This window comes from Jaculus jaculus, chromosome 8 (assembly GCF_020740685.1).
Source record: "Jaculus jaculus isolate mJacJac1 chromosome 8, mJacJac1.mat.Y.cur, whole genome shotgun sequence".
NCBI classification, from domain to species: domain Eukaryota; kingdom Metazoa; phylum Chordata; class Mammalia; order Rodentia; family Dipodidae; genus Jaculus; species Jaculus jaculus.
Genome location: NC_059109.1, coordinates 2,256,647 through 2,395,305, shown reverse-complemented (window position 1 = coordinate 2,395,305; position 138,659 = coordinate 2,256,647). Strand labels below are relative to the sequence as shown.

Genomic DNA, 138,659 nt, shown 5'->3' with positions numbered 1-138,659 from the left:
AGAGATGGCTTAGCAGTTAAGGTACTAGCCTGCAAAGCTAAAGGACTCAGGTTCAATTCCCTAGGACCCACGTAAACCAGATGCACAAGGGGGCACTTGCGTCTGGAGTTCCTTTGTAGCTGAAGGCCCTGATTCACCATTCTCACTCTCACTATCTACCTCTTTCTCTCTCTCTCTCTCATATAAATAAAATAAAATGTGAGCCATTTCACCTCCATTTCCTTTTTACTCTTTTTTTGTTGTTTCTTTTTTCAAGATAGGGTCTCACTCTAGACCAGACTGACCTTTATGTTGTGTCAGGCTGGGAGTGAACACACAGTGATTCTCCTACCTCTGCCTCTGGAGTGCTGGGATTAAAGGTGCCCGGCTTTGGTGGTCTTTTGAAGCAGGGTCTCACTAGCGCAGGCTGACCTGGAACTCATTCTGTAGTCCCAGGCTTTCCTTGAACTCACAACAATCCTCCTATCTCAGCCTCCCTGGGTGCTGGATTAAAGGTATGCATCACCACGCCCAGTTTCCTTTTTACTCTTTAAGACACAGCCTCACTGAATTTCCCAGGCTGGTCTTAAGCTCTCTCTCGAGCCCATGTGGTGCCCTCTACCTTATCATGATGTATAGGAAGGCTGTTGCTGGATGCTGAAGAAATGCCAGTGCCATGCTTTTGGACATCAAGCTTCTAGAACTGTTGAGTGTGATCAGCTATTCTTTGTAAACTATCCAGTCTTGAGTGTTGCAGTAGAGCAACAGAAGACAAGTTGAGACATTTGAGAATTGGGAGTCATTCCTGGTATTGAGAGCTGTTTCCTCAGTTGGGATAGAGTCCAGAGTATAAAATTCTGCCAAACCAGGCCAAATATTCAGACGCTCTAGGAAAGGAGAGGACACACTTTGAGAGGGGAATTGAGAGCTCTTTTGAGGGGAAGTTTCATTATGGCAGGAGAAGCATGGCACAAGCAGGAAGCTGGGTCACAGCTTGTCACATACCTGGAGTCAAGATGCGCTGCTGTTGCACGACGAGGCCAGCCTTGTCACATATCTGGGTGGAAGTGGTCTGAGTACTGGGCTAATAAACCTCAAGGTCTGCCCTTAGTGACACCTCCTCCAGCAAGGCTGACCTCCCAAAGGCTCCACCAGCTAGAGATGGAGAATGAGGCTTCATGTCAAACACGAGGCCTTGGGAGTGTTTTACATCCAAACCACCACAGGGTGACTTAAGCTTATATTTCTTGAGGACCACTTTGATAGCTTGAGAACTGCTTTGCAGAACATACAAGTGGAGGTGACCATAGTGGAAATCCAGAGCAAGATCTGAGCTGCAAAGGTGCATCTGGAAGACATCAGCACAAGTGTGACAACTGAAGGCATGTGGAAGTAAATGGAGGGAGCCATTCAGGACAAATGTGTCCTGTATGAAGGGGAAAAGTCAAAGACAAAGCTCCAAGGGACATGAGTACTTATCAGTGGCTGAAGCCAGGAGCCATAACTATGTCTGTCATTTTAACACTGGGGAAGCTGAGGCAGAAGGATTGCCATGAGGTTGAGGCCTGGGCTACACAATTCTAAGCCACATTGTGAGAACTTGTCTCAGATTAAATAAATAAATAGATAAATGTAGGGCTGTAGCAATAGCTCAGCAGTTAAGGCCCTTGTCTACAAAGCCTAAGGAGCCAGGTTCGTGTCCCTAGTACCCACTGTAAAGCCAGATGCACAAGGTGGCCCATATGTCTGGAGTTCATTTGCAGTGGCTAGAGGCCCAGCCATGCCCATTCTACCTGCCTCTTCCCCTCTCTCAAATAAAAAGATAAAATAGGGCTGGAGAGATGGCTTAGTTAAGGCACTTGCCTGCAAAGCCTAAGACCCATGTCCAACTCCCCAAATCCCACGTAAGCCAGATGAACAAGGCAGTATACATGTCTGGAGGTTAATTACAGGGCGTGGAGATCCTGGGGCACCAATTCTCTCTCTCAAGAATAAAAGGCCAATCTGTTGGGCTTGCCTCAAAAAAAAAAAAAAAAAAAAAAAAAGCTGAGCATGGTGGTGCACAACTTTAATCCCAGCACTCCAGAGGCAGAGGTGGAAGGACTGCCATAAATTCAAGGCCACCCTCACTACATGGTGAATTCCAGGGCAGCTTGAGCTATAGACCTTACCTTGAAAAACTAAAAGTGGGGCTGGAGAGATGGCTTGGCTTAGCTGTTAAGGTGCTTGCCCATGAAGCCTAAGGACTCAAGTTTGATTTCCCCAGTACCCACATAAACCAGCTGCACATGGTAGTGCATGCTTCTGGAGTTCATTTGCAGTGGCTAGAGGCCCTGGTGTGCCCATCCCCCCCAATAAATACAAATAAAAATTTTGTTTTTGGTTTTCAGTTTTCTGAGGTAGGGTCTCAGTCTGGCCCAGGCTGAGCTGGCATTAACTATGTAGTCTCAGGATGCCCTCAAACTCACAGTGATCATCCTACCTCTGCCTCCGGAGTGCTGGGATTAAAGGCGTGTGCCATCACGCACAGTTTAAATACAAGTAAAATATTTTTTTTTAAATTTTTATTTATTTATTTATTTGAGAGTGACAGACACAGAGAGAAAGACAGGTAGAGGGAGAGAGAGAGAATGGGCGCGCCAGGGCTTCCAGCCTCTGCAAACGAACTCCAGACGCGTGCGCCCCCTTGTGCATCTGGCTAACGTGGGACCTGGGGAACCGAGCCTCGAACCGGGGTCCTCAGGCTTCACAGGCAAGCGCTTAACCGCTAAGCCATCTTTCCAGCCCAAATACAAGTAAAATATTTTTAAGAATACAAAAAATTTTAAAAAGTCAATAAGCCAAGTGTGGTGGCACACGCCTTTAATCTCAGCACTCCGGAGGCAGAGGTAGGAGGACCAACATGAGTTTGAGGCCACCCTGAAAGTACATAATGAACCAAAAACAAAAAGTCAATAAAAAATTAACTGGAAAAAAAATCCATAAAGGGGGCTGAAAAGGGAATGCCCAAGAAGAGAAGAAAACTGGGAGAGAGTATCATGAGGGATCCCAGAATAGACCAATTCAGCAGAGAGCCTGGCCAACTGTGTCGATTGCTCAGAGACTGCCAGGAATCCATTTGATTGCGACAAACATTGGAGAGTAACTTCATCGTTGAAGTTTAAGAATTAAAAGGCACATTTGAAAAGTGGGAACACAATGGCCTACTGCTTTTCAAGACATTTGGCTTTGGGGGGGGGTCAGGGAGGCAGCGCTAGCAAAGGGTTGGAGAGCTGTGCTTTGGAAAGCCATGGTTAGCGTCGCGTGTCATGACAGAAGACAGGCACTGTCCCTGTGAGGCAGAGCTCGTTGCCTTGCTTCCCTTAAGTTCACCACTTCCCCAAACTGACTAGGAGCAGAGTCTACCATGCCTCTGATGGCTTGTTGGGAGCTCCTGGAGGAAGAAGGGTTACATGAAGGGAAGCATCGCTTGGCGTGGAGGCGCACACCTTTAATCCCAGCACTCAAGAGGCAGAGGTGGGAGGATTACCATGACTCCAAGGCCATTCTGAGACTACATAGTGAATTCCAGGTCAGCCTGGACTATAGTGAAACCCTACCTTGAATACCAAAAACCAAAAAAAAAAAAAAAAAAGAAAAAAGAAAAAAAGGAAAGAAAAAGGGAAGCATGGTTATAAAAGGCCACTTGTTAGGGATTTATGCTAGGATTATAGAAATTCCAGGAAAGAAAATCCAATTCCGGGAAAAACAGGCTGGGTAGAAAACTCAGTGATTAAGGCACTTGCTTACAAAATTTGCCGACCTGGGTTCAATTCCTAAGCTATCCATATAAGCAGGATGCAAGAAAAAGAAAAAAGAAAAAAGAAAAGTGGTGTGTCAGGGCCTGGAGAGGTGGCCCCAGCAGTTAATGGTGCTTGCATGCAAAGCATGACAGCCTGATTCCCTGGTACTCAACATAAGGCAGATGCACAAAGTGGCACACACATCTGGAGTTTATTTGCAGTGCCAGGAGGCCCTAGTGTGCCCATTCATCCTCTCTGTCTCTCTCAAATAATGTTTTAAAAAGTAGCATGTCGAGCAATTGTTTGGAGCAGAAAGATACCCTGGTGTGCACATATACACATCTGCAAATATTTTTTTTTGTTTATTTTTATTTATTTGAGAGCGACAGAGAGAGAAAGAGAGAGAAAGAATGGGCACACCAGGGCCTCCAGCGACTGGAAACGAACTCCCTTGTGCATCTGGCTAATGTGGGCCCTGGGGAATCGAGCCTCAAACTGGGGTCCTTAGGCTTCACAGGCAAGGGCTTAACCGCTAAGCCACCTCCCCAGCTCCAAATAAAATTTTTTAAAGGTGATGTCCAAGAAGGAGCTGGCCAGAGTCCTGGTGATGAGTGGCTATGCTTCTCTTCACTCTGGTCTTGTCCCCCCTCTGCTCTGTGTGGAGAGCATGGACCCCTTTGCCTCCTCCTGCCCACAGTAATTGTAGCTTCTGCTGTGCCTCCTCTTGGGCCTCCTACACGGCCCACTCCTGTTCTTCTCCAGATCTCTGAATATTTTGCTGTCACCCCCCCCCCCGTACATAAGGGAAAAGGAACTCTTGAAAGGTGGATTTATTTTGGGTTTCCATCACAATTCTGACCACACTCAGCAAAGCATGGGCCTGTGAGCGGAATCCAGCCCACTGCCTGTCTTCATATGGCCCAAGTGCTAAGAATGGTTTTACATTTTTTTAAATGACTTTTTAAAAAGCAAGAATTTTGGAATACATTGAAATTCACATTTTAGTTAGTATTCACAAATAAAAAGGGGTTTAAGGACAGAAGTCTAGCAAACACCAATATTTAAAGAGCAAAGGAAAGAAAGGTTCAGGAGATGGGAGAGGAGGCTGGAGGAAGCCAGGGCTGTAGCGTCTCTCTGCTCTTCTAGCTCCGTGGTACCTGAGCAGTCTTCCTGCCACAGCCTGAGACGCTACCTGTCCCTTTGTTGGAAGTTTGCAGAACCTAGTTTAGAACTCCATAGTAGGGGCTGGAGGGGCACTGGGTGTATAGTCCAGTGGCAGAGCACTTTGTAGCATGTGTGAGGCCCTGGATTGGATCCTAGCACCACAAGTTCTGTAGGAACTGCAGGTTGCCGGGTGCCACATCTCTGCTCCAGTATCACGAACTTCGACTTGTCTCACATACCTGACTCTTCCCCTTCACCAGAACCACTGATGGGGTAGTCACAAGCCAGAATATTGGGGAAATGATTTGTTTCTTGAAGTTTTAAAGTGATCTTCAGGAAGAAAAGGGAAAAAAAAGCTGAGTGTGGTGGCACACGTCTTTAATCCCAGTGCTTGGGAGGCAGAGGTAGGAGGATTGCCATGAGTTTCAGGCCACTCTGACACTGCATAGTGAATTCCAGGTCGGCCTGGGTAGAGAGGCCCTAGCTGGGCAGGGGTAAGATCTTCAGGGCTGGGGATATAGCTCCGTGGTAGAGCACTGGCCTAGCATGTGCAAGGCTCTGGAAAAAAAAAAAATCTCCAAAGCCTTTCTCTGTCATACTGTCCCTATTACCAAGACACATGAACAGATCGAGTTTCAGAATATCCCAGAGGTTAGAAGGTTGTTTCTCCCCATTCCATGTGTGCTGTGAGTGTGAGCATGTGTGTTTTTTTTTTCATCTTTCTTGTGTTGGGATTATTGTTGTTATTTATTAAAAGAGGTATAGATTTTGTAAGTCTCAGTAACTAACAGACCTTACCCACATAGATTAATTTCTCCAATTTTCTAATCACCTCATTAGATCTTCCTCACTGGCTCCCCCACCCCTTCTGTCTCCTCTTTGTCAGACTAGAAGCACACACACCGACAGTTTCTTCCTCACCTCCCACCACTCAGCCCACCACAATCTGGCGCCAACTCCCACTGCCACGCAGAAAGTGCTCTCAATAAATGTGGCAGCTTATAATCCCCAAGTCCGAGGATGCGTTGCAGGCCTTCCTTGACTTGGAGCAGCATTGAGCAATGTCTGTCTTACCTTCTTCATGGAACTCCTTCCTTTATTCCCCCCCACCACCACCTGCTTCCTCCTGGCTCCTCCCTTCCTTCCCCATGTTCTTGTGTGCCACCAGGTCCTTACAAATTAGCACGCCCCAGTGCAGGTTATTCTCTGGGTTGCTACACGCACCCTCCAGGACCTGGCTCTGAACAGGGAGCTGACCAGGGCTGGTGTACCTCCCAGCTCTCAGTGCCAGTCTCTTCCTTTAGACCCTGCCAGTAGAAGGCATGGGTTGAAGAAACCCAGAAACTTCTTGCCTCCACCTCCAGTGTAGATGAAGGTGGTGATCCCTGGTGGTGGATGCCATAACAGGAGGAATGCGTGACTGGGCTTTAACCTCCTGAGCAGGAGTCTTCTCTGTGACCCTGGACTTCATGGCAGCCTTTCAGCAGATGGGCTCTGGATACAACAGTGTCTCCTCAGGGCCACAGCAGCTGCAGCTTTATGGATTACAGCTCAGGGCTCTGCCAGTTCTGATCCCCACACAAGTGTCTCTCCTATCTGAACTTCCAGCCAAGCCCCTCCTTGCTCTTTCTGCCCTTTAAACAGATTTGAAACTGATTTTGTTAAGTTCTCTCAGTCTAGCTGGGTATTGTGGTGCATGGCTATAATCCCAACACAGGGAGATTGACGTAGGAGTACTGCCATGAGTTCAAAGCCAGCCTGGTCTACAAGCTACAATTAGAATTCTCTAATTGGAAGCACAAGAGTGGTTAAATGGCCCTGCCTGGGTCCTGGATGACAATTGAGGTATGAATCCCTTGCAGACTTGTATTTTACCTCTTAAAATTTTTATTTATTAAAAATTTATTTATTTACTTATTTGAGAGACAGAGTGATAGGGTAGGAGTATGGACACACCAGGGTCTCTTTCCCCTTCACACAAACTCCAGATTCATCAGCCACTCTGTATCTACTTCACACGGGTCCTGGGGAGTCAAGCCCAGGTTGTCAGGCTGAGCCATCTCCCCAGCCCTTGTTTTATCTCCTTCTGCCTCATCGATGTATTAGTTACATCCTACTTGCTGTCACCAAACGTCTGATGAGTAGCCACTTAAGAAAGGGTTCCAGGTTACAGTCCTGTACAGCAGGGAAGGCATGGGGGCAGGAGCTTGAGGCAGCTGGTCACATCCAGTCCACAGTGACGAAGCAGAGAGCGATGAGTGCTGCTGCTCAGCTGTTCTCTCCTTTAAAAAATGTTATTCAGTTATGTGAGAGACAGAAAGAGGTAGGTAGAGAGAGAGAATAGACATGCCAGAGCCTCCAGCTGCTGCAAATGAACTCCAGACATACGTACCACCTTGTGCATTTGGCTTATGTCAGTAGTGAGAGTCAAACCTGGATCCTTTGGCTTTACAGGCAAGTGCCTTAAGCTCTAAGCCATTTCTCCAGTCCTCTCCTTTTTACACAGTCCAGAACCCCTGGCCCATGGACTAGTGCTGCCTGTAGTTAAGGTGGGTCATCCCACCTCAATGAACCTAATTAAGATAACCCCAAAGGCATGACCAGAGGCTGGTTTCCCAGGCGATTCTAGGTCCTGTCAATCTGATGTACCAACCGCCACAGTCCACTTGGGGGACTACAAGTGCCTCTGATTCAGCCTTTGTACTCCCAGCTTTCCAAACCAGACTCTTCTTCCACTCCAGGGTCTGCCCCACACCCTCACCACCTCCCATGGGCTCTAGTGGGCTCGCCATAGGCACCCCATTCAACAAGCAGAAAATTGAGCCCATTATTATTACTGTAGAGACAAGGTCTTGCGGTAGAGCCTAAGCTGGCCTTAAACTCACAATCGTGCTTCTGCCTTCCAAATGCTGGTATTTTGGGCACATGCCACCATCCACCTCTCTGTGAACCTGCTCTTGTAGCTTTCTTTTTCTTTTTCACTTTTTAAATATTTTTATTTATTGAGAGAAAGGCAGGTATATACATATACATATACATATACATATACATATACATATACATATACATATACATATACATACATACAGATATATATACACACACACATATATATATACATATACATACATACATACATACATACATACATACATACATACATATATATGAAGAGAGAGAGAAAATGGGCACTCCAGGGCCGCTAGCCACTGCAAATGAACTTCAGACACATGGGCTACCATGTGCATCTGGCTTATATGGGTCCTGGGGAATTGAACCTGGGTCCTTTGGGTTTTCAAGTAACTGCCTTAACTGTTAAGCCATCTCTCCATCCCTCTTTTTTTATAAGCAGCCCCCCCCTTGTTTTTTGGTGTTTTGACATAGGGTCTCACTCTATCCCAGGCTGACCTAGAATTCACCATGGAGTCTCAGGGAGGCCTCGAACCCACAGTGATCCTCCTACCTCTGCTTCCCAAGTGCTGGAATTAAAGGTGTGTGCCACCATGCCTGGCGAGCAGCCCCTTTTTAAATTTATTTATTTATTTATGAGTGACAGAGACAGAGAGAGAGAGAATAGGCGCACCAGGGCCTCCCGCCACTGCAAACGAACTCCAGATGCATGTGCCACCTTGTACATCTGGCTTATGTGGGTACTGGGGAATTGAGCCTCCAACCGGGGCCCTTAGGCTTCACAGGCAAGCACTTAACTGCTAAGCCATCACTCCAGCACCCTCTTTTTTTTTTGAGGTAGGGTCTCACTGTAGCCCAGATTGATCTGGAATTCACTATGTATTCTTAGGGTGGCCTAGAACTCATGGTGATCCTCCTGCCTCTGCCTCCCAAGTGCTGTAAAGGTGTGTGCCACCATGCCTGGCTTCATGGGCCTGTGTGAGCTGTTCTGATCTACGCTGTTACCACAGGGCCTGTGTGAGCAGCTCTGATCTACTCTGTTACTACAGGGTCTATGTGAGCTGCTCTGATCTACACTGTTACCACAGGGCCCGTGAGCTGTTCTGATCTACACTGCTACCACAGGGTCTATGTGAGCTGCTCTGATCTACACTGTTACCACAGGGTCTATGTGAGCTGTTCTGATCTACACTGTTACCACAGGGCCTGAGTGAGCTGCTCTGATCTATGCTGTTACCACAGGGTCTGTGTGAGCTGTTCTGATCTACACTGTTACCACAGGGCCTGAGTGAGCTGCTCTGATCTATGCTGTTACCACAGGGTCTGTGTGAGCTGCTCTGATGTACACTGTTACCACAGGGCCTGTGTGAGCTGTTCTGATCTACACTGTTACCACAGGGTCTATGTGAGCTGTTCTGATCTACACTGTTACTACAGGGCCTGTGTGAGCTGCTCTGATCTACACTGTTACCACAGAGCCTGTGTGAGCTGCTCTGATCTACACGGTTAACACAGGGTCTATGTGAGCTGTTCTGATCTACACTGTTACCACAGGGCCTGTGTGAGCTGCTCTGATCTACACTGTTACCACAGGGCCCGTGTGAGCTGCTCTGATCTACACTGTTACCACAGAGCCTGTGTGAGCTGCTCTGATCTACACTGTTAACACAGGGTCTATGTGAGCTGTTCTGATCTACACTGTTACCACAGGGCCTGTGTGAGCTGCTCTGATCTACACTGTTACCACAGGGCCTGTGTGAGCTGCTCTGATCTACACTGTTACCACAGGGCCCGTGTGAGCTGCTCTGATATACACTGTTACCACAGGGCCCGTGTGAGCTGTTCTGATCTACACTGTTACCACAGGGCCTGTGTGAGCTGCTCTGATCTACACTGTTACCACAGGGCCTGTGTGAGCTGCTCTGATATACACTGTTACCACAGGGTCTGTGTGAGCTGCTCTGATATACACTGTTACCACAGGCCCTGTGTGAGCTGTTCTGATCTACACTGTTACCACAGGGTCTATGTGAGCTGTTCTGATCTACACTGTTACCACAGGGTCTGTGTGAGCTGCTCTGATCTACACTGTTACCACAGGGCCTGTGTGAGCTGTTCTGATCTACACTGTTACCACAGGCCCTGTGTGAGCTGTTCTGATCTACACTGTTACCACAGGGTCTATGTGAGCTGCTCTGATCTACACTGTTACCACAGGGTCTGTGTGAGCTGCTCTGATCTACACTGTTACCACAGGGCCTGTGTGAGCTGCTCTGATATACACTGTTACCACAGGGCCCGTGTGAGCTGTTCCATTCTACACTGTTACCACAGGGCCCATGTCAGCTGTTCTGATCTACACTGTTACCACAGGGTCTATGTGAGCTGTTCTGATCTACACTGTTACCACAGGGTCTGTGTGAGCTGCTCTGATCTACACTGTTACCACAGGGCCTGTGTGAGCTGCTCTGATCTACACTGTTACCACAGGGCCTGTGTGAGCTGTTCTGATCTACACTGTTACCACAGGGCCTGTGTGAGCTGCTCTGATATACACTGTTACCACAGGGCCCGTGTGAGCTGTTCCATTCTACACTGTTACCACAGGGCCCATGTCAGCTGTTCTGATCTACACTGTTACCACAGGGTCTATGTGAGCTGTTCTGATCTACACTGTTACCACAGGGTCTGTGTGAGCTGCTCTGATCTACACTGTTACCACAGGCCCTGTGTGAGCTGCTCTGTTCTACATTGTTACCACAGGGCCTGTGTGAGCTGCTCTGATCTACACTGTTACCACAGGGCCTGTGTGAGCTGTTCTGATCTACACTGTTACCACAGGGCCTGTGTGAGCTGCTCTGATCTACACTGTTACCACAGGGCCTGTGTGAGCTGCTCTGATCTACACTGTTACCACAGGGCCTGTGTGAGCTGTTCTGATCTACACTGTTACCACAGGCCCTGTGTGAGCTGCTCTGATCTACACTGTTACCACAGGGCCTGTATGAGCTGTTCTGACCTACACACCAGCTGTCACAGGGGCTAATGGAAGGGGCCGTGGCTGCCTTTAACCTTTACACATGTGCTGACCCTTTTGCAATGGAATGCTTTACTCTTCCCTCATGTTCTGATCAACTTGTTTTTCCTTCACTATTCCTTTGAGCCTGCCTGGTTAACCTCCTATTTATTCCCTTAGTCACATAGAATTTATACTTCCTAGCTGGGCGTGGTGGCACAGGCCTTTAATCCCAGCACTGGGGAGGCAGAGGTAAGAGGATTGCTGTGAGTTCATTGCCACCCTGAGACTATGCAGTGAATTTTGGGTCAGCCTGAGCTAGAGTGAGACCCTACCTGGAAAAAAATGAAAGAAACACACACACACACACACACACACAAAGAATTCATACCTCCTAAACTGTTTGGCAACCTCTTTTGTGGTTTGTGGAGTCAAACCCAGGGTCTCAGGCATGCTCGGCAAGTGCTTCACCCCCACCCTCGGTGCCTTCACTACGTGGTTTAGTGGCTCCCCAACTAGACTTGCAGCTCTGAGAAGGCAGGAATAAGCCTTGCGCCAGTCTCCCTTTGTGTGAGCCGTCTGTCACAGTGACAGAATGAGACAGACAGAAGGAAGAAAGGTTTTTTTTGGGTCAGGGCTTCAAAGGTTTCAGTCCATGGTCACTTGGCCTCATCAATTTGGTCCTGTGGCAAGGCAGAGCATCATGTATGTGGTAGAACAATGTCAGAGAAAGAGATAGAGATAGATAGATAGATGATAGATAGATAGATAGATAGATAGATAGATAGATAGATAGAGAGCAGGGACCTAAAATAAGGCCTTAAGGGCATTCTCCCAGTGACTCATACTTTCTAACTAGACATCACCTCCTAAAGTTTCCACCAGTTCCCAATAGTGCCACTAGCTTGGGACCAACACATGAGGACATTCCAGATGCACATGAAGAAACCCCCTGTCCATGAGGGGCACATTTGAAGATGCCAAGTGGATGCCAGAAACCACAGATAAGTCGGAGCCATGTACACATAAATAAATAAACGAGCGTGTGTGTGTGTGTTACTTTCTTTGTTGCTGTGACCAAATAACTCAAAAGTAACTTGGGCTGGAGAGATGGCTTAGTGGTTCCCTGTGAAGCCTAAGGACCCCGGTTCGAGGCTCAATTCCCCAGGACCCACTTTAGTCAGTTGCACAAGGGAGTGCACACATCTGGAGTTCACTTGCAGTGGCTGGAGGCTCTGGCATACCTATTCTCTCTCTCTCTATCTGCCTCTTTCTCTTTCTGTCTGTCGCTCTCAAATAAATAAATACAAATAAACAACAAAAAAAATTTTTTTTAAAAGTAACCTAAGGTGTGTTTCCAGAAAGGTTGAACAGAAGAGGAAAGACCCATTCTGACTATGGTGGCACCATCCCAAGGGCTGCAGTCCAGGACGTAATAAAAGAGAGAGAGAGAGAGAGAGAGAGAGAGAGAGAGAGAGAGGGAGAGAGAGAATGGGTTAAAGAGGTAGTTTGGCAGTTAGGCACTTGCCAGCAGAGCCTATGGACCTGAATTCCATTCCCCAATACCCACCTAAAACCAGATGCACAAGGTGGTGCATGCGTCTAGAGTTCATTTGCCGTGGCTAGAGGCCCTGGTGTGTCCATTCTCTCCCTTTTTCTCTCTTTCTCTGCTTCTTTATCTCTCCCACTCTCTCTCAAGTGAATAAGTGAAGCATGAAAAAGAGAAAGTGACTTGAGCAGCAGCATTCACCTCTCTGCTTTCTGACCGTGGACGCAGTGCAACTCGCCTCCTCACGCTCCTGCCACCACGGCGTCCCCACCATGATGGTCTGCATTACCTCAAACTGTGAGCCAGAGTAAATCCTTCCTCCCTTAAGTTGCTTTTTTATATTTATAGTTTTACTTATATTTATTTTTGGGGGGTTTTGGTTTTTTGAGGTAGGGTCTCACTCTAGCTCAGGCTGACCTGGAATTCACTCTGTAGTCTCAGGGTGGCCTCGAACTCATGGCGATCCTCCTGCTCTGCTTCCTGAGTGCTAGGGTTAAAGGTGTGTGCCACCATGCCCAGCTATTTTTATTTATTTATCTGAGAGAGAGAGAGAGAGAGAGAGAGAGAGAGAGAGTGAGAGAGAGAGAGAGAGAGAGAAAGTAAGAGAAGCAGATAGAGAGCGATAGACATGCCAGGGCTTCCAGCCATTGCAAACAAACTCCAAACACATGTGCCACTTTGTGCATCTGGCTTACATGGGACAATCAAACCTAGGTCCTTTAGCTTTATAGGCAAATGCTTTAACTGCTAAGTCATCTCTCCAGACCTATTTTTTTTATTTTCAAATTTTTATTTATTATGAGAGGAAGAGGGAGAGAGAGAGAGAGAGAGAGAGAGAGAGAGCGAGAGAGAGAGAGGCAGAGAGAATGGCATGTCAGGGCCTTCAGCTGCTGCAAGAACTCTAGGTATGTGTGTCCCCTTGTGCGCGTGTGATATTGTGTGCTTGCTTCACTGTGTGTTTGGCTATGTGGGACCTGGAGATTTGAACAAGTTCTTAGACTTCGCAGGCAAGCATCCTAACCATTAAGCCATATCTCCAGCCCTTAAGTTACTTTTTAAAAATAATATTTTATTTTGTTTTTTTTCAAGGTAGGGTCTCACTGGCCCAGGCTGACCTGGAATTCACTATGTAGTCTCAGGGTGGCCTCGAACTCATGGCAATCCTCCTACCTCTGCCTCCTGAGTGCTAGGATTAAAGGCGGGCACCACTGTGCCTGGCACAATAATATTTTATTTGTATTTATTTATCTATATATTTGACAGAGGGGGTAGGAGAGGAAGAGAGAGAGAGGGGGAGGAAGAGAGAGAGAATGAGCACCCCGGGGCATCCAACTGCTGCAAACAAACTCCAGATGTGTCACTGTTGCTGTCAGGTGCTCATTGCTGGCAGAAATCACCCAACAAAGAGCAGCTTTTGAGCAAAAAGGGTTTATTTTGGCTTATGGACTCAAGGGGAAGCTCCATGATAGGGGAAAATGATGGCATGAGCAAAGGGTGGACATCACCCCCTTGCCAACATAAGGTGGACAATAGCAACAGGAGAGTATGCCAAACACTGACAAGGGGTAATTGGTTATAATACCCATAATCCTGCCCCCAACAATACACTGTCTCCAGGAGGTGTTAATTCCCAAATCTCCATCAGCTGGGAACCTGGCATTCAGAACACCTAAGTTTATGGGGGACACCTGAATCAAACCACCACAGCCACCTTGTGCATCTGGTTTACGTAGGTCCTGGGGAATTGAACCTGAGTCCTTTGGCTTTGCAGGCAAATGTCTTAACTGCTAAGCCATCTTTCCAGCTCTTAAATTATTTTTTAATACATTTTATTTATTTATTTGAGAGAGAGAAAGAGGCAGAGAGAGGCCTCCAGCCACTACACATGAACTCCAGAAGCATGCTCCCCTTTGTGCATCTGGCTGGCTTATGTGGGTCCTAGAGATTTGAACTGGGATCCTTTGGCTTTGCAGACAGACGCCTTAACTGATAAGCCATCTCTCCATGCCCTTAAATTATTTTTGACAGTTATTTGGTTACAGCAATAAAAGTGTACCACATACACATATATATACATACATACATAATGTATGTAATATATTTTTCTATATATACCTATGATAATTCTTATGAATTAGGCACAAATAAGAGATTAACAATAGTAATAATAAAATAAACATTAAGCTGGGCATGGCGGCACATGCCTTTAATCCCAGCACTTGGGAGGCAGAGGTAGGAGGATTTCTGTGAGTTTGAAGCCAGCCTGGGACTACAGAGTGAGTTCCACATCAGCCTTGGCTACAGTGAGATCCTACCTCAAAACAAAAATTAGTAACAGGGCTGGAGAGATGGCTTAACAAGGCAGTTGCTTGAGAAGCCTAAGGACCCAGGTTCAGTTCTCCAGGACCCACATAAGCCAGATGCACAAGGGGCACATGCATCTGAGTTTGTTTGCAGTGGCTGGAGGCCCTGGTGTGCCCATTCTATCTGCCTCACTGTCTCTCCCTCTCTCTCTAAATAAATAAATAAAAATATTTTTAAAAATTAATAACAATATACTGTTATAAAAGTTAAGAGAATGAGCCTTGATCTACAGCTCTACCACCCTGAACAGGTAATAGAATTGCTTGATCTCAGACGCCAAGCAGGACTGGGCCTGGATGGGAAAATATAGCCTAAGTATCTAACAGTACGTTATTATATTTTTCAATTAATTTATTTATTTGAGAGAGTGAGGGGCAGATATAGTGAGAGAACATAAGCACACCAGGGCCTCTAGCCACTGCAGACATACTCCATACACATGTACCACCATGTGCATTTGGCTTATGTGCATACTGGGGAATTGAACCTGGGTCCTTAGGCTTCACAGACAAGTGCCTTGACTGCTAAACCATCTCCCCAGCCCTAGTATACTATTAGTATATGATACCACTTTCACCTTTTCCCACACAGTAAGTGCTTTAGGATTTTTTGTACTTCTTGCCCTTTGGCATATCTGAAGTGCCTCCTCGACTCTTGTCCCTTGGGGCCTCTCTTAGTTACAGTCAGGGTTACTAGAACACTGGCACCAAACTGCTATGGTAGGCAGCGAGAGTGGCCTGCAGACACTGGACTCGTAGATGATTCACAGGGCAGGCAGTTGGAGTGACACAGTGAGGCCCCACCACACTGCTCAGAACATGCACACTTTACAACCTATTACGCTGGGTGTGGTGGCTGATGACTTAAACCACAGCTCTGGGGAAGTTGAGGCAGGAGGATCACTGTTTGAAGCCAAGCTGGGCTACTGAGTGAGATCCTGCCTCAAAAATCTTTCCGCACTTTCCAAGCCCTGGGTTCAGTCTCTAGCACTGGGTAAACCAGGTGTGCTGGTTCATGTCTCCTAATCACAGCTCTGGAGAAGCTGAGGCAGAAGGATCAGAAGCTCAAGGTCATCTTCCACCGGCACTGCCAATTCCAGGCTAGCTTGGCATCATGAGGCCCTGTCTTATCCCCCACCCAAAGCCCCAAGACAACAATAACAACAAAAATCTCAGGCTGGGGAGATGGCTCAGCATTAAAGGCATTTGCTTGAAAGCCTGCTGGCCCAGGTTCAATTCCCCAGTACCCATGTGAAGCTGGTGCGTGCATCTGGAGTTCACTTGCCGGGCAGGAGGCTCTGCCGTGCTTGTATTCACTCATTCATTCCCTTCCTCTCCTTGCAAATAAATTAAAAAATGCCAGGTGTGGTGGCCCATGTCCACAATCCCAGCACTCGGGAGGCAAAGGTAGGAGGATTGCTATGAGTTCAAGGCCAGCCTGAGACTACATAAAGAATTCCAGGCCAGCTTGGGCTAGAGCAAGACCCTACCTCGAAGAACCAAAAAATAAAAAAAATTAAAAAAAAATAAATAAATAAATTAGGGCTGTAGAGATGGCTTAATGGTTAAGGTGCTTGCCTGGGAAGCTTAAGGACCCAGGTTCAATTCCCTAGTACACATGAAGACAATGCACTTGGTGGTGCATGCATCTGGAGTTTGTTTACAGTGGCTAGAGGCCCTGGTGAGCCTCTTCTTTCTCTCAAATAAGTATATATATGGTTTTCTGAGGTAGGGTCTTGCTCTAGCCCAGGTTGACTTGGAACTATGTAGTCTCAGGCTGACCTTGAACTCATATGATATCTCTGCTTCCCAAGTGCTGGAATTAAAGTCATGTGCCATCACGCCTGGCTGCAAATTTAAAAAGTTTATTTTATTTATTTATTTTCTAGGTAGGGTCTCCCGCTAGTCCAGGCTGACCTAGAATTCACTGTGTAGTCTAAGGTGGTCTCCAACTCACAGCCATCCACCTACCTCTGCCTCCCAAGTGCTGTGATTAAAGGCGTGCACCACCACGCCCGGCTCAAATAAAGTTTTTTAAGAAACAATTTCCCCAAATTTATTGCTTGTTTCTGGAGTTTTCTACTCAATACTTTCAGACTGAACTTGACCACAAGAAACTGCAACTAAGGAAAGTGCAACCTCTAATTCACCTTAGAATTTCCAGTCCTGAGGTCCGTTGCCAAACGCTTACTAAAATTATTTCTGCAGAATGAGAACTGACGCCTGGGGTAGGCAGCGGGTCAGAGCCCGGGCTGGGGGAGGGGGCATGGGAAGATTTGCTCTGGGAGGATTCAGGTCCCATCACAGCCTTCTGCCTCCTGGCGGCACTTCCGGACAGCCCAAGGGTGGAGGAGGACCGCCACCAGGAGGCAGCCTTCCTCCACCGCCCCGCCCCACCCGGCCGAGGAGCCCAGCGTTCTGGAGGTTGCTGGCGCCGGGCCTCTCCTTAGCGACTGATGACGTAAACTCTGTCCACTTCTATGATTGGCTGATCGGGGGCCAACTATTGGAAATGCAGGGTGGATGTTGGGGACCTGGGTGTCCGCTTTGGTAGCTCCTACTACGACCCGTTGTGAAGTTATGGACCATGCGCGGAGCCCAGGGGTCCAGCTGCTGCCGCTACTCCAGCTCCTGTGGCTGCTGCCCCACTCCCGGGCGGTGCCTGCAGGTAAGAGGGGCGCTCCCCCGCCCACGGCCTTGGAAAGCAGAGAAGAAGGACCCCGGTGGAAATAGCGAGATTGGGAAAGACGTATGTTATTCGTCCATGCCAAGAATGCCCGGTGGTGGAAATGCTCAGTTTGGGTGCAGAGGTGGTTCTACCCATTTTACAGAGGAAGAGAATGAGATTCATCCAATTTAAGGACCTTGTACAAGTTCACACAGCTGGGAAGTGGGTGAGCAAGAGTTGTTTTCAAGCTGGGTCTGAAATGCCAGCACTTAGCTGGTGGAGGCAGGAGGTTCAGGAGTTCAAGGCCAGCCTGCACTGCATAAGACTTTGTCTCAAAGAAAGCAAAGTTAGCGGGGCATGGGGATACATGCCTTTAGTTCCAGCTCTCAAGAGGCCTGGAGACAGTGGATAAACAGATCCATAGGAGCATCGCTATGAGCTTGAGGTCGGCCTGGGCTACAGAGTGAGTTTCAGGTCAGCCTGGACTAGACTGAGACCCTACCTCGAAAAACACACCAAACAATTAACCAACCAACCAACATCAGAGTTATTATCATTCCTTCCATCTGTGAAAAGTCTGTTTCTTTTCCTTGAAGGTTGGTGTAGAACTGAAGATCTGGGTGTTGGGACAACGATTCCCAACTGGGGCATTTCTGCCAGGAGTTTCAAAGAGGAGGCTGAGGGGTCACTCCCCCCACTCCTGCTAGAGTGAGGTCCAGAGGGACTGGGTAGGAAAGAGGTTTTCACAGAGGCCAGCTACCAGTGACATGGCTGAGAAAGTCCTGTGGGGTCGTCTGGAACAGTGCCACTATGGCTCAGGGAGACCCTAGCCTTCCCTTCTCTCTCCCTTCCAAGATGGGGACTTACCTGTGGTCTCTGAGAGTCCACATGGTGCCGTACTGGATTGAGCGAGGCCCGCACTGTGCTGGACGAGCGTGTTGGGTGGGTGCCCCGCTCCGTGGGTGGGAGGTTCCTTGGCTGGTGCCTGTGAGCAGTGGCAAAGGCAGCCAGCCGAGATTCTGAGCCTTACTCCAGTCAGCACTTTCCATGGGGGGTGGGCGGGGAGGGCTGTGACAGGGTCCCAGGTAGTGCTGGCTGGCTGCCAGCCTGCTGCGTAGCCCAGGATGCCTTAAACACCCCATCCTCCTGCCAAGCATTGGAATTACAGGTGTGCACCACCATCCCTGCTCTTTTTTTGCTTTATGAAACTTGAGACAGTTGCCTTTTTTTTTTTTTTTTTTCTTTCCTTTCAAGGCAGGGTCTCACGCTAGCACTGGCTGACCTGGAATACAGTATGTGATCTCAGGTTGGCCTTGAACTCACAGTGATCCCCCCTACCTCTGACTCCTCAGCACTGGGATTAAAGGCATGCGCCACCACGCCTGGGCCAACAGTTGCCTTTTTATTTTATTCATTTATTTAAATTCTTAATTTTAATTTTTTAAAATTTATTTGCAGACAGAGAGAATGAGCATGCCTCTACTGCAAATGAACTCCAGAAGCATGCACCACTTTGTGCATCTGGCTTTAAGTGGGTACAGGAAAATTGAACCAGGGTTGTTAGGCTTTGCAGACAAGCTCTTAACAGCTAAGCCATTTCTCCAGCCTCCTTATTTATTTATTTGTTTTTTTTGTGAGGTAGGATCTCATTAGCCCAGGCTGATCTGGTACTCATTTTGTAGTCTCAAGCTAGCCTCCAACTCACAGTGATCCTCCTACCTCTGCCTCCTGAGTGATGGGATTAAAGGTGTGCGCCACCATGCCTGGCTTTATTCAACTTTTAATTTTTATTTATGTATTTATTTTTTCCCGAGGTAGGGTTTTACTCTAGCCCAGACCTGGAATTCACTATGTAATCTCAGGGTGGCCTGGAACTCACAGCGATCCTCTTACCTCTGCCTCCCCAGTGCTGAGATTAAAGGCGTGCGCCACCGCACCTGGTTTATTCAACTTTTTATTAACAAACTTTCATACAAATAGACAACATAACATGATCATAATCATCTCCCACCACTCTCCCCTTTCTTCCACCCGAATCCCCTCTCCTCTAAATCCTGTCTTTCCAGACACTGGCTTGTGTATGTGCTACGGAGGTTTGGAGCGAATCCTTAATTTCTTCTCCCCTGTTGGGAGGAAAAGCCTAAAGAGGGGTTCCACCACATCTCTGTTGCACCCCCTGAACCAGGCAAGCTCCCTAACCTCTGCTTTCTAAGTGAATCCACCTCTCTGACCACCCTGTCTTTTTGCAGCTCCCACCGCAGCGTGGCGGGACGGCGCCCGGAACCACACGTTCCGGCACACGGTGTTCTGCCAGAACGGGAGTCCCAGCATGGCGCTCACCGAGACCTACGACGAGGACCAGCTTTTCTCCTTCGACTTCTCCCGGAACACCCGGGTGCCCCGGCTGCCCGAGTTTGCTGGCTGGGCTCAGGACCAGGGAGACGCCTCTGACATCGTATTTGACAAAGGGTTCTGCGAGATCATGACGCAGGAAGTGGGCCCAAAACTTGACGGGAAAATCCCGGTGTCCAGAGGTCAGGGGTACTTCATGGAACCGAGGTTGGGGGGCTGCATTCCTCCTCCTCCAAACTTCCCCTTCTCCGTCTCCCTTGGCACCTCACTTTTCTGCTTCACTTTTCCCACCAGCCAGCCTGCACACCCATGTTTTGTGTGGGAAGGAGACGGGCGGGAGCAGGGAGCAGGCCCCCAAAACCGTTTCCTGAACTTGATGAATTCTGCACAGCTGGGGAGTGTCAGCACTGGTATCGCTGTGCTCAGCAAGATGGGTGTGTCTGATAATGTCCCAGGATTTTCTTTTCTTTTTAAAATTTATTTTATTTTATTTTATTTATTTATTTGCAAGCACACACACACACACACACACACACACACACACACACACAGAGAGAGAGAGAGAGAGAGAGAGAGAGAGAGAAGAGAGACATACAGAGAATGGGTGCGCCAGGGCCTCCAGCCACTGCAAATGAACTCCAGACACATGCGCCCCTTTGTGCATCTGGCTTACCTGGGCACTGGTGAAAAGAACTTGGGTCCTTTGGCTTTGCAGGCAAGCGCCTCAACCGCTAAGCCATCTCTCCAGCCCCAGGAGTTTTTCTTTTCTTTCTTCTTTCCTTCCATCCCTTCCTCCCTCCCTCCCTTTCTTTTTATTTTTTATTTTTTGAGGTAGAGTCTCACTCTAGCCCAGGCTGACCTGGAATTCACTAGGTAGTCCCAGGGTGGCCTCGAACTCATGGCAATCCCCCTACCTCTGCCTCCCAAGTGCTGGGATTAAAGGCACATACCACCACGCCTGGCTGTCCCAGGATTTTCAAGAGAAGCCAGTGGTTAGACTCCACTGTGGATCTAGACAAGGAAGCGCTACTGGAAGTCAGGGCAGAGTGGTCCAAAAAGGCCTCTGGCTGCTCTTCTGACCTGGAAGATGGCCCTCAGAGCCCCAGCCCCTCCCCCATCCCCAGGTCCCAAAACTCCATCCATGGCTCCATCTCTGCCCTTCTCTTCTCGGGGCTCCCCCATCCAAATACTATCTCATCTCGTTCTTTCTTTTCCCTGCACCCCAATCCCTCACCAGGTCTCCCTGTTGCTGAAGTGTTCACCATGAAGCCCCTGGAGTTCGGCAAGCCCAACACGCTGGTCTGCTTCATTAGTAACCTCTTCCCACCCACCTTGACGGTGAGCTGGGAGCATCAGGAGACCCCCGTGGAAGGAGTCTCTCCCACTTTTGTCTCAGCCACTGAGGGGCTCATCTTCCAGGCCTTTTCTTATTTAAACTTCACACCAGAGCCCTCCGATCTCTTCTCCTGCATCGTGACTCATGAAATTGACCGCTACACAGCAGTTGCCTATTGGGGTGAGGCCCTTGACCCTGCAAGTCTGAGTCTTTGAGGGGCAAAAAAAGGGACAGACTTATGGAAGCAGCTTGAACCTTCTCTGCTTGAACCTTTACAATAAGGTCCAGTCTCACTCTCGCAAGCCTCAAGCTTCCACGCCGCGGTTCATTGCAGATAAACCATGTTATCGCAGATACTCTGGGTGGATGGGGTGGTGAGCTTCTCAGCTAGGTCTTGAGGCTGACCCTCACCCTCCCCCTCTAGTGCCCCAGAACTCCGTGCCCTCAGATCTCCTGGAGAATGTGCTGTGTGGTGTGGCCTTTGGCCTGGGACTGCTGGGCCTCATTGTGGGCACAGTGCTCATCATCTACTTCCAAAAGCCTTGCTCAGGTGGTAAGTCATCCAGAAGGGGTGGGTGAGCCAGGTACAGGGATGCCTATGTGGGCATGCTTGTGGCCGGGGGAGACATAAGGTGATAGACAGGCCTTGGGGGCGGGGCCTGTATCCAGCATGATGGGATTAGTCCTGCTGTCTGGGGACCTGGTTATTATACACAGAGCCAGTGGTCACAGAACTGCCTTTGAGTAGGGAGGGGTGATCTGGGGACCCCATGGAAAGATACTTGAAGATGATGTGGGAACAGGAGAGATCAACCTGGGTAGCAGAGGGAGGTCTCTGGGGAGGAAGGGGACCCCCTAGTGACTCCTTCACTGGCTCTCTTCTCAGAATGATTCTTCCTGGAAGGCGTTTGGAGCAGCTGCCACCGTCCAAGCAGGAGGATGGGCTTCTCACCTCCGCCCGCCCGGGGTCTCTCCTCCTCAGAGAGAAAGTCGCTGGACATCCTCAGGGCGCGTGTGGCCTGTGTGCCGGTGTCTCAGCTGAGAGCTCTGTGGTCCCTGGGCTCATATCCAGAGCAGCCCATCACCACCCCACCCCTTCCCACTTCAAGCCAATAAACCTACCTACCTATCTATCTATCTATCTATCTATCTATCTATCTATCTATCTATCTATCTATCTTCCCTCCTTCCTTCCTTCCTTCCTTCCTTCCTTCCTTCCTTCCTTCCTTCCTTCCTTCCTTCCTTCCTTTCTTTCTTTCTTTCTTTCTTTCTTTCTTTCTTTCTTTCTTTCTTTTTTGAGGTAGGGTCTCTCGCTAGCCCAGGCTGAACTGGAATTCACTATGTAGTCTCAGGGTGGCCTCGAATAAACCTTATTTCTTAGTAATATCGTGTACTTCTTTTTCTTTTCTTTTGTTGCACGAGTGTGTACTGTGTTGGCTTGTGTGATGCAGGCGTGGCTGTATGCAGATGCATGTATCTCGTGCACATGTGTGTGGAGGTCAGAGAAGAGGAGCAGGTATCCTCCCCTGTTGCTCACCCCGTGTTTCCTGGGACGCGCTCTCTCTCTCACTGAACCTGGAGCGCCATCTCTGGGCAGAGCGGCAGACCCGTGAACCCCGGCAGTCATGTCTCCACGCCCCGCAGGGCTGGGCTCTCAGGTGTGCTGGGCCGTGACCAGCTGTTGACGTGGGTGCTGGCGAGCTGGGCCCCCGTGCCTACGTGGCAAGTTCTCTTACCCATTGAGCCATCTCCCCATCCTCTTCCTCCTTCCCTCCCTCTCTTTCTTTCTTATTTCCTTCCCCTTTTCCTCCCTTCCTTCTGTGGTGTTAGGCAAGTGCTTCACCCCTCGTCACCCCGCAGCCCAGTGTAGCTGCTTAACTCAAGCTATTTGATTCTGGACGCCTCAACTTGAGAGGATTGCCGTTTCAAACTCAGCGCGCCTTAGCCTGGACGCTGGCCCTCATTACGGAGGGAGACAGGGAAGCCCTCCTCTTCAGCCAAGGCCCGCTCCCCGGCCTCCGCATGGTCATGGCTTTTACTATCGCGGGAAAGGATGGCGGAGCTGTTTCCCAATAATCCTTTCACAGAGCTTTTGGTGAAAAGGCTTACACTGCTACTCCCTGCTGCCTTGAAGACTACCTCGGGGAGACTGGGGAGTCTGCAGCTGGAGCATCCCCAGCCGTGTCCGCAGGGTCAGAGCAGCTCTGGGCACCAGCTCCGTTGACCACCCTGGAAGGTTAAGCGCGAGCGCCCAGAACCCACGTGTTCTCCAGTCTGTTCAGTGTGAACTGCGCCAACGCCCAGGTGACCTGTGCTGCTGTCCTGGACGCAGTGGGGCGGGAGCGGGTGACGCATTGCCTTGTTCTTTGCCTTCCGTGGGGTGTGGTAGTTTCTCTGGAGGATGGCTAGCATTAAGGTCAGCAGCAAAGTTCTTCTGGTATTGACCAGGGGGTCTGTTTTGCACATTGCATGAGTCTAGTTTAGGGGGAAACATCTAGTCCTTCCCAGGGTTTAGCTCCTACCTTGGGGCACCTCCTCTCAATGATGATGAAGTGTGGGCTCCAGAAACTGACCCCTGTGTGCCCTTGAATGTGTCCCTTACTATGTCGGTGCTTTGTTGTCATTTTCAGCAAAGGAAGATAATAACACTGCCTTATTGCATTGTGAACCCAACATTTATTTATTGATGCGTCTCAGGGTGGCCTCAAGCTCAGGGCGATCCTTCTACCTTTGCCTGTGCTGGGATTAAAGGCGTGCGCCACCACGCCTGGCCTATAGTGATATGTTTTAAACCAAGGACCTCATGCTATGCAAGTGCCCCACCTCTGAACTACAGTCCTGCTCTGGATTTTAAGCAAGTTAGTGTGTGTAGACTGCTGAGAACAGTGTATAGCACATCAAAAAAGTACAGGATAGCTTAGCATTGTCATGATTTGTCCTGAATTTCATACATTGACTTTTCCTTTTTTTGTTTATTTTTTTAAAAGAGCGACAGACAGAGAAAGAGGGAGAGAGAGAGAGGGGGGGGGGGATGCGCCAGGGTCTCCAGCTACTGCAAATGAACTCCTGATGTGTTGCCACCTTGTACATCTGGCTTATGTGGGTCTTGGGGAATCGACCCTCGAACCAAGGTCCTTAGGCTTCACAGGCAAACACTTAACCACTAAGCCATCTCTCCAGCCGCTCCTCTTTTTTTTTTTTTAATTTACGTATTTGAGAGAGAGAAAGGCACACACACACACACACACACACACACAAAGAGAGAGAGAGAGAGAGAGAGAGAGAGAGGGAGAAAGAGAGAGAAAGAATGGGTGCACCAGGACCTGCAACCACTGCAAAAGAACTCCAGATGCATGCACCACCTTGTGCATCTGGCTCACGTGGGTCCTGGGGAATTGAATGGAGGTTCTTTGGCTCTGCAGGCAAGCGCCTTAACCACTAAGCCATCCCTCCAGCCCATAACTTTCTCCTTTAGAAAAATGTTTTATTTATTTGCAAGGAGAGAGAGAATATGAATGAGCCAATCAGACCTTTGCTGAGCAGACAAACTCCAGATTTTGTGTGTCTGGGGAAGTGAACAAGCACCTTTAACCATGGAGCCACCTTCCAGCCCCTTCTTCCCTTCTGCTCTTTAAAAAAAATTATTTATTTATTTGAGAGAGGGATAAAAAGAGGAACACACACACACACACACACACACACATATATATTTTCAAGGTAAGGTCTTGCTGTAGCCCAGATTGGCCTGTGTAGTCTTAGGGTGGCCTTGAACTCATGGCAGTCCTCCTATCTCTGCCTCCTGAGTGCTGGGATTAAAGATGTATGCCACCACACTTAGCTTTTTTAAAATTTTTATTTACTTATTTGAAAAGGAGGAAATGGGTGCGACAGGGACTTCTGGCCATTGCAAACCAACTCCAGATGCATGTGGAACCTTATGTATCTGGCTTACATGGGTTCTGGGGAATTGAACGTGGGTCCTTTGGCTTTGTAGGCAAGCACCTTAACTGCTAAGCCATCTTTCTAGTCACATTTTGCCAATTTTTAAAAACTTTTTATTGGCAACTTCCATATAGATAGTACAACATGATCATAATCCCCTTCCACCATGTCCCCTTCCCCTATTCCCCACCCTCACTGTATTTTTGTCAATTGTTTTTGTTGTTATTGTTGTTTTGAGGTAGGGCCTCACTCAAGCCAGGCTGACCTGGAATTCACTATGCAGTCTCAGGGTGGCCTCAAACTCACAGGGATCCTCCTCCCTCTGCCTCTGGAGTGCTGGGATCCTAAAGTGTGCACCACCGTTCCTGGCTCTATTTTGTCAATTTTGAAACTGCATCTTGTCTTTTTTCTTGTAAATTTGGGGGAAATGTAAATTCTGTGTAGCAATCTCAGGCCAGAGTAGATGTTGAAACGCCTTCTTGTGGGTGTGGCAGCTCATGCCTGCAGCCCCAGCACTGGTGCGCTGAGGCAGGGGGATCAAATTCGAGGCTAGCCTGGACTACAAGTGTGACCCTGACTCAAAAAGAAAAGAAAAACAAAACAAGAAATGCCTTCTCTAGTTTGCTGCTCTCTGGTTAAATTTGCATACAATTTCTCCCCGGATAGAAGGGTTTAATTCTGGCTGTCACAGCCCAGTGAACTGGCTCCATGCTCTTGACTTTACATTGCAAAGGACTGAGTGGTTGGGCATAGGTATGTGTATATACATTTTTTTTATGTTCTAAAATGGAGGCTGGAGTTGTGAACTTACATGGAATGAATTTAGGAAATGCCAAAAGAGATTCATATGGCTGTGGTCACACTCGCAGGAAAAGCAGGAGGCCACATTTGTGACTTTCTTTAATGTGTGACTCCAGAGACAATGACAACATTGTAGCTTGTTTCTGTCTCAAAAAGCCCTGGCCCCTGGCAGACCTCTGACAACATGTCACAGCACTGCCAGGCCGTGGAGCTAAGCCATATGCCAGGACCGATGCCACAGGCCTTTTCTCCCATGAGAAGGCAGCCCTGATCCCAGGGCTCACCTCCAGTCTCTGCGGGTCGGCCCTCTGCCCTCCAGACCTGTGATGACTCCTTCAAGCCCAATGGTCTTATTGCTTACTTGCTTTCACATCCACTCCTTTTTTTGAGGTAGGGTCTCACTCTAGCTCAGGCTGACCTGGAATTCACTATGTAGTCTCAGGGTGGCCTCGAACTCATGGTGATCTTCCCACCTCTGCCTCCCGACTGCTGGGATTAAAGGTGTGCACCACCATGCCCGACTCACATCCACTCCTTTTAAAAAAGAAAATTATTTGTGAGGAGAGAGAGAGAAATGGGCACACCAGAGCCTCTTGCCACCACAGACAAACTCCAGATGTATGTGCTACCTTGTGCGTCTGGCTTTACATGGGTGCTGGGAAACTGAACCCAGCTTGGCAGGCTTTATAAGCAAGCGCCTTTAACCACTGAGCCGTCTCCCTAACTGAACATCTAGTCTTGTCCCCGGAGTGTTGGTTTCACTCTCTACCTGGCCTTTGCTAGGGGCAGAGCGCACCTCCCCAGGCTCTGGGGGTTCCCTGGAACCTCTCTGCATAGAGGCTGGGGCCAGGCCGGGGGAGGGGGGAGGAGAGGACTCACTTTGTGGGTCTCATTGTAGCTATAAAGGACAGGGCAGGATGTGAGCACCGGTGGACAGGGCAAGTGAGGCTTTGTAATTGGCTGGATGTGGGAAGACAGCTACATCTGTGAAGAATGTGGTTGCAGCAGGGTGTGGTGGCGCACACCTTTAATCCCAGCACTTGGAGGCAGAGGTAGGAGGATCGCTGTGAGTTCGAGGCCACCCTGAGACTACATAGTGGATGCCAGGTAGCCTGGGCTAGAGTGAGACTCTACCTCGGGGAAGAGAAAAGATTGTCGTTGGGAGTTGGAGAGGAAAGAAGAAGGAAGTGCTTTGCTGAGCACAGGTCTCTGGTTTTCTGGACTTCTCTGACCATTTCCGGCTGTGCCTCACAGAAGGTTTCACATCTCCTTTGACTGCTGGAGTGGAGAGTTAGACACCAGAGAGAACTCTGCTCAGATTCACTGCTCATGCCCATACAGGCTTTTGTCAGGGCTTCACTTGGTAGAGATGGAAAAGGATACCAAGACCTGGTTCCTGAAGGAAAGCCCCACCAGCTACCTGGGCAGGGTGGGAGGAGTGCCAGGGAATGTGTGAGCCTCACATAGTTTTGAAACCAGCAAAAGAGCAAGGAGAGGTGACACATGCTCTAAGAACAGAAGGAGTGCTGGAGAGAAGGCTTAGTAGTTAAGGCGCTTCCCTGCAAAGCCAAAGGACCCAGGTTCGATTCCCCAGGACCCACGTAAGCCAGATGCACAATGTGGCACATGTGTTTGGCGTTCATTTGCAGCAACTGGAGGCCCTAGGGCATTCATTCTCTATCAGTATCTTTCTCTCTCTCAAATAATCAATTAAAAATAAAAAATAAAGACAAAATAGTTCAGAAGGAGCTCTAAGTATAGGAGGGATGGGTGTGGATTTCAGCTCCTCCCTTCTCCTCTTTTTAAAATATTATTTGTTTATTTGAGAGAGAGAGAGATAAACAGGCAGATAGAGAATGGATGTACCAGGACCTCTAGCCACTGCAAATGAACTCCAGATGCATGTGCCACCTTGTGCATCTGGCTTACATGGGTATGGAGGAATTGAACCTAGGTTCTTAGACTTTGCAGGCAAGTGCCTTAACTGCTAAGCCATCTCTCCAGCCACCCTTCTTCCTTTTATCTGCAGAAGTTTCACAAACTTCCACTATTTGTGGTATCCATGCCCAGGGTGTAGTCTGTGTGTGGGCATGCTTGTGGTGGGTGGGCGTGTAGGAGTTGTATAATAAAAAGTTTTAAAGCCTCTTTAGACCCTGGGTGTGAAGCTCCAGACTGGCTTTGATAATTTATCTATTTATTTTTGAGCTAGGGTCTCACTCTAGTCCAGGCTGACCTGAAATTCACTATATGATCCCAGGGTGGCCTCGAACTCATGGTGATCCTCCTACCTTTGCCTCCCAAGTGTTGGGATTAAAGGCATGCACCACCACATTTGGTTCAAAAATATTTATATTTATTTTTATGGGCTTGGGTGATGGCTTAGTGGTTAAGCTTTTGCCTGTGAAGTGTAAGGACCCTGGTTCAAGGCTCAATTCCCCAGGATCTATGTAAGCCAGATGCACAAGGTGGTGCATGCATCGGGAGTTCGTTTGCAGTGGCTGGAGGCTCTGGCATGCCCATCGTTTCTCTCTCTCTCTCTGTCTGTTGCTCTCAAATAAATAAATAAAAAGTTTAAAAAAATATTTATTTTTATTTATTTATTAGAGACAGAGAGAGGGAGGGAGAGAGACAGAGAGAAAGAGAGAAAGAGAGAGAGAAAGAGAGAATGAGCATGCCAGGGCCTCTAGCCACTGCAAATTCCAGACACAGGTGCCATCATGTGCATCTGGCCTATGTGGGATGTGGGGAATTGACCCTGAGTCCTTAGGCTTCACAGGCAAGTGCCTTAACTGCTAAGCCATTTCTCCAGCTCCAGACTGGTATTTTGAGCCTTTAAGCCAGTCACTTGAGATTAAGTGAGGTAGCATATAAAGAACCTATCTAGAGTGATGGCAGCCATTTCAGCTGTCATCCCAGCATTTGGGAGGGGAGGTGGAGGATTAGGAGTTCAAGGTCATCCTCAGCTCCACGCAGCAAGTTTAAGGCCAACCTGGACTATCTGAGACTTTTTTTGTTTTGTTTTAATCAACCTACTAACACCAGCCAAACAAATATATATCTATGTAATATTATATAAATTTTATGTTATATATAAAATATACATTATATTATATTACCTACCTAGAATAGTATCTGTGACAAAGTTGAAACCCCTCAAATTCTGGATTCTAGCTTCATGTTTTGCCTACTCCAGAACATTTCTTGGTTTCCAACCAAGGAGGGAGAGTAGGGGCAACTGGGAAATATGGTACATGATTTTTTAAATATTTTATTTATTTTTATTTGCAAGGAGAAAGAATAAGAGAGAGAGAGAGAGAGGGAGAGGGAGAGGGAGAGGGAGAGAGAGCGAATGGGAGTGCCAGGGCCCCTAGCTGGTGCAAATGAATTCCAGATGTATCCACCACTTTGTGCATCTGGCTTTATGTAGTACTGGGGATTCTGACTTGGGTTGTTCAGGTTGCTTGGCTTTGCGGGCAAGCACCTTAGCCACTGAGCCATCCCCCCAGCCCAGCGGTACATTATTTTTCCATCTCATCTGAGGTCAGGGTACTTGTGGGAGAGAAGATAGTGTCAAGGTCTTCCTTCCAGCCCTCTTTTGTTTGTTTGTCTATTGTATTTATTTGTTGTTTCTGTTCAAGTTCATGTGTGTGACTACAGGCGTGCACGTGCCATGGTGCGTGTGTGGAGGGCAGAGGACACTTTGAGGACAACTTTTGGTCCATCCTTGCTTCTGTCTCATTTGAGGCAAGGTCTCTCGTTTTGTTTTTATTTTTTTCGAGGTAGGATCTCTCTCTGGTCCAGGCTGACTTGGAATTAATTCTCTATGTAGTCTCAGGGTGGCCTCGAACTCACAGTGATCCTCCTACCTCTGCCTCCTGAGTGCTGGGATGAAAGGTGTGCACCACCACGCCTGGCTCAAGGTCTCTCGTTTTTGCTCGTGGCTCCATTTGCCATCTTCCAGGAAATTCTCCTGTCTCCCCCTTGCTTCTCTAGGCTCATTGGGGTTCCAGAAGCCTGCCACAGCTTCTGGTTCTTAATGGGTCTGGGGACTTGAACTCAGGTACTCAAAGTTGTGCCGCAAGCCCTTTATCTACTGAGCCATCTGCCAAGCCAGTCCCCTTTGTTTAGCTCACTCACATTAAATCCAAGAGCTTCCAGACAGTAAGACAGGGTAGAAGCCGCCTCCGAGCTTACCGGGGCCGGATAGCCGACTCAGGGTTTTAGTGTCTGACGAGAAAATTTATCAGTCACACAGTTCACAGCTGGATCGAAGAATCAGGTGCCATCTACAGTCTGTCTTCTCAGGGCTGGGGATGTGGCTCTGTGGTAGAGCCCTTGCCTAGCGCATGCAAGGCCTCACATTCTGTCCCCAGTACTGGAATTTGGAGTGCATTAAATAAAAGCTGTCCTTTCCAGGAGAATATTAAGGAAGCTTCTTCTCATTGTTCCAGTGGCTTCAAAATTCAGAGCTGTGCCAGGCGCCCGCCTTGAATCCCAGCACCCTGGAGGCAGAGGCAGGAGGATCACCCTAAGTTTCAGGTCAGCCTGGACTACAGTGAGAACCTACCTCAAAAAAACAGGGCTGGAGAAATGGCTTAGCGGTTAAGCGCTTGACTGTGAAGCCTAAGGACCCCGGTTCGCGGCTCGATTCCCCAGGTCCCACGTTAGCCAGATGCACAAGGGGGCTCAGGCGTCTGGAGTTCGTTTGCAGTGGCTGGAGGCCCTGGCGCGCCCGTTTTCCCCCCGCCCCATCTCTCTCTGCCTTTTTCTCTCTCTGCCTGTCGCTCTCAAATAAATAAATAAAAATAAAAAACACAAAACAACAACAACAAATTCAGAGTTGCGCCGGGGCACTGAAGGGGCGGTAGGGAAAAGCGTCTGGGGAGTTGAGAGTTCGGAGGAGGACGGGCTCTGTGGGCCCGGGGCCAGCTTTTCACCACGGGCTCCCGAGGAGCGGTGCGCCCGGGGAAGGCCGAGCGCGTGGGAGGACAGGGTCTCCCGGTCCCAGAAGCCGCTAGTGTGGCCGAGGAGGAAACGCAGCTTGGCCAGCGCAGACCGAAGAGGCGGTGGCTGCCCAGGAAGGGATTTTCCAGGTCCCGTCCTCGGTCTCTCGGTAGAACCGCGTCCTTCCTGCTGCAGACTTGCTTTGACACGAGACAACTGTGGCACGCTCCGTGGGCCCTCGCCTTTGTCTGCAGCCCTGCCCCTGCCCGGGAAGAGCCTTGTGCCCTCCTAAGCCCTGGACCACAGGGCACACCAAGGGTGTAAGTGCCATCTTCCCGGGGACCGCCCTTGCAGCGACAAAGGAGAAATATTCTAGGTGGAAAGGCAGGAGAGGGGAAGGCGAGCCCAGTGGGCAGTTCAGGCTGCACCCATCGGTCACGGACGTGGGAAATCGCCCACACAGCGGCTGCTAAACGCAACCAGAAAACGATGAGTCCAGGCGCGCGGTCCGCAAAGCCTAGGGCAGAATGGAGTTTCCCCAGTAACTGATGATGCTCTCCGAGGCGCTCGGTGATTGGCCCCCACATCTGCCCCCGCCTCCCTAGCCAGTCCGACGGCTGGGACCCTGCACTTGACTGAGTAGGAGTAAGTTGAGCATCTGGGAGCTGAGTACCCCCCAGCTCACTCCTCAGTGTGTGGAGCTCGTTTATCGAGCCTGGGGCTCCCAGAACAAGAGAGGACCCAAGGTCCCCGCAAGACTGGAAGAGCTGGTCCCGGGGGCCTGAGCTGCCCACGGCTGCACGCGGCGGAGCATGGCCGCACTCCTCCCGCTGCTGCTGGGCCTCGCCCTCGGCTGCACGGGAGCCGGTAAGGACTTCCTTTCGGGGGCCCTCCCTTCCCCTGCCACTGTCTTTGGGTAAGGCTGTCTGTTTCGTTAATGGGCTTGAACACCCGATGCCAGTTGGTCTCCTGACTAGTGTTCTCGTAGCGCTTTCCGCTGCACTTAGGCAGCGACGTTCACAGCGGTCAAGCTGTTTGGGTCGTGCGTCCTTTACCGGAATGTGCTGGACGCGGCCTGCCTGTGTGCTGCTGCAGCTGCGGACCGGCAGAGGGCCTCAGAAAGCTGTACAGACACAATTAATAACTAAGAACAGTCTCAAGCCTTTCGTGGTGGCGCACGCCTTTAATCCCAGCACTCAGGAGGGAGAGGTAGGAGGATCGCTGTGAGTTCGAGGCCACCCTGAGTCTCCATAGTGAATTCCAGGTCAGCCTGGGCTAGAGTGAGACCCTATCTCGAAAAACCAAAAAAAGAACATGGTCAGCATAGAACAACGTTGACTCTCTTGGCCTTTCCTTCTTTTCTTCCCTCCCTACTTCCCTTCCTTCCTTCTTGTGTTGGAGACAGGGTCATGCTATGTGGCCCAGACTGGCCTTGAACTCATGACAATCCTTCTGCCTCAGCCTTGCTACTATTGGGATTACAAGCGTGTGCCACCACACTTGGCACTTGACCCTTTATCACCTCTCAGGAGATGCTGCCTGAGACAGGAACTATCCCAATAGACTGCCTTCTGGAAGACCTGCCCTTGGGCCGATGTCTCGCTGAAGCCGGCGGGTGCTCTTGTGAGGCCTCACACAGAGGAGAGCATGCGAACTGTCTTCAGTTCTGTGTTCCTGACCGTCTACCTGTGTTCACGCATGTCTACCTGTGTTCCTGCACATCTACCTGTGTTCACGCATGTCTACCTGTGTTCACCCATGTCTACCTGTGTTCCTGCATGTCTACCTGTGTTCCTGCATGTCTACCTGTGTTCACGCATGTCTACCTGTGTTCACCCATGTCTACCTGTGTTCACCCATGTCTACCTGTGTTCCTGCATGTCTACCTGTGTTCCTGCACATCTACCTGTGTTCACGCATGTCTACCTGTGTTCACGCATGTCTACCTGTGTTCCTGCACGTCTACCTGTGTTCCTGCACATCTACCTGTGTTCACGCATGTCTACCTGTGTTCACCCATGTCTACCTGTGTTCCTGCACGTCTACCTGTGTTCCTGCACATCTACCTGTGTTCACGCATGTCTACCTGTGTTCCTGCACATCTACCTGTGTTCACGCATGTCTACCTGTGTTCCTGCATGTCTACCTGTGTTCCTGCACATCTACCTGTGTTCACGCATGTCTACCTGTGTTCCTGCACATCTACCTGTGTTCACGCATGTCTACCTGTGTTCCTGCACATCTACCTGTGTTCCTGCATGTCTACCTGTGTTCCTGCATGTCTACCTGTGTTCACCCATGTCTACCTGTGTTCCTGCATGTCTACCTGTGTTCACCCATGTCTACCTGTGTTCACCCATGTCTACCTGTGTTCCTGCACATCTACCTGTGTTCCTGCATGTCTACCTGTGTTCCTGCACATCTACCTGTGTTCACGCATGTCTACCTGTGTCCACACACATCTACCTGTGTTCCTGCATGTCTACCTGTGTTCACCCATGTCTACCTGTGTTCACGCATGTCTACCTGTGTTCATCCATGTCTACTTGTGTTCATGTACGTCTACCTGTGTTCAAAGGCCTGATGCCTCTGATGAATGTGAAAGTTAGTCAGATTTTATTGTCCTTGGTAGAAAAAGTGGAGTTGGGGTTGGGGAGATGGTTCCGCGGTTAACGGTGCTTGCTTATAAAGCCTAATGGCCAGGATTTGACTCACCAGTACCCACTTAGAACCAGATGCACAAAATGGCACATGCTTCTGGAGTTTCTTTGTGATGGCAGGAGGTCCTGGCATGCCTATAGTCACTCTCTCTATCTGCCTCTTTCTCTCTGTTTCTCACATAAATAAATAAAATATTAAAAAAGAAAGAAAGAAAGAAAGAAGTCACCACAGGCCACTGAGACTAAGGGGTCAGCCTCGTGTCAGACATCAGTCAATAGTACTAGGACCCCAGGCTACCAACTTCTCTCCAACTTGGCTACACACCAGAGCTCCTATGACCCCTCTTCCCACTCCCAGAGCTGCCTAATTTCCTGGAGACATTCACAGAACCTAAGAAAATGATTTACTGTGTGTGTGGTGGCACATGCCTTTAATCCCAGCACTGAGGAGGCAGAGGTAGGATCACTGTGCGTTTGAGGCCACCCTGAGACTACATAGTGAATTCCAGGTCAGTCTGAGCTACAGTGAAACCCTCGAAAACAAAACAAAACAAAACAAAAACCAAACAAACAAAAAAGAAAATGATTTATTTACTGTCTCTGGTTTATTACAGAAATTTAAAACATATTTTATTTTTATTTATTAGAAAGAGAGAGAGAGAGAATGAGAATGGGTGCACCAGAGCCTGTAGCTACTGCAAACAAAGTCCGCATGCATGCACCATTATGTGCCTCTGGCTAACGTGGGACCTGGAGAACTGAAACAGGGTCCTTAGGCTTCTCAGGCATGCGCCTTAACTGCTAAGCCACCTCTCCAGCCCATCTCTTTCATTTTGATGTCATCATCTTTTCCTCCTATTACGAGGGTCTCTGTGTAGGTGGTAGCAGGCACTGTGAGGTCATGGATGGCCAGGCCACTTTGTGTCTGGACAATTGCATTGTAAGGAGTCCTACCCTTCCTTTGGCTCTTACATTATTTCTGCCACCTCTTCCACAGTGGACCCCGAGCCTTGGAAGGTGTGATAGAGATGTCTCAGTGCTGAGCACTCCTCTGTGACAGTCTCTTACTTAACCTGGAGCTCCCCGCTAGACTGGCTGGCCAGTGAGCCCCAGCAGTTCTCCTATCTTCTCCCTCCTCAGCACGCATTCGAGGAACCCATGGGCTTGCCCGGCTTTCTGCACAGGTGCTAGGGGCTGAACTCTGGACCTTGCGCCTGAGCAGCAAGTGTTCTTACCCACCAGGCCGTCTCCCCAACCCAAGACCATGCTTCTGTGCGCTATGCTAACAGCAGACATCCATTTATCCTTTCCTCCGCTGCTCCAGGTGGCTTTGTGGCTCATGTGGAAAGTATCTGCCTGTTGGATGATGATGGGGTTCCAAAGGACTTCACATATTGCATCTCCTTCAACAAGGACCTGTTGGCCTGCTGGGATCCGGACGAGGGGAAAATGGCCCCTTGCGAATTTGGGACATTGGCTGGGCTGGCCAACAGCATCGTGGATTACCTCAACCAGGATGAACACCTGCTCCAGCGCTTGCGTAATGGGCTCCAGGACTGTGCCACACGCACCCAGCCCTTCTGGGGGACACTGACCCACAGAACACGTGAGGAGAGGAGGTGTCGCGGGCTCTAAGGAAGTACAGGCAGGAGAGTGGAGGACAGAGAAGATGCCCCAGCACACACGGGGTCCTGAGCAGGGAAGGGGCAGGAAACACATGGACATAGAATACAGAAAGGGAGGACGGGACATCATGGGGGAGCACGGTGGTTAATGAGGGTGCGACAGGTAGAAAGAAGAGGAGGAGAGGGGGCTGGAGAGATGGCTTAGCGGTTAAGGCTTTGGCATGCCCATTCTCTCTCTCTGTCTCTGTCTCTTTCTCTGTTCTCACTCTGTCAAATCAATCAATCAATCAATCAATCAATCAATCAATCAATCAATAAAAGAAGAGAAGGATGGTTCAGTGGTTAAGGTGCTTGCCTGCAAAGCTTAACAACCTAGGTTCGATTCCCCAGTGCCCACATAAAGCCAGATGCACATGGTGACACTTCCATCTGGAGTCTGCTTGCAGTGGCTGGAGGCCCTGGCATTCATTCTCTCTCCCTCTGTCCTTGTAAATAAATAAAAAGAGAAGAGGAGGAGAGTTAGCAGCACAGGTTGCAGCATCTCGAAATGCAGTTCAAGTTCAACCAGGTGATGTCTGATTGCTTCTCTCCAAAGTGTTCATGCTTCTTTTTTATTTCATTTGAGAGAGAGAGAGAGAGAGAGAGAGAGAGAGAATGAATATGGGTGTGCCAGTGCCTCTAGCCACTGTAAACCCCAGATGCATGTACCACCTTGTGCATATGGGTTTATGTAGGTAGTCTGGAATTTAACCTGGATCCCTTGACTTTTGCTGGCAAGCACCTTAACCACTAAACCATCTCTCCAGCTCTTCACGCTTTTTTAAAAAAATGTGTTTGAAATACTTACTAGGCAAGTGGTCTACCACTGAGCTATAGCCTTGGCCCTTTTTCATTTTGAGGAAGAGTCTCACTAAATTGCCATGCTGGCTTTGAACTTATTCTGTAGCCCAGAGAGGCCTTGAACTCATGATCCCCTGCCTCAGCCTCCTGAGGGCTGAGATTACAGGCTTGCACCTTGAGACCCATGTGCTCTTGCCTTGAGACCCATGTGCTCTTGTCTCTTCACCCCAGATGTTGATGTTCTTGATTTGGAGTGGGCTGGGGTTTCCTGGGATCCTGATGCAAGCCCTCTCTCTCTCTCTCTCTCTCTCTCTTTCCCTCTCTGTCTCTCTCCCCCCTCCCCCACAAATACCTTGCAGGGAGACTGGCTTAAAGCTTGTAGTGTGAACTTTGAAGATCTCCATAGGGCACAACAGTGTCCTAAGATGTCATTTTTGAGCTGCCGTTCTCCATCTGTCTGGCTGAGCTGCGCCCATTGAAAATGCAAGTCCCAGGCGCCAGACAAGGACATAGCATTCAGGGACATGGGCTAGAGAATCCGCGTTTAGACAGAATTTCTTGGATTTAAAAAAATATTTTATTTATTTATTTATTTGACAGAGAGAGAGAGAGAGAGAGAGAGAAATGGGCATGACAGGGCCTCCAGCCACTGCAAACAAACTACAGACGTGTGTGCCCCCTTGTGCATCTGACTTTTGTGGGTCCTGGGGAAATCAAACCTGGGTCCTTTGGCTTTGCAGACAAACGCCTCAACTGCTTAGCCATCCCTCCAGCCCAGTTTCTTGGATTTTTTTTTTTTTTAAATTTAAGATCTTGTTTAAAAATTTACCCAAGGTAATTACCCGAGGTAAATAGGATAATCTCCTGCAGAGAATAAATTAGTAAAATGATGAGAGTCTCATTGTGAGAGGTGTGATGGTATGTATATGCCTATGATCCCAGCACTTAGGAGCTGGAGGAAGATCAGAAGTTCAAGGTCATCCTTGGCTACATAGTGAGTTGGAAGGCCAGGCTGGGCTGCATGAGACTGTCTTCAACAAAACAAAACAACACAAAAACTAAAACAAAACCTTCAGTGTCATTATTTGGACTACCCTAATGTTAAATTTAAGAGTTCAGCTTATTTCTCTAAAGTAACCAAGGAGAAAAGGCTTTGTTTACTTAGTAAATCAACTTCCTAAGCAAGCTTTGATTATTATTATTATTACCTTTGCAAATCCAAAGTCAAAGTCTCTCGTGGCCGTTTACTTGTGGGCTTTCATGCTAAGGGCTGCATATAAATGAAAAGACTGCCGAGCAGCCCACAGCCCAGACCCAGCGCTGTCCAACTGAGATCAAACACAACTCTGAAGGAGACAAGAAAGGGGCAAGGCAAGGCCAGCAAAGCCAGAGTCAATTCTAACTGCAGTCGAAACGGAACAGGAATGCTACCTTCCTCCCTGATGGCATCTGCTTTTCACCCCCTCCTGTGCAGGACCACCGTCTGTGCAAGTGGCCCAAACCACCCCTTTCAACACCAGGGAGCCCGTGATGCTGGCCTGCTATGTGTGGGGTTTCTATCCGGCTGATGTGACCATCACGTGGATGAAGAACGGGCAGCTTGTCACCCCTCACAGCAGCATCCAGAAGACGGCCCAGCCCAACGGAGACTGGACATACCAGACCGTCTCCCACTTAGCCTTAACCCCCTCCTATGGGGACACCTACACCTGTGTGGTCCAGCACGCCGGGGCCTCTGAGCCCATCCACCAGGACTGGAGTAAGTGTACGCAACATGCAAGCCCCTGGGGCGAAGGCGGGGTGATCCTGGAAGGCCAGCGCTCCGGCCGGGGGAGTGAGGTGCGGGCAGCGTGGTGGCACAGGAAGAGCCTGGCAGTGGGAAGCGAGTCTGAACGTGTCTCTGGAGGGCTGATGACCAGGGATGGGACAACGGGATAACCAAATGGAAGTGAGTCATGGCTGCTGCCGTTATGTGTGTTTGAGGTGGCAGTAAGCCGAGTTGCTCTGAGACTGAGTTATAGAGATAAGCTCTAGTAACTCCTTTTTTTTTTTCAATAGCACCAGGACTGTCCCCCATGCAGACTGTGAAGGTCTCCGTGTCCGCAACGACCCTGGGCCTGGGCTTCACACTCTTCTGCGTTGGTCTGATCAGCTGGCGGAAGGCCCGCTCCTCCAGTGAGTGGTCCCGGGGGCTCTCCCGGCCCTGCTTCCCTGATCTGCGCTCTCTTTCCCCCTGCGATTCCCCATCCCACCCTGTGTGTTGTGATTCACGCTTGATTCTTTTATCCACAAAGCCTGGTACAATCAGATAATCAAGTTCCTTCCTCTCCTAGGCTACATCCCTCTTCCTGGATCCAGTTACCCAGAAGGTAACAACTCCATTGGTCTGTTTGCTCACAGGTCCTTCAGAGGGGTATTGGGGGTGTTCAGGTCAGGTGCTTGTGGAAGGGCTAGTTACCATGAGGACCTGCCTTTGGCAGTCTGGAATTTTCTTTTTCTTTTTCTTGTTTTGGTTTTTCAAGGTAGGGTCTCACTCTAGTTCAGGCTGACCTGGAATCCACTATGTAGTCTCAGGGTGGCTTCAAACTCTAGGCAATCCTTCTACCTCTGCCTCCTGGTGCTGGGTTAAAGACGTGTGTCACCACGGTGGCTTGTAATTTTCTTTTTTTTTAATTTATTTTTTTTAAATTTATTTATTTGCAAGCAGAGAGAGAGAGACCGAGAGAGAAGAGAGAGAATGGGCATGCCAGGGCTTCCAGCCACTGCAAATGAACTCCAGACGCATGCGCCCCCTTGTGCATCTGGCTAACGTGGGTCCTGGGGAGTCGAGCCTTGAACCGGGGTCCTTAGGCTTCACAGGCAAGTGCTTAACTGCTAAGCCATCTCTCCGGCCCTCTTTTATTTTATTTTATTTTATTTATTTATTTGAGAGAGAGACAGAGAGAATGAGAATGGGCACACCAGGGCCTCTAGCCACTGCAAAGTTCAGATACATGCATTACTTTGTGCATCTGGCTTTACATGGGCACTGGGGAATTGAAACTGGGTCCTTAGGCTTTATAGGCAAGTGCCTTACCTGCTAAGCCGTCTCTCACCTCCCCCTGGACTTCCCAACATTACTGTGTTAAGGGCTCTGGCATAGGACAGTTCCACGGGCTTTAAATAGGGGGCCGGTTGGGAGATTGTCACCTTCACTGCTCCCTTTCTGTCTCTTCTGCAGGACAACACATTTCCTAGGTGCAGAAAGGCGCGACTTCCACCGAGGAGATCCAGGCTCTTAAGAATTTGCTGACGCGTTCCCCCGCACCTTTCCTCCTCCCCCCATTATCCTGGGCCCTGAGGTTTCTTTACCCAGTCCTCTGAGTTTCCCAGCACCATACCCTCCCGTGTAAATATGACCATCTTGAGGCAATTCATCCTGGGAAATATTTCTGGAGTGAACATAATTTAAGGAGGAGACTAAAGGGTGGCTTGGGGGCCACACGGTGCCACAGAGCTCACTGAGTTGCTGAGAAATAAACGGGTGGAACTTCTGGCTTTCCATGTGTTTTCCTGGGCCTTGGGGGAGGACCGTGGAGGTCACATCTGAGGCTGACCCTTTGTGTCTTGAGCAATGGAGCCAGTGCCACCTCTCATGTTCCCATCTAGACTGGAGGCAGGTTTTGTTTGTTTGTTTTCAAGGCAGGGTTTCACTCTAGCCCAGGCTGACCTGGAATTTACTATGTAGTCTCAGGCTGGCTTTGAACTCGTAGGAATTCTCCTACTTCAGACTCCTTCTGAGTGTTGGCATTAAAGGTGTGCGCCACCACACCCTGGAGAGAGAGAAAGAGAAAATGTGTGCACCAGGACCTTTAGCTGCTGCAAAGGAACTCCAGATGCATGCTCCACCTGGCTTTACTTGGGTACTTGGGAATTGAACTTGTGTCATTAAGCTTTATAGGCAAGTATCTTAACATCTGAGCCATTTCTCCAGCCCCAGGTTTTTGGTTTTGTTAACTCAAGGAATATGATATTTTATAACTAAAAAAATATTTAGGGGCCTGGAGAGTTGGCTTAGTGGTTAAGATGCTTGTTTGTGAAACCTAATGACCCAGGTTCGATTCCCCAATACCCACATAAACCAGCTGCACAGGTTGGCACATGAATCTGGAGTTTGTTTGTAGTGGCTAGAAGCTCTTGTATGCCCATTCTCTCTCTGTATCTGCCTCTTACTTTCTCTCAACTAAATACAATTAAATAAAAAAAATTTTTCAGGGTGTGGTAGCACATGCCTTTAATCCCAGAATTTGGGAGTCTGAGATCAGAGGATCAACATGAGTTTGAGGCCAACCTGGGACCACAGAGTGAATTCCAAGTCAGCCTGGGCTAGAGTGAGACCCTACCTTAAAAAAAAATTTTTGTTTTTTAAATTTGGGACTGGCGAGGTGGATTAGTGGTTAAGGTGCATGCCTGCAAAGCCTAAGGACCCAGTTCGTTTCTCCAGGTCCCACATAAGCCAGATGCTCATGGTGGCGCATGTGTCTGGAGTTGGTTTGCATGGCTAGAGGCCCTGGTGTGCCCATTATCACTCTCTCTCTCTCCCCCCTCTGAAGCTGCTGACCACCCCCCCAAAGTTCAGTGCTGCAAGAGCTCTAGAATGCTGAACCCTCCAGTGGGTGTTGGGGGGCGTGGAGAACAGGCATGTCCAGTTGCATGCACTACTTTTTGCATCTGGCTTTATGTGGGTACTGGGGAATCGAACCCAGGCTGCCAGGCTTTAACCTCTAAGCCACATCTCCAGCCTTGTCTTTTTTTTTTTAATTTTAATTTTTTATTTGAGAGAGAGAGAGAATTGGCTCACCAGGGCCTCAGCCACTGAAATCAAAGTCCAGATCCTTGTGCCATTTAGTGGGTATGAACCACCTTGAGCTTTCCTCACCTTTGTGTGTCTGGCTTATGTGGGTCCTGGAGAGTCAAACATGGGTCCTTAGGCTTCACAGGTAAGTGCCTTAACCACTAAGACAGCTCTCCAGCCCTGTTTTTTTTTTTTCTCAAGGCAGGCTCTTATTCTAGCTCAGGCTGACCTGAAACTCACTCTATAGCCCCAGGCTGACCTCAAACTCATACTGATCCTCCTACCTCCTGAGTGCTGGGATTAAAGGCGTGCACCACCACGGCCAGCTCTTCTCAACTATTAGTAATAGAACGATTCTGATTTTTTGCTCTTAAGTGGTGGAATCCCAGAATACAAGGAGTCGTGGTGGTCAGTCATCTTTCCAGAGAGCACACTTGGACGGCCTAGGTTGGTGAGAACAGCCAGGGTGCTCCTGGTCTCACATTCCCTGTGGGGAGGACCTCAGGGGAGAGAGACCTCGGGCGAGAGAGACCTCTGGGGAGAGAGACCTCGGGGGAGAGAGACCTCTGGGGAGAGAGACCTCGGGGGAGAGAGACCTCTGGGGAGAGAGACCTCAGGGGAGAGAGACCTCGGGGGAGAGAGACCTCGGGGGAGAGAGACCTCGGGCGAGAGAGACCTCAGGGGAGAGAGACCTCTGGGGAGAGAGACCTCAGGGGAGAGAGACCTCGGGCGAGAGAGACCTCGGGGGAGAGAGACCTCGGGGGAGAGAGACCTCTGGGGAGAGAGACCTCAGGGGAGAGAGACCTCGGGCGAGAGAGACCTCGGGGGAGAGAGACCTCGGGGGAGAGAGACCTCTGGGGAGAGAGACCTCAGGGGGAGAGAGACCTCGGGGGAGAGAGACCTCGGGGGAGAGAGACCTCGGGGGAGAGAGACCTCGGGGGAGAGAGACCTCGGGCGAGAGAGACCTCGGGGGAGAGAGACCTCGGGGGAGAGAGACCTCGGGGGAGAGAGACCTCGGGCGAGAGAGACCTCGGGCGAGAGAGACCTCGGGGGAGAGAGACCTCGGGGGAGAGAGACCTCGGGGGAGAGAGACCTCGGGGGAGAGAGACCTCGGGCGAGAGAGACCTCTGGGGAGAGAGACCTCGGGGGAGAGAGACCTCGGGGGGGAGAGAGACCTCGGGGGGGAGAGAGACCTCGGGGGGGAGAGAGACCTCGGGGGAGAGAGACCTCGGGGGAGAGAGACCTCTGGGGAGAGAGACCTCAGGGGAGAGAGACCTCGGGGGAGAGAGACCTCGGGGGAGAGAGACCTCGGGGGAGAGAGACCTCGGGCGAGAGAGACCTCGGGGGAGAGAGACCTCGGGGGAGAGAGACCTCAGGGGAGAGAGACCTCGGGCGAGAGAGACCTCGGGGGAGAGAGACCTCGGGGGAGAGAGACCTCTGGGGAGAGAGACCTCAGGGGAGAGAGACCTCGGGCGAGAGAGACCTCAGGGGAGAGAGACCTCGGGGGAGAGAGACCTCTGGGGAGAGAGACCTCTGGGGGAGAGAGACCTCGGGGGAGAGAGACCTCTGGGGAGAGAGACCTCAGGGGAGAGAGACCTCGGGCGAGAGAGACCTCAGGGGAGAGAGACCTCGGGGGAGAGAGACCTCTGGGGAGAGAGACCTCTGGGGGAGAGAGACCTCGGGGGAGAGAGACCTCGGGGGAGAGAGACCTCGGGCGAGAGAGACCTCGGGGGAGAGAGACCTCTGGGGAGAGAGACCTCAGGGGAGAGAGACCTCGGGCGAGAGAGACCTCAGGGGAGAGAGACCTCGGGGGAGAGAGACCTCTGGGGAGAGAGACCTCTGGGGGAGAGAGACCTTCACCCCAGAGTTGTTGCAGCGAGGTGCTGGGGGACAGCTCTGAATTTGTAACCCTGCTCGAAGCAGGGGTCGTTTCCTAGGGACAACTGAACCCCATACCCTTGTCAGGGTCCTTTCTTTTACTTCAGAAACAGGGAAGAAAGGGGTTAGTGAGAAAGGGAAAAAAAGAAGGAAGAAGAAGGGAGGAGAGTACTTGAGGCCGTGGAGAGCCCATGGGTGAGCAGGGGCTCTGCAAACTCAGGCGGGGCAGGACAGTCTGAGGGTGTGAAGGCCACGAGAAGTGGCTGGTGACAGCTTCCAGAAGCTGTCACTGCCAGGCTTAGGGGTGCACACCTGTAAGCCTCGGTACCTTGGGAAGTTGCCTAAGGTTTGCTTTGCTTTGCAGGCTTTGAAAGTACGGAGGCTGGTCCAGCGATTCTGTCCATGAGGTCTGCTCCTAGGCACCAAGGGCAGGGCTACCTCGCCGCCTGGGCAGAGCCTCCTGCCGCCTGTGGTTTTGGCTGGTCAGAGCCTGGCTCTCCCTGTGTCTCTGTCTGTCTGTCTGTCTCTTGCTCCCCACAAGTCCCTTCCCTGGGGACTTCTCTCACCCTGGGGCTGCGGCAGGCTGGATTCGGTTCCCTGACTCGCCTGCTCTTGGGCTGCCATGGTGGTTCAGTTTTGAGCACTAGTTTCCCTCTTTAGACAGTGCCCACCCCGGGCCTGGAGTCAGGGGACTCCTCTCACCGCGGACTGACCTGTCTCTTGGGAGAAGTCACTATCTCAGCAACATGGACCATGGACTGGAGGCTGGTGAGAGCCGTGGGCTTGTCCTGTGTGTGTGTGTGTGTGTGTGTGTGTGTGTGTGTGTGGCAGGGTGGTTCTGTCAGCCTTTTGGAGCAGGGCCACCCTTTGGATGAGATACCTACATCCTTCTCTCTGCTGGGAAGTCCTAAGGCTGGCATTGGGTCTGGGTAGCTTTCTTCTTTTTGGCACATCATTTCTTCTGTTTCTTCACTTTTCAACTGTCCTAACATTCCTTCCATGAATGTTTGAAACTCTTCCTCTCCTCTCTTCTGAAGAGGCCATTTTTCCCTTTCCCAACGTTTCTCCTTCACCAGATCACACAGAGTCACCAGGGCCTGCTGCCCCTGCAAACAAAATCCAGACACATGCCCCATTTGTGCATCTGGCTTCACGTGGGTACTGGGAAATTGAACCCAGACTGTCAGGCTTTGCAAGCAAATGTTTTAACCGCTGAGTCATCTATCCAGTTCCTCAACATTTACTGGGGAGGTTTCAAGGTAGGGTCTCACTCTAGTCCAGGCTCACCTGGAATTCACTATGTAGTCTCAGGCTGGCTTCAAACTCATAGTGATCTTCCTACCTCTGCCTCCCAAGTGCTGGGATTATAGGTGCATGCCACCACACCTGGCTTCTCTAAAACATTATAAATATTTATTTGCAAAGAGAAAGGGGGGACAAAAAAGAGAGAAAGAAAGAGAGGGAGAGAGAGAGAGAGAGAGGGAGAGAATGGGTATGCCAGGGCTCCATGCCACTGCAAACAAACTCCAGATGGAGAAGCCACTTTGTGCAATCTGGTTTGACATGGGTCCTGGGGAATCAAACCCAGACCACCAGGTTTTGCAAGTGCTTTTAACCACTGAGCCTTCTCTCTAGCCCCTCTAAAGTTATGTTATGATGTGTGTGTTTGTATGTGTGTGGGTATACATGTATGTGTGGGTGTGTGTGCACATGTGTGCCTGTGGAGGCCAGAGGTCGATGTTGGGTGTCTTACTCCATTGCTTACTTGATTCCTTGAGGCAGTGTTTCTCGCTGAACCTAGAGTTCACCATTGCACTAGTCAGGGAGCCCCGGGGATTCCCTGTCTCCATCTCCCAATGCTGAGATCACAGGCATGCACCACTAAGCCTGGCATTGTATACAGGTACTTGGGGGCCTAGGCTCAGGTCTTCAAGCTTGTGTGGCAAGCACTTTTCCCGCTGAGCCCTTTCCCCAGCCCTAAAGTTTTAAAAAATTACATCTGTGTTGGAAAGTCTTGGTGGGTCTATATTACAGCAGCGTGAACACCCTCTGGGAACCACACACATCCTGGATTCCATGTAAGGCGTTTCTTCAACCTGAGGAGCACCCCACTGTAGAACTAGCATACAGTTTGTCTATATGTACTGTGATATGCATTATAAGAAACAGGAAATTTGGGCTGGAGAGATGGCTCAGCAGTTAAGGAGCTTGCTTGTAAAGCCTAAGGACCCGGGTTTGATTCCCCAGGACCCATTTAAGCCAGATGCACATGGTGGCACATGCATCTGGAGTTCATTTGCAGTGGCTAGAGGCCCTGGAGCGCCCATTCTCTCTCTCCCCACCTCAAATGTATAAATAAATAAAATATATTTTTAAAATAAGTAGGAACTTTAAAAATTGCCAAATACATATAAATGAAAATTCTAACATTTGTTCTTTTCTCTGAGGGATCACGTGTGAGTCCTTGTAGCTTCTCCTCACAGTGCTTTAGAAAAGCACACGCCTTGAATCTCAGCACTCAGGAGGCAGAGGTAGGAGCATCGCAGTGAGTTCCAGGCCAGCCTAGGATAGAATAAAACCCTACCTTGGGGGGTGGGGTGGGGGAGAAAAGAACATGAGACAGAGAGAGAGACGGGGGGGGGGGGAGGGAGAGAAACTCAGATTCCCAGAGCAGAACTGGTCAATGAATTGAATAAAATTCATGAAAAAGATGATCAAGGACAGCACTCACTTGAGATCATGTTGACAGTGTATTGGAGGCATAGAAAACACAGACGTGCAGAGGGGAACGGGACAGGACTGTGAAGGCCACTTCCTTCTATCTGAGCGTTTTCCTGCCTCCATTGGTATTGGCAGACATGTGCCGGCTGCAACTTGCCAATGATTTTGCTTATTCATGGTGCAGTATGCCTATGTTTTGTGTTCATTGGTTTTTTTTTTTTTTTCAAGTAGGGTCTCACTGTAGCCTAGGCTGACCTGGTACTCACTCTGTAGTCCCAGGCTGGACTTGAATTCATAGAGATCTTCCTACCTCTAACTCCAGAGTGCTGGGATTAAAGGCATGCACCACAATGCCTGGATTAGTATGTCTATTTTTATGTCTACTCAAAAAAAAGTAATGTAAAGAAAAAGATAAAATAAAGCCAGCATGGTGCATAAACCTTAAATCCCAGCACTCAGGAGGCTGAGGTAAGAGGATTGCCTTGAATTTGAGGCCAGCCTAGGCTACAGAGTGAATTCTACATCATTTGGTGCTAGAGTGAGAGCCTGATTCAAAATAGGAAAAAATAAGTTTTTTTGTTTTTCAAGGTAGGGTCTCACTCGGGTCCAGGCTGACCTGGAATTAACTCTATAGTCTCAGGGTGGCCTTGAACTCATGGCGATCCTCCTACCTCTGCCTCCCGAGTGCTGGGATTAAAGGTGTGTGCCAACATGCCCGGCTACTTTTTTTTTTTTTTGTGTGTGTGTGTTTGTTTGTTTGAGGTAGGGTCTCACTCTAACCCAGGTTGACCTGGAGTTTACTATGTAGTCTCAGGGTGGCCTTTAACTCACAGTGATTCTCCCACCTTTGCCTCCCCAGTGCTGGAATTAAAAGGGGTGCACCACCATGCTGGGTAAAAAGAACCATTTTAAAATTTAGTTATTTATGCATGCATTCATTTCTGTTTACTAGTACCTTTGTTTTATCTATTTACTTTTTAGAGAGAGTGAGATACCGCACACACACACACACACACACACACACACACACACACACACAGAGAGAATTGGCACACCAGGGCCTTGGCCACTGCAATTAAATTCCAGAAGCCTGAGCCACCTAGTGGGCATGTGCTACCTTGTGTTTGCCTCACCTGTGTGTCTGACTTACGTGGGATCTGGAGAATTGAACATGGATCCTTAGGCTTCGCAGGCAAGTGCCTTAACTGCTAAGCCATCTCTCCAGCCCATGAGTGCCCTTTGACACTGGAAACATTTCTCATTATTGCCAATGACTGTGTTCTGAGGTGCTGTTTCTGTGTAGCAGATCTGGTCCCTCCATAGCCTCAAGCTCAGTGGATGTGTGAGAAGGTCTTCAAATGTTCCCAGAAAAAACCCACTCCCATTTTGAAAATTCTATAAGGCTGATTGATGAAAATTTCCTGATGGTGGACAGTTGGAAGTTTGAAGATCCAGAGCCCAAACTGTCTTGGACTAATGCGCTTAGGGCCATTTAAGCCCACCTCTTAATTGGATGTATCAGACAAAACCTTCAGAAAGTATTAACTTTTCCAGGTGAGGAGGCACAAGCCTTTAATCCCAGCACTCAGGAGTGAATTAAAGGCCACCCTGAGATGATGTAGTGAGTTCCAGGTCAGCCTGGGTTAGAGTAAAACTCTACCTCAAGACAACAACAACAACAAAAAAGAAAGTATTAACTTTGCATACCACTAGCTCCCAGCAGCCCCAAAGCTCAGCATGTCATCAGATAGCATCTGAAACCTGTAGCAGAAACTTCACTGTCCTTAGCACTGTAGTTGGTAAGTGCCTTGACTTAGGACTGTCTTTTGAATGACAACTTCCATACACATAGACAATACATGACTATCTTTTAAAATATTTATTTGAGAGAGAAAGAGGGAGGAAGGGAGGGAGGGAGAGAGAGAGAGAGAGAGAGAGAGAGAGAGAGAGAGAGAGAGAGAGAGAGAAAGAGTGGGCATGTCAGGGCATCCAGCCACTGCAAACGAATTCCAGATGCATGTGCCACCTTGTGCATCTAGCTTATGTGGGTTCTGGGTCCTTTGGCTTTGCAGGCAAGCACCTTAACTGCTAAGCCATCTCTCAAGCTCATGACTATCTTTTTTTTTAATACATTTTAAAAAAATTAATTAATTAATTCTTTTTGTTTTTATTTAGAAGTTAAATATGAACATGTAGTAATGCAAGAAAACCAGGGGCATAAAAACACAGTACAATACTACCTCAACATGTAAGTAGTATTTGCAATAGTCATTGATCTCTTTTTCTCTAGTTTAAAATTTTTTCATAATGTTGTATTCATTTTACTTTATTTCTTATTTTTTTATTTTTATTTTTAAATTTTTATTAGCATTTTCCATGATTATTAAAAAATCCCGTGTTAATTCCCTCCCCCCCACTTTCTCCTTTGAAATTCCATTCATTTTATTTATTTATTTGAGAGAGAAAGAGAGAGAGAGAGAAGGGTAGATAGAGAGAATGGATGGACCAGGGTCTCTTGCCACTGCAAACAAATTCCAGATGCATGCACCACCTTGTGCATCAGGTATATTGGTGCACGCCTTTAATCCCAGCATTCTGGAGGCAGAGGAAGGAGGATCACTATGATTTGTAGGCCAACTTGAGACTACATAGTAAATTCCAGGTTAGCTTGGGCTAGAGATAGACCCTACCTCAAAAACCAAGACAAATAAAAATAATTAATCAAGTATTTTCTTCTGAGAGACCTAAAGCTTCTGATAATTATTTTAACCTTTGTGATATTTAAGATGTTTCATCTTTCTGACTTGCGGTAACAAAAAGAAGTTCCAACAATTGCTAATTTTCACCTGCTGTGAACTGAATACAGTGACCAGCTTCCTCTGAAAATTCCTGTTGCTGTTGCTTTCCTTAGGCTCATCCCCTGGATGCAGAATATGAAAAAAACATCAAGCCCCAAACTTCTGCTTTTCCTCGCCATGGGTCCATTACCTATTGTCCACTAGGGGGCGCCAAAGCCTTACTCTTGCTCTAAGAGCCTGAAGGCCCTTAGAAGCAGCTAACTGTATCTGGCCTGCTTGACAGCAGAAAAGGAATGACTTCTGGAAGGCCAGGATGGCTGGTGTCAGAGAAAGCAGGATTTCCTCCGCAGATGGGGACAATAAACAATATTTTGAGGACGTGAGTCAGGGAGAGCTTTCAGAAGAAATGAGCTGATGAATAGCTGACAGTGTTAGGGGCTGCAGAGTATGTGCTTAGCATCCCCATCCCTGAGGCTCTGGAGTCAATCTCCAGTGATATCCCCCCAAACTCAGGCTGTAGAAGTGACTGAAATGGGGCTGGAGGGATGGCTTAGCGGTTAAGGGGCTTGCCTGCAAAGCCAAAGGTTCCAGGTTCGATTCCCAAGAACCCATGTTAGCCAGATGCACAAGGGGGCACGCGTGTCTGGAGTTCCTTTGCAGTGGCAGGAGGCCCTGGTGCGCCCATTCTCTCTCTCTCTCTCCTTCTTTCTCTGTCTAATAAGTAAATAAAGACTAAATAAAAATATTTAAGAAATGATTGAAATTATGTCCTTGTAGGTTAAAGCATTCTAAACAGATGTGAACTCTATAGTCTTAATATCAAGACATTGTTTTGTTAATTACACAGCATATCAATCTTCTCATCTTTTTTTATCAGATTAAAAAAATTAAAATTAATTAATTAATTTTTTTGGGTGTTCAAGGTAGGGTTTCACTCTAGTCCAGGATGACCTGGAATTTACTTGTAGTCTCAGGGTGACCTCGAGCTCATGGTGATTTTCCTACCTCTGCCTACTGAGTGCAGGGAGATTAAAGGCATGCACCACCACACCCAGCTTTTTAATATATATTTATTTATATTTATTTTGAAGGAGGGCCTGGAGCTCACTCCTTAGCCCAGGCTGGTCTTGAACTTATGCCAGTCTTCTTACCTCAGCCTCCTGAGTGCTGAGATTATAGGTGTAAGCCACCATGACTGACTTTCAGAATTTTTTGTTGTTGTTGTTTGGTGACAAAGTTTCACTGTGCAGCCGGGGTTGGCCTTACACTTGCAATCCTGTGGCCTCAGCTTCCCTAGTGCTGGGGTTACAGTATGAGGCATGATGCCCAGCCTCCTCTGACTCTTCAAACAGCACAAGTGAATGACACTATCAAATTTATGAAGCTATATTGGAAGACTAAAATATTATTTGTGGGCTGGAGAGATGGCTTAGCGATTAAAACACTTGCCTGTAAAGACTAAGGACCCAGGTTCAATTCCCCAGTACCCCTGTAAGCCAGATGCACAAGGTGACACATGCATCTGGAGTTCCTTTGTAGTGGCTGGAGGTCCTGGTGCGCCTATTCTCTTTATCTGTCTCTTCCTCTCTCCTTTTCTCTCTCAAATAAATAAATAAACGTCAAAGAGTGATATTTGTTGGACTGGAGAGATAGCTTAGTGGTTAAGGCACTTGCTTGCAAAGCCTAATGACCTGGGCTAGATCCCTCATTACCCACATAAAGCCAGATGCACAATGTGGCTCATGAACCTGGAGTACCTTTACAGTGGCTAAAGTCCCTGGCATGCTCATTCTCTCTCTGCACATAAATAAATAAAAATACTGAAAACAACATGTATACATTACTTATTCAAATATATTATTTGTTGAATTCTGTTTTTCTATTTTATATTTATTTATTTATGAGAAACAGGCAGACAGAGAGAGAAAGAGGCAGATAGATAGAGAGAGAATGGGCACATGAAGGCATCCAGTCTCTGCACCCCCACCCCCGTACATCTGGCTTAAGTGGATTCTGGGGAATAGAGCCTCGAACCAAGGTCCTTAGGCTTCATAGGCAAGTGCTTAACCACTAAGCCATCTCTCCAGCCCTGATTTTTTTTTTTTTTGAGGTAGGGTCTTGCTTAGCCCAGCCTGACCTGGAATTCACTATGTAATCTTAGGCTGGCCTTGAACTCATGGTGATGCTCCTACCTCAGCCTCCCAGGTGTTGGGATAAAGGTATGTGCTACCATGCCCTTATTTGCTGCATTTTCAAGAGGCCAGGAATCATACAGGGAAAACATTCTGAACTACACCTGAGGCAGAATTTCGCTCACCTGATCATGTGACATGAACCTGGACTTCGACTCACAGTCTGACTGCCATCTTTGTATTTCAGGAACAAAAACTTCCTTACAGAGAGCCCTGCTCCTCCCGCCCTGACTGGTCACAGCCAGATGGAGGGCCGATAAGGTTTGGTGCCAAGATTGTGATGTCATCTTTGATCTGTTATACATTAACAAATTGAATCTCTAGCAGCCATTTTTCCTGAGAGATACACCCATTTGGATTTTCCAGACACTCTGAATCAAGTCTTTCATGTTATCTCTGGTTCTTTTTTTAGTGAGTTTGATAAAATTTTGAAATCTAGGCCAGACATGGTGGTGCACACCTTTAATCCCAGAACTGGGGAGGCAGAGATAGGAGGATCACCATGAGTTTGAGGCTACCTTGAGACTATATAGTGAATTCCAGATCAGCCTGAGCCTTCAAGACTCTGACTTGATACCACCACCCCCTAAATATTTTTGAAATATAAGAAATTTCTCCCTGAATAAGGCTTTTACTCCCTTCCTCCTTTATTTTCATTTATTTTATTTTAATTTAGTTTTTTTAAGAGACATAGAGATATTGCTGAAGAATCTACATACTTGGGCTTCAGGGCCACTAAGGTATCCTGCTGGAACTGAGCTGAGAACCTCCTCCATGTAGACCAGCTGACAGAAAGCTGGAAAAAGCCATTCTACATACAGTTCAGTGGGAGAGACATAAATCACCAGTGAAGATACTCAACAGTGGACACTGCAAGCCTAATATTTGGCCAGCCAGGCCAAATGAGCCAATGGGTGCAATAGTGGCACATCTGTCATGCTGGAAACCAACTACCCTCTAACTGGACTGGAGGCTCGCTCCATAGGAGGGAATATATCCCTTAAAACAGGGGTAGTCATGAGCCCTTGGGGTGTAATGTCTGCTGCTGTCTGGCTAAATGTATATACTATGCTTATCAAACTGCCCAGTAAGCACTTCTCTTAATGTTCATACCCTTATATTAATGCTACCCTCACTTTTGGTAGAGAATCTTCTCTTTTCAGATGGCAGTGACCTTGGGATGACTCAGGAGGCACCATGGCGCTGGAAAGAAGTGACAGGAGTGCTCAGCACTGCAATATCTTGATCACCTTCCAAGGCTCAGGGTCTAATGCGGAAGAGGTGGCTGAAAGAATGTAAGAGCCAAAGGAAGGGTAGGACTCCTTACAACATGCTCCTCCAGGCACAAAATGGCCTGGATATCCATGACCTCACAGTGCCTGACACTACCTACACAAGACCACCATAATAGGAAGAAAAGATCGTGACATCAAAATAAAAGAAAGACTGATTGAGACGGGGAGGGAACGTGGGGATATGATGGAGAATGGAGTTTCGAAGGGGAAAGTTGGGGAAGGGAGGGTATTACCATGGAATATTTTTTTATAATCATGGAAGTTGGTAATAAAAATTGGGAGAGAGAGAGAGAGAGTTGACACACCAGGGCTTCAGCCACTGAATTGACCTCCAGATGATTGCGCCACCTAGTGGGCACGTGCAACCTTGTGCTTGCCTTCACCTTTGTGCATTTGGCTAACATGGGAACTGGAAAGTCAAACATGGGTCCTTAGGCTTCACAGGCAAGCGCCTTAACCACTAAGCCATCTCTCCAGCTCTAAAATTTTTTAAATTATTTATTTTATTTATTTGAGAGGGAGAAAGAGAGAGACAGAAAGAAAGAGGCAGATAGAGAATGGGTACACCAGAGCCTTCAGCAGCTGTAAACGAACTCCAGACACATGCGTCATCTGGCTTATGTGGGTCCTGGGGAATTGAACCTGGGTCCCTTGACTTTTCAGGTAAATGCCTTAATCTCTAAACCATCTCCTTAGCCCTACTTCCATTCAGATAATAGATGATAGGTAGATAGAATGGGCATGCCAGGGCCTCCAGCCACCGCAAACTCCAGACACATGCACCACATTGTTCATCTGACTTATGTGGACACTGAAGAATGGAACCCGGGTCCTTAGTCTTCACAGACAAGTGCCTTAACTGCTCAGCCACCTCACCAGACCTCTTTTCTTCTCCTTCTTCTTCTCCTTCTTCCTCTTCTTCTTCCTCTTCTTCTTCTTCTTCTTCTTCTTCTTCTTCTTCTTCTTCTTCTTCTTCTTCTTCTTCTTTTTTTAATTTGAGGTAGGGTCTCACTCTAGCCCAGGCTGACCTGGAATTCACTATGTAGTCTCAGGGTGGCCTTGAATTTATGGCGATCCTCCTACCTCTGCCTCCCAAGTGCTGGGATTAAAGGCATGAGCCACCATGTCCAGCTTCAGATCTCTATTTTTTTTTTTTTTTCGAGGTAGGGTCTCACTCTAGCTCATGCTGACCTGGAATTCACTGTGTAGTCTCAGGATGGCCTTGAACTCAGTGATGCTCCTATCTCTGCCTCCCAAGTGCTGTGACTAAAGGTGTGTACCACCATACGTGGCAGTTCTCCTTTTTTTTTTTTTTTTTAGTTCTCCATTAAAAAAATATTTTTGTTTATTTATTTATTTGAGAGAGATAGGCAAATAGAGATAGATATATATAAAGACAGACCGGGGGTTGGGGGAGAGAATGGGTGATCTAGGGCCTCCAGCTGCTGCAAACAAACTCCAGATGCATGTGCCACCTTGTGAGTCTGGCTTAGGTGGGTCTTGGGGAATCGAACCAGGATCCTTTGGCTTTGCAGGCAAGTGCCTTAACCACTAAGTCATTTCTCCAGCCCATGTCTCCATTTTTTTTGAGACAGGATTTCACCGTGCAGCCCAGGTTGGCTGAACACTGCTGATCTTCTCGCCTCTCTGCCTCTTCTGAGTGCTGGGATGCCAGGACTGGGCTGCGAAGCCTGGCCAAATTTGTTTCTTCATGCTGGATGGAGGCTCCTCTTTGCAGGCAGAGGTCCCAAATCACAGGCAGGTCAGACCTGATGAGTCCCCATGAGGTGAGGATGTGCTATGACCCCCCCGACCCGCAACCCTTAACTGGTGATCACTGCACACACCTGCTCAGCCGCTTCTGTTCTGGGAGTTTCTTGTTCTCACCCCTGCTTCCTCAAAAACCAGTTGCCACTTCTTCCGGCCACGGGCCTTTGCCAGTGAAACCAGAGGCATGTTGGGTTCCACTTCTTGTTGCTCACTTTGGATCTGAGGCGTCGGGCGGATGCAGGGGACAGACAGGACCCCGTTCCTGTCTGTTCCTCATTTCAGGGACTGCCAGGAGAAGCAAGTCTTTGGACTTCTCTAAGGAAGCCGGTCTTGTGAAGCTGGGGAGGTTTCCAATTCAGCTGCATATTTTATGTTACTGATTTATTGGAGGGAGACAGAATGTGGGTGGGTTCACCAGGGTCTCTTGTTGCTGCAAACGAGCTCCAGATACATGTGCCATTTTGTGCATCTGGATTTACCTGGGCACAAAAGCTGGCACTTGCGGCAGCCACTCCACGCAGTGCCTCACAGTGTTTGGTGCATGGACACTGGTTATATTTTCTGGGTGATGATCAGATTTGGAGAACTTTAGCCTCCCCAGTGCTGGGATTACAGGTTGTGAGACACCACTCCTGGCTTCATCTTAAATCTTAAAACAGGCAAAGTAAAAAATATAACATCAACTTTAGGAAGCAGGGCTGGGAAGGTGGCTCAGTGGTTAAAGGCACTTACTTGCAAAGGCTGCCCAGGTTTGATTCCCCAGTGTCCATGTGCCACTACCTCTGGTGGTGCAAGTGAACTCCCGACCCATGAACTACTTTCTGCGTCTGGCTTTATGTGGGCACTGGGGAATTGAACTCAAGTCATTAGGCATTATGGGCAAGTGCCCTAACCACTATGCTATTTCTCCAGTCTGTAATTAAGTCTTATACTGGTAGAAATTTGGGAGATGGAGCCTTGCTGGGGAAGGTGTGTCACTGGGGGAGGACCTTCAGGGTAATTATCCCAGCTTCAAGCTCAGTACTTGGGCTGTTTCCACCCAGATGTGCGACAGCTTCCTGCCCTGCCTTCTCTGCCACGAAGCTTCCCTTGAGATTACGAGCCAAGAGCAGCCCTTCTTCCCACCCTTCTTCCCATCACTGCTTTTGTTTGTTTCTTTTTCCCAGGTAGAGTTTCACTCTAGTCCAGGCTGACCTGGAATTCACTATGGAGTCTCAGGGTGGCCTTGAACTCACAGAGATCCTGTCTCTGCCTCCTGAGTGCTGGGATTAAAGGTGTGTGCCACCATGCTTGGTGGTATACAGAGTCTCATTTACTTATTTATTTTTGTTTTTCCTAAATTTTTTGTTTGTCTTTGAGGTAGATTTCACTCTAGCCCAGGCTGACCTGGAATGTAGTCTCAGGGTGGCCTCAAACTCACGCCGATCCTCCTACCTTTGCCGCACAAATGCTGGAATTAAAGGCGTGCGCCACCATGTCTGGCTCCATCTACTGCTTTTGGCTGGGTGTTTAGTTCCAGTGAGTAGAAACTAATGACCGCACCACCTAAAAGTCTTTGTTTAGTACTCCCTGTTGGTGGGGGCTGGACACCGAGAATCACTGGGACCCAAAACAACAGCTTTGGACTGAAGAAAAGACCCAGTTTCAAGAAGTATGTGGATGAGCGGCAGAGAAGGGCACCCAAAGTTCTCTGTCCTCTGCACACACATGCATGCATCACATGTAGCACACCTCACCACACATGCTCTACACACATACATGTGCACAAAAAGGAAAAGATTTTATATGGTAAACGAGGTTTTGTTGTTAAAAAAGCATCATCCCCAAATGGAAACAGAAAAGGACAAAACCCAGAAGGCTAAAAGTTTGTCCCGAAAGGGAGAGTGTAGGAGGGTTTGCGCAATGCAGGTATGCCATGAGTGGAGCAAATGATACAAAACCCAGGGTTGGTCGGGCGTGGTGGCACGCCTTTAATCCCAGCACTTGGGAGGCAGAGGTAGGAGGATCGCCGAGAGTTCGAGGCCACCCTGAGACTACAGAGTGAATTCCAGATCAGCCTGGACCAGAGTGAGACCCTACCTTGGAAAGTTAAAAAAAAGAAAGAAAGAAAGAAAGAAAAGAAAAGAAAAGAAAAGAAAAGAAAAAGAAAAGCCAGTGTGGTCTTGACAAGTTGACAGAAAGCAGCTCTGAGTGTAGGATAGCAGCTCACCAACACGGATGAGGAAGATGGGTCTATCTCCCCAATGCTAGAAGGAGGGGCTCAAAGGCTCGGGAGCCCTCCTCCTACTGCAGTACCCCTCTGATGGCATGGCCCAGAATGCCTGCAAATGATGGTCACATGGGGCAAGGGAAGCCCCATGTTAAGCAATAAATATACTGACCCCCTACCATTGTACAGGCCATGTGGACTTCAGTGGGCACCAGAAATAGTGCCCTGTGACTAGGGAGGGTGATAAAGAGAGAATTCATTGGCGTGAACAAGTGATCTGGGCCCAGCCTGTCTAATTCACACCAGTCTCCTACACACAGAGGGCAATAAGCAAGCAGCTGTACATGGACACGGGCACAGGGCAGTAATGAGGACCAGGCTTATCCTGGGAATGATAATTCTCCTCTCCAACACGATATGGTTTTCATCTCTCCCTTGCAAGCAGGTGTACTAGGGATGGACGTGCTTCTAGGGCTCACCCTGCAAGCCGCAGGTGGAGAATTCCACCTGAGTGCAAATGAGAAGCAGTGACATGTAGCTGAGCCAAGGTGGAGCCAGTGAGCTCGCCTGCCCCATGCAAGGTAGCTAATACTATGCAGTATAGACTGCTGGGGGACATGAAGAGATCACACTACTGTCACAACGTTGGAAAAGGCAAAAATCATTTGCCCAGCCCAACCTGGTGTGGCCAGTAAAGAAGCCGGATGGCTAATGGAAAATGACTGTAAATTAGAGAGTTTAATAAAGTAATGCCCCTGATCCATGTTGCTGCATCCAGCATTGCTCTCTGGACTGAACAATTAGAATTACTAACCTGAGTCATAATAGTTTATTATGACGAATCATCCTTGCATTCCAAGGATTTTCCATTTGATTATGAAGTATTATTTAAAAAAAATTTTTTTTTGGTTTTTTGAGGTAGGGTCTCACTCCAGCCCAGGCTGACCTGAAATTCACTATGTAGTCTCAAGGTGGCCTCGAACTCACGGTGACAGAAGAGAAAATGAAGGGATAATTTTTCCTGTCACTCAGGAAATGCAAAAGCAAGACAGGAACTCATAACCTTGACACAGCTATGCAGGCATCTGCAGCAGCTCCCTGGGCGTGTAAGAGAATGCACTGGGCTCAGTTTTGCACCCTCCTCCTTGAAGCTTCAGAATGGCATTTTCTTTTTCTGTTTTGGTCCAGCGGATTGAACCCAGGGACTTGTGCCTGCAAACCACAAGCAACCATTGAGCTGCACTCAGCAGGTCTATGACAATTTTTATAGTCTGCAGTGTTTAAAGGCTGCTCAGCACACCTCTCACATATGGGCTACCCTGTGCACCCCCTCTCTGACACCCCTTTCATTTCCCACTGATCACACCAACTCATGGCTCCAGAGAGTTTATTAAAAGCAAGGAGATGAAGTCTGAGAGGATTCACTCGTCATAGAACTCTGGCAGCTCGTTCCCGAGGATGACTCGGTGGTCCACACCGTCAGCCGTGATAGTGACCAAGTAGATGACGCCTCCGCTGGAGCCATCCCGGTTCATGGCCAGTGTGATAGCTGCAGAGGGTTTCAAGTTGTGGAGGGGAGGAGACAATAGTTCAGCTTCAAAACCCTTTTTCTTCCCCTTCTGTTTTTTAAAAAAATTTTTGTTCATTTTTATTTATTTATTTGAGAGTGAGGGGGGGCAGATAGAGAAAGAGAATGGACATGCCAGGGCCTCCAGCCACTGCAGATGAACTCCAGATGCGTGCGCCCCCTTGTGCAGCTGGCTAATGTGGGTCCTGGGGAATCGAGCCTCAAACTGGTGTCCTTAGGCTTCACAGGCAAGCGCTTAACAGCTAAGCCATCTCTCCAGCCCATCTTTCCCCTTCTGTTCACGTACTATTTTCACCTCAAAACTCAACTAGCAAGGTGGCTTTAGCCGCGGGCAGGCAGGCCAGCTTTAAGAAAAGCCATGGTAGCATCTACTCATGCCCATGGTGAGAATGTTCCTGCCATGATCGAGTTCAAGTTCCCAGAAGATTAACAAGCTGTGCCCAGAGCCTTAAATATTTAGTAACGAAGCTCTTTGGTGTTTTGTTTTGTTCTAGCCCAGGCTGACCTGGAATTCACTGTGTAGTTTCAGGGTGGCCTTGAACTCACAGTGATCCTCCTACCTTTCCCTCCCAAGTGTGGGATTAAAGGTGTGTGTTGCCATGCCTGTCCTTTTTGTTCCCCCTCACTGTAGCCCAGGTTGGCCTGGAACTCACTCTGTGGCCCACACTGGTCTTTAACTCATGGCAATCCTCCTACCTCAGCCTTTAGAGTGCTGGAGTTAAAGGCATGCATCACCATGCTCAGTTGCTATCATTTTCTTGAGAGATTGCCCAAGCCAGCCCAGCTCACTGCTGGTCTCAGGGAGATCACATATCTTAGCTTGGTTTATTCAAGAGTCCTGAGTTATCCTTACTGTCCCCAAGTCCCATCTGTAGCTTTTGTCCCGTCTGCTTTCACTTTCAGAAGTGAACCAGTTTTGACACTGAGAGAAACAGTCACCCATGTATTCCTCTTCCTATTCTTCATAACCTACTTCTATTCCATGTCTAAAAACCACCCACTTGGGGCTGGAGAGATGGCTTAGTGGTAAGGTGCTTGCCTGCAAAGCCTAAGGACCCAGATTCAATTCCCCAGTGCCCACATTAGCCAGATGCACAAGGAGGCACATGCATCTGGAGTTCATTTGCAGTGGCTGGAAGCCCTGGAGCACCCATTTTCTATCTGGTTCTTCCTCTCTTTCTCTCCCAAATAAATAAAATATTTTTAAAAATCACCTACTTTGAGGGGATTATGATCATGGTACATTGTGAGTATGTATGGAGGTTATAAATAAAGTTTAAAAAAAATCATCCACATGGGGGCTGGAAAGATGGCTCTGCAGTTAAGGCACTTGCCTATAAAGCCTAATGACTCATGTTCAATTCCCCAGTACCCACAGAAAGCCAGATGCCTCTCGAGTGTAGTGTATGCATCTGAAATTTATTTGCAGTGGCTAGAGACCCTGGTGTGCCCATTCTGTCTGTCTCTCTTCTCTCTTTGCTGGCCAATAAATACATTTTTGTTTTGTTTTTTTGAGGTAGGGTCTCACTCTAACCCAGGCTGACCTGGAATTCACTATGTAGTCTCAGGCTGGCCTTGAACTCACAGAGATCCTCCAACTGCAGCCTCCTAAGTGCTGGGGTTAAAGGCACGCACCACCATATCTAGTAATAAAAATATTTTTAAAATATCTCCAATATGGGAGATCGTTTAAGGATATCCACTGGCTGAGGAATTTGTGACTTGGACAAAGACTGAAATCATGGTAGGTGAAGAATCTGATGCCCAATTCCAGTTCACTGGTATTAAGAAATATTTCAATATGTGGATACTAGCTACAGATGATTGGGCTTCTGTGTGAGAATGAAAATACTTAGTAGCAGAGGCCAGTAAGTTAAAAAGGAGACATAAAAGGAAGAGAAAGGAAGGGAGGAGGGTACTTAATAGGTTGATATTGTATATATGTAAGTACAATGATTAAGATGGGGAGGTAATATGATAGAGAATGGAATTTCAAAGGGGAAAGTGTGTGGGGGGGAGGGAGGGAATTACCATGGGATATTTTTTATAATCATGGAAAATGCTAATAAAAATTTTAAAAAAGTAATATTTCATAAAAAAGGAAATATTTCAGCTCTTACACTCTTATGGGTAGAATGAATTATGTACTGGCAATATATGGAGGCATTGCTTTGATGGTCTTATACTTCAAGTTAAGGTCTAAAAAAACTCCAGCTGTGAAAGCAACACAAATGGGTTTGTATATATCTGACTTCATCTGTTAAGTTTCCCTGCCTGGAGAAGCTACTGTGAATACATCATGTAATACTAAATTTGTACAATAAATTATGAACCTGAAAAAAATCTCCCATATGGAGGGGATTGTGACCATGCTATATTGTGTGTATGTGTGGAGGTTATCAATAAAGTTTTTTTTTAAATCTCCCATCTGGAGGGGATTATGATCATGGTATACTGTGTGTATACATGGAGGCTGTCAAAAATTTAAAAAAGCCAGGCGTGGTGGCGCACACTTTTAATCCCAGCACTCAGGAGGCAGAGGTAGGAGGATCACCATGAGTTCAAGGCCACCCTGAGAGTACAAAGTGAATTCCAAGTCAGTCTGGGCTAGAGTGAGACCCTACCTCAAAAAACCAAATTTAAAAAAATGAAATAAAAAGTTGAAAGAATCTCCCATTTGGTTCATTACCATTGGTGATGAAGCGTCTGCATTCCTCTGGGGACATGCTTGGTTTATATGTGGCGTCCACATAGCCATAGATGTAGGCACTGCCAGAGCCCCCAATGGCAAAGGGCTGTCGAATCAGCATTCCTCCCATGGTTCCATACACCTGAGGGAGGCATCCTCAGGTCAGATTAAAGACTCAGCCACGAGCTCTCCCACTGAGATGAGCAGTGGACTCTGCATGGACAGTGAAGACCAGAACCTCACAAGCAGGGCTGAAATATGCTTTTAGGACAGATATTCTTGGAAGTCATTGCTTGAATGACATATGACCTCCATCTCCCAGCTTAGAAGAGTGGGAAATGCCAAGAGAAGGGCTGTCCTGGGAGGCACTCACCTGGCCACCTTCACGCTGGTCCCAGCCAGCCACCATGAGATGTGCCGACAGATCCTCCCTGTATGTATAGGTAATGTTCCTCACCACGTTCGCAGCAGCCAGGACAAGTGGAGGCTCTTCCAGCTCCACCCTGAGGGGAGTCGGGTCGGTATTCTTTTCTTAACAATACCTTTATTGGGCTGGAGAGATGGCTTAGCGGTTAAGGCGTTTGTGTGCAAAGCCAAAGGATCCCGGTTCATTTCTCCAGGACCCAGATGCACAAGGGGGCGCACGCATCTGGAATTCATTTGCAAGTGGCTGGAGGCCCTGGCATGCCCATTCTCTCTCTTTTCCTCTTTCTCTCTCTCAAATAAATAAGTAAAATAAAAATATTTTTATTTATTTGAGAGAGAGGATGGATACATGGGGTCTCCTGCCATTGCACAGGAACTCCAGACACATGTGCCACTTTGTCGATGTGGTTTTGCATGGCTACTGGGGAACTAACCCAGACTGGCGGGCTTGCAAGTGCCTTTAACCAGTGAGCCATCTCTCTCTAGCCAGTTTTGTCTTCTTTTTCTTTTAAATTTTATTTATTTATTTATTTGAGGGAGAGGGAAGAGGAGTGGGGAGGAAGAGAGAATGGGCATGCCAAGGCATCCAGCCACTGCAATGGGTAAGAGGCTTTCCCTGCCCTGCCTCTCACCTCCCAGAGATAAAGTTCTCCTTTGGGCCTGCCTTTGTGGGTAAAAGCAGATAAGCCTTTCCTGGCCCAATGACCTTGATTTCTCACATGACAACTGCCTGATAGTATGGTGGTCTGTATCATTATTTTCCTCTGATGACTTACATCAGAATAGTGTTTTATACTTTTCAAATCACTTTCATACACATTGTTTGATTCCCAAAACAGCCATGGGGAGGTATAATCATGATTTCTACTTTAAAGATGCAGAAACCAGCTTTTAAGAGATTCAGGTGCTTAGTTCAAATAATACCAGCAGGGGCTGGAGAGATGGCTCAGCGGTTAAGGCATTTGCCTGCAAAGCCAAAGGATCTTGGTTCAACTTTCCAGGATCACGTAAGCCAGATGCACAAGGGGGTGCATGCATCTGGAGTTCGTTTGCAGTGGCTGGAGGCCCTGATGCGCCCATTCTCTCTCCTTCCCTCCCACCCACCCTCCCTCCCTCCCTGCCTCCCTCCTTCTTTCTCTGTTAAATAAATAAATAAATAAATAAATAAATAAATAAATATTTTTAAAAAGAGATGATATAAGCAGAAGCAGAAACAGTGGTCCTGAATCAGGACTCCGTGCAGGGCTTTGCAGATCGGGCGGGGGGGGGGGTGCTCCACAGGTGGGGAGTCAGGACCTGAGGGCTTCGTACCCGTGCAGCTCCAGCTGGTAGGCAGCCATATCTGCTATGGCCTGGGCGTCCGCAGCGGAGCCAGAGAGGGCACAGTAGATGCGCTGGTGCAAAGGGGACAGCTTGTCAAACACTCGGTTCACCACTGCCTCCCTGTTGGGAAGGAGCCAATAGCCAGCATCACCAGGGTTGCAGGAACTGTTGAGGTAGCTATCCAGCGTTTTTGACAAGAGGACAGCGTGACATGTCATGCTTGGGTTAAAGTAGGAAGCGAAAAGGAATCCTCTCTGGTAAACGTCTCATTATATTGATCAAAATTAGACTTGTTTTTAAGACTTAGATTTTATGGATGGACCTGCAAAGTATTATACTAAGTGAGGTAACCCAGGCCCAGAAAGCCAAGCGCCACATGTTCTCTCTCATATGTAGATCCTAGCTACAGATGATTGGGCTTCTGCGTGAGAAGGAAAATACTTAGTAGCAGAGGCCAGTAAGGTAAAAAGGAGACATAAAAGGAAGAGAAAGGAAGGGAGGAGGGTACTTAATAGGTTGATATTGTATATATGTAAGTACAATGATTAAGATGGGGAGGTAATATGATGTAGAATGGAATTTCAAAGGGGAAAGTGTGTGGGGGGGGAGGGAGGGAATTACCATGGGATATTTTTTATAATCATGGAAAATGTTAATAAAAATTAAAAAAAAAGACTTAGATTTTATTTTTGAGGCAAGCCCAACAGATTGGCCTTTTTTTTTTTTTAAATGACAGAAAGAAAATGTGAGAGTGAGAGCAAGAAAAAGAATTGGCACACTAGGGCCTCCAGCCATTATAATTGAAATCCAGTCGCGTGAGCCACCTCATGTGTAATCTTGGTTTATGTGGGATCTGGGGAGTGGAACATGAGTCCTTAGGCTTTCCAGACAAGCCCCTTAACTGCTAAGCCACCTCTCCAACCCCAGATTTAATAACAAAACAAAAATAGTGAGGTAAGAAAAACATACCTATTACCTATGCTTTTATCAGTCAACTCGAAAGACTTAATGTTCTACAGAAAACAATGTAAGTAATATTGCTGTAATTCCAAATACTCATTCTTTTTGTTTGTTTTTTAAGGTAGGGTCTCGCTCTAACCCAGGCTGACCTGGAATTCACTGTAGAGTCTCAGGGTGGCCTCAAACTCATGGCGATCCTCCTACCTCTGCCTCCCGAGTGCACCACCATTCATTTTGCATGTGAGAAAGTGGTAAGGAAGGGAGAGGAGACAGAGTTCAGAATGTGTTAAATGAGGTGTGAGCTATCTGCCAGACAGGTCCCCCCTTTTATCCTGGACACAGAGGGAAGAAGAGCCACTCAGAAGCCTGTCCCCTGTGGGCCCCTGAGGTGCCATTTCTTTACACTCACTGAGCTACTCAAGCTCCTTTCCCACTCATTTCCTCCTCTATGAATTAGAAGTGTAAGAACCTTACTGTACTCTGGCTTTCTGGAAAGGCCCACCCTGTTCCCTGCACACTGTAGTCTCCCGCCCTGCTCATTACCCAGCAAGAACAACTTGCATTTGGGAGCATGGGCTTCCTTCCCAGCGCACAGCTCTTCACCGGTACTCACCCTGCAGACACCCTGGAGTCAGAGCCCACCATGACACCCCCATCCAACTCCACGGCCATGATGGTTGTCTGCAGAGACACAGGGTGTGCAATGTCAGAGCGGGAAGAGCTCAGCCCGATGTGTTATGGAAGAGGAAATGTTCCCAGAGGCCAGAGGCCACTGGCTCAAGGCCACACAATCATTTACAGCAGAAATACATAAAATATGGGTTTCTTTCCAATTCTCATGGTATTGTTTCATTCAGTCACAGGCAGAATGTCACAGTCTGGCGGTGACACACACAGAAAGAACTATATCCCTAAGCCCCAACTTCCCCTCATGGAACCCTCTGCACTCCAAAGAAGAGTGGGATGGGGTTCTGAGAAGCGGAAGTGACCCCTCTGAGGGGAAGACTGAGGTGGGAGGAGGAGACATTTCCAGTGCTGGAGAAACAGCGCTCCAGTGAATTGAATGACTCCCCCCCATGTGCTCAAGCACAGGGCTGCGGCGCACCCACTGCAAGTTACCGGGACCTTGGGAAGCAAGGCCAGGCCTCACTCACTCAAAAGTGCTCTGGCTAAGTCTATTGACCAGTGGATGGCATGGTGAAGGCTGGCGGTTGGTGCAAGGAGCCAAGGCCGGAGGGAAGCAGCAGGCAGCACCCAGTGGGACTCAAAGTTGCCCTGAAGGTATTTCTGATCAGGAAGTAAAGAGAACCTCTGCGGCACAGAGAACCTCTGCTCCCAGACAGGATCTGACTAGGGAACAGGGGCTTTTTCCGGGTTAAAAAAGAATTCAGGGGCTGGGCTTGGTGGCGCACACCTTTAATCCCAGCCCTTGGGAGGCAGAGGTAGGAGGATCACCGTGAGTTCGAGGCCACCCTGAGAATGTAGAGTGAATTCCGGGGTCAGCCTGAGCTAGAATGAGACTCTACTTCGAAAAACCAAAATAAATAAATAAATAACTAAAATAAAATAAATAAAATCAGGAATAGTGAAGGGGGATAAAGCTCTATTTTTTCCCCCATTTCTGCTAGGTTTAAAGGCACCTTAAGGGTCCTCGGTTCAGTTGAGGGAACGGAGTTACAGAAAAGAAACACTTATCTCTCAATCACACATAATAATAGGAATGGGCTAAGTCTCAGCTCTCGCTCCTATCCTTGCTTTGACTTCTATTCCGCACTTCCCGTTGGCAGGAAGGGTGACTTTCCATTTATGAATGGTTTCCTTGCTAGACTTCTGACACCAGAGGATCCTGCACCTAAGTGCGATTTCTGACATACTCAGCACAAATAAAGGGCCAGAAAACGAGCAACTTCATTCTAGGGGCCAATTCTCTATTAAAAACAAAAAACTTCGCTACAAGGTAAGAGTGTGGCGGCAGCTGGGGAGCAGAAGCCAGCTAGCTTGGGGTTTCCGTGTACTCCAGCGGCAGGCATGCCAGTGCACGGGGCGCGGGCGGGGCAGATCCTGGGCTCAGAAGGACCCCCAGCCCCACAGGACCCCTTATCCGTGTGCCGGTTATTCATGGACAGATTACTAAAAGTTCCGTGTGATGCGGAAGAAGTGGCGGAAAGAATGTAAGAGCCAAAGGAAGGTAAGTGCCTGACACTACCTACACAAGACCATCATAAGAGGAGGAAAAGATCATGACATCAAAATAAAAGAGAGACTGATTGAGATGGGGAGGGTATATGATGGAGAATGGAATTTCAAAGGGGAAAGTGGGGGGAGAGAGGGTATTACCATGGGATCATTTTTATAGTCCTGGAAAATGTTAATAAAAATTGGGGAAAAAATTCCGTGTGATGGATCGGTCCTTTCTCCCAGGCGCAGTTCGGCTTCATCCTAGGAGCCAGGTCAGCACCTCTCTGCAGGGTCCCTCCGACCCTCTCTACGTTTCACCAGCCCCCACTGTCCTGACCAGAGCGAAAGCGAAAGCGCTTCCGAGTATCTTCTGCTCGGCGCTTCCAGCTCGGAGCCAAAGTTCTCCCTTTTCTCAAGCCGGTCCCTTCTTGGACCCCAGACACCCGCCTAGCCGCAGGGATGCCCCACGTCCACGGTGGGGCGCGAGCCTGGCTCTCCCTGGCCATCGAGCCCCGGCTTCTCTCCCTCTCTCCATCCACTTCCCAGCGCTGTCGGAGCTCCCTGGCCGCCCCACCGTCTGCACCTCTCCGCTGACTCTCAGATTCCTGTCCCATTACCCCGGTGTGGACTTCTCCGGTCCGGGACAGGTCCCAGGTGGATGCTCCAGCGCGCAGCATCCTCACTGAGCGAGCGCCGCGCTCCTCTCCCGAGCTCTGGTTTCTGTCCAATCAGCGCCGCGCTCGTCTTCGGTTTCAGTCCAATCAACGCCGCGCGCTGCGCAGCTGCGGCCCCGCCCTGTCCCCGCCAGGGGGCGCCCGTCCCCCGCGCGCTGCCCTTGGTGCCCTGTGCAGACCCGGGAACCGCAGATCTGCCTGGAGACCCGTGACGCAGGAGTCACGCCTTGTATGAGGCTGGAGGTGTCGGGAAAATTCATCTAGGGTTGGGTAGGAGTCCAGGAGAGACAGGGCGAGTGTGTGCGTAATGGATAAGAATGGGACACCAGGAGCTGGAGAGATGGCTCAGTGGTTAAGACACTTGTTTGCACAGCCTGAGGGCTGGATTCAATTCCTCAGTACCCACGTAAAGCCAGATGCACAAAGTGGGGCACGCATCTGGAGGTCGTTTGCAGTGGATAGAGGCCCTGGTGTGCCCATTCTCTTCCCTCCTCCTTGCAAATAACTAACTAAATAAATAACCAGGACACCAAGGCCTCTAGCTACACCCTCAGACCTGACTTCTATATCAGCTCCCAAATTAGTTTGGGCAAGCAGCGGCTTTATTTATTCTTTCAGAGAGGGAGGGCGGGAGGGAGGGGAGGGAGGGCGAATAGGCACCCCAAAGCCTCTTGCTGTTGCAAATGAACTCTAGATGCGTGTACCCCTGGTCTTACGTGGGTTCTGGGGAATGGGACCCGGCCGTTAGGCTTTACAAGCAAGCACCTTCAACCTCTGAGTCGTCTCTCTCCAGCCCAGCGTCATGTAGAAGAGGGCGGGGCAGGCAGCCGACGGCCGCTTTCGATTTCTCTTTCTCCTAAACGGTGGCATTTCTAGCAAGTGTCACCAGGACCCAGCGCGAGCCTGGGACTTTCCGTGCGCTCCACCCTGGCCCGCCCCTCGGCCCTCCCCCAGCCGCCCGTCCTCGGCCCGGCTGGATGGTGGCTTGGGGACAGCATCCTAAGCCTCCCTGCCCAGCAGGGCCAGCGACAGTGCCAGGCCCGGACGAGACAGCCCGGGCGCTCCCATGGCTCGGTGCGTTTGCTCCAGCTCCGTCCTCGCCCGGCTGGGGCCCCCGCTGCTGCTGCTCGCCGACCTGGTACTGCTCCGGCCCACGCTGCCCGCATTGGTCTCCCTGCTGGTGCCCGAGACGCTGCCGCTGCTCCGGGTGTGGGCGGTGGGCCTGAGCCGCTGGGCCGTGCTGGGGCTGGGGGTGCGCGGGGTCCTCAAGGCCACCGCTCCCCGTCGGGGCCAAAGCGCACGAGCCCGCGCTTGGCCGGCCGCTTTGGAGCCATTGGCGGCGGCGCTGGGCTTGGCCCTGCCGTGCCTGGCCTCGTTCCGAGAGCTGGCCTCCTGGGGAGCGCTCGGGGACAGTGACGGGGCCAGGCTGCTGCACTGGGGCAGTCGCCTCGACGCCTTCTTTCTCGGCTATGGGGTGGTGCTGGTCGCAGCCGCCGTGTGGCACAAGTTGGGGAGCCTCTGGGAGCCCGGCGGCCATGGGGGCACTGGAGACATGGTGCTTCGGCTGCTCCGCTGCCTGGGGCCGGAGCTGCGCCGCCTATGGCTGGTTCTGGTCCTGCTGATCCTGTCGTGTCTTGGTAAGGATGGACGGTGACGGGGCGGCCACCGGGACTGGGCAGGAACCCAGGGTGGAGTTAGGAAGGGTAGAGTGGTCCTGGGAAGTGTGTCAGGCATGGCCCGAGGAGGTCGATGGGGAGGATCACATTCCCAGCATGAAAGTTCAACTGGGGCAGCAACGCGGTGGTGAGTTCCCGAAACCTGGGCAGCATAATGGAGGCTAGTGGTGAGGGGCAAGGGACAGGGAGGGGCCAGAGAGGGGGCAGTCTAGCCAGAGCTGACTTGCTCACACATATAAATGTTTGTGGCTGAGAGAGCCTTCTTCTTTCCCCAGGGGAGATGGCCATTCCCTTCTTCACCGGCCGCCTCACCGACTGGATTTTGCAAGACAAGACAGCCTCTGCCTTCACTAGAAACATAACGGTCATGTCCATCTTCACCATAGCCAGGTCTGCAGGCTGGCAATGCGGCTCCCCAGAGCAGAGGGGGGCTGGCTGTTGGGCTATGATCCCCAGGACATAGGGACAGCTGGGTCTCCTGAGCACACCCTGACCTCCCCCTCCCCCTCCCCAGCGCAGTGCTGGAGTTCCTGGGCGACGGCATGTACAACAGCGTCATGGGCCACATGCACAGCCACTTGCATGCAGAGGTGCTTCGCTCTGTCCTGCGCCAGGAGACGGAGTTTTTTCTGCAGAACCAAACAGGTTTCCCAGGAAACTTTCCATTATGTGCCCTCTGCCCTCCATATCATCACCCATGCACCTCCACTTCTAACCTTCCGTTCCTCTCTCGCTCTTTCTTTCTTTTCTCTCTGTCTCTCTTTCTTTTCCTGGTCATCCTTTCCTTCTTTCTTCTCTTCTCCCTCTCCTCTTCCCTTCCCTTCTTCACCGTCTTGCTCTTCCTCCCTCCCTCCCTTCCTTCCTACCAGGGTCTCATGCAGCCCAGGATGGCCTCAAACTCTCTGTGTAGGATGACCTTGAACTCATGATCCATCTGCCTCAGTCACCCAGTCGCTAGGATAACGGTGCACCGCCACTCTCTGCTCTCTGCACTGCTGAGGACCGAACCCATGGTCTCCTCATGCGTGCTAGGCAAGTGCTCTCCTAAGTGAGCCACACCTCTCAGCCCTCTTATTCTTGATATCTCAAACATAGCAAACTATACAGACTTTCCATCCATAATTTCCCTTAACTTGATATTGCAGAATTTTATCCCCAGAAAGCTTGAGGTCATGGAGTCCAGCCGCCTCTTTTATAGTGAAGAAAACTCAGGTCTAGACACTGATTGCTGACACTTGCATGGCTGAACATGGCCCGAGACAAACTTGAGGTTAGACCCCAGGCTTTGGGTTCCTGGCAGCAGCCTCCCTTCTCGCCATGTCTGCTGGGTGACGGGCATGGTGACTCAGGCAGGATAGGAAGGTTTCCGAGACCCAGAAAGTTTTCAGAGCAGAGGGACACACGTGGACATCTGCTTCTTTACAGGTCAAATGCAGGATCCACTGGGACCTGGCCTCCATTAGCACTCTCTTCACCCGTATCCGGTTCCCATACTACCCAAGCCCCTCCCACTGCTTCTCAGCTCCTTAGAGCACACACTGACACCCTCTCCTGGCACACTGGCTCTGCTAGGTCCTCTCATCTCTCTGAACTTTTCATCCACTGAATTCTCCCGGACAGGCATCATCACTTCCCGGGTAACCAAAGACACGTCCAGGGTGTGCGAGTCTCTGAGGGAGAAGCTGAATATCCTGCTGTGGTACTTGGTGCGGGGCCTGTGCCTCCTGGGGTTCATGCTGTCTGGATCGCTGCCCCTCACCATGGTCACCTTGGCTGGCCTGCCTTTGTTTTTCCTGCTGCCCGAGAAGCTGGGGAAATGGTATCAGGTATGTTTCCGGAATTGTCTAACCTTACACAGAGTCTCGGATCTCCCAAACTCAGTTCCTCCTAGATTGCTTTCAGCATGACTTACCTGGTCCCTCACTGTTCCTCTGTCTTCCTGAGCTTCCCGGAGCTATCCTCTGTGTTCCCACATTGCCCAACACTCATCTCCATGATCTTTGCTCTCCTAACTTCTGCCTACAAATCTGTTCTAAAGAATCCGATGCCAGGGATGGAGAGATGGCTCAGCAGTTAAGACACTTGCCTGCAAAGCCTAATGACCTGGGTTTGATTCCCTAGTACCCACGTAAAGCTAGATACACAAAGTGGCACACGTGCCTGGAGTTCATTTGCAGTGCTTACAGGCCCTGGTGCGCCCTACTCTCTTGCTGTCTCTGCTTGCAAATAATAAACATTTTTTTTAAAAAAAAAGAAATACTCTTTCTGCATCTTTCTCTCTCTCAAACAAGTTAAAAACAAAACAAAACAAAACAAAAAACAAATCCCATCCAGGCATGGTGGCACACGCCTCTAATCCCAGCACTCAGGAGGCAGAGGTAGGAGAATTGCCGTGAGTTCGAGGCCACCCTGAGACTCCATAGTGAATTTCAGGTCAGCCTGGGCTAGAGTGAGACCCTACCTCAAAAAACCAAAAGACAAAAACAAAGAAACAAAAGCAAACAACAAATAACACAAACCCCCACGTCCCTCTCTCTTGCATCGCTTCCCTACCTGGTGTCACGATGCCTTTGTCTGTTAGCTCTCTTGACTTGAACCCCATCTAGGTAGCTCAGGTACTGGCTTGCACACCCTGTGTGGCATCTCTGTTCCATGTCTCCACAGTCGCTGGCAGTCCAGGTGCAGGAAGCTCTGGCAGCCTCCACCCAGGTGGCCATTGAAGCCCTGTCAGCTATGCCTACAGTCCGGAGCTTTGCCAATGAGGAGGGCGAGGCCCAGAAATTTAGGCAGAAGCTGGAGGACATGAAGATGCTCAACAAGAAGGAGGCGTTGGCCTATGTGGTTAACCTTTGGACCACTAGCGTGAGTACCTGGGGATGAATGCTCACGGCGCCTCCGTCCTTCTGTTGCCAACACTGCTTCTGTTCTTCCTTCCGTGGGAAATGGCCTGGGTCACCACGCCAGCCACCTCTGTGACTCCACTCAGTGTCCTTCTCGCCGCCCTGTGGAGGAGTGCTAGGCAGTTTCCTTCCGGGGTGGCATATGAAGTCTACTGGGCCAGTGCACTAGAGAGATGCCATTTCTCCCAGTCCTAGAGTCTCCCTCGGTCTCTCAATTCCTGCCTGGTGTCTACTCCATGCTGGCTGTGCTAGAGAGTGGCATGGGAATATGGGGAGCCAGACACCAGGGGCCTCTGCAAGTGGGTGTAAAGAAAGCTGAACCAGGGGCCGGAGAGATGGCTCATGAGTTAAGTGCTGCCTATGCAAGAATAAGGGCATGAGCAGCTCTGATGCCAGCAAAGTCTGAGTCTCCACATCAAACAGGGGGGCATAGCCACTGGTGCCTGTAGCCCCAGTTCTGCAGGGGCGCAGAGACCAGAGAATCCTCATAGCCCCACGAGCTCCAGGGTTAGTAAAAAGAGACTGTGGCTCAAAATAAGACCAGGTGGAAGAGCGATGGAGCTAGACACCTGATGTTCCACTCTGAGCTATACGTGTGACACACACACACACACACACACATACACACACACACCAAAACAAAACCTGAACCAGCAGGTGGGAGTTCCTAGCTTGTACTTGTGCTGCTGTGATTATGGACAAGTTGCTCTTCCTTTCTTTGTTTCTGAGTTAGAGTCTCGCGCTAGCTAAGGCTGACCTGGAGTTCACTATGTCATCTCAGGCTGGCCTCGAACTCACAGTGATCCTCCTACTTCTGCCTCCTGAGTGCTGGGATTAAAGTTGTGTGCCACCACACCTGGCCTTAAGGTTACCTTTTCAGAGACTATTTCCTCATTTGGAAAAATTGTTATAAAGCCAGTTGTGACGGGTCATGTCTATAATCCTAGCAGTCAGCCGGTGGAGGGAGGGGATTGCTGTGAGTCTGAGGTCACTTTGGACTACATAGTAAGTTTCTGGTCAACCTGAGCTGTAGTGTAGCTGAGATCTTGTCTCAACATCAAGCAAGGAACAACAACAATAAAACAAAACAAGAAACAAGGGGCCAGAGAGATGGCTCAATGGTTAAAGGCTCTTGCTTACAAAGTCTGACAGCCTGGGTTTGATACCCTAGTACCCATATAAAGTCAGATGCACACAGTGGCTCATACAACCGGGATTTGTTTGTAGTGGCAGAAGGCCCTGGCATGCCCATTCTCTCTCTTTCTCACTAAATAAGTATTTTATTTATTTATTTATTTGACAGAGAAAGGGGGGGGGGAGAGGAGAGAGAAAGAGAATGGGCACACCAGGGCCTTCAGCAACCAAGCTCCAGACGCATGCTCTCCCTTGTGTATCTGGCTAACGTGGGTCCTGGGGGATTGAACCTGGGTCCTTTGGCTTTTCAGGGCATATGCCTTACCTGCTAAGCTATCCCTCCAGCCCTCACTAAATAAATAAATAAATAAATACCAAAAAAGGCATAGTATAACGTCCCTTCATAGGCTCTTGGTATGACTTTTGGCTAAACTGTCTTTTTGTTCTGGAAAGTGTCAAACGCCCCCAGACAGGACACAAGGTGGTGATGATGGTGATGGCCATGGAGATCAGGAGGCTGTCTGCCATCTGTGTTAGAGTCTGACACCTGGGCCTCCAGGGTTCCTTCTTCCTTTCTCCCTTTTGAGCCTGCTCAGTCTGCCCTTTGCGAGAAAAGAGACTTTGCATCTGACCACTCTGGTTCTTTGTGTCCCCGCTGGGTTTTTCTGCTATGGCGTCCTGGCAGACCTCGGGGATGCTGCTGAAGGTGGGGATCCTGTATGTCGGCGGGCAGCTGGTCACCAGTGGGGCCGTGAGCAGCGGGAACCTTGTTGCATTCGTCCTCTACCAGGCACAGTTCACCAAGGCCGTGGAGGTGAGGTCCCTTGTGCTGTCCCCTCCCCACCCAGATTTGCCCTCTGACGTCACTGACACTGTCCTGCAGGCTGGGCCACTGCTCCCACATTCACTGCTCAGACCTCTTCCATTCATCTATTCCAAAAAGTAGGTACTGCTCTCTTACTTGCCCTGGATGCAAGAGGCTCTGGGCTCCTCAGAGAAAATATTTGAATACCTGGACCGCACCCCTGCCTATGCTTCCAGTGGCCTGTTGGCTCCCTCACACATGAATGACCTTGTCCAGCTCCAAGACGTCTCCTTTGCCTATCCGAACCGTCCTGATGTCCTGATGCTGCAGGTACTGCTCCGCACCCTCACCCCGTCCTCGCCTCTCCCACACCATGTCTCTTCCCTCCAGCCCACGTCCCCCAAGCTTGAGTCCTTCCTAAACCTTTTTTTTTTGGGGGGGGGGTCATTCAAGATAGAGTCTCTCTCTAGTCCAGGCTGACCTGGGATTCATTCTGTAGTCTCAGGGTGGCCTTGAACTCATGGTGATTCTACCACTGCCTCCCAAGTGCTGGGATTAAAGGCGTGTGCCACCACACTGGGCTCAGGATGTGTTTTGTAAATTACCCTGTTGCAGTCAGGAGGTTCGCATTGCTGGTAGAAATCACCCAACCAAGGGCAGCTTCTGGAGATAAATAGGTTTATTTTGGCTTACAGGTTTGAGGGGAAGCTCCACGATGGCAGGGGAAAACAATGGCATGAGCAGAGGGTGGACATCACCTGCTGGCCAACATAAGGTGGACAACAGTAACAGGAGAGTGTGCCAAACACTTGCTTGGGGAAACTGGCTATAACACCCATAAGCCCGCCCCCAACACGACACTGCCTCCAGGAGGTGTTAATTCTCAAATCTCCATCAGCTGGGAACCTAGCATTCAGAACACCTAAGTTTATGGGGGACACCTGAATCAAACCAGCACATACCCTCATTTCATGGACCAGTTTGGGCTTCTAAGGAGAAGGGGAAAGAGGTGTCAAAGAGAAGGCTCCCACATTCCAAGGCAAAATTGGTTTCTAGCCCTCTTTCTGTCCATTTGTGATTTGAAATGCTGTTTCTGCTTCCTGGCAGAAAGTGACGTCAAGAGTGAGGCCTGGTCATGCCTGGTCTTCACCCTTGGGGTGGGGCGGGGGTCTCTCCTGCTTCATCCCTGTTCCATTGTCTCATCTTTCCTCCTTGGGGGCCGTCATCCCAGAAGCCTGTGCAAGTATGGCATGTTTACCACTTCCTTTCCTCTGGGCTCAGACGCCACGCTGGGTGATGTCAAGGTTAGAGACCTCCAACTTCATTGCTGTGTTTCTCCCGCCCCAGGGCGTGACCTTCACCCTGCGTCCTGGAGAGGTGACGGCGCTGGTGGGACCCAATGGGTCAGGGAAGAGCACGGTGGCTGCCCTGCTGCAGAACCTGTACCGGCCCACTGGGGGCCAGCTGCTGCTGGGTGGGAGGCCCCTGGCCCAGTATGAGCACCGTTACCTGCACATGCAGGTGGGCAGCGTGGAGGAGGGGAGGCGGGGGGGGGGCATCGAGTGAGAAGAGCGCGCTCCCTGCGCACTCTCGGAGGAGGGTTGGGGGATGTAGGAGACCTTGGGGGTCGTGGGGCTGTGCTTCAGAGAGGACCGATGACTGCATGATATGTTCTGGATTTGGGGTCTTCAGCCCCTGGCTCCTACATGGCCTGTTGTGTGTCATCTCAGGTGGCTGCGGTGGGACAAGAGCCACAGCTATTTGGAAGAAGTCTTAGAGAAAACATTGCCTATGGCCTGGCCCAGGTGCCAAGTATGGAGGAAATCATGGCTGCCGCAGTTGAGTCGGGAGCGCATAGCTTCATCTCCAAGCTCCCTCAGGGCTACGACACAGGTACCACTTCACTGCAAGATTCCTTTTAACCTACTTTTATTTTATTTATTTACTTGTTTATTTATTTGAGAGAGAGAGAGAATGGACCCATCAGGGCCTCCAGCCACTGCAAACAAATTCCAGATGCATGTGCCCCCTTGTGCATCTAGCTTATGTGGGTCCTGGAGAATCAAACCCAGGATCCTTTGGCTTTGCAGGCAAACGTCTTAACTGCTAAACCATCTCTCCAGCCCCACAAGATTTCTTTTTGAGACCCCCAAAATAATCCTGCATTTATTCTTCAATTCCTTTCACTACTTGGACATCAGTGTGTAAGATCTGGTTGTTATGGTTACTTTACATAAGCACCCCCAGAACCTCATCTGTCATTTTAGAACCTCTACCATCCAGCTGCATGTCAGGCATGGTCAGGCTGTGGTGTGGGTGGGTGTGGGTGTGACCGCACGTGTCCATCCAGCTCTCAAGTGGACTCTTGTGCCTGCAGAGGTAGGTGAGGCTGGGAGCCAGCTGTCAGGAGGTCAGCGACAGGCAGTGGCCTTGGCCCGGGCACTGATCCGAAGACCACGTCTACTCATACTAGATGATGCCACCAGTGCCCTGGATGCTAATAGCCAGCTACGGGTGAGAGTCTTTCATTATTTTGGGACAGGATTTCATTGTGAAGCCTGGCTGGCCTAGAACTCAACCTTTCTGTCCTTGCACTTGGGGTGAGTCTCTGGCTTCTGCTTCCCTAGTGCTGGGTTGCAGATGTGAGCCACCACATCTGGCTGAAAGTCTTCTTTTTAGAAAATATTTTATCTTTATGTATTTATTTGAGAGAGAGAGAGAGAGGGAGAATGAGAATGGGCACATCAGGACCTCTAGCCACTGCAAGCAAACTCCAGATGCATGCTCTGTTTGTGCATCTGGGTCCTGGGGAATTTAACCTGGGTCCTTTGGCTTTGCAGGCAAGTGTCTTAACCGCTAAGCCATCTTTCCAGGCTGAGTCATCTTTTTAATGCTGAAATCACACCACTGTTTCTTTGCTTACTTCATGTTAGTTACACCAACATCACAATTATCCAGCCTAAACTTGGAATTCTCTGTTCCTACTGGCTTTGCCCAAGACACCCAGAACTACTTAAAAGAGAATATCTAGGGCTGGAGAGATGGCTTAGTGGTTAAGGCACTTGCCTGTGAAACCTAAGGACCCATGTTCAACTCTCCAGATCCCACATTAGCCAGATGCACAAAGGTGAGGCAAGCGCAAGGTTGCACATGCCTGTTGGGTGTTGCAAGTGTCTCGAGTTCAATTGTAGTGACTGAGGTCCTGGCCCACCAATTCTCTCACTCTCTCTAAAAAATTTGTAAAAAAAAAAAGGAGAAAGATTATCCACTGGTTCTGCATCTCCAGTGCCCAAGACTTCTCATGGCATCACTGTTAGTTAAGCTTGTATAGTGTCCCACAGCCCTCAGCCCTTCACATGCACACCTTGATTATTCCTTGGGGAATAATCTTGTGAGATGGGCATTACTGTTCTGTCAATGACAAAAGAGGCAATGAGACATTGAATAACCTGTTCAAGGTCACAGTCACACAGCTGTTGAGTAGCAGACCCTGGACCCACATTCATGTCTGCCTGAATCAATTCTCACGCTCTTTACTGCTAAGTTATATATCATTAAAGTCATTAATATAGGAGCTGGAGAGATGGCTTAGTGGTTAAGGTGGTCACCTGAGACGCCTAAGGACCCAGGTTCAATTCCCCAGAACCCACGTAAATCAGATGTACAAGGTGGCGCGCATGTCTGGAGTTCATTTTCAGCGCATTTTCAGTGTCTGGAGGCCCTAGCACACCCATTCTCTGTATCTGCCTCTTCCTCCCTCCCTCTCAAATAAAAATAATTAAAAAAAATCTAATATAGGACCAGGGAGATGGCTCAGAGGTTAAAGGTGGTTATATACAAAGCCTGCCAACCAGTGTACCATCCTCCCCATTACCCACTTACAGCTGGATGTAAAGTGACTCATGCTCCGTGATTCCAAGTTTACAGCAATGGGAGGCAGAGCAAGGAGAATCGGAAGCTCCTGGGCCAGCTGGACTGCCACCCAGTTCCTTAGTTTCCAGCAGCAAGAGGCCTGTCTCGAAGAAGGCCGGGGAAGAGCATAGCCACCTCATGGTTGTGCTCTGACCTCCACATGTGAGCCAGGGCACCCACCTCCTACATGAATACACAAATTAATCAGCTAAAACTTTTGAATATCAACTGGGCATGGTGGTGCACACCTTTAATCCCAGCATTCGGGAGGCAGAGGTAGGAGGATCACTGTGGGTTTGAAGCCAACCTGACAGTATATAGTAAATTCCAGGTCAGCGTGGGCTAGAGCAAGACCCTACCTCAATAAGCAAAACACAAAAAAATAGAATATAAAAATTCCCAGCCCATGAGTGGTGAGACTATCCAGTACCCTTTGCTCTTCTCTTAGGGTTTTTTCCCATCTGTACCACCTCATTGAAAAAAAAAACAAACAACTTATTTAAGACAGAGAGAGAATATATGTAAGAATGGGCGCATAGGAGTTTGACCATTAAAACGAGTTTGGCAAGCAAAAAAAAAAAAAAAAAAAAAAAAATGGGCGCACCAGGGCCGCCATCCACAGCAAACTCCAGGCACATGTACCACCTTGTGCATCTGGCTTTACATGGGTCCTGGGGAATCGAAGCCCAGCCATCTGCAAGCAAGCACTTTTAACCACTGAGCCATCTCTCCTGTTTTGTTTTTAAAAGCTTTTCGAGGTAGAGTCTCGTTCAGGCCCAGGCTCACCTCGAATTCACTATGTGGTCTCAGGGTGGCCTTGAACTCATGGCGATCCTCCTACCTCTGCCTCCTGAGTGTTGGGATTAAAGGCGTGCATCACGGCACCCAGCTAATGTGAACAATTCTCAACAAAACACAAGTTTGGAATGAGGCACTGGGAAAGGCGTCCTCAGGTGGGAGGGGGTCTTGGCCAAGCAGCCAAGAAATCTGTCCCGGCCCTGGAAGCACCGGGCTCTGTGGGATGGAGAGCGGCCCCGGCCCTGACGCTCGGCTGTGTCTCTGCAGGTGGAGCAGCTTCTGTATGAGAGCCCCGATCGGCTCTCCAGGGCGGTGCTCCTCATCACCCAGCAGCTCAGCCTGGTGCAGCAGGCCCACCGCATCCTCTTTCTGAAGGAAGGCTCTGTCTGCGAAGAGGGCACCCACCAGCAGCTCATGGAGAGAAGGGGACACTACTGGGCCATGGTGGAGGGGCAGGCAGCTGCTGGAGAATGACAGGCCTCTGGGACCCGCGCACTACCCTTCCCTCCACTCCCTCCCGCTTTCTATGGAGACCTTGGGAGCCAGGATGTTCCCAGACCTGCAGCTGTGACTAAGGGGCGGGGGGAGCTACACGCCAAAATATCACCCTCCTAGGTGATGAGGGAAGCCGGCCACAATCTCCCTTCCAGGGAGACCAAGAGGAGGCGGGGCGCCTCAGTGTCCCTCCAGGGTGGATGCTGTGGTGCAGGCAGCACTCGGAGAATGACAAGAAACATCCAGGATGCACCCCAAAAGAAAGGACGAGCTGCTTTTAATGTGACTCAAGGCATATGTTGGCCCGTAGATATCCTGTGGGTTCCTACCATGTATAATAAACTGGCGTTTTGTACGGTGGTATCTCCAGTTTCTAGCACGGGCAAAGGCAGTTAGGCAGTGCCCTCCCTGCGCTCGCCGTCTCGGTGCTGCGCAGTACACCGTCGTCCTCTTCTGTCTCCCGAGCCTCCCCCTGCACTTCCCCACCTCCCCATCCGCTCCCAGTGGTGAGCCAGACCGGGTGGCATCCCCCTCCCGCCCCCAGGACACCTGCCCCCGCCTCTGGAGCATCTTCCAGCCGCGGCGGGCGGAGGATGCACGGCTGCAGGAGGCCGAGGGGCGCGTGGGATGGTTCATCCTTTCTGAATGAACGCGGCATGGCTGGGATCAACTCAGACAAAAGGGCAGGATACTCTTAGCCAGTCTGTCCAATCATCGAGCGCCTGCTTCTGTGACGTCAGCAGTCGCTGGGCAGATGAGGCCGGCCGAGGTTGCACGAAGGGCGGGGCTTAGGAGCCGGGGAGCCCGACCCGGAGCGCGCGCAGACAGCGCCGGTCCCCGCGGGTGGCCGCAGAGGGGACCGCGAGGGAAGACGCAAAGACCGCGCCTTCTCCTCCGTGCGACCTTTCCTGGTCGTCCTAGGATGTGACCTAAAGTCGCACCTATTGTTCCAAAATTAAAAAATATATATATTTACAAGGGGGGGGGAGCGGAAATGACAGGGCTTCCTGCCACTGCAAACGCGAGCTTCTGATGCGTGCACCACTTTGTGCATCTGGCTTTACGTGGGCCCTGGGGAGCCCAACCCAAGCCATAGGGCTTTGCAAGCGTCTTTAACCGCTGAGCCATCCCACCAGCCCCTCTGCTAGCTTTGTATAAAATGACACTCGTACGAACACTATCCCCATCCCAGCTCGCATCCCCGAGCGAAAGTGCTTCCAGCCGTCTGGGCGAGACGTGTCTCTGGGAGATGGACCCTACCCAGGCCTCGGCTGTCCCCAGGGGATGCCCTGCCCTCGGTGTCCCTGTCCCCCACGCCCCAGGGGCTTGGGAAGGCGCTCGCTCCTTCTCCTCTCCATCACCTCCGGGCAGGAGGAGCCAGTTTGCTGGGCACCTGCTGGGGTTTCTTCAGCAAGGGCAGGGGGTGTAGGAAAAGACGTGCTCCCTCCCCCTGCTGCTGCGGGCTTTCGCTTTCACTTCCTCGTGGGAGAGTCGACGGACCTCGGCGCCGAGCGGTCATGGCGCTGCTGGACGTGTGCGGAGTCCCCCGGGGGCCGCAGCTCGTCTGGGCTAGCCAGGATGCGGGTGCGGGAAGCAGGCGTCGCTCGGACCTGGGGCACTACAGTTTCTCCATGCAAGCTCCGGAGCTCGCCCTCCCCCGGGGAATGCAGGTGAGGGTTTCGAGAACCCGTCCTCCCCCCTTCCCCGCCCCCGCCCAGGGATGCAGCGGGGAGGTCACACAAGAAGGGCGAGCAGCCTGTGGGCTGTCCTGCGGACCGAAAGGAAGCCTGGTATCCTTCAGTCCCTGGAGAGCGACCCGCAGGACCGTCCCTAGGAGCTCACGCGGGGCTGGGGTTGGAGGGGTCAGCGGTGCAGATCAGGACCCATAGTGAGAGATGGGGGGGGGGCGACCATCCGAAGACCAGAAGAACAGAGCGCTGTCCTGTCCCTTCACCATGCACAAACCACGGGGCCCTTTCCCCGGGGTGCTGCACGCTACAGGGGCTGTACACTGTCCAGGAAGACCTACGGACTTGGGTGGCTGGCCAGGCCAGACCAAGGCAGGTGGGGAGGTCTCAAGCTCCTCTTCTGTAAAGTGAACTGATAAGTCACTTTTTTGTGAGAGTAAGTGGACCAGCCTTTCTTGGGCAGCACATACACTAAAATTACCCCCCCCCCTTTTTTTAAAGGTAGGGTCTCGCTCTAGCCCAGGCTGACTTGGAATTCACTATGTAGCTTCAGGCTAGCAATCTTCCTACCGTTGCCTCCCGCAGTGCTGGAATTAAAAGCATGTGAGAGTTGAAAGGACATTTAATGGGAAACCCCTTAAAGTCACACTTGGAACTCTCAGTAACCCAGGCTGCCCTTGAACTCACAGCGATCCTCCTATCTCTGCCTTCTGAGTGCTGGGATTAAAGGCACTCACTACCACACCCAGCTGCATTTTTTTTTTTCCGAGGTGGGGTCTCACTCTGGCCCAGGCTGACCTGAAATTCACTATGTAGTCTCTGGGTGGCCTTGAACTAAGGGCGATCCTCCTACCTCTGCCTCCCGAGTGCTGGGATCACAGGCATCTGCACCTCTTTTTAAAAAACTCCTCCCCAGCTGTTTTCTTGTAGAGTCTGAGAATTGGTGGTTAGAGACCCTGGGGCTCCTCCTCACCCCTGTGTTCTCTGAACCCTTTCCTCGGAGCCTCCTGCCGGCAAGGTGCTCATCGCCATCTTCTGTATCTTCAGCCCACCGAGTTCTTGAAGTCCTTCGCTGGAGACAGAGAGAGGAGTGTTCAGATTGAGATGGCTCACGGTACCACCACGCTGGCCTTCAAGTTCCAGCACGGTGTCATTGTAGCGGTGGACTCCAGGGCCTCCGCTGGAAGCTACATCAGTGAGGCGCCGGGCTGGGTCTGGGAGCTGGTCTCCTCTCTTCACCATAGCAGGTGTTGGCTTAGGGCATTCCGAGAGAGCTGTGGGCTCCTTCCTCTGCTCTCAAAACTTCTCTTCCAGGCTCCTTAAGGGTGAACAAGGTGATTGAAATCAATCCTTACCTGCTGGGCACCATGTCTGGCTGTGCGGCTGACTGTCAGTACTGGGAACGGCTGTTGGCCAAAGAGTGCAGGTAGGTGAGTTCTCTGGTCCATCCTTGGCTCTCCCAGGTCACTGTTCCTCATCTTTGTTCCCTGTGGTCCATCTTGGTGCTAAACAGCCTATTTCACCCAACTGCCTCCTTCCAAATTTTGGTCTGAGCTCATGCCTATAAGCTGGCTATGCAGACCAGCAGCACGGGCACCATCAGCACTGAGGGGATGACATCATTCATAAGGCTTTATTATTATTATTTTTTACTTTTTTATTTTATTTTTTGGGGGGGGGAGAGAAAAGAGAGAGAGAGAGAGGATATGGGTATGCCAGGGTCTTCAGCTGATGTTAACAAACCCAGGACACATGCGCCACCTTGTGCATCTGGCTTACTTGGGTCCTGGGGAATTGAAGCTGGGTCCTTTGGCTTTGCCAGCAAGTGCCTTAACTGCTTAGCCATCTCTCCAGTGCCAAGGCTTTCCTTCCTTCCTTCTTACTTCCTCCCTTCCTTCCTTTCTTTTTTAATATTTTTAAGGCCAGGTGCAGTGGCGCCCACTTTTAATCTTCAGCACTCGGGAGGCAGAGGTAGGAGTACTGCTGTGAGTTTAAGGCTGGCCTGAGACTACATTGTAAATTCCAGGTCAGCCTGTGCTAGAGCAAGACCCTTACCTTGAAAAACCAATGTACTTTTGTTTATTTGAGAGAGAGAAAGACACACACACAGAATGAGGGGGGGGGGAGGGAGAGAGAAAGAGGCAGACATAGAAGAGAGTATGGGCAGCACCAGGGCTTCCTGTACTGCAAATGAAAATCCAGATGCATGCGCCACTTTGTACATCTGGTTTTACATGGGTACTAAAGAATTGAACCAGGCTGTCAGGCTTTGCAAGCAAGCACCTTTAACTGCTTGAGCCATCTCTCTAGCCCTCCTAGTAGGTTCTATTTTGGGGGGGGGTTTCGAGGTAGGGTTTCACTCTAGTCCAGGCTGACCTGGAACTCAGTATGTAATCTCAGAGTGGCCTTGAACTCACAGCGATCCTCCTACTTCAGCCTCCTGAGTGCTGGGATTAAAGGTGTGCACCACCACGCCTGCTTTCCTACCAGGCTTTTTAAAAACTATGGCTTATATCCTTTCAATTCCAAATCTCTAATTCTTAGCTCCTATAAGATCACTCCTTCCAAATGCGTATCTCTTCCATCTTTTCTCGAAATATGTTTATTTCTCTGAGTGGAGAGGGGGAAAGAGAGACTGGGCACACCAGTGCCTCTTGTCACTGCAAATGGGCTCCAGGTGCATGTACCACTTGGTGTGTCTGCCTTTAGGTGGGTCCTGGGACTGAGCCTGGACTAGCAGGCTTTGCAGGCAGGCACCTTGAACCACTGAGCTCTCTCTCCAGCCCCTCTGCTGTCATTTCTCACCTCCCCGCGTGGGTGAGAGCTAGACCTCTGCCCCTCTAAGTGCTCTTGCTCCTCACGCAGGCTGTACTACCTACGCAACGGGGAGCGGATCTCAGTGTCAGCAGCCTCCAAACTGCTTTCCAACATGATGTGCCAGTATAAAGGCATGGGCCTCTCCATGGGCAGCATGATCTGCGGCTGGGACAAGAAGGTGGGTGCCTTCCCTTCCCTCAGCTGCCCACCCTGTGTAAGAGGTCTCTTCCCCATGACACCCTTCAGAGAAAGGACCCAAGTCCCATCTAAGAAAGGTCTTCACTAGACAGCCATCCTGGGCATGCCACACTCGTCTTTGCAGGACCCCGGGAGGACTGTCCATCTTTCTCTTACAGTTTTTATTTTTTATGTTGAGTTCTCTCTCTCTTTTTTTTTTTTTTTGTTTGTTTTTCGAGATAGGGTCTCCTTCTAGCCCAGGCTGACCTGAAATTCACTATGAAGTCTCAGGGTGGCCTTGAACTTGTGGTGAGCCTCCTACCTCTGCCTCCCAAGTGCTGGCATTAAAGGCATGTGCCTGGCAAGAGAAAATAAAACAAAACCCCTATTTTTATTTATTTATTTGAAGAAAAGACAGAATGAGAAAGAGTGGGGAATGGGCACATCAGGGCCTCCTGTCACTGCGAGAACTCCAGATGCGTGTGGCACTTTGTGGCTTTACATGGGTTCTGGGGAACGGAACCCAGGGCATCAGGCTTTGCGAACAAGCACTTTTAACTTCTGAGCATCTCTCCAGCCCCTTGTCTTTCTCTTTGGAAACCCATTTGCCGCTTCATGTCATGCCTGCAGTCTTTTGTAAAGTAACAGTCTAGAGACCCCCGTGTGGTTCCTTGTCAGTGGTCTGGGTGACAGTAAGCGCCACCGTAGACACGGCATATCAAGTGCTTGGTCCTGGAACGCCTCCAGTATAAACACTGGGCATTCCGCGGTGCAGACGTCAGTTATGGCACCTTTCGTAATCTTATCCCCTTTGTTAAAAGTGCTGAATCCATATTTGGTCTTCCTTGTTTCTAAAGTAAAAACCCAAGTGCTGTGGTAATTCAAGTGTTCTTGTGGTAATGACATTCTTTTGTCCACTGTTTACAGCTCACGCTTGAATCTCTATGTTACTAACAAATCCTTTTTCTAAATTCAACTTGGATTATTTATTATTATTATTGTCATTTATCTTATAGGGTCCAGGGCTGTACTATGTGGATGAAAATGGGACTCGGCTCTCAGGCCACATGTTCTCCACTGGCAGTGGGAACACCTATGCCTATGGAGTTATGGACAGTGGCTACAGGCCCAAGCTTACTCCGGAAGAGGCCTGTGACCTTGGCCGCAGGGCTATCGCTCATGCCACCCACAGAGACAGCTACTCTGGAGGCGTCGTCAATAGTAAGAAGCCCATTCTCCCCCACCCTGCCCGGGAAAAGGGAGAGAGATTTTAGACTGGGAGATTACCGGGCAGCAGGGAGGAGCTTTTCAACATCCAAAGACACTTAAGTCCGAGCAGCAAGGGTTTGAGTGCATGTGAATGCTCATATAAGGTTCTGCGCATAGTCACACGCACATACGTGTGGCTGCCCTCCGCCATCAACCCTCCACCACCAACTGACAGATCTTTCCTCACTTGCCCACAGTGTACCACATGAAGGAAGACGGCTGGGTGAAAGTGGAAAGTACCGATGTCAGTGACCTGCTCCACCAGTACCTTCCCAGCAGTCAATCGGTATAGGCGGTGGCTGCGGGCGCCTCCTCTGGGGGACAGCCTGGCGCTCCCAGGGCCTGGCAGTCCCAGGAACAGGGGGAGGGGAGGGGGAGAGGGAGAGGAGGAGGAGGAGCTCAACCTGGACCAGAGACAGAACCTCTGAGGCAGTGGGAACGGCTCGGAGCACCCCTCCCCCCAACTTCTGGGTGCTTCCTCAGCACAATAAGGGAAAACGGTTATAAATTCTGAGTATTGTGATTGAATGGGGTTGGGCTGTGGGTTTTTTTTGTTTGTTTGTTTGTTTTTGTTTTTCGAGGTAGTGTCTCACTCTAGCCCAGGCTGACCTGGAATTCACTATGGAGTCTCAAGGCTGGCCTCAAACTCACGAACTCACGGTGATCCTCCTACCTCTGCTTCCCAAGTGCTGGGATTAAAGGCGTGCGCCACCATGCCTGGCTGGGCTGTGGGGTTTTTAGAGGGAGGAGTTAGGGAACAGACAGGAAATCAAGAGACGTTTTGCCTGAGAAGTGGCTGGAATGATAGCTCAATGGTTAAGGCGCTCGCTTGCCTGCAAAGCCTAAGAACCCAGGTTTTGATTCTCCCAGTACCCATGTAAAACTGGAGGCACAAGGTGGGGCACGCCTGCAGAGTTTGTCTGCAGTGGCTGGAGGCCCTGGCGTGCTCATTCTGTCTTCTGTCTCTCTTCTCTCTGCCTGCAAGTAAATAAAAGCATTTTTTAAAAGAAATAAACCTCACCAGATATTTCTTCCTGGATATTCCGTGCTCAGCTCCTCAGAATCTCACAGGGAATTTTTTCTTCCTCTTCTTCTTCCTCCTCCTCCTCTGGACACTCACTTGTGATCTTATTTGGCCTGTGAGGTTCCTTAGGGGTGGTTTGGATGGTTGAGAGTGGAATATTAATGTAGAAATATGCCAAAAAACTTGAACAGAGGAAAGCCGCATCTGTCAGGAAATTGAGAAGCCTGGGAGTCTAATGGATGGCTCCGTCAGCTGTGTATGGTCTCAGAGGCAGCCCAGGTCAGTCTATTTCTTTCTCTGTGTGTAAAACAATTCTAGCTGAGGACTAGTGTCCCCCCTCAGGACTCCAGGTTTTCTTATCTCCTAGAGGCTCTGTTGCCTGGTTTAAGGACAGCCAGGTGACTTCCAGTCTCATTTAGGAGGGAGAGGGTCCCCAGTGGAGCCGTAAAATCATCCCTCCCTCGTGACACCTCCTCTCTAGGGGCGTAGAGAAGGATGCTGTTCACACACTGGAGGATCTGAACTTGAACATGAGACAAACAACCATGGCTTTGTCATTAACAGCAAACTTCTTTTGGCTTAATCTCTATAACCATTTCACATTGTTCTATCAACAAACTCAAATCAAGCATTCTGTCAGAAATTAAGTGATTACAATAAGCATTAAATCCATGTAAATTTGACCTTTTAATTGCGTTTGTAAGGTAATCTAAAGTCAGAGTTGAAGTTTGGAATTTCTTTTGTGCTTAAAAACATCTGGCTACTGTTGTAGCAGCTGTAAACAAGCACTTCCAGTTTAAAGTTGAAAGCCTAGAGGTCTGTCTAGAGTAACTTAGAATCAGCTTTAAATGCATCTGGAGTCGGAGGCCAGCCTGCGCCCTCAGCACTGACAGCAGTGACCCTTCTAATAACGGTGACAAGCAGCCTGTGTGCACAGCCATTTCGTGTTAGGCCTGTTAATCTCCAAGGAAAATTTATGGCTAAATAATAACTAACTGTTCCCCGAGATAACAGGCTAACCTCCTAGAAATCCTTTTAAGATTAAAAGTACACCCCCTCAGTGCACAGGAACAAAACTGGTAGAAGTAAATGAAAGTCAGAGTTAACACTATACTTCTGTTAATAAAAATTGTCTCCAGGACTGTTAACATGTTTTGTCCATACTTAAAAATGTTAAAATATTTACATGTTTCCTATCTTTCAGATATGGCTTACCATGTGTGTTGTCAAACAACATAAATTAAATGTTACAAAGTAATGTTAAGATTTAATACCATGTTATTTATTTAAATTATTTATTTATTTATTTGCAAGTGAGAGTGAGAGAGATAGAAGAGAGACAGACAGAGAGAATGGGCGCGTCAGGGCCTGTAGCCACTGCACACAAACTCCAGACGCATGTGCCCCTTGTGCATCTGGCTTACGTGGGTCCCGGGGAATCGAATCTGGGTCCTGTGGCTTCGCAGGCCAGGACCTTAACTGCTAAGCCATCTCTCCAGTCCTAATACCATGTTTTAACTAGCTCTTTTTTTTTTTTAAAGACAAAGGGTACAAACATACTCTATATTCTCACTTTTTTTCCTGGGTGCTTAACAACAAGATGTAGCAGCCAAAACCAGTGAGGACTTTGGGGTTAAGAGGGTACCCAATATTTTGGTCCCAGCTCCTCCAGATCAAAAGGGCTCAAGAGATGATGGGACACTTCTTTCTCTAGAGGATCCTAAAGCTCTTGGTAAGTTGCCTGTCTTCTTGATCAGAGAAGACATGGAGACCCAGAGAATGGTTTCCAACCAATATTCAGCCTACAGGAGTCAGAACAGAGGAAGAAACTCTTGATGCTTCCAAGAGAAGGGAAGCTCCATGGTCAGCACGGCCCTGACTCACCCCAGCAGGTGGCACAAGTGCTGAGAGCTCCTCCCAGGTCCCTAAAGGTCTCCCCTAAAGAGCCACAACTGACCTTCAGAGTTACAATATAAAATTAAACTCTGGCCACCTACTTAGTCTTAAACACCCAATAGAAAAATATAGCTAGGAAGTAAGATATATCTTAAAGAATTTAATCATCACAGCCCACATGCTCACTGTGACAAGAACAGGTCTACACTACAGCCTTTGGTAAATTTCTAGATCTTCATGAGGATCATGCCTTATTATTTCTGGTAATAGTTCTGCTAACTTTGGGACATTGTGTGTCTAACTGCAATCTTACCTTTGTATCCTCTCATCTACAGTTAGCCCCACACTCAGATGGTTCTTTGAAAATTCTCCCTCCAAGGCTTGAAATGCTAATGGGAACCCTGGGTTCAAGTGCAGGCTACTCAGACCCTAAACCCAGCCACACACCTACCGGGAGAGGAGGGAGAACCTCTCCACAGCTGTGAGAAGGTCAGGGAGGGCGTGTTCTCCTGCCCAGATTTGAAGGATGAGCCTCCCCCTCACGCAGAATCGGAACTCTTTACCGACAGAACGGAAGTCTGAGGCCCTGCTCAGCTTGAAGAAGTCAGGCAGATCTGTCATCCTCATGCCCTAAAGGCAGTTGGGATTAGCTCTTCAGAAGGAAAAAAATGACAGGAGAAGAAATCTGCTAGGCAGTCAGGGTAACAGAACTCCCAAATTAATGGTCCCCCCCCATGTTAGAGACAAGAGGGTGAGAGAGATAGAGGGAGAGTGATAATTGGTGCGCCAGGGCCTCAGCCACTACCATCGAACTCCAAACGCTTGCGCCACCTAGTGGGCACGTGCAACCTTGCACTCGCATCACCTTTGTGTGTCTGGCTGACATGAGATTTGGAGAGTCAAACGTGGTCCTTAGGCTTCGCAGGCAAGCACCTTAACCACTAACCTCTCCAGCCCAGTAAGGGTCTTTTATTCCTTGACTAAAAGCCAGAAATGTCTCTAAACTTGCAGAAACCTGGATGTTCCACCCTCCAGGAAAGATTTTTAGATTAAGCTTGCACCCTTCCTAGAGGACAGAAACTCTGGTCCCTACCTAAGATTACCAGCAACGCTGTAACACTGGCTCTTTGTCCATAGCAACCTGCCGACCTAATCCTCCTCATGCAGCCACTCCCCATAAAAAACCCAGATCGGAATCTCGAAGTGGGTTTCTGAACCCCCTCTTGCTTCTCTGGGCAAGAGCTCTGCCCCCTTCCCTCACGGGGCTTCTATTGCAGGCTTGCGCCCCCTCTCTTTGTCCTCCTCGGCCCAACAGCCAGTGCTCTAACCGGATCACGGAGATCTCAGTCTAGGGCAGCGGGGCACTGTCACTGTCCGGAATCAGACAGAGTCCCCAGCAGAAGTGGTCCTGCAGAGCCCAGGGGCTTGGACTTGATTACAGCAGAGGGAGAAATTTGTGTCCATCTAGGGGAGGAATGCTGTTTCTACATAAACCAATCTGATGTATAGAAAATGCAAGAGTCCAGGGGAAAGGAAAGTGAGTCTTACGAAGAGCACTTGGCCCCTCTGGCTGGGCCACTGGTCATGGTCCGCCCGGCCCTCTTGTGTGGGCCTGGCCTGATAAACCTGCTCGCTAGAGCCATCCAGAAACGACAGAGGCCGGCAAGCTCAAGGTACTTATACAAGAATATCACAAAATACCCATGGAATAGGACATAAGGGATTACGTACATAAAGGGGAAGGAGATAATGTAGTGGTGGTAGAAATATGCCAAAAATCTTGAACAGTGGAAAGCCCCCAAGTTGAGGTGAGAATGAGGAGGGTGACTAGAGAGGTGGCCCGCCCTGGCTGTTTCCTGCCCCCCCCCCACTTTGCGGTTTATTGCAAGTTTCACTTTAATTGCCACACCCCATTGTAACTTTTTAAAAAACTTTACTATTTATTTATTTATTTGAGAGAAAGAAAGAGAGAATGGGCACTCCAGGGCCTCTAGCCACTGCAAACAAACTCCAGATGCATGTGCCCTTTGTGCATCTGGCTTACGTGGATCCTAGAGAATTGAACCTTGGTCTTAACCTCTAAGCCATTTCTCCAGCCCTCCTCAGGGGGATTCTTAGGGCCAGACCACAGGGGACAAGAGAAGATAAGGGGTGGATGTATATTACATACATGTCTGCAATTGTCAAATTATTAAAAACAAACAAACACAGAACAGGGGCTGGAGAGATGGCTCAGCAGTTAAAGGCATTTGCTTGCAAAATTTTGATTCTCCAGGACCCACATAAAGCCAGAGGTACATGGTCACTCACGCGTCTGGAGTTTGCAGTGGCTGGAGGCCCTGGCGCGTCCATTCCTTCTCTTACTCATGCTCTCTCTGTGTGTCCTCTACTTGCAAATACATCAATAAAAATATTTTAAAAAATTATAGAACAGGGCTGAAGAGATGGTTTAGCTGTTAAGGCGTTTGCCTGCAAAGCCAAAGGACCCATGTTAGCCAGATGCACAAGGGGGCGCATGCATCTGGAGTTTGTCTTCAGTGGCTGGAGGCCCTAGAATGCCCATTCTCTCTGTGTGTCTCTCTATTTGCAAATACATAAATAAAAATACATTTTTTACAAAAGTGATAGAACAGCTAGTGATTGGAGACAGCATAGCAGTCCCACCACTTCAGACCCCTCCTCCAAGATTTAATCTGAGTGGGTTCTTGGTGACCCTACTAACATTTCAAAGGAACTTAAAAAAATGTTTTTTGAGAGGAAGTTCTAACCTGATGAGTCATTTCTGAACATGGTGCTGTGGTGAACCACCATGAGGTGCGACCCCTCCTTTTTTTGTTGCCGTTTTTGAGAGCTGAGGTGCAACCCAGCCCTCAACGCTTGGCCACATGCCAGCCGGTTGTCTGCTGTGAGCGAGCACGCCTGTGGGCTCCCGGGGCAGCTCTGGGGAGGCAGGGCCCGTGGAAACCCGCAGTGTTTACTCACATCTCCCTCGCAAGCCGCCAGGTCTCCCGGACCATTCCTGGCCCAAGCCCAGAGGCCCTACTCCAGGTGCTGTTCCCGGGAGGAAATGGGAGGTCAAAGGGCCAGAGCCTCTGGGCTTAAAAATTGGAGTGGTCAGATTGGAGTAATGGCTTGGTGGTTAAGGTGCTTGCCTGCAAAGCCTAAGGACCCAGGTTCCATTCCCCAGTACCTACCACTTCAGCCAGGTGCACAAGGGGGTGCACGTGTCTGGGATTTTATTCAGTGGCTGGGAGCCCTGGTGTGCCCACTCTCTCTCTCAAGTAAATAAATTAAATTAAATAATTAAAGAAATCTGAGTGGCAACCTTGAGTGGCTGTCACCTTCCATTTAAGTCAGGCTCTGCGTGTGTGTGGTTCTGGGTTTGGTTCCTTTTTTTTTTTTTTTCTTCTGGTTTTATGAGGTAGGGTCTCACTTTAGCCCAGGCTGACCTGCAATTCACTCTGTAGTCTCAGGGTGGCCTCGAACTCGCGATCCTCTGAGTGCTGGTATTAAAGGCGTGCGCCCCACGCCCAGCTAGTTCTGTTTTCACCTCACGACCCTGGAACAGGCGCTTGCCTGGGGAAAGGGTTTATCGTTCCTTTTCCTCCAGCTTGGGCTCAGGCAAATTTTAATGCCGAGCCAAGGGAGTTTCTTTCTTTTTTCTTTATGATTTACGGGGTGGGGGGGATGGGCATGCTAGGGCCTCCAGCCACTACAAACGAACTCCAGATATGCATGTTCCACTTTGTGCATCTGGCTTACCTTGGGGTACTGGAGATTCTAACCTGAGCCATCAGGCTTTGCAAGCAAGCGCCTTTCAATCACGGAGCGGCCCTTAATAAGTTTGAGGTGGTAACTGGGGAAAGGCAGCGCGTTGTCCCATTACAAAGCTTCGCAGACCCTGAACAGGTATGCACGATTTCTAGGTAGCAACCACGCAGGGGGGAGCCTTTCTGGGGACCGGGGTCCGGCGCACGGGCCCTGCGGACGGGGCGCGCGGGTGTCGGGCGCCGCCTGCTGGCCGCCTCGCGCAGCACAGGGCGGCGCTGGGAAACGAAAGCGAAAGCCCGGGAGCCACGCGCGACGCCGGGGGACCCCGAGTCCAGAAGGAGCGGATTTCAGGCTCCGTCTTCCAGGACTTTGCAGGAAGCCCTGCGGAGCGGCTGTCCCGGCGCAGCAGGTGAGTTTTGCGGACAGAGACCCGGGGCGCCTGCAGCGACACGAGCATCCAAACCCCTTTGCGCCCGCATCCCGCGCCCCATCCTGGCAGCCCTCCCAGCGCCCCCTGCTTCACCGCCCCCCATCGCTAGCAGGGGCGCAGTCCACGCCAACACCCTCCGCGTCCCCTGTCCCGGGTCCCTGACCCCAGCATAAGACTGATGGAGGCAGCGTGGCCGCGGGCTGGGAACTCTTGGCTGTTGGGGTTTCATGGGTCTGTGAGGGTGTGTCCCCGTGTCTCCGTGTGTCACAGAGTGTCAGTGTGTGACTGTGTGTCCCAGTGTGTCACAGAATGTGTCAGTGTGTCACAGTGTGTCCCCATGGGTCTCACAGTATGTCACAGTATGTCTGTGTGGTGTGTGTGTCCCTGAGTGTGTCACAGAGACAGTGTGTCACAGTGTGTGCCCGAGTGTGTCACAGTGTGTCAGTGTGTGTCTCTGTGTCACTGTGTGTCACGTGTGTCCCTGAGTGTGAAACAGAGTGTATCACAGAGTGTCGTGTGTCACAGTGTGTGTCCCTGTGTGTGTCAGAGTGTCTCTGTATGTACACACACACACACACACACACACACACACACACACACACACACACACGAGAGCACAGCCTCCCCAGACAAGGAGAATGTCCCAGGAGGGATGCGCTGACCGGCTGGGGATCTTGCGGACTGGGATTGGGTGAAATGGGCCGCCGGAGGACTGGCTCCGGGCGGGCTGGGGGTCAGCGCGGGCACGGGGACCTCACCGCGCCGTCTCCCCGCAGACCGGCGCCATGCGCTGCCCGGACCCCAGGCCCTGGGCCTCCCTGCTGCTGGTGGACGCCGCCTTGCTGTGGCTGCTGCGGGGCCCTGTCGGGGCCGCGCTCCCCCACGGGCTCCCGGGACTGTGGCTGGAGGGCACCCTGCGCCTGGGAGGGCTGTGGGCCCTGCTGGCGCTGCGAGGGCAGCTGGGGCCGGCGAGGGGCGCGCTGGCCGCGCTCTGCCTGGCCCCCCCTCTGTTTGCGTGGCTGCGCGCGCTGGCGGGGGGCGCGGCCGGCGCCCCGGGGCTCCGCGTGGCCTCGGCCTCGTGGGGGTGGCTGCTGGCGGGCTACGGGGCGACGGGCCTCGCCGGGGCCGCCTGGGCCGCGCTGGGCTCCCCGCAGGCGCAGCCCCGCGGGCCGGGGCGCGACCGCCGCGCCCTGATGTGGAGGCTGCTGAGGCTCTCGGGGCCCGACGTGCCCTTCATCTCGGCCGCCTTCTTCTTCCTCGTGCTGGCGGTGCTGGGTGAGTGCGGGAGGACGCCGCGAGGCGGGGCGCGGGCGGAGAGGGGCCTCGGCCCCGCGGTCACGCCTCTGCCTCGCCTCTGCCAGGGGAGACGCTGATCCCGCACTACTCTGGCCGCGTGATTGATATCCTTGGAGGTGATTTTGACCCCGATGCGTTCGCCAGCGCCATCTCCTTCATGTGCCTCCTCTCCTTTGGGAGGTAAGTAGGGGGCCGGCGACTGGATCCCTTCTGCAGACCCACCTCTGCTCAGGGCCCCTCGCTCCTGACTCTGCCTTGCATAAACACCCAAGATGGCACACACATGCAGTCACTCACCGTCTGGGTTCGTCTTTCCATTCTCTCTTCCTTCATCCACGCTGACCCAACAGCCTCCCAGCGAACGGGAGACAAAAGCAGTTCATGTGGCTTTCCGCTGCCAGCTGCCGCTCTCTTTTCTGCCCCATCCCTCTCACCCCTAAGTGTTTCCCAGTGGCCGCCCCCACCCCCAATTCTCCCAGCAGGGGTGGGCCCTTCTGCCTGGACCCTGCCACCTCACTCCCTGCAACAATCTCCAAAGCTGTTATTTGGAATCTGGTCAACTTTCTTTCTAGCGTTGTAACAAAACTCGTTTCCTCATGTGCTTGTCCCTTCTTTTTCTGAAAATAGTTGCGTTTGTTTATTTGTAAGAGGGGGTGGGGAACGGGCATGCCGGGGCCTCCTGCCACTGCAAATGAACTGCGGACGCATGGGCCGCTTTGTGCATGTGGCCCGCGTGGGTCCCGGGAACGGAGCCGGGGCTGTTGAGCTGTATGCAGCAGGTGCCTTTACCCCGCCGAGCCGCCACCCCAGCCACTTTCCCTTCTTTTTACACTCGCTCCGGGGTCTCGTCTCCGACAACGCATTGCGTGGTAGAGCTGGGGTCAGGAGGAGGCAGACAAGGCACACTGGAGCTGCTCACTGCCCCATGTTGCCCTGGGCCTTCCTTCTAAGTCTTGGTCCTTCCTGCAGCGCTGTTCGTGTTGATGTCTAGTGCTCAGTCCATTGACTCCCCTCCCCCAGTCAGGCTTCAGTTCATCTTGGCTTATCTGTAGCATTTGACTCTGACATAGATCTTATCATTTTTATAGGCAAGTACCTGTAACACGGACCCATTTCGCCAGCCACACGATTGTATTATTTTATTTTTCAAGGTAGGGTCTCGCTCTAGCCCAGGCTGACCTGTAGTTCACTATGTAGTCTCAGGGTGTCCTTTAACTCACAGTGATCCTCCTACCTCTGCCCCCTGAGTGCTGGGATTAAAAGCATGCGCCACCATGACCAGTTTAGAAAATAATTTTTAAAATAATAAGATCTTGCCAGGCATGGTGGCTCACATCTTTAATCCCAACACTAGGGAGGCAGAAATAGGAGGATCGCAGGGAGTTTGAGGCCACCCTGAGACTCCATAGTGAATTCCAGGTCAGCCTGGGCTCGAGGGAAAACCCTACCTCAAAATACACAAAAATATTTTCTAGTTTTTATTTATTTATTTATTTATTTGAGAGCGACAGACACAGAGAGAAAGACAGATAGAGGGAGAGAGAGAGAATGGGCGCGCCAGGGCTTCCAGCCTCTGCAAACGAACTCCAGACGCGTGCGCCCCCTTGTGCATCTGGCTAACGTGGGACCTGGGGAACCGAGCTTCGAACCGGGGTCCTTAGGCTTCACAGGCAAGCGCTTAACCACTAAGCCATCTCTCCAGCCCTGTTTTCTAGTTTCTATTATTCATTTGTGTGCGTGTCTCTATGTGGGTGTATGCATATGTGTTTGTGCATAGGACTGTGTGTGTCGAAGTCAGAGGACGACCTCAGGTGCTCCTCCTCTCCTTCCACCTTGTTTTGGGACAGCATCACTCTTGCTGCATCTGGATTCTCCTGCTCTGTCCCGTGACTGTAGGCACGTTGGGGTAACAGGCCGATGAGCCTTTACATTGGCTCGTGCCTTCTGCCGTAGCTCCTTATCTGCCGGCTGCCGCGGAGGATCCTTCCTCTTCACCATGTCCAGGATCAACCTGCGGATCCGGGAGCAGCTCTTCTCCTCGCTGCTGCGACAGGACCTTGGTTTCTTCCAGGAAGCGACGACAGGTAGGGCCTGGTTCTGGGTCTGGGATCCCCTGGCCGTTTCTTGTCCTTTCACTACCCTCCAGCCTTTGTCTCCCTGCTGGGCTCTGAAGTTTTCTTTGCTTTTTTGTTTTGCTTTGTTTTTGAGGTAGGGTCTCACTGTAGCCCAGGCTGACCTGGAATCCACTATGCAGTCTCAGGGTGCCCTCGAATTCACAGCGATCCTCCTAGCTCTGCCTCCCAAACGCTGGGATTAAAGGCGTGCGCCACCATGCCCACCTGGAGTTTTCTTTTGAAACAGGATAAAGACGTCTCTCTGCAAGGGAGAGAGGGCATTGAGAAGGGGTTACTATGTCAAGTGGGGGGGGGCAAGAGGAGTTCTGGGCCTCCACAGCCTGATGCTTCCCTTGTCCTCTGTGTCTTCCTCAGGAGAACTCAACTCACGGCTGAACTCGGACACCAGCCTGATGAGTCGCTGGCTCCCGTTCAATGCCAACATTCTGCTCCGGAGCCTCGTGAAGGTGGTGGGGCTCTGCGGCTTCATGCTCAGCGTCTCCCCGCGCCTCACTCTCCTCTCTCTGCTGAAGCTGCCCTTCACAATAGCAGCCGAGAAGGTGTACAGTGCTCGCCATCAGGTACATGCGGATATGAAGAGACCTTGAGAGGAGACTGAAGCTTAGAGGTGGGCAGGGTTCCACATGGAGGCTGCAGGGTGTGGGTGAGAGAGAGAGAGGAAGAGGGAGAGGGAAAGAGAGAGAGAGAGAGGGAGGGGTATAGGGAGAGGGACAGAGGGAGAAAGAGAGGGAGAGACAGCTTATACCACATCTTACTTATTCAGTCAGCCATTGAGGGGCATTTGAGTTCAGGTTTGTGACCCTCTGGGACTGTGAGCAGAAGCATACATGTGTAATACCATATGTGGGGTGGGGTGGGGTAAGTAGAGGCTGTTTTGGAGGAGGAGATGATCCCTTTAACCAGCTTCTCAAAGGTGTCCGTGTTCCCCTTCCCACAAAAGATTGAAGAAGACATGTGAGAAGGATTTAGACCAAGAATTTTCACCTTTAAAACCCGCAAAAGGAGGGATCAAGAGGTGACTCAGCAGTTAAAGGTGCTTAATTGCAAAGTCTGAGGGCCTGGGTTCGATTCCCCAGTACCCATGTAAAGCCAGATGTACTGTGCCCTGGAATGATTGTAGTCAGGTTGTGTTTCAGTGTCACTGTGCCCTGGGATGACTGTAGTCAGGCTGTGTTCCAGTGTCACTGTGCCCTGGGACGGCTGTGGTCAGGCTGTGTTCCAGTGTCGCTGTGACCTGGGATGACTGTAGTCAGGCTGTGTTCCAGTGTCGCTGTATCCTGGGACGGCTGTAGTCAGGCTGTGTTCCAGTGTCGCTGTGCCCTGGGATGACTGTAGTTAGGCTGTGTTCCAGTGTCGCTGTGCCCTGGGATGATTGTAGTCAGACTGTGTTCCAGTGTCGCTGTACCCTGGGACGACTGTAGTCAGGCTGTGTTCCAGTGTCACTGTGCCCTGGGACGGCTGTGGTCAGACTGTGTTCCAGTGTCGCTGTGCCCTGGGACGGCTGTGGTCAGGCTGTGTTCCAGTGTCGCTGTGCCCTGAGATGGCTGTAGCCAGGCTGTGTTCCAGTGTCGCTGTGACCTGGGATGACTGTAGTCAGACTGTGTTCCAGTGTCACCATGCCCAGGGGATGACTGTAGTCAGGCTGTGTTCCAGTGTCACCATGCCCTGGGACGACTGTAGTCAGGCTGTGTTCCAGTGTCGCTGTGCCCTGGGATGACTGTAGTCAGGCTGTGTTCCAGTGTCGCTGTATCCTGGGACAGCTGTAGTCAGGTTGTGTTCCAGTGTCGCTGTATCCTGGGACGGCTGTAGTCAGGCTGTGTTCCAGTGTCGCTGTGCCCTGGGATGACTGTAGTTAAGCTGTGTTCCAGTGTCGCTGTGCCTGGGATGATTGTAGTCAGACTGTGTTCCAGTGTCGCTGTACCCTGGGACGACTGTAGTCAGGCTGTGTTCCAGTGTCGCTGTGCCCTGGGACGACTGTAGTCAGGCTGTGTTCTGGACGACTGTAGTCAGGCTGTGTTCCAGTGTTGCTGTACCCTGGGACAGCTGTAGTCAGGCTGTGTTCCAGTGTCGCTGTGCCCTGGGATGTCTATAGTCAGCCTGTTTCAGTGTCACTGTGACCTGGGATGGCTGTAGTGTCACCATGCCCAGGGATAACTGTAGTTGGAGGTCATTGTGGTTAACAACAAGCTGGCCTGGAGGCAGTGATGGCATTGTCCTGAGTCAGAAATGGCTCAACATGGCCCCAGGTTGTATTTTGGAATCAAGTCCAACAATAGCTGCCTACAGGCTGGAGAATTGGAGGACCATAAGTGCTCAGTTCACGGGGCTGGTTGTAGGCTGGGTTCCGCTGTCCTCAGAGGATAGCCAAGCTATAGACACACACACACCAGCAAGTACCTGGACAAAAGAAAGGCTTCCTTCTATACTTCCCCACCAGAAGGTCCATCCACTCTGAAGGAAGGGTCCCTGTGAGTCAGTGTCCTAAAAGTCATGTCTCCCGAGACACATGGCTGCCACTCAGTTCCTAATCTGATCAAGTTGACAACGGAACAGAACCATCACAGGTCTTATGATGAACAAAAGTTTTTATTTACTTATTTTGGGGAGGGAAAAAGTTTTTATTAAGAAAAATACAGACAGACACCCAAGGGTATGAGAGGGGTCTCTGGGAGACAGAGGGGTTGCCAGATCAGGGCTTGAGGCATCCTAATATGAAGGCAGAAAGCCTCTAAGTGTCAGAGCAAGCACGCCTGGGGTTCCATCAGCATCCAAAGAAGAGGCAGAAAGGGAAAAAAGGAAAAGGCAGGTGGAGAGATGGCTTGGCAGTTATGGTGCCTGCCTGCAGAACCAAAGGACCTAGGTTCAATTCCCCAGGATCCACATCAGTCAGATGCACAAGGTGTCACATGCATCTGGAGTTTGTTTGCATGCCCTGGCATGCCCATTCTGTCTCTCTCTCTTTCTCTCCCCTCTCTATCTGCTTCTTTCTCTCTTTCAAATATATAAATAAAAATTATTTTTCTTACTATTAGCAACACATTTTGTATGGATACCTCATGCATTGATACCCTCCCTGGGAATCATGGCCAGTCTCTCCGGGCGTGCTCCTTCGGGATCTCTGTCAGTTATGTCCGGGCACTAACATGCCACTCCCACCTCACTTGATGGGAGGCCAGAGGAACTCGTTCCTCATGACTATTGACTCCTGAGGAGACCGCAGCGAGGACTGCTCTCTAGAAGGGGTTGGCTGGCACTGCCATGCTGGCAAAGTGCCTCCTCCTGCCCGAGGTCCTGCTGGGTAGACCGATGCCAGTGAGGGCTATGACAGTCCTAGCATCACGCACAATCAGGCTAGTCTAGAAGACATTCCTGCCCACACTGGGCATTGTGGCTTCTTTTTTTTTTTTTTTCAGGGTTTTGAAATAGGGTCTCACTCTAGCCCAGGTTGACCTGGAATTCACTGTGTAGCCTCAGACTGGCCTTGAACTCATGGTGATTTCCTACCTCAGCCTCTTGAGTGCTGGGATTAAAGGTATATGCCACTTTAAATATATTTTTATTTATATATTTATGATGGAAGGGGAGAGAGAGAAAGAGAGGAAGGGTAGGGAATGAATATAAATGGGCACACCAGGGCCTCTTAAAGCTGCAAATAAATTCCAGATGTGGGCATCACTTTGTGCATCTGGCTTTATGTGGATGTTGGGGAATTGAATCAGGGCCAGCCTGGGCTGGCAGACTTTGTGAGCAAGCACCTTTGACAACTGAGCCATCTCCCCAGCCCATTTTTCCTATGAGTTTTACAGTTTCAGCTCTTACATTCAGTTCTCTGACCCATTTTGAACTACATCTCCACCTTTCTTAACTGGCCATGGCTCCTAGGGAACACTACCTCTCCTTCCTCATCAGACACATGGGTTGACTAATTACTTAAAATGAAGGTTAAAAAATAGCACATGTCTTCTCCAGTCCCCGACAGCGAGAGCTTATAGTACACGCTCTCTCCTTCCTTTCGTCTTATTATTGTTCCTTCTGAGAAGATGGGTGAGGAAGAGGGGAAGGGGTATTGGCGTGCTTAGATAGGCAGTGAGTGTCCCAGGGCCGCAGTGAGTGTCCCAGGGCCGCAGTGAGCCCCGGGCAGCACCGTCCCCTGCGCTAACCACCGTCTGCCTGCGGCCTTCCCAGGCGGTGCTTCAGGAGATCCAGGCGGCCGTGGCCCGGGCAGAGGAGGTGGTGTGCGAGGTGATTGGTGGGCTTCAGACCGTGCGCAGCTTTGGAGCCGAGGAGCATGAGGTCTGTCGCTATAAGGAGGCCCTGGAGAGATGCCGGCGGCTGTGGTGGCGACGAGACCTGGAAAGAGCCGCGCACCTGCTCTTACAGAGGGTGAGCCAGCCGGAGGCGCGCAGGGGAGGCCCGCGGGGGAGGGAAGGAAGGGCGGAAGCGTGGGCGCGGCGGGTTCTGGGCCGGGGTGGCCCAGCCTCACCTCTCCTCTCCCCCGCAGGTGCTGGACTTGGGCACACAGGTGCTCATTCTGAGCTGTGGGCTGCAGCAGGTCCTGGATGGTGAGATCACCCAGGGTGGGCTGGTCTCCTTCCTGATCTACCAGGAAGAAGTGAGGCACTTTGTGAATGTGAGTGAGGCGCCTCGAGCCTTTGTTGAAAACAAAACGAAAAAGTTTTATAGAGATTTCCAAGCATCTGCTTCCCGAAGACAACAGCAAGAACACTGGGTGCCTGTCCTCACGCCAACCGGAGATCAGGGCCTGTTGTGTTTGATCCGTGTCCTCCTGGCTCACCTGTATCACTTTAAGTATAGCTACGTGAGGATGGTGGTGCGCACCTTAAGTCCCAGCACTTGGCAGGCAGAGGTGGGAGGGTCCCTGGGAGTTAAAAAACCCAAAAACTGTAGCTTGATTAAGAACGTAGGTCTTTGACTTCTTCTGTACTTGCTGGTTTAAAAAATATCTATTTTACTTAGGGCTTTATTTCATAATTCTAATAATTCTAGACATTTATTAACTATCTTTTTTTTTGAAGGTAGGGTGTCACTCTAGCCCAGGCTGACCTGGAATTCACTCTGTAGTCTCAGGTTGGCTTCAAACTCATGGCGATCCTCCTACCTCTGCTTCCTGAGGGCTGGGATTAGAGGCGTCCACCACCATGCCTGGCTTTATCAATCATCTTTCTTTTTTTAAAAGAAAGATTTATTATTTTTATTTTATTTAGTAGAGACAGAAAGGGAGAGAGAGTGAGAATGGGCCACCAGGGCCTCCAGCCACTGCAAACGAACTCCAGACCCATTCACCACCATATGCACCTGGCTTAAGTGGGACCTGGAAAATCAAACTTGGGTCCTTGGGCTTCTCAGCCATGTGCCTTAACTGCTGAGCCATCTCGCCGGCCCCCAGTCATCTTTTATGTTCTGGGATCTAGGCTATCTAGATCTAGGGGAGTTAGCCACAATGCCCACTTTATTTATTTATTTTTTTGAGTTAAGCTCTCACTGTGGCTCAGGCTGACCTGGAACTCACTCCATAGTCTCAGGCTGGCCCTGAACTCACAGCAATCCTTCTGCCACTGCCTCCCAAGGGCTGGGATTAGAAGCGTGTGCCACTATGCCAGGCAGCGCCCACTTTTCTGGCATTCTGTGTCTCAAACAAGACATGAGCATGAGGAATGCAGAACAGTAAGAGCAAACATTGGAGGCAGGGAGAGACGTGTATTCGGAGGGTGGGCATTCTTTCCATTGCAACTGCGAACACTGAGGAGTTAGCTCGGTCTTAACACTCCACCCACGTGAGGCTGGGCCCGCTGGGACGTGTCTGCAGTCCTAGTACAGCCGGGCTACACAGTGGAGGCCGGGCTTCAAAATAACAAAAGCAAATCCCCAACCACACGCAAGGGCCTCTACCCCCATCCCACCCAAACTACATTTGAAAGGCAGAGGATCCTCCTTTTTTTTTAAGAGGTAGGGTCTCTTTCTAGCCAAGGCTGACCTGGAATTCACTATGGAGTCTCAGGCTGGCCTCAAACTCCCAGTGATCCTCCTACCTCTGCTTTCTGAGTGTTGGGATTAAAGGTGTGCGCCACCATGACCAACTCTGAATCTTTTTTTTTTTCTTTTTAAAGACAACTTCCATAACCATAGACAATAAACCATAATAATTCCCTTCCCTCCCCCACTTTCCCCTTTGAAACTCCACTCTCCATCATATGTCCTCCCCCCTCAATCAGTCTCTCTTTTATTTTGATGTCATGATCTTTTCCTCCTGTTATGATGGTCTTGTGTAGGTAGTGTCAGGCACTGTGAGGTCATGGATATCCAGGCCATTTTGTGTCTGGAGGAGCACATTGTAAGGAGTCCTACCCTTCCTTTGGCTCTTATATTGTTTCCACCACCTCTTCCACAATGGACCCTGAGCCTTGGAAGGTGTGATAGAGATATTGCAGTGCTGAGCACTCCTCTGTCACTTCTTGTCAGCACCATGGCGCCTTCTGAGTCATCTTAATGTTCACCACCATCTGAAAAGAAAAAGTTCTCTAACAAAAGTGAGAGTAGAATTAATATGTGGGTATGAAAATTAAGAGAAATGCTTACTAAGCATTTTGGTGAGCATAATGTATGCATTTAGTCAGACACCAGCAGGCGTCACACCCCTGGGGCTCATGACTTCCCCCATCACAGGTTTTCAGTATCAGGGATGTATTTCCTCCTATGGAGCGGGTCTCCAGTCAAATTAGAGGGCAGTTGGTTTCTCCCATAGCAGACATGCCACTATTGTACCTGTTGTCTCATTTGGCCTGGCTGGTCAAACTTAAGGCTTGCAGTGTCCACTGTTGTTTATTCCACTGATGACTCTCTCTCCCATAGGGCTTCATGCAGTGTAGCCTTTTCCAGCTTTCTGTCAGCTGGTCTACAGGCTACAGGGAGGAGATTTTCAGCTCAGCTCCAGCAGGGTTTCTCAGTGACCTTACAGCCCAATCATGTGGTGTCTTCAGCAATTAGGATCTTACCATCTATTCCTGGTGGGAAACCAAAGGCCTTGGCAATGGCCTGTAATGTTTTGGGGGCATCAGGGATCTCCCTGGCCAACAACTCATTTGAAGGTATCCCTCACTTTTGTGCATATGGCTAATATGGGATCTGGAGAGTTGAATATGGGTCCTTAGTCTTTGCAGGCAAGTGCCTTAACCACTTAGCAACCTTTCTAGCCCTCATTTGTTTTCTTTTTTTTTTCCTCAATTTTTATTAACATCTTCCATGATTATAAAAACTATCCCATGGTAATACCCTCCCTCCCCCCACTTTCCCCTTTGAAATTCCATTCTCTATCATCATTTATTTTCTTGATGATAGCCATTCTGACAGCAGTGAGATGGAATCTCAAGGTAGTTTTAATTTGCATTTCTCTGGTGGTTAAGGATGTAGAATATTTTTTTAGATTGTATTTCTTCTGTTGAGAACTCTCTATTTAATTCCATGGTCCTTTAAAAATAGTTATTTTTATTTATTAGAAACACACACACACACACACATACACACACACAGAGAAAGAGAGAGAGAGAGAGAGAGAGAGAGAGAGAGAGCACGCCAGGGCTTCTAGGCACTGCAAATGAACTCCAGATGCATGTGCCACCTTGTGCATGTGGATTATGTGGGCCCTGGAGAATCAAACCTGAATCCTTAGGTTTCCCAAGCAAGCACTTTAAATGCTAAGCTATCTCTCTAGCCCATAGCCCTTTTTATAATTTTTTTTGTTAATTTTTATTTATTTATTTGAGAGCAACAGATAGAGAGAAGAGGCAGATAGATAGAGAACGGGTGCGCCAGGGCCTCCAGCCACTGTAAATGAACTCCAGATGCATGCACTACCTTGTGCATCTGGCTTACATGGGTCTTGGGGAATCAAGCCTTGAATCAGGGTCCTTAGGCTTTACAGACAAGCACTTAATTGATAAGCCATCTCTCTAGCCCCCTTCTTTAAAAACTGGATTGTTTGATTTCTTATTATTTAGTTTTCTGAGTTCTTTGTATGTTCTAGATATGAATCCTCTGTCAGATGTATAGCTGGCAAAGATTTTCTCCAATTCTGTAGGTTGTCCTTGCTCTTTTAAGTGTTCTTTGCTGTACAAAAGCTTTGTAATTTCACGAGGTCCCAGTGGTTGATTAATGGTCTTACTTCCTGAGCAACTGGAGTTATATTCAGAAAGTCATTGGCTATGCCCATACGTTGAAATGTTTCCTCTACTTTTTCCTCTAGCACTTTCAGAGTTTCAGGTCTGATTTTAAAGTATTTAATTCATTTGGACTTGATTCTTGTGCATGGAGAGAGATGAGGGTCTATTTTCATCCTTATTTTTTGGGGGGCATACCAGGACCTCTAGCCACTGCAAACAAACTCCAGATGCATGTGCCACCTTGTGTGTCTGGCTTACACGGGTCCTGAGGAATTGAACCTGGATCCTTTGGCTTTATAGACAAATGCTTTAACCACTAAGCCATCTCTCCAGCCCTATTTTCATCCTTATACATACATACATATATATATATATATCCAGTTTTCCCCAGCACCATTTGTTAAAGAGGCTTTTTCTTCAGTGAATATTTTTGGCATTTTTGTCAAAAATGAGATGGCTGTAGCTTTCTGGGCTTACATCTGGGTTCTTTATTAATGGATCATTTTTTTTTTTGCATGGGTGGGTGGGGGTGTGAGGAGTTGGGGAGCTGGATTCCAGCAGAGCTATTTGATTAGTAGTCTATTCCTGTGCCCCAGGCTCTGGTAAACTCACTTGGGGATATGCTGAGCAATGTGGGAGCTGCTGAGAAAGTCTTTCACTACCTGGACCGAAGGCCGAATCTGCCAGAGTCAGGGACACTGGCCCCTCCCATGCTGAAGGGCATTGTGGAGTTCCAAGATGTCTCCTTTGCATATCCCAGCCGTCCCAATGAGCCTGTGCTTCAGGTACTGAGAGAGGACACAGGGAGGGGCCTGGGTGTGCAGATTAGAGAAGATGGTCTTGCTTCTGCTAGGAGGAGAAGCAGAGGGGTCCTGTGGGAGGACAGGGGCAGTCCCTGACTCTCTTGGGTTTCCAGCATGTAACGTTCACCCTGCGTCCTGGAGAGGTGACAGCTCTGGTGGGACCCAATGGGTCAGGGAAGAGCACTGTGGCTGCCCTGCTGCAGAATCTGTATCAACCCAGTGGAGGCCAGCTGCTGCTGGATGGGAGTCCTGTCTCAGAGTATGAGCACCATTACCTGCATCACCAGGTGGGCAGGAGAAAAGGCTTGTACAGGGGAGAGGGGACTCTATGGGAAGAAAGGCCAGGGGTCCATTCTGAGAAGAGGGGGTTAAACCATCCTTGCCTTCCATCCCCTGCCCAGGTGGTTTTGGTTGGTCAGGAGCCCGTGCTATTCTCCGGTTCTGTGAGGGACAACATTGCTTATGGGCTGAAGAGCTGTGAGGATGCTCAGGTTTTGGCTGCTGCCCAGGAAGCCCATGCAGATGACTTCATAAGGGAAATGAAAGATGGAATCCACACAGGTATCTTCTATGCTGTGCACACCCATCCTTGCAGCCAAAGAGAAGGTGTAACTTATTCTTGTGATGTACCCCTATAACTGTATTCCTTCCCTGTCTTCCCTCTGTTCCTGTTTCCTGTTTTTCTCCCACACTATCTCTTTGCTGTGACCAAATACCTGACAAGAAGGAAGGAAGGGTCCACTTTGGCTTACAATTTGAAAGAATACAGTCCACCAGGGTGGAAGGAGGGGAGTCAGCTGGTCATATTGCATCTGTGGGTATGAAATGAAGGGTGATCATATTACAAAACCTCAGTTCATGCCTCTGGTGACCCATCTCCCTAGTAAGCCTCCTAAAGGTTCCACAACATTTCCAAACAGCCCTACTGGCTGAAGACAGAGAGTTTAAACATATAAGCCTATGGGGACACTTTACCTTCAAACCACACAGCACATATTCTTCCGCATTTCAATCCTGCTGTGGAGTCTGTTTCCCCAGAGCAGAATAATACTTCCTTTGCCCGAGAGTTTCAGGGATCCCACCTCTACTATCCCTCTCCCCACCCCAGGCCAAGCTTGTACAAATAGCCAGGGGTGCACCTGTCATCCCTGTGGGGTGGAGGGCTCTGTGATCATCTGTCTGAGGAGGAGCCTTTGTCTGATTTCCCCAGATGTAGGGGAGAAAGGGAGCCAGCTGGCCGTGGGACAGAAACAACGCCTGGCCATTGCCCGGGCCCTTGTGCGAAACCCACGTGTCCTCATCTTGGATGAGGCCACCAGTGCCCTGGATGTCCATTGTGAGAAGGCTGTGAGTACCAGCATGGGAAGGGCAGGGGGCAGTGGGTCATGTTTGAACATCTGCTTGTGTGGATTTGGGCAAGGGGAGATGGATGGCCTGCTGATGTAAAGGGAGTCTGCTTCTGTAGGGTTGGGAATCATAGTCGTTGTTTTTCTTGTTGCTGTGACTGGAAACCTGGCAAGAAGGAACGCAGTGGAGGGGTGGCACTGTGGCTCATGTCTTAAAAGGGGGCGGTCCATCATGGTGGGGAAGACATGGCCACAGAGTGTGGTGGCTAGGATTCTTCACATCTTGGTAGATCTGGCAGCAGAGAGAGAAATGTTGGCACTCAGTTGGCATTCTCTTCTTTCTTTTTAAAATTCAGCCCAGGGCCCCTGCCCATGGAATCTTACCAGCAACATTCAGGGTGGACCATCTTCCCTCAGTTAACACTCTCTGGATTCTTTAACCCCCACGGACACACCCAAAAGTGTGCCTCACCGGTGCCCTGGGCTTCCTTCATCCCACTGAGCTGGTAATGAAGGTCAGCCAGCAAGAATGGAGTGGAGACGGTAGTGGTGTGGGGTATCTGGTCACCCTGGCTGCCTGTCCTCGGGGCAGCAACGCAGTCAAGTCAGAAGGGCACAGCAGACCCCAATCTACTGTCCTTTGCAGTCTGCTCACGTTTCATGCCTCCTTTATTCTGAGTCACTGGAGATGGTGCCCAGCTGGGGTGTCATGTCTGTCCCAGCCTTACTTTTCTGAGGCATGTGATTCTGCCCCTGCAGCTGCAGGCCTGGAGAGCCCGTGGGGACAGAACAGTGCTGGTGATCGCCCACAGGCTGCGCACAGTGCGGAACGCCGACCAGATCCTGGTGCTCAAGCAGGGGCAGCTGCTGGAACAGGCCCAGCTCAGGGAGGACCCAGACGTCTATGCCCGTCTAGTGCAGCAGCAGCTGGAGGGCCAGGTGGAGGCCTGAGGCGCTGGGACACTGATCCTTGCCCAGAACTGCAGCCTGTGTGACATCCAGAGGGGCACCTCCGACTCTCCCTGGGCTGTGCCTGAGGCTGGCGGCAGGATGGAGATTCGGACCGACTGTGCTTTTGATGGGCTTGCGTGAGTGGGAGTGTGAGGATGGGGGTGGTGTGTGTGTTGTGGGGCCAGAAACCTCATTTCCTCACTGAATGGAGCTCTGCCCGGTCTAAGCGTCTATGGAGGTATAATAAATATATTTAAAATGTTTTAAAAATATTTTTATCTACTTGTGAGGAGGCAGAGAGACAGAAAGAGACACACACAGAGATTATGGGCATGCCAGGTCCTTTTACCACAGCAAACGAACTCCAGAGGCATGCATCACCGTGTGTATCTGGCTTTATGTGGGTACTGGGGAACCTACCAAAGGCCTGCAGGCTTTGCAAACAAATGCTTTAACCACTGAGCTATCTCCCCAGCCCCAAAAGGTTTTCCTTATGATATATATCAACCAAGTACACACTTGTATAAAAAATTTACAAAAGTGGGCTAGAGAGCTGGCTCAGTGGTTAAGACACTTGCCTGAAATGCCTAACGACCTGATCCCCAGGACTGATGTAAGCACAAGGCGGCGCGCACATCCGGAGTTCGTTTGCAGCGGCTGGAGGCCCTGGAGTGCCCATTCCCCCTCTCTCTTTCTCTCTCTCACTCTGCTTGCAAATAAATAAAAAATAGTTTAGGTGGCTAGAGACATAGCTTAGTGGTTAAGGAGCTTGCTGGCAAACCCAAAGGACTCAGGTTCAATTCCTTAGTACCCATATAAAGCCAGATGCACAAGGTGGAACATGTGTCTGGAGTTTGTTTGCAGGGGTTAGGAGGCCCTGGTACCCATTGTTTCTCTCTCTCTGCCTCTCTTTCTCCTTCTCTTAAATAAGTAGGGTCTCACTCTAGCCCAGGCTGACCTGGAATTCACTGTGTAGTCAGAGAGTGGCCTTGAACTCATAGCAATCCTTCTACCTCTGCCTCCTGAGTACTGCGATTAAAAGCATGTGCCACCATGCCTGGCTTAAAAAATATTTGAAAAAAAAATTTTTAAAAAATCTATAAAAGTATAAAGAAGAAAAGTAAATCGACCTACCCCTTGGCTCATTTCCCAGATATAGCCACAGTTACTCTCTGGTTCTCCTCTCAATGCTGTATCTATTCCTTGAGATGCAAGTTATCCAATATCTCATACATATTCCCTAGGCTACCTAGCCCCGTCCCTCCTCATTCCTGTCAACCTTGATATTTCAGTAAGTAGAGCATGGCTGGGCAGAGCGCCGCCCTGGAGCTGACTGTGGTAACAATACCACTGATAAGAGATGCCATTTGTGCAGATGAACTTGAGCAGGGAGTATGTGAAGTGATTCTCATGTATTGCCATCCTTGATCCTTATCCTTAACTCTTTGAGGTTGGTTTTTATTTACATTTCCACTTTCTCTACCATTCCTGTCTTACAGTTGGGTAAACTGAGGCTCAGAGAGATTAAATGACTTTCCCAAGGTTATGCTGGTGGAGTTGCAGTTTGAGTCCAGGCCTAAAATCCACATTTTTTTTTTTTTTTTTAAAGAGAGAGTGAGCAAGAGAGAGAGAGAGGGAGAGGGAGAGAGAAAAAGATTGACGCGCCAGGACCTTATCCACTGAAATTGAACTCCAGACACTTGTGCCACATAGTGAACATACACTGCCCCGTACTTGCCTCACCTTTGTGTGTCTGGTTTATGTAGGATCTAGAGAGAGATTGAACATGGGTCTCTAGGCTTCACAGGCAAGTGCTTTAACCACTAAACCATATCTCCAGCCCCACAATTTTTTCAAAAAATATTTTATTTATTTATTTAGGAGAGAGAGAATGAGAGAGGGAGAGAGAGTGCCAGATGCATGCACCACCTTGTGCATCTGGCTTTACATGGGTCCTGGGGAACCAAATCTGGGTCCTTTGGTTTTGTAGGCAGGGATCTTAACTGCTTAGCCATCTCTCCAGCTTCCACAATCTTCTTCTTCTTTTTTTTTTTCTCCTGAGGTAGGGTCTCGCTTTAGCCCAGGCTGACCTGAAATTCACTATGTTGTCTCAGGGTGGCCTTGAACTCATAGCAATCCTCTTACCTCTGCCTCCTGAGTGCTGGGATTAAAGGTGTGTGCCACCATGCCTGGCTACATTCTTCTTTTATTTATTTATTTTTGTAATTTTTTTTTCATGAGAGGGAGAGAAAATTGACACACAGGGCCTTCAGTCACTGCAGATGAACTTCACATGCATGCACCATCTTGTGCATCTGACTTTACGTGGTTACAGGGGAATCAAATCTGGCTTTGTAGGCAAGAACCTTTAACCACTGGGCCATCTCTCTAGCCCACAAGTTTTCTTTCTAGTGGTTCTGTCACCTGGGCTCTAAGCTTTTTTTATCCCCCACCCCCATCCTTCTCAAGGCCTCCAGCTCCTGGGAAAAGGACATTTGTCTTGTTAAGATTTCTTTCTGCTGTCTTCTGGCATAGGGCCCAGATTCATGGTTAATGACTAGCAAGTCTGTTGGAGAAATGAATAAATCCCAAGCCTGCCCTACACACACTGAGCACTGAGAATCCACTCTGAATGCGTCACCGGGAGGGACTGGCCTTGGGCCGCTCCTGGTGTAGGAAACAGAAACTAGCTTATTCCCGGAAAGGGCAGGTACTTTCCAGCACTAGCAGTGAACTTGACAGAGCCACGGCTTTGGCATTTCTCCTGCTGGCAGCTGCCACAGCCGATGAAGAGAGGGCTAAGACCTTACCTACCTTTGTCTCAGCCTGGCCTGTGGCTCCAGACCCCCATGCCCCTCACAGAAGAACATGAAAGAGGCATTTGGAGGGAGAGGACGCTGGCCTCCATCTTTTCCCTCTCCACAAAATGTCCTTTCTCTATTATACAATGAGAATAATAATTCTTTTTGAAAATATTTAGAGAGAGAGAGCGAGGAAGAGAATGGGCATGCTAGGGCCTCCAGTCACTGCAAATGAACTCCAGATGCATGCACCACCTTGTGCATCTGGCTTATGTGGACAACTGCCTAAACCACTAAGCCATCTCTCTAGTCCCAATAATTTTTTCTGAGGCAAGCCCAACAGACTGGCTTTTTATTTTATTTTATTTTATTTGAGGTAGGGTCTCTCTCTAGCCCAAGCTGACCTGGAACTCACTCTGTAGTCTCAGGCTGGCCTCCAACTCACAGTGGTCCTTCTACCTCTTCCTCCTGAGTGCTGGGATTAAAGGCATGCACCACCACACCCAGCTTGGCCTTTTTTTTTTTTTTTTTTTTTTTTAATGTGCAAGAGTCAGAGTTAAAGCGAGAGTGTAAGAGAGAATGGGTGTGCCAGGGCCTCCAGCCACTGTAATTGAGCTTCAGATGCGTGCACCACTTTGTGCACATGTGTGACCTTGTACACTTGCCTCACCTTGTGCATCTGGCTTATGTGGGATCTGAAGAGTCAAACATGGGTCCTTAGGCTTGGAAGGCAAGTGCTCTAACCATTCAGCATCTCTCCAGCCCCCCAATAATTGTTTTAAAAATATCGACTGATTTGCACAGAGAGAGGGAGAATATGAGTACGGGTACTGCAGGCCTTTGTAGCTGTTGCAAACAAGCTCCAGGTGTGTGCCCCACTCCGTGCATCTGGCTGTACGTGGGTCCTGGGGAACCAAACCCCAGGTCCTTAGGTTTTGCAGGGCAGCACCTAAACCATCTCTCTAGCCCTGGACTGATAATTCTTGCCTCTCCCAACTTTCTGCAAGCTGCCACCACTGCGGAAGATGACCTGGGAGAATTCTTTGACAGCTTCAGGACTATTATACCCTTCAATCATATTCTTTTTTTGTTTGCTGTTTGTTGTTTTTGTTTTTGTTTTTTCGAGGCAGGATCTCACTCTAGCCCAGGCTGATCTGGAATTCACTATGTAGTCTCAGGGTGGCCTCGAACTCTTGGTGATTCTCCTACCTCTGCCTCCTGAGTGCTGGGATTAAAGGCATGTGCCACCATGCCTGGCTCAATCATAATTCTTTAAAGCTGGAAGGGCATCTTAAAATTAATGTCACCAGCCGGGCATGGTGGCGCACGCCTTTAATCCCAGCACTCGGGAGGCAGAGGTAGGAGGATCGCCATGAGTTCAAGGCCACCCTGAGACTACAGAGTTAATTCCAGGTCAGCCTGGACCAGAGTGAGACCCTACCTCGAAAAACCAAAAAAAAAAAAAAAAAAAAAATTAATGTCACCACTGGCCTGTAATTCCCTGTACCAGGATGTGGTCTACATCCACAATGAGCTGTTGATCAGAGAGACCTACTAGATCCCCCAAAACAAACAAGACAGACTTCTGTCAGAGCACTTGATTACCCACCAGAGGTTAATGGTAAGACGCTATTGCTGAAGACACCAATCGCTGTCGGCATGGACCATGGAGAGACCTGGTTGGAATCCAGAGGAGAGCCAGTCCTCAGATAATTAGCCCATCCAATGCTGGAATGAGCGAGCAGGGGAAAGTGGCCAACGTCTGTCCAAGCAGCTCAAGGTCTCAATGACTCAGAAGCAAACAACCTGGCGTGATGCTCACAGGTGCAGCAGAGGTGCACGGCCACGTTGCTCTTGGATTGGTTAACAGATCTGCTTTGTGGAAAGGAAACCATATCTGGAACTGGGAAACAAGTCAGAATCATATCCAGATAATGATTCTGCTTTCCATTGTCAAGCTCCCACTAACCTTAGACTATAGTCTAAACCCTTTAAATTCTCTCTAAATTAGTAATGGCTACTCCATTTAACTGGTGCTGACTTCACTCTCCGTTGGAGAATCTGCTTCTCCTTTTCAGATGGGAACTAGACTTGAGATGATGAATGACCCGGTGGATTCCACCCTGGCCCCAGCTACCACAGAGGAACTGGGGAAATGAGCAAGAGTGCTGCTTTCTTATGAATCTGGTATCAACACAAGGGTGATGGAGAATGATACTGAATGATACCTACCAAACCTGACATCTAGATGCTCCTAAGTGCCCATCACTGAAGTAGACTTAAAGTGCTCTCAGCATGGCTTAGGGAATTATGTGGAAGAGGGGGTGGAAGGATTGTTGGAGCCACAAGTTGGGACATTTTGCACAGGGACATTGCCTCTGCCCCATAATTAATTGACTGCTGCCCTCTTAATGCATGACCCACAATCCCCGTGGAGTTGACCTGCATCCCCAATGAGGAAGGACCCTTCAGAAAAGAGGCAGGGAGGAGGGAAAGGATGGTACAACATGTGATGTTTACATACAAAATGTGTCTATATATAATAATAAAAAATTGAAAAAAGAAGATTGGGGATATGGCTCAGTCGTTAAAGGCACTTGTTTGCAAAGCCTGACAGCCTTGGTTCAGTTCCCTAGTACCCCTGGAAATCCAGATGCACAAAGTGGCACATACATCTGGAGTTCATTTGCAGGCAAAAGGTCCTGGTGAGCCACTCTTTCTTTCTCTCTTTCTCATTCTCTTTCTCTCCTCCTCTCTCTCTGCTTGCAAATAAATAATTTTTTTAAAAAATTATGTTGTCAGATATGGTGGTACATGTCTTTAATCCCAGCACTCAGGAGGTATGAGGACCACTGTGAGTTTGAGGCCACCCTGAGACTATATAGTGAATTCTAGGTCAGCCTGGGCTAGAACGAGATCCTACCTCAAAAAAGCAATAAAAATATTAATAATAGTGTCACAGTCAAGTCTTTACAGATCGACAATGGCCTGAAATTGCAGTGGAGGACGTGAGTATGCTGGGAAAGTCCAGGTAAGCCAGATGTCCCCTGATAGTCGAGGTGTGGAGCCAGGCGGATCCCTTCAAGCGCAGGCTGTCGGCTGGCCACAGGTGCTTGTGACTCCGGTTTGCTCTGAGCTCTCTTCATTCAGTCTTTCTTCTACCTGTATGGGATCTCCTTGCCCCATAACTTCTCCTTATTCATTCTCTGTCTCTTCTCCATTTATCCAGGTTTACTCCCCCTTCCCTCCCCCAGAAGTAAGGTCTTGCCCCAGTCAGGCTGCCCTGGAACTCATTCATTCACTCTGTAGTCCCAGGCTAGCCACACACTCATGGCGAGCATCCTACCTCTGCCTCCTGAGTGCTGGATTAAAGGTGTGCACTGCTACACTGCCCAGTAGGTTTACTCTTTTTTTAAATTAATATATCTATGTATTTTCAAGCAGAGAGAAGAGGGGGGAGGAGAGGGAGAATGGGTGCACTAGGAGCTCTAGCTGCTGCAAATGAACTGATGCATGCACTACTTTGTGCATCTGGCTTTACATGAGAACTGGGGAATCGAACCAGGGACGTTAGGCTATTCAGACAAGTGCCTTAACTGCTGAGCCATCTGCCCAGTCTTCTAGTTTACTGTTTTTTTTTTAAACATTTTTATTTATTTATTTATTAGAGAGAGAGAAAGAGAATGGGCACACCAGGACCTCCAGCCACTGCAAACAAACTCCAGATGTATGCGCCACCTTGTGCATCTGGTTTACATGGGTCCTAGGAAATTGAACCCCAGTCCTTTGGCTTTGCAGACAAGTACATTAACCACTAAGCCATCTCTCCAGCCCACTTTTTATTTTTTATTTTTGAGGTAGGGTTTCATTCTAGTCCAGGCTGACCTGGAATTCAGGGTCAGCCTGGAATTCAGGGTCTCAGGGTGGCCTTGAACTCACAGCAATCCTCCTTCTTCTGCTTCCTGAGTGCTGGGATTAAGGGTGTGAGCCACCATGTCTGGCTCCACTCTTTTTCTTTTAAAAAGAAGTAATGTGTAATAATTTTACTAGGTAATGGTTTCATTCTGACATTTTCAGGCATGCATATAACACGCTTCAAGCACCTTGACCCCTCTGTCTCCCTCCCTTCTCCCTTCTCCCTCTTTCCCCTTCCGTATCTCCCTTCTCCCTCTTTCCCCTTCCGTATCTCTAACAGTCCCTGTTTTACTTTATTGGTCCTTCTAAAGCAAACATGGGAAACATGTCTTTGCAAATCTTGTTTCTTTCACTTCACAGGAGATCTCTAGTTTACCTGTTTTCCTGCAAGTGACATAACTTTATTCTCCTGAATGAGATTCTTTTTTGAATATACAATGAATACACACCACATTTTCTTTGTTCATGCATATTCTGGATCTTTCTCTCACATCAGAGAGTGGTTGGCAAAGATTCTTCTGTAGACCTTCACCTTGCTCTGTAATTCCTTTTGATGTGCAGAAGCTTTTGTTTATTTAAATATTTATTCATAAAAGAGAGAGAGAGCGCGCGCACATTGGCATGTCAGGGCTTCCTGCCACTGTAAATGAACTCCAGATGCATTTGCCACTTTATGCATCTGGCTTTATGTGGGTACTAGGGAATCAAATCCCAGGCCATCAGGCTTTACAAGCAAGCACCTTTAACTGCTTAGCCATCACCATAGCTTGGTGCAGAAGCTTTTAAATTTATGCAATCTCATCTGTCACTTCTTACAATTATTTCCTGGGCTACCGGAGTCCTACCCATTGAAGGTCATTACTCATGCCAAAATCTTGAAGTGCTTCCCATGAATTTTCTTCTTGCAGTTTCAAGTCTTATATTAACATAATTCCAGGGCTGGAGAGATGACTTAACAGTTAAGGCACTTGCCTGCAAAGCCTAAGGACCCAGGTTTAATTCCCTAATGCTCACATAGGCCAGATGCACAAGATGGCTCATGTATCTGGAGTTTGTTTGCAGTGGCTAGAGGCTCTGGTGCACCCATTCTCTATTGGCCTCTTTCTATCTCCTTCTCTCTCTTTCAAATAAATAAATAAAATATTTAAAAAGAGATCATTGGTCCATCCTGAATTGGTTTCTGTACAGAATAAGAGGTAGGGAAGGTTTACCCTTTCTAAAGGAATATATACATGGAGGGAAGACTCTTAGGAAAAGTTCATATACTTTTTCTTTTTTTAAACTTATTTTTGTTTATTTGAGAAAGAGAGATAGATAGGAGGAGAGAGAGAGAAAGAGAGACAGAGAGAGGGAGGGAGATAGAGCACATTCTAGGGCCTCCAGCTGCTGTAAATGAACTCCATGGATGTGTGCCCCCTTGTGCATCTGGCTTATGTGGGTTCTGGGGAATTGAACCTGGGTCCTTTGGCTTTGTAGGCAAATGCATTAATCACTAAGCCATCCCTCCAGCCCAAATGCTCAGATATTTCTTTGGACCCCAAAACCACTCTCCCTTCAGTCTGCCCAGCCTTCTGTGGAAACAACCTTGGACTTCAAGTCCCCAATCCCCTGCACAACAAGAGGGCCACCTGGAAGTCACAAGGGAGGAGTCAGGGTTGGGGGAAGGACTAGGGTGTCCAGTGAGCCAAGGAAGGTGTGAGTCTGATGCCATCTGGTGGCCCCAGCAGGCACTGGGTTTGAACCTGGGGTTTATGAATTCTGATCCTTCCAATGGGAGTAGTTATTCCATGGGTGCTGCTCCAGTGCTCGACACACGTGAGCACCCGGTGCATGGGCCACATTGTGTGTCTGGCTTTCCGTGGGTGCTGGGCAATCAAATCCAGGTCTGCTGGCTTTGCAAACAAGCGCCTTTAGCCGCTGAGCAATCTGTCCAACCTTATCTCCATTTCCTTTTCTCTTTTTTTCTTTCTTCCCTTCTTTTCCTTCTCCTTCTTCTTTTTATTTTTGAGATAGGGCCTCACTCTAGCCCAGGCTGACCTGGAATTCACTATGTAGTCTCAGAGTGGCCTTGAACTCACAGCAATCCCCTTACCTCTGCCTCCCGAGTGCTGGGATTAAAGACGTGCGCCACCACGCCTGGCCATATGAATATTTTTGCTCCATTTTATTCGCATTCTCTTTCCACCCTCCCCATCTCTGTTTTTCTCCACCCCCATGCCTCCTTTCCTTGCTTTACAGGAAATTGTACAATTATTTGCTATCTCTTTGATATTTTTCTCTCTGATAAGCCTGTCACAAACTTCTCATAAGACATGCTTACCACACTGCCTACTTTCTCCTTTACCCACACTGTCTGCTGTTTCTATCAGCCACCCTGTAGGACGGGAGACCTATTAGTCAGAACAGCTCACGGGCTAAATGAGGACCTCAGGATAACAATAAGCTATCTGAGTAGCCCTAGGGCCCTGGATTCTGTACTGTTTTTCCTGATTCCAGCCCGTTTTCTATACCCAAACCACTTGTAGGGATTCTGCAGGTAACCAGTTTTTGAGTGGCATGACACAACTTCACGAAAGTATTCTGCCCAGCAACTAAGGATGCAAAACTCTCTCCTGTCTTGATTGGTGAACAGTCTGAGGAAGCTCTGTACATCTCTGGGAGGACAAAGTTATCTTCACTCTCAGTGAATTTCCCCCTCTGAGTTGTTGTGGGGGCCAGCTCCATTCTAAAGAGGCTGATGAATTTGCTGTCCTATTTTCCCACCTCCAGAATGGGTTCTGCTAGGGTCCCCTGGGTGATGGCTGTGCTAGTGATTCTCATCGGGCTGGGTGTCCCCGTGGCTGGGAGCAGACACACCCCAGGTAAGAACTGCAGTATTCTTTCTGAGGGCGCGCTAGGATTGGCCCGGGGGGTGTTCCCTGTAGATGGGGGCCACACAGCAGAGGGCAATGGCTCCTGTCTTCTAAGAGCGCGTTAGTTCCATGGGCCGAGAAGTCATCGTTCCCTCTGTGTCACCCACAGCGAGCTCTCTGGAGAAGGACTTCCTGTACCGGAGGCGCGAACTCAAGGAGTAGGGAGGCGGGAAGAAGGGAAACATCTTGTGGTGTTTGACTTCCCGTCCCTGTGTCCTTGTGTCGGCTCTCGCGGAACCGTGGGAGGGCTGACATCCCTCACCCGAAAGAGCTGGTGCTGTTCGTTAAGACTGTGTCTATGTTTATCCAATGGAACTGGAAAGAACTCTCTCTCTCTCTCTCTCTCTCTCTCTCTCTCTCTCTCTCTCTCTGTGTGTGTGTGTGTGTGTGGACACACAGAGGCCAGAGGAGGACATCAGGTGCCCCTGCCCCTTGCTCACCCACTTGCCTCCTGGAGATGGGGTCTCAGGGACTCTGGATTTTCACGAGCCCCAGTGATTCTCTGGTCTCTGCTCCCCACCGGACTGGCCAAGTCCCGCTACTTACCTGGGTCCCTGCTATTTACAAACTCAGTGGTCCCCCCAACCCCCACTCCCCAGGAAGTGCTTTTAACTGCTGAGCCATCTCTCCAGCCCTTGGAAAGAATTTTTTAATCATTTATTAAGCCCCTGGCAAATGTTCAGAGCTGTAGTAAACGGGTTTGAGAAGCAAGAGTCGGTGAACACGTTCTTTGACCTCAGGGTCCTGGTACCCGTTGTGTTCCCAGCCGGGGAGACCAGCTATGCACACACGGAGCAGCGTACAACCGTGACAGGACACTCCGATGAGCGGAAAACAGGATATAGTGTGCTAACAACAGACTCCCCTTAAGTGTCAAAGTTTCACTCAATCCAAAACAGGAACAAACATGGGCAAAGAGCAGAACAGAAACCGCCCCAGCTTATCATGTCCGCTCAGCATGTGAAAATCCAGCACACATCTTCAGTGATGATGAAAAATTCAGATATTCTTCAAAATACATTTTTATGTATTTATGAGAGAGAAAGAGAGATGGAGATAGAGAAAGAGAGAGAATGGGCATGGCAGAACAGCTTGCCATTGCAAATGGACTCCAGACACATGAGCCACTTTGTGCATTTGGCCTTATGTGGGTACTGGGGAATTGAACCCAGGCTGTCAGGCTTTACAAACAAGAACCTTTAACCACAGAGTCATCTCCCCAGCGCTCAGATAGACTGTCAGAAGGAATAGCAAAGAATGGGAGTGCTGAGGGGTTGGAGGTTGAAGGCTCCCCTGGATTCAGTGGCTGAGAGAGGGATGGGTTTGGCTGCCAGGAAGGTCATCCTTATGGCCTGGGATGGGCGTCTAGGGAGGAGGCCTCTGAAAAAGCAAACACACAAATCCAGATCCACCACGGTCACCCCCCCAGTCTCAAATGGCATCTTCTCAAGGAGGTCTTTCCTGACCTACCTGGACTACTCACCATATTCAACCTTTTTATGGTTGTTTTCCTCAAGTGCATGGGCTCGAGTTAATCTTGGTGCGTTCACAGCATACTGTAATCACTGGTCAGCACCGACGCTGTCCTCCTCTCCTGTCTCCTCTCTCTTCCTCCGCTCAGACATCATTCTAAGTGTGTCGGGTGTGTCTTCTGTATGAATACGGCTTTCAGAAATGTAGCATTGTTTTCCTGTGTGAATATAAAATATGTTTAAGAATCATTTTATTTATTTTTATTATTATTATTCATCATTATTATCTTTTTGTTTTTTGGAGGTAGCGTCTGACCTGGAATTCACCATGTAGTCTCAGACTGTCCTCAAACACACAACGATCCTCCTACCTCTGCCTTCCACGTGCTGAGAATAAAGGCGTGCACCATCACACCTGACTTAATTTTCTTTTTAATTTGTTTGTGACACAGAGAGAGAGAGAGAGAGAGAGAGAGAGAGAGAGAGAGAGAGGGAGAGAGAGAGAGAGAGAATATGAATGGGCATGCAAGAGGGCCTTTTGCTACTGCAAACAAACTCCAGATGCATACAACACTTTGTGCATCTGTCTTTATGTAGATACTGGAGAGCCGAACCTGGGCTGTTAGGCTTTGCAAGCAAGAGCCTTTAACAGCTGAGCTATCTCCCCAGCCCTGAATTTAAAATATTAGTGAACACCATGATGCATTGAATTCCAATGTGTGTCATTTTCCCCTCGAGTCTGTGTGGTCTGACGTAATGCGCCAGGTGTGGGGGTTTCCGAGGTAAGCTGCCTCCTGGTCTCTCTGGTTTCCCAGAGAACTTTGTGATTCAGGCGAAGGCTGACTGCTACTTCACCAATGGGACGGAAAAGGTGCGTTTTGTGGTCAGGTTCATCTTCGGCTTGGAGGAGTACCTGCACTTCGACAGCGACGTGGGCCTATTCGTGGCATTGACCGAACTGGGGGAACCTGACGCGGAGCAGTGGAACCAGCGTCCGGATCTCGTGGAGAGGAGCCGGGCCTCTGTGGACACGCTCTGCAGACATAACTACAAGCTTGGGGCCCCCTTCACCGTGGGGAGAAGTGGTGAGTGGGCTCTGGGGTCTAATGGGGTTCAAATACTTGCTCTGTGAGAACCTTCCTGTCTGTGATTTTATCTTTTTGAGGCAGGGTCTTGCTCTAGTCCAGGCTGACCTGAAATTCACTCTGTAGTCCCAGCCTGGCTGCAAACTCACAGTGATCCTCCTACCTCAGCCTCCCAAGGGATGAAATTAAAGACATGCACCACCACACCCACACTCTTATTTATTTGGGGAGTGAAAGAGAGAGGGAGAGAGAGAGAATGAAAATAAGCATGCCAGGACCTAGTTCTGCTGCAAACGAACTACACCACACACACACACACACACACACACACACACACACACACACACACTCACACACCACTTTGTGCATCTGGCTTCACCTTGGTACTGGGGAATCCAACCCAGGCCATGGGGCTTTGCAAGCCAGTGCCTTTAACCACTGAGCCATCTCCCAGCCTCAGAGCCCTCCTTACACAGGTGAGCGATGCTTCAGGACAAACGGGTTGTAACCAGAGGAGCCCGTGAATGTGCCGTCTTCACCGGTGACTTGCGGGTTGTCCACCTGTGTCCTGCTCGCTTCCAAGGTTCTCAGGGACTTTGAGACTGGTGTACTCTCAAGTAGAAGGGGTGATGGTGGGAGGATTTCATAGGGTTTAAATCCTTGTTGGGGGTATCAACATGATTATCTGGTTATGTCTCAGTCTGGGGGGCGGCGAGGTAGCCCTACACTTCCAGTTTCCACATGGGTGGTCTGGGAAATGGATCAGTGGTGGTCACAGTACCTAAAGGAACTCTTGCCTCCTCTACCTGGTGCCCCCCCGCACAGTGTCTCATTTTCCTCTCTTCCTAGTGCAACCAGTGGTAACAGTGTACCCCGAGAGGACCCCGCTCCTCCACCAACGCAACCTGCTGCTCTGCTCCGCAGCAGACTTCTACCCAGGGGACATAAAGATCACGTGGTTCCGGAATGGACAGGAGGAGAAGTCCAGGGTCATAGCCACTGGCCTTATTGGGAATGGAGACTGGACATTTCAGACGGCGATGGTGCTGGAAATGACGCCTGAGCTTGGAGATGTCTACAGCTGCCTCGTCGAGCACCCCAGCCTGCGGAGCCCCATCTCCGTGGAGTGGAGTGAGCATTCGACTCTTGTGCTCTCTGGACCTGGCCTGCGGTCATACTGGCTCATGGGGCCAGGGCCACCCTGCACTCATCCTGGTCACAGCACAAACTTCTTTTCTCTGATCTGAAAAGTTGTAGACATCAGAGCTCTAGGGCGGGGGGAGAACCGAGCAGACCTCTATCCTCAGAACCCCCAAGAGATTAAGAGGACTGGCCACCGAGGGGTTGTCCTTTTGTTGTCATTGTTGTTTGGTCAAGGTAGGGTCTTACTGTAGCCCAAGCTGACCTGAAACTCAGAGCTCTCTAGTCCCAGGCTGGCCTCGAACTCACAGTGATCCTCCTATCTGTGCTACCTAAGTGCAGGCATTAAAAGTGTGTGCCACCGTGCCTGGCCCTAATATTCTTTTGTACTTTGGTCTTTCAGGGCATTATGGTGGGATCCAAGAATCAGTGGCGGGGTTGGGGAACTGGCTAAGTTGATAACGTGCTTGCCTGGCAAGTAGGAGGGCCTGAGTTTGATCCCCAGAACCCCCACTTAAAAAGCCAGGCGTGGTGGTGCATGCTTGTAACCCTGGCACTAGGGAGGTGAAGGCAGTAATGCCCCTGTGGGTTTCACTGGCCAAGCGGCCTAGCTTGCTTGATGAATCCAGGCCAGTTAGAGACCCTACCTCAAAACAAAAAGAGGTGACGCAGCCAGTAGAATAATGCCTTCGGTCGACCTCTAACTTCCACACGCATGAGCACACACGTGCACACCTATGGGCGTGCACACAAGGAATCACGAATGGGAGGTAACTGCATGAGCACACACCTTGGCCCTGGAGGCTCATTCATAAACTCGTCTCTCCCACAGGTAGCGTTAGACTTGGGGTCCAGTACAGGTTTTGTGTTCTCAAGCAGATGTGTTAAATACTGGGAACTTGGCATTGATTTTAAGATCTGTTTCCACAGGAGCTCAGCCGGAATATTCATGGAGAAAGATGCTAAGTGGAGTCGCTGCGTTTCTGCTTGGGCTGGCTGTCCTGGTAGTGGGGATCATCATCCACCTCAAGGCTTGGAAAGGTAACGAGCCCCCAGCGTCTCCCACGTCCAGCTCCCCCACGTCAAAGATCCGAGGCAGTGAAGGCTGACTGCAGTCTTAGGTCGCTGTGATACCCAGAAGCATCGCAGGGGTCAGGCGAGATGGACTGCTGACGTCGCAGGCCACCTCTCCCTCACAGCATTGGTGATTGGGACACTCCGCCCACTCTCTCTTTCCAGGATCTGCGCAGACTCGGTCTGGAGCTGGGGTAAGGGCAGCCAGGGAAACTCCCTGGGGTGAGGGAGGGGGAGGCTGCTCTGGGTGGGAGGTAAGTCTCCTGAGTCCCTGGACTGGGAGGATGGGATGCCTCCCGAGACCCTCACCACCATGTCTACAGCTCGCACGAGCTCTCCTCCCACCACGTGCCTAGCAATGTCCTGACGGAAGCTTCTCCTCTGGAGCCTGAAGAAGCGTCAGGAGGCCTGGGCCTGGGGCTGGGCACAGCGCCCCGGAGAGCTCACTGTGGGGCGCTGCTCATTTCCTGGGCCAGGGACCCCAAGTCCCAATCTGACCAGAGAGTCCGTGCTGTGAAGTCATACATCCCCCACCCTTCCTCCTCCTGTTCTGTACTTCATGAGTCCCCATTTCCAAGGACACTGTCCAGGAAGTTCCCTACACCCTTACAGTTCCAAGCTGTTTGGGTTTCTACGGCCCAACCCTCACCCTCACTCTTTCTCTCTCCACCTGTGGTTTCCAGTCTTCAGAAGACACGTCCAGATAGTCACTTAGAAAATTCCTTTCTCACTTTCTATATATCTGCCCCTTCTCTCAAATGAGTAAATGAATAAATAAAAATACTAAAAATTAAAAAAAAATGGCTGGAGAGATTGCTTAGTGGTTAAGTCACTTGCCTGCAAAGCTTAAGGACCCACATAAAGTACAGGATGGCGCACGCGTCTGGAGTTCGTTTGCAGTAGCTGGAGGCCCTGGCATGCCCTACCTATCTCTTTCTCTCTCTATATATATATCTGCCTCCCTCTCTCTTTCTTCAAATAAGTAAATAAATGTATATATACATATACATTTATTTACTTATTTGAATATATATATATTTGAATATATATATAAATACATTTATTTACTTATTTTATATATTATATATATATTTTTTAAATTACACAATTCCTTTAATTGTAAAATAAAACAGAGATACAGCTAACCACACAAAATATATAACTTATGGGCTGGAGAGATAGCTTAGTGGCTAAGGCACTTGCCTGCAAAGCCTAAGGACCCAGGTTCAACTCTTCAGAACCCATGTAAAGCCAGATGCATAACGTGACGCATGGGCACAAAGTCACACATGCTCACAAAGTCACGCATGTGCACAAGGTGGTGCACACATCTGGAGTTTGATTGCAATGGCTAGAGGCCTTGGCATGCCAATTCTCTCTCTCCATATATATATAACTTAATAACTTACTTAAGGCAAACTATAATCACCATTCAATTCAAGAAACAGAACTTTGACAGGCTGTGAACTGCCTCAGGCCAATACCCACTCACTCCAAATCAACACCTTCTGCTCTATGGTAACTCTTTTTAAAAAAAAATTACTTATTTCAGAGAGTGAAAGAGGGAGGGAGGGAGAGAGAGAAAGGAAGAGAATGGGCACGCCGGGACCTCTAGCCACTGCAAATGAACTCCAGACACATGTGCCACCTTGTGTATCTGGCTTGTGTGTGTCCTGGGGAATTGAACCTGGGTCCTTTGGCTTCATAGGCAAGTACCTTAACCACTAAGCAATGTCTCCATCCCCATCCTTTTCTCCTCCTCCTCCTCCTCCTTTTTTTTGTTTATTTTTATTTTATTTATTTTTTTAAATTTTTATTAACATTTTCCATGATTATAAAATATATCCCATGGTAATTCCCTCCCTCCCCACCCCCACACTTTCCCATTTGAAATTCCATTCTCCATCATATTACCTCCCCATTACAATCATTGTAATTACATATATACAATAACAACCTATTAAGTATCCTCCTCCCTTCCTTTCTCCACCCTTTATGTCTCCTTTTCAACTTACTGGCCTCTGCTACTAAGTATTTTCATTCTCACGCAGAAGCCCAGTCATCTGTAGCTAGGATCCACATATGAGAGAGAACATGTGGCGCTTGGCTTTCTGGGCCTGGGTTACCTCGCTTAGTATAATACTTTCCAGGTCCATCCATTTTTCTGCAAAATTCATAACTTCATTTTTCTTTACCGCTGAGTAGAACTCCATTGTATAAATGTGCCACATCTTCATTATCCACTCATCTGTTGAGGGACATCTAGGCTGGTTCCATTTCCCAGCTATTATAAATTGAGCAGCAATAAACATGGTTGAGCATGTACTTCTAAGGAAATGAGATGAGTCCTTTGGATATATGCCTAGGAGTGCTATAGCTGGGTCATATGGTAGATCAATCTCTAGCTGTTTTAGGAACCTCCACACTGTTTTCCAGAATGGCTGGACCAGATTGCATTCCCACCAGAAGTGCAGAAGGGTTCCTTTTTTTCCACATCCCCGCCAACATTTATGATCATTTGTTTTCATGATGGTGGCCAATCTGACAGGAGTGAGATGGAATCTCAATGTAGTTTTAATCTGCATTTCCCTGATGACTAGTGACGTAGAACATTTTTTTAGATGCTTATATGCCATTCGTATTTCTTCCTTTGAGAACTCTCTATTTAGCTCCATAGCCCATTTTTTGATTGGCTTGTTTGATTCCTTATTATTTAACTTTTTGAGTTCTTTGTATATCCTAGATATTAATCCTCTATCAGATATATAGCTGGCGAAGATTTTTTCCCATTCTGTAGGTTGCCTCTTTGCTTTTTTCACTGTGTCCTTTGTGGTGCAAAATCTTTGTAATTTCATTAGGTCCCAGTGGTTAATCTGTGGTTTTATTGCCTGAGCAATTGGGGTTGTATTCAGAAAGTCTTTGCCAAGACCAATATGTTGAAGGGTTTCCCCTACTTTTTCCTCTAGCAGTTTCAAAGTTTCCGGTCTGATGTTAAGGTCTTTAATCCATTTGGACTTACTTCTTGTGCATGGCGAGAGAGAAGAATCTATTTTCATCCTTCTGCAGATATATATCCAGTTTTCAAAACACCATTTGCTGAAGAGGCTGTCTCTTCTCCAATGAGTATTTTTGGCATTTTTATCGAATATCAGGTGGCTATAGCTACTTGGGCTTACATCTGGGTCCTTTATTCTGTTCCACTGATCTACATGTCTGTTTTTGTGCCAGTACCATGCTGTTTTTGTTACTATGGCTCTGTAGTATAGGTTAAAATCAGGTATGGTGATACCACCAGCCTCTTTTTTGTTGCTCAGTATTATTTTAGATATTCGAGGGTTTTTGTGATTCCAAATGAATTTTTGGATTGTTTTTTCTATTTCCATGAAGAAAGCCTTTGGAATTTTGATAGGGATTGCATTAAATGTGTAGATTGCTTTAGGTAAGATTGCCATTTTCACGATATTGATTCTTCCAATCCAGGAACAAGGGATGTTTCTCCACTTTCTAGAGTCTTCTGCAATTTCTCACTTGAGTGTTTTAAAGTTCTCATTGTATAGATTCTTTACTTCCTTGGTTAGGTTTATTCCAAGGTATTTTATTTTTTTTGATGCAATTGTGAATGGGAGTGATTCTCTGATTTCATCCTCTGTGTGTTTGTTGTTAGCATATATGAAGGCTACTGATTTCTGTGTATTTATTTTGTATCCTGCTACATTGCTGTAGGTTTTGATCAGCTCTAACAGCTTGCTAGTAGAGTCTTTAGGGTCCTTTATGTATAGAATCATGTCATCTGCAAATAATGATAACTTGATTTCTTCCTTTCCAATTTGTATCCCTTTTATGTGTGTCTCTTGCCTTATTGCTATGGCTAAGACTTCCAAAACTATATTAAATAAAAGTGGGGACAGTAGACACCCTTGTCTTGTTCCTGATTTTAGTGGAAAAGCTTCCAGTTTTTCCCCATGTAGTAATATGTTGGCTGTAGGCTTGTCATAAATAGCCTTTATTATATTGACATATGTTCCTTCTATTCCCTGTCTCTGTAGGACTTTTATCATGAAGGGATGTTGGATTTTGTCAAATGCTTTCTCTGCGTCTAATGAGATGATCATGTGATTTTTGTCCTTCAACCCGTTTATGTAATGTATTACATTTATAGATTTGCGTATGTTGAACCATCCCTGCATCTCTGGGATAAAGCCTACTTGGTCAGGGTGAATGATCTTTTTGATATACTCTTGTATTCTGTTTGCCAATATTTTGTTGAGAATTTTTGCATCTATGTTCATGAGGGAGATTGGTCTGTAATTTTCTTTTTTTGTTCTATCTTTGCCTGGTTTTGGTATCAGGGTGATGCTGACCTCATAGAAGGAGTTTGGTAGAATTCCTTCTTTTTCTATTTCCTGGAAAAGCTTAAGAAGCAATGGTGTTAGCACTTCCTTAAAAGTCTGGTAAAATTCAGCAGTGAATCCATCCGGGCCTGGGCTTTTTTTAGTTGGGAGATTATGATAACTGTTCGGATCTCCATGTTTGTTGTAGGTCTATTTAAGTGATTAATCTCATTTTGATTTAATTTAGGTAGGTCATATAGATCAAGAAAATCATCCATTTCTTTCAGATTTTCATACTTTGTGGAGTATATGCTTTTATAGTATGTCCCTATGATTTTTTGAATTTCTCTGGAATCTGTTGTGATGTTACCTTGTTCATCTCTGATTTTACTCCTTCTTCTTTTTGTTGTTAAATTTGTTGAAAAGTCTGAGCCGCCTGATTGGAAGTGTCTCCCGCACTCGGGTCTTGCTGTCGGCTCCTTTCTCCTCTGCGTTTTTTACATGATGGCACCTGGGGCGGAGGCAGCGGCAGACTCTAGTTTGAGCCTTTTGGAAAGTCTCCAGGTAGTCGCGCATCTTCACCAGGAGATACACTTTACGTGTGTGTGTGTGTGTGTGTGTGTGTGTGTGTGTGTGTGAAATATTGACAGCCATCGATGTTACTAGCCTGGGGCTGTTAATTTGTTGGGACGTCAGGTGTGGGGTGTTTAGGACTGGGCAGGTGGAGACAGGCGAATCCCTGCGGCTTGCTGGCCATCCAGCCTAGCCTATTTTGTGAGTTCCAGGCCAATAAGAGACTCTGGCCCAAGAAATAAAAGGTGGACAGTGCTTGAGGAGCAGCACCAGAGGCTATCCTCTGGCCTCCACACACGCGCATAGAGCACACTCACAGAAGATTGTTTAATGAAATGTGTTCATTTTTTTTTCTGATTTTTCGAGGTACGGTCTCACTGTATCCCAGGCTGACCTCGAATTCACTATGTAGTTTCAGGGTGGCCTTGAACTCACGGTGATCCTCCGACCTCTGCCTTCTGAATGCTGGGATTAATTAAAGGTGTGCACCACCAAGCCTGTTTTGTTTTTTTTGTCTTTTGCGAGGTAGGGTCTCACTCTAGCCTACACTGATCTGCAATTCACTATGTAGTCTCAGGCTCCCCTCAAACTCACAGTGATCCTTCTTCCTCTGCCTCCTGAGTGCTGGGATTAAAGGTGTGCACCACCACACTTGGCTTTCTTTCTTTCTTTTTTTTTTTTTTTTTTTTTGGTTTTTTGAGGTAGGGTGTCACTGTAGCCCAGGCTGACCTGAAATTCACTATGGAGTCTCAGGGTGGCCTCAAACTCACGGCAGTCCTCCCACCTCTGCCTCCCGAGTGCTGGGATTAAAGGCGTGAGCCACCATGCCCGGCTTGGCTTTCTTTTTTTTTTTTAAATTTATTTATTTATTTGCAATCAGAGAGAGATAGAGAAGAGAGAGACAGAGAGAATGGGCATGACAGGGCCTCTAGCCACTGCAAACAAACTCCAGATGCGTGTGCCACTTTGTACACCTGGACTTATTTAGGTAGTGGAGGATTGAACCTGGGTCCTTGGGCTTTGCAGGCAAGCAGCCTTAACCACTGAGCCATTTCTCCAGGCCATGTGTTAATATTTTAGCCAATACTTTTCAAATTATCAGTGCATAAGACTGCAAAACTGTGTATGGGGAAGTACAAGATAGGGCAAAGATGGAGGCTCAGGCAGGAGGCTTGTTATGAGTTCAAAGCCAGCCTGAGTTACATAGTAAGTTTCAGAATATTTAGCGTTACATATCAAGACTGCGTCAAAAATTAAAACAGAACCTGGGTGTGGTGGCCTTTTATTCCTGCACTTGAGAGACAGAGGGTAAGAGGATTGTTATGAACTCGAGGCCACCCTGAGATTACACAGTGAATTCTAGGTCAGTCTGGGCTAGAGTGAGACCCTATCTTGAAAAACCAAACAACAACAACAACAAAATTAAAACAGAAACAAAAATGAAGAGCAAGAAAGACCAGTGAATTTTAACTGAAGAGAATATGAAATGTTCATTGATAAGGTTTCAGATTCCACTTTGTCGGTAACCTGAAGAAGCCGAGGGCTGGGGAAGTGGCCGAGCAGCTGAGTGTGCTTCCGACACAAGCGTGGGGGCCGGAGGGGCCGGGCCTGCTGCGGCTTGAGCCCCCAGCACCCGTGTAAGGAGCTGGGCCTGGCTGTCACCCAGTCCTGTGGGAGCAGAGGCCAGAGGATTGCCAGGGCTTGCAAAACACAGCAAGCTCTGAAATCAGTAAGAACTCTGCCTCAAGGAAAAAGAGTGAAAGAGAAATGGCGGAGGCACCCGATCTTTCTCTCCAGCTGCCACAGGCAAGCGCATGAGGTGTTACATCGGCCCATACGCACACACACACACACACACATGCTCACACACACACACACACACACACACACACACACACACACACACCCATGCTCACACACACACACACACACGCTCACACACACACCCATGCTCACACACACACACCCATGCTCACACACACACACATGCTCACACACACACACCCATGCTCGCACACACACACACACACGCTCACACACACACATGCTCACACACACACACACACACGCTCACACACACACACACCCACGCTCACACACACACACACATGCTCACACACACACAAACATGCTCACTCACACACACACACCCATGCTCACACACACACACCCATGCTCACACACACACACCCATGCTCGCACACACACACACACACGCTCACACACACACACACCCACGCTCACACACACACACACATGCTCACACACACACAAACATGCTCACTCACACACACACACCCATGCTCACACACACACACCCATGCTCACACACACACACCCATGCTCACACACACACACACCCATGCTCACACACACACACACACCCATGCTCACTCACACACACACACACACACACACACTCATGCTCACACACCACATCACAGCACACATGTCAGACAAAAAATATGGGACATGTATTGGCAGGTAATAGTTTAGTTCTATTTTTAAAAAACAGACACATCGTCCCAACCCATTTGGTAACACTTTTTAAAAAATATTTTTAAAGCTGGGCATGGTGGTGCATGCCTTTAATCCCAGCACTCAGGAAGCAGAGGTAGGAGGATTGCTGCAAGTTTGAGGGGAGCCTGAGACTACATAGTGAATTCCAGGTCAGCTTGGGCTAGAGTGAGACCCTACCTCGTAAAACCAATATATATAATTTTATTTATTAATTATGAGAGAGAGAGACAGAGACGGAGAGACAGAGAGAGAATGGGTTCACCAGGGCCTCCAGTAGCTGCAAACGAACCACAGATGAATGTGGCTGGCTTGTGCATCTGGCTCATGTGAGTACTTGGGAATTGAACCGGGGTCCTTAGGCTATGCAGGCAAGCGCCTTAACTTCTAAGCCATCTCTCCAGCCCCACACATATAGCACCTAGGCTGGCTTCAAACTTGCGAGATAGTTGAGGATGGCCTTGTGCTTTTGATCCTCCTGTCTCCATCTTCCAAGTACTAGTATTCAAAAAACATTTTAAGGGCTGGAGAATGACTTAGCAGTTAAGGTGCTTGCCTGCGAAGCCTAAGGACCCAGGTTCGATTCTCCAGGCCTGATATAAGCCAGATGCACAAGGTGGAAAATGCATCTGGTGTTCCTTTACAGTGGCTAGAGACCCTGACATGCCCATTCTCTTTCTCTCTCCCTTTCTCTCATTCTCAAATAAAAAAAATAAGTACTTAAAATTAATTTATTTATTAGAGAAAGAGAGAGGGAGGGAGGGAGAGAGAATGGGTGTGCCAGGGCCTCTAGCCACTGCAAACACCCTCCAGGCACATGTGCCACCTTGTGTATCTGGCTGACATGTGCACTGGGGAACTGAACCTGGGTCCCGAGGATTTTCAGACAAGTGCCTTAACTGCTAAGCCATCTCTCCAGTCCTCTAACATTTTTTTTAGCTTGGTGAGGTGGTGCACACCTTTAATCGCAGTGCTCAGGAGGCAGAGGTAGGAGGATTGCTGTGAGGTCAAGGCCACCCTGAGACTACCGAGTGAATTCCAGGTCAGCGTGGGCTAGAGTAAGACCCAACTTCAATAAATAAATTAATTAAATTTTAAAAAATCACTACACTGTTTTTATTTGTTTATTGGAGAGAGGAGAGGAGTATGGGTGCATCCGGGTCACTGCAGATGAGCTCTAGACGCATGCACTACTTTGTGCATGCGGGTCATTGCAGATGAGCTCTAGCCGCATGCACTACTTTGTGCATCCGGGTCACTGCAGATGAGCTCTAGCCGCATGCACTACTTTGTGCATCCGGGTCACTGCAGATGAGCTCTAGATGCATGCACTACTTTGTGCATCCGGGTCACTGCAGATGAGCTCTAGATGCATGCACTACTTTGTGCATCCGGGTCACTGTAGATGAGCTCTAGACGCATGCACTACTTTGTGCATCCGGGTCACTGTACATGAGCTCTAGACGCATGCACTACTTTGTGCATCCGGGTCACTGCAGATGAGCTCTAGACGCATGCACTACTTTGTGCATCCGGGTCACTGCAGATGAGCTCTAGACGCATGCACTACTTTGTGCATCCGGGTCACTGCAGATGAGCTCTAGAAGCATGCACTACTTTGTGCATCCGGGTCACTGCAGATGAGCTCTAGACGCATGCACTACTTTGTGCATCTGGCTTTGCTTGGGTCCTGGGGAGCTGAACCCCAGCCATCAGGCTTTACAAATAAGTGCCTTACCCACTGAGCAATCTCCCCAGCCCACCAAAACAAACAAACAAACAAACAAAAATTTCTTATGTGAAATCTCAGAATCCAGCGAAGTAGGGAGGAGATGGTGGCTAACAGTGCACAGGGAAGCAGACATTGGTGGTAAAGGCAGCATAATGGAGGTTTGGGTCAAGAGATGGAAGGGACAAGGCAGAGGAAGAAAGTCAAGGAGCTGTTGGGAATGGACAGTGGCGACAGGAAAGGGTGTTATTCTAAACTAGCCCCATGTGGTAGAATAAAAACCCTCACCATCACACTCTCACAGATTTAATTCCCATTAAATGTTTTGCATTGTTTTTGGTCTTTGATTGGATGTGGAACTGTGTTAAAATACAGTAATCTTCTGGATGAAGTTCATGTCCCAATACAGACAGCTTTAAGGATGCCAGTTGGATCCAGCAGGTGGAGACACTGCCCTTCAGACACCAAAGACAGCAAACCTATCCTCCCTTTGAGAGCTCTGGAGGGGCCGAGGAGGAGGGAGGAAGGCCAGCGTTCCTTCCAGAGGATCAGCTGTCATTTTGCCCTCAAGTCCAACATAATGCTACGGGGAGATGTGGTCTTGGATGCTTGCAAAGCAAGGAAGCATGTAATTGAGGAATTTGAGCCTGCTTTTGCTTCAAGACCCAGGAACTCTGATTTGGAAATTACGTGCTTAAAACCCAAGCTAAACAAAACCAACCACACCTCAAAGCCATCACTCTAGTGAAAACCACATTGAGCCTCTGCCTCCACAATTCTTTGTCACTATCAAATACATGCCTTTTTTAAAAATTATTTTTATTTTTGTTTTTCACGGTAGGGTCTTGCTCTAGCCCAGGCTGGAATTCACTATTCAGTCTCAGGGATCCTCCTACCTCTGCTTCCCAAGTGCTGGGATTAAAGGCCCACAAGTTATAATTTTTAATTTAAAAGTTATTGAGGGCTGGAGAGATGGCTTAGTGGTTAAGGTATTTGCCTGCAAAGCCAAAGGACCCAGGTTCGATTTCTCAGTACCCACGTAAAGTGCACATGCATCTGGAGTTTGTTTGCAGTAGCTAGAGGCTCTAGCGTGCCCATCGCTCTTTTTCTCTCACTCTCAAGTAAACAAAATATTTAAAAAAAATTAAAGGTTATTGGGATGCATGTACATTGTTTAAAAATTAAATAGATATGCATTTAATTTTAATTTTTTTTTGGGGGGGGGAGAAAGACCAAAAAAGAGAATTGGCTTGCCAGAGCCTCAGCCAATGAAATCAAACTCCAGTTGCTTGCGCCACCTAGTGGGCGTATGAGACTTTGTGCTTGCCTCACTTTCGTGCATCTGGCTAACATGGGGTCTGGAGAGTCACACAAGGGTCCTTAGGCTTCGCAGGCAAATGCCTTAAAAGCTAAGCCATCTCTCCACCCAGAGATGCATTTTAATGAGAGCAAGAACCCTTCATATATATATATAAGAAAATATTTGTATATTCCTATTTTATTGGGTAATTATCCACTTTATTGGTAATTTTTACATGGTTGAAGTCTGAATTATGTCAAGTGCTTTTAGGGAGCATCTAAGGACCAATGAATTTAATTTATAAGATTCCAATAATATTGGCCGAATTGAAGTAGAATTTTTTTATAAACGTCCCCATTCTTTTTTTACATTTTTTGTATATTTTTATTTATTTATTTGAGAGGAGCAGACAGAGCAAGAAAGGCAGAGAGAGAGAGAGAGAGAGAGGGGGGGGGGGAGAGGGAGGGAGGGAGGGAGGAAGAGAGAGAGAGAGAGAATGGGCACGCCAGGGCCTCCAGCCACTGCAAACGAACTCCAGATGCTTGCACCACCTTGATTACTTGGCTTATATGGATCCTGGGGAATCGAACCAAGGTCCTTTGGCTTTGCAAGCGAGTGTCTTAACCGCTAAGCCATGTCTCCAGCCCCAAATTCCTGATCTTAAGACTTTTATACAATTATATTAAAACAATGAGGCGTTAGTGTAATGATAGTTATATGAATAAATGAACAGAGATTTTATAAATGTACTACCTAGATTCCAGAAACATATATTTAATCAATTTTTGGCAAAGGTACCTGGGCAATCCAGTTGGAAAACAACCTTATTTATTTATTTATAGGTTTTTCGAGGTAGAGTCTCACTAGCTCAGGCTGACCTGAAATTCACTATGTAGTCTCAGGCTGGTCTCAAACTCACAGCGATCCTCCTACCTCTGCCTCCCAAGTGCTGGGATTCAAGGCGTGCACCACCATGCCCGTCGACAATCTATTTTTTTCTTAAAAAGAAAAAAAAAAAACACGAATTGATGTTGGAGCAATTGGTCATCTATGCAGAAAAACTGATCCTAGATCCTCTCTCATGCAACAGCTCAGAGTGGACCGCGGCCACGCGGGGTTTCCTTGCGCGCTGGCCCCACGGGCGCGGGTTTGAGCCCTTGCTCGCCAGCAGGGGCGCTGTTCGCGGCACCGTGGCACCGTGGGCACCGTGGGCACTGTGGCCCCGCTGGCGGAAATGGGTTGGGGGGCGCTTTTTGGAAGATACTTCTGCTTCCGGTTCCAGTCAGTTTACTGATCGCCAAGATGCTTGCTTGCAAAATGCAGCGAGCTCCAGCTACACGGGTGGAGCTGCGTCCATTACAGGGGCAGCCAGAGCCGTGGATGCAGTCGCTTTCAACACGCCGTGAAGGCGTCAGGAACCCGAGAAGGGGCGGGGCGGGGCGGCGCCTTGCTGAAGGAAGTGTGGCACTGAGAATGGAATTTAGGATATTGTAATTCAGCCTTTCCTACAAAACAAAAAAGAAGAAAAGAAATAATATGAATAAAAAGAAAGGTAAAATATTATTAAAAGGCTGTAAAATGAAAATATAATAGTATATTGACAAAATGTTTCTTGTTATACTAGCCCATAAATCTCTGACAAGTCCTTTCAACTCATATTGTAAGTTCTTTAATACACAGAAATTTTTTTTTAACATATTTATGTGTGAGAAAGAGGCAGATAGAGAATGGGCATGCCAGGGCCTCCAGATGCATGTTCCACCTTGTGCATCTGGTTTACATGGGTCCTGGGGAATTGACCCCAGGTCCTTTGCTTTGTGGGCAAGTGACCTAACCACAAAGCCGTCTCTCCAGGCCAATACACAGGAAATTTTGATAGTTACTTGAAATCTTATATCTCTTTCTGTTAATCCATTAACTGTGTGGTCTCCCCATGCTGGTAATTTCCTGGTGACCCCATCCAATTGATTTTACACTGCTCGCTCTTACTACACTTTTGTGCTGCTTGTTGGCCTTCTGAATGACTTAGTCTGCCCAGAGACAAATGATACTGCCATACATTCACTTCTCATTGGCTGGATCGAAACCATTATTTCCTGGGAAACAACTTCTGCAGGTCTCTTAAGTCGTCAGTGTCTTTATCTCAGTGTTAAAAGTTGAGTGTGAAGTTTAAATGCCAGAGTTTTGAGGAAGAGAAACAGCGGTGGGAACCCATTTGGACATGCGTGTATTCCCCATGTCTCTGTGTCTACAAAATTGATTGCAAAGGGAAGTGATGGGGCCAGTAATAGAATTGGCTACCCATACCAACCATTCCGAGTCACAGTCACATCACTGATTAAACACAGGGGGGTCTAGCACTGCATATTATAAGAAACAAGTGAGTATTAAAGAAAATTAGAATGGAATGTAGGAGGACTTAAAGTCTCTGTGCCCCCAAGAGAATTCTGGAAGTTTGGTAGAAATGACTCCTGGTCCGATCTTCCCTCCCTTCTTTGAGCCCCACTCAAACCGCATTTGTGTGCAGCCATTTTCTAGCTTACTGGCCTCGGATACTGATGTTTACCCCAACTCACATACTAAGTCTGAACATGTGTAGCTAGGATCCACATATGAGAGAGAATGTGCAGTACTTGGCTTTCTGGGCCTGGGTGACTTCATTGCTAAGTATAATCCTTTCCAAGTCCATCCATTTCCCTGCAAATTTCATAATTTAATTTTTACTTACTGCTGAATAGAACTCCATTGTATAAATAAATGTGCCACATCTTCATTATCCATTCATCTTTTGAGGGACATCTAGGCTGGTTCCATTTCCTAGCTACTGTGAATAGAGCGGCAATAAAGATGGTTGAACAAGTATCTCTAAGGTAGTGAGAAGAGTCCTTGGGATATATGCCTAGAAGTGGTATAGCTGGGTCATATGGTAGATCTACTTTTAGCTGAATCAGGAACCTCCACACTGATTTCCACAATGGCTGGACCAGATTGCATTCCCACTAACAGTGTAGAGGGTTCTTCTTTTTCCATATCATTGCCAGCATTTATTGTCATTTGTTTTCTTGATGATAGCCATTCTGACAGGAGTGAGATGGAATCTCAAAGTAGTTTTAATTTGCATTTCCCTGATGGCGAAGGATGTAGACATTTTTTAGATGCTTATAGGCAATCTGTATTTAGTTCCATAGCCCATTTTTTAGTTGCATTGTTTGATCTTATTATTTAGTTTTCTGTTTTCTTTGTATATCCTAGATATTAACCTTCTGTCAGATATAGAGCTGGCAAAGAGTTTCTCCAATTCTTTGGGTTGCCTCTTTGCTCTACTCACAGTGTCCTTTGCTGTACAAAAGCTTTGTAATTTCATGAGGTCCCAGTGGTTGATTAGCAATTTTACTTCCTGAGCAACTGGGGTTGTATTCAGAAAGTCATTGGCTATACCCATATGTTGAAGTGTTTCCCCTACTTTTTCCTCTAGCAGTTTGAGAGTTTCAGATCTGATATTAAGGTCTTTGATTCATTTGGACTTGTTTCTTGTGCATGGAGAGAGCTAAGGATCTGTTTTCATCCATCTACATATAGATATCCAGTTTTCCCAGTAACATTTGTTAAAGAGGCTGTCTTTTCTCCAGTGAATATTTTTGGCATTTTTGTTGAAGATCAGATGGCTGTAAGTGCCTGGGTTTACATCTGGGTCCTATATTCTGTTCCACTGATCTATGTGTCTCTCTTTGTGACAGTACAATGCTGTTTGTGTTACCATGGCTCTATAATATAGTTTAAAATCATATATGGTGATACCTCCAGCCTTATTTTTATTACTGAAATTTCTTTTGGCTATTCAAGGTTTTTTGTGCTTCCAAATAAATTTCAGGATTTTTGTGCTTCCAAATAAATTTCAAGGATTTTTGTGCTTCCAAATGAATTTTAGGATTGTTTTTCTATGTCCATGAAGAATGGTCCCCCTTTTTTGTTTGGTTTTTCAAGGTAGGGTTTCACTCTAACCTAGGTTCCCCTGAAGGCATCCCAGGCAACCATAGAGACCAAGGTTGTGCACGCGAGACAAGAGAAAGAAAAGAATCACTCACTCCCGGAGTCAGTTCCGGTGGACAGTTCTAGGTTTATTGTCAGGGAAAATGGATTTATAAGCATCTGAGGGCGGGAAAAGGACCCTAAGAGGATTGGTGGATTTAAAGATTGCTAGTGCAAGGGGACTTTTGTTCCAGCACGGAGGCAATGGTGGGTCAGGTGATCTAGGGTGTGAAAATAAGCAGTTTCCTAGGCAACTGGCCAAAGGCCACAGAGTTATGGGCAAAGCCTAAGTCTTATCTGAAAGTCCAGGTATCCCGTGCTTGGAGAGGGAGTGGCCTTACTTCCTGCCGATCTTGGGGTCCAGGATTTTGTCCAGTGGTCCTGGCTCACTGCAACCCCCAAGGATGGAGGGAGGAGCTCCCCTGCAGGTCTGGTCCCCAAGATATGACCGCAGTTCAGGCTGCTGCTGCCCCTCCATAGCCTGGGGCCTTCGTGTCAGACGGTTTAGGTTTGCTTTAACCCAGGGCCCTGCCACATGGTAGCTCTAATTTGGAAAAAGTAAAACTTTTCAGATCTAGGAGAGAGTTCCAAGGGTATGTGAAGGTATGTGGCACTTTGGGTTCTAGAGAAAGGATGAGATGAAGTACATTTGGAGAAGAGAAAGAGCACGATGAACTAGGCCAAGAATACTCCCCATGTCTTCTGCTCAAAGATTCAGCTTGGCTCCACAAGCTTCGTTGATCATGAAGTCTTTCACAAGGTGATAACATTTCTACTGCTCTTCCTTTCTTCTCGGAGCTGACCCAGAACGGTATAAACACCAACACTCCTTACCACGTGCTCCCCCAGACACAGAATGGCCTGGGTACCCATGACCCTCAGTGCCTGGCACTACCTACACAAGACCCTCATAACAGGAGGAAAAGATGATGACATCAAGATAAAAGAGAAACTGATTGAGAGGGGGAGGTCATATGATGGAGAGTGGAGTTGCAAAAGGGAAAGTGGGGGGAGGGAATTATCATAGCTTATTGTCTATACACAATTCAAAAAAACTAACGTGTCCAAGGTCTGTTTTGTAAAATTTTTAATTTATTTGTTTTTCTATTTCTGACACTTTTCTACCTGCATATGATATATTTTGGTCTTGTTCCCTCATTTGTCCTCTCTTATCCCCCTTCCACCAGCACCCTTCTTTTCACCATTAACACCCCATCTTTCTTTTATGCCTTTTTTTCACCCATTGAGTTAAATTTTGGTTCGTTGCCTGATCATGGGTGAAAGGTGCTAAAGCATCACCAGTCCTGCATCGCCAAGGGACCTCCCACAGAAGCACGCCCCATGCTTCCATCGCGTCTCCACCTGCTCCGGAACCTCAGCCTAGCTTCTTGGCTGGACACAACGCAGCTGCTTTCTTCCCCCAAACCAGCTGTCAGCCACTCCTCTCTCCACTGCCTGCCTTGTGGCCTGCGTCCCTCTGCACCTTCTCCCCAGGGCCTGGGCTCAGACCTGACCCCCCAGAAACAAGTGACGCAGCCCCACTCTGTATTCCTATTGGCCGAGGAGAAGAGCTGCTGAAGGCACAGGGATTTCCAAGAATGGCTTTTTATTGCCTCAGTGCAAAGACAGCTGGGATATCTCCCCCAGCAGAAACTCACCTGGCCTGTGGCTGATGCGGAAGATTCCGAGTTTGAGGACTGAGGGGGTGACTCTGGAAAAGGCGTATTTGCTCTCCGAGGAGTCATTTTTCAAATCCCATTTCTCACACAGTTTTGAGAAGATTAGCAACTGGGCATATGGGAGCCCTCTGTACCCAGGGTCACTGCCTAGCCTTATCACCACCTGGGGTTTTCTCCTTCCTTCCTTCCTTCCTTCCTTCCTTCCTTCCTTCCTTCCTTCCTTCCTTCTTCCTTTCTTTCTTTTTAAAAATATTTTGATTTGTTAGCAAGAACAGAGGGAGTCTGGGGAGAATGGCACTCCAAGGCCTCCTCCCTCTGCAAAAGAACTCCAGACCCACGCGCCGCTCTGCAGCTGGCTTTGCATAGGGACTGGGGGATCGAGCCTGGGCTCAGGCCTGACAAGCAAGGCGCCTTTAACGGCTGGGCCATCTCTCCAGCCCCCACCTTGGTTTCTGCGGGGCGGCTCCTGGCTGGCTCCCCACTCCTCCAGCCTCACACTGCACCTGTCCTTGCGGAGTGGGTGTGGTCTGCACATGCAGAAGACTGTCCCTCACCCTTCATGCTGACTGCAGATGACGTCGTCTTCTCTTGTTTCCCCAGCTGCTCTCTCAGTCAACCTGAACGAAAACACACTCGTTTTTCCATCTTAACGTGTCGGCCCATACACACAGAATTCCACTTTCAAAATTTTAATGTTCTCGTAGGTTTGCAAAATGTTTAAACACTTTCATCAACTTTTGCAAACTCATAAGCCCATCAGTTTGTGCTCTTACTTTGATTTCTGAACAAACCCACCCCACACCTTGTACTGGGAATGAATTTCCAGGAACTGGGACTTGCAGATCCTGCCCGTCACCTTGAAGAATGCTTGTATAGGGCCCAAGAGATGACTCCGTGGTTAAAGGCTTGCTTGGAAGCCTGATGGTCTGGGTTCGATTCCCCAGTACTCCTGTCAAGCCAGATGCACAAAATGGTGCAAGCATGTGGAGTCTGTTTGCAGCGGAAGGAGGTCCTGGTATGCCTATATTAACTGTCCCTGCCTTTCTCCCTCCCTCTCTCAAACAATAAATGAGCCCATGAGCCAGGGCTGAGTCCTAGACCTCCTCCACGGACCCCAGCGGTGCTGCAACAAGGATAGGGAGTCCTACAGTAAAGCTTGTGTGCGCGTGTGCGTGTGTGTGCGTGTGTGTGCGTGGGTGAGTGTGGAGTCCTAGTAGTAAACTTGTGTGCGTGTGTGTGTGTGCGTGCATGGGTGAGTGTGGAGTCCTAGTAGTAAACTTGTGTGCGTGTGTGCGTGTGCGTGCATGGGTGAGTGTGGAGTCCTAGTAGTAAACTTGTGTGTGTGCGTGTGCGTGCGTGGGTGAGTGTGGAGTCCTAGTAGTAAACTTGTGTGCGTGTGCGTGCGTGGGTGAGTGTGGAGTCCTAGTAGTAAACTTGTGTGCGTGTGCGTGCGTGGGTGAGTGTGGAGTCCTAGTAGTAAACTTGTGTGCGTGTGCGTGCGTGGGTGAGTGTGGAGTCCTAGTAGTAAACTTTGTGCGTGTGTGCGTGTGCATGCGTGGGTGAGTGTGGAGTCCTAGTAGTAAACTTGTGTGCGTGGGTGTGCGTGTGCGTGTGTGTGTGTGTGTGTGTGTGTGTGTGTGTGTGCGTGGGTGAGTGTGCACGGCTACTAGTAGACAGAACTTGCCACACAGGCACGAAAACCAGGCGTCATGTCCAGTCAATCTCCGCAACTCCCTCCTCCGATCCTCACGTTTCCCTTTGCTCAGCAGTGCTCCTTCCTCATCCTCCTTCTGGTGCCCTGGTTCTTCCACTGAGGGTCATTCTCAGCCTTTAGCAAGTGAAACCCACGTCCAACGCAGTGACTTCTCTCTTGACTTCCTAAGGACCTTCTGTCCCTCTGCGTCAGCTGGAGATAAGTGATGCTGCCTCACTCTTCAATCCCATTGGTTACAGAAAAAAGGTATCTGAGAAAGGATGGGAATTTCCGCTCAATCTAGTTCTCTTTTCTTCTCCAGTGTCTCACCCAAGGGAAGAACCAGGCAGAAGGAAGGCCCCGACTCTTTGAGAGCTGCTTCCAGAAGGAAATAGATCCTCATGCTCCTCCCTTATGGGACAATGCCCGTTTTTATTTTTATTTTTTATTTATTTTTATTTTTTGCTTGATTTTTTTTTTTTTTTTGTGGTAATTCTCACTCTAGCCCAGGCTGACCTGGAATTCACTATGTACTCTCAGGCTGGCTTTGCACTCACAGCGATCCTCCTACTTCTGCTTCCCACATGCTGGAAATAAAGGCATGTGTCACCACACTGGGCTGACAATGCCAGTTTTAAAACACACTTGGGGTGGGGGGTTGGAGAGATGGCTTAGAGGGTAAGTCACTTGCTTGTGAAGCCTAAGGGCTCAGGTGTGACTCCCTAGTACTGACATAAGCCAGATACACAAGGTGGCTTATGTATTTGGAGTTCATTTGCAGTGGCTAAAGGTTCTCTCCGTCTCTATCTGCCTCTTTCCCTCTCTCTCTCTCTCTCTCACCCACTCAAAAGAAGAGATAAATAACATTTTTCTTCTTAAAAAATATTTATTTAAGCCGGGCGTGGTGGCACACACCTTTAATCCCAGCACTCAGGAGGCAGAGGTAGGAGGATTGCCATGAGTTCAAGGCCACCCTGAGTCTCCATAGTGAATTCCAGGTCTGGGCTAGAGTGAGACCCTACCTTGAAAAACAAAAAACAAAAAAAAAATATTTATTTAATTAATTTGTAAGCAGAGAGCAATAGAATAGACAGAAAGATAGAGAATTGTCATGCCAGGGCCTCAAACCAATGCAAACGAACTCCAGACACATGTGCCATCTTGTGCATCTGGCTTACATGGGTACTGGGGAATCTTCACCAACATATGCCTTAACCCCTACGCCATCTCCCCGGCCCAAATAACTTTTTAAAGGCTAAAGCTGGGTGTGGAGGTGCACACCTTTAATCCCAACACCTCAGAGGCAGAGGTCGAAGGATCACCATGAGTTCAAAGCCACCCTGAGACTACATAGTGAATTCCAGGTCACCTGAGCTAGTGAGACCCTACCTCGAAAAAAGAAAAGAAAATGATTAAAAAAACAACAACAAAAAAAACCACTCT

General features: G+C 49.0%; 8 protein-coding genes across 11 annotated transcripts; 7 read left to right on the top strand and 1 right to left on the bottom strand.

Annotated features, from left to right (window-relative positions):
* Nucleotides 1–17,274: 17,274 nt before the first annotated feature.
* On the top strand, nucleotides 17,275–22,360 carry LOC101601947 (HLA class II histocompatibility antigen, DM alpha chain). Its single transcript, XM_045157237.1, has 5 exons — nucleotides 17,275–17,431; nucleotides 19,681–19,965; nucleotides 21,021–21,299; nucleotides 21,544–21,672; nucleotides 22,006–22,360. The coding sequence occupies exons 1-5, from the start codon at nucleotides 17,287–17,289 to the stop codon at nucleotides 22,008–22,010; spliced, it is 843 nt and encodes a 280-aa protein (XP_045013172.1). The 5' UTR covers nucleotides 17,275–17,286; the 3' UTR covers nucleotides 22,011–22,360.
* Nucleotides 22,361–31,412: 9,052 nt separating this feature from the next.
* On the top strand, nucleotides 31,413–39,464 carry LOC101602246 (HLA class II histocompatibility antigen, DM beta chain). The gene is made up of 6 exons (XM_012947358.2): nucleotides 31,413–31,673; nucleotides 34,791–35,072; nucleotides 37,406–37,690; nucleotides 37,990–38,106; nucleotides 38,265–38,300; nucleotides 39,152–39,464. The coding sequence occupies exons 1-6, from the start codon at nucleotides 31,619–31,621 to the stop codon at nucleotides 39,166–39,168; spliced, it is 792 nt and encodes a 263-aa protein (XP_012802812.1). The 5' UTR covers nucleotides 31,413–31,618; the 3' UTR covers nucleotides 39,169–39,464.
* Nucleotides 39,465–56,998: 17,534 nt separating this feature from the next.
* Nucleotides 56,999–65,511, bottom strand: Psmb9 (proteasome 20S subunit beta 9). 2 transcript variants are annotated; one of them, XM_045157407.1, is made up of 6 exons: nucleotides 65,410–65,511; nucleotides 63,228–63,295; nucleotides 61,628–61,774; nucleotides 60,279–60,408; nucleotides 59,906–60,047; nucleotides 56,999–57,177 (listed from the first exon to the last, which is right to left on the bottom strand). In XM_045157407.1, exons 1-6 carry the CDS (start codon nucleotides 65,467–65,469, stop codon nucleotides 57,050–57,052), a joined length of 675 nt encoding a protein of 224 aa, XP_045013342.1. In that variant the 5' UTR covers nucleotides 65,470–65,511; the 3' UTR covers nucleotides 56,999–57,049. The 2 variants fall into 2 exon arrangements, with proteins under 2 accessions (XP_045013342.1, XP_004649648.1); XM_004649591.2 differs by having other exon boundaries at nucleotides 61,643–61,774.
* Nucleotides 58,958–59,480, top strand: LOC105944797 (ATP synthase membrane subunit K, mitochondrial-like). The gene is made up of 2 exons (XM_045155986.1): nucleotides 58,958–59,019; nucleotides 59,330–59,480. The coding sequence occupies exons 1-2, from the start codon at nucleotides 58,958–58,960 to the stop codon at nucleotides 59,478–59,480; spliced, it is 213 nt and encodes a 70-aa protein (XP_045011921.1).
* Nucleotides 65,512–66,507: 996 nt separating the features above from the next.
* On the top strand, nucleotides 66,508–77,523 carry Tap1 (transporter 1, ATP binding cassette subfamily B member). Its single transcript, XM_004649799.2, has 11 exons — nucleotides 66,508–67,103; nucleotides 67,418–67,532; nucleotides 67,657–67,787; nucleotides 68,763–68,968; nucleotides 69,807–70,004; nucleotides 71,862–71,990; nucleotides 72,123–72,311; nucleotides 73,329–73,502; nucleotides 73,712–73,874; nucleotides 74,359–74,495; nucleotides 76,959–77,523. The coding sequence occupies exons 1-11, from the start codon at nucleotides 66,533–66,535 to the stop codon at nucleotides 77,163–77,165; spliced, it is 2,220 nt and encodes a 739-aa protein (XP_004649856.2). The 5' UTR covers nucleotides 66,508–66,532; the 3' UTR covers nucleotides 77,166–77,523.
* A 1,180-nt stretch (nucleotides 77,524–78,703) lies between these two features.
* Nucleotides 78,704–90,431, top strand: Psmb8 (proteasome 20S subunit beta 8). Its single transcript, XM_012947362.2, has 8 exons — nucleotides 78,704–78,856; nucleotides 79,922–80,069; nucleotides 80,189–80,300; nucleotides 81,740–81,869; nucleotides 82,885–83,089; nucleotides 83,335–83,423; nucleotides 89,984–90,237; nucleotides 90,371–90,431. Exons 1-8 carry the CDS (start codon nucleotides 78,704–78,706, stop codon nucleotides 90,429–90,431), a joined length of 1,152 nt encoding a protein of 383 aa, XP_012802816.2.
* Nucleotides 90,119–105,199, top strand: Tap2 (transporter 2, ATP binding cassette subfamily B member). Of its 2 annotated transcripts, none has more exons than XM_045156831.1 (12): nucleotides 90,119–90,237; nucleotides 91,035–91,533; nucleotides 91,620–91,734; nucleotides 93,508–93,638; nucleotides 94,044–94,249; nucleotides 97,875–98,072; nucleotides 98,191–98,319; nucleotides 102,463–102,651; nucleotides 102,783–102,956; nucleotides 103,071–103,230; nucleotides 103,880–104,016; nucleotides 104,775–105,199. In XM_045156831.1, the coding sequence occupies exons 2-12, from the start codon at nucleotides 91,044–91,046 to the stop codon at nucleotides 104,964–104,966; spliced, it is 2,121 nt and encodes a 706-aa protein (XP_045012766.1). In that variant the 5' UTR covers nucleotides 90,119–90,237; nucleotides 91,035–91,043; the 3' UTR covers nucleotides 104,967–105,199. The 2 variants fall into 2 exon arrangements, with proteins under 2 accessions (XP_045012766.1, XP_045012767.1); XM_045156832.1 differs by lacking the exon at nucleotides 104,775–105,199 and adding an exon at nucleotides 104,372–104,496.
* Nucleotides 105,200–114,447: 9,248 nt separating this feature from the next.
* On the top strand, nucleotides 114,448–120,062 carry LOC101603434 (patr class II histocompatibility antigen, DO beta chain-like). 2 transcript variants are annotated; one of them, XM_045157397.1, is made up of 6 exons: nucleotides 114,448–114,543; nucleotides 116,882–117,151; nucleotides 118,010–118,282; nucleotides 119,222–119,332; nucleotides 119,531–119,559; nucleotides 119,689–120,062. In XM_045157397.1, the coding sequence occupies exons 1-6, from the start codon at nucleotides 114,453–114,455 to the stop codon at nucleotides 119,719–119,721; spliced, it is 807 nt and encodes a 268-aa protein (XP_045013332.1). In that variant the 5' UTR covers nucleotides 114,448–114,452; the 3' UTR covers nucleotides 119,722–120,062. The 2 variants fall into 2 exon arrangements, with proteins under 2 accessions (XP_045013332.1, XP_004649859.2); XM_004649802.2 differs by having other exon boundaries at nucleotides 118,001–118,282.
* Nucleotides 120,063–138,659: the final 18,597 nt, after the last annotated feature.

Bases quoted from the DNA above. Each gene is read 5' to 3' on its own strand.
- Psmb9 (XM_045157407.1), bottom strand. From the start codon at position 65,469: ATGCTGCGCGCTGGAGCATCCACCTGGGACCTGTCCCGGACCGGAGAA. The intron at 61,775-63,227 runs GTGAGTACCGGT...CCTTCCCAACAG, and splicing joins GACTCCAGGGTGTCTGCAGG to GGAGGCAGTGGTGAACCGAG. The intron at 60,048-60,278 runs GTGAGTGCCTCC...TGCCTCCCTCAG, and splicing joins ACCAGCGTGAAGGTGGCCAG to GTGTATGGAACCATGGGAGG.
- LOC101602246 (XM_012947358.2), top strand. From the start codon at position 31,619: ATGGCCGCACTCCTCCCGCTGCTGCTGGGCCTCGCCCTCGGCTGCACG. The intron at 35,073-37,405 runs GTGAGGAGAGGA...CCTCCTGTGCAG, and splicing joins GACACTGACCCACAGAACAC to GACCACCGTCTGTGCAAGTG. The intron at 37,691-37,989 runs GTAAGTGTACGC...TTTTTTCAATAG, and splicing joins GCCCATCCACCAGGACTGGA to CACCAGGACTGTCCCCCATG.
- LOC105944797 (XM_045155986.1), top strand. From the start codon at position 58,958: ATGGTAGGTGAAGAATCTGATGCCCAATTCCAGTTCACTGGTATTAAG. The intron at 59,020-59,329 runs GTGGATACTAGC...GAAATATTTCAG, and splicing joins ATTAAGAAATATTTCAATAT to CTCTTACACTCTTATGGGTA.
- LOC101601947 (XM_045157237.1), top strand. From the start codon at position 17,287: ATGTTGGGGACCTGGGTGTCCGCTTTGGTAGCTCCTACTACGACCCGT. The intron at 17,432-19,680 runs GTAAGAGGGGCG...GTCTTTTTGCAG, and splicing joins CTCCCGGGCGGTGCCTGCAG to CTCCCACCGCAGCGTGGCGG. The intron at 19,966-21,020 runs GTCAGGGGTACT...ATCCCTCACCAG, and splicing joins GAAAATCCCGGTGTCCAGAG to GTCTCCCTGTTGCTGAAGTG.
- Tap1 (XM_004649799.2), top strand. From the start codon at position 66,533: ATGGCTCGGTGCGTTTGCTCCAGCTCCGTCCTCGCCCGGCTGGGGCCC. The intron at 67,104-67,417 runs GTAAGGATGGAC...TTCTTTCCCCAG, and splicing joins GCTGATCCTGTCGTGTCTTG to GGGAGATGGCCATTCCCTTC. The intron at 67,533-67,656 runs GTCTGCAGGCTG...CCCCCTCCCCAG, and splicing joins TCCATCTTCACCATAGCCAG to CGCAGTGCTGGAGTTCCTGG.
- Tap2 (XM_045156831.1), top strand. From the start codon at position 91,044: ATGCGCTGCCCGGACCCCAGGCCCTGGGCCTCCCTGCTGCTGGTGGAC. The intron at 91,735-93,507 runs GTAAGTAGGGGG...CTTCTGCCGTAG, and splicing joins TGCCTCCTCTCCTTTGGGAG to CTCCTTATCTGCCGGCTGCC. The intron at 102,957-103,070 runs GTGGGCAGGAGA...TCCCCTGCCCAG, and splicing joins ACCATTACCTGCATCACCAG to GTGGTTTTGGTTGGTCAGGA.
- LOC101603434 (XM_004649802.2), top strand. From the start codon at position 114,453: ATGGGTTCTGCTAGGGTCCCCTGGGTGATGGCTGTGCTAGTGATTCTC. The intron at 114,544-116,881 runs GTAAGAACTGCA...CTGGTTTCCCAG, and splicing joins TGGGAGCAGACACACCCCAG to AGAACTTTGTGATTCAGGCG. The intron at 117,152-118,000 runs GTGAGTGGGCTC...CTCTCTTCCTAG, and splicing joins CTTCACCGTGGGGAGAAGTG to TGCAACCAGTGGTAACAGTG.
- Psmb8 (XM_012947362.2), top strand. From the start codon at position 78,704: ATGGCGCTGCTGGACGTGTGCGGAGTCCCCCGGGGGCCGCAGCTCGTC. The intron at 80,070-80,188 runs GTGAGGCGCCGG...CTTCTCTTCCAG, and splicing joins CTCCGCTGGAAGCTACATCA to GCTCCTTAAGGGTGAACAAG. The intron at 80,301-81,739 runs GTAGGTGAGTTC...CTCCTCACGCAG, and splicing joins CTGTTGGCCAAAGAGTGCAG to GCTGTACTACCTACGCAACG.